Below are 103,731 nucleotides of genomic sequence, written 5' to 3'. Positions count from 1 at the left end.
TAAAACACATACATATACATTTGCACAATACACGTGCACAACACACTGATTTTCAGAACATAAAACATCCTGCATTATATAATACCTACCTATACTGTACATAACTGAATGCTGGAACAAGGCGATCGCTAAGATCTCTTTGATACCCAAATTATTGTTCCATCTTTGCACCTGGCTCTTTTGAACCTATGGAAACCGGGGGGAAAGGGACGCGGAAGGAAAAAAGGGACACGGGTGGCACTGTGGGTTAAACCACAGAGCCTAGGACTTGCGATCAGAAGGTCGGCGGTTTGAATCCCCGTGACGGGGTGAGCTCCCGTTGCTTGGTCCCTGCTCCTGCCAACCTAGCAGTTCGAAAGCATGAAGTGCAAGTAGATAAATAGGTACCGCTCCAGCGGGAGGTAAACGGCGTTTTCGCGCACTGCTCTGGTTCGCCAGAAGCGGCTTAGTCATGCTGGCCACATGACCCGGAAGCTGTCTGCGGACAAACGCAGGCTCCCTCGGCCTGCAAAGCGAGATGAGCGCCGCAACCCCAGAGTCATCCGCGACTGAACTTAATGGTCAAGGGTCCCTTTACCTTTACCTACGTATACCATACATATCAACGTACCTACACACCTACCCCATACGGACACCCACCAAGTGACTTGACTTCCAGCCGTTCTTGTCACGCTACTTTATTTTTCCAACTAGCTTAAATGCATTTCATTATTTCTTTAATCTCTTCTTTTATCTTAACTTTACTCTCCTTTCAATCTAATCATTTTCTGGATTCACTCAGTATCTGTCAGAAATTCTAATTTTTCCACATAATTTTTGATGTATTCCTTAAAGATAGCCCACTCCTTATTCACTTTTTGTACCATATCTCCTCTTATCTGTCTCTCGTTTCCAATGGCATTTCAATGGCTGCTTTCCCCCCAGTTTTATTCAACATCCGCGCTCTGTTCTCTGGGAAGGGTTCCTGCATTTCACCGGGTGGACTAGATGGCCCTTGGGATTCCTCCTAGCTTGCAATTCTACGATTCTTCGCTCGGTGCAACAGGCAGATCTTTCTCCGAACGTATCTTGCAAGCAGCGTGCTCCTTATATTGTATTTTTCCTGTATTACAACCGGTATTCTAAAGTATTCAAACGATAAGAAATAAAATTAAAAGCAAAAATTAAAAAGCACACCACATCTTGCACAGTGGTGCTAAGACCCTGAGCAGTTTTCAAGCGGTCCGTGGGGGTAGTTTGGGAACCACTGATTTATGGCAAGTGCAGAGTGTGAGTTTTGTGGCTACAGCGCTCTTCTGCTGGGACAGAACTAGGGTGGCCTCCTGGCCCTGCGAGTCACTTGAGAGAGACTCACCCTTGTTGGCTGGGCCTGAAGGGAATTGTGCTCCAGTAACACTTGGAGGGACAAACCTAGACAGCATCTTAAAAAGCAGAGACATCACCTTGCCAACAAAGGTCCGTATAGTTAAAGCTCTGGTTTTCCCAGTAGTGATGTATGGAAGTGAGAGCTGGACCATAAAGAAGGCTGATCGCTGAAGAATTGATGCTTTTGAATTCTGGTGCTGGAGGAGACTCTTCAGAGTCCCATGGACTGCAAGAAGATCAAACGTATCCATTCTTAGGGAAACCAGCCCTGAGTGCTCACTGGAAGGACAGATCCTGAAGCTGAGGCTCCAATACTTTGGCCACCTCATGAGAAGAGAAGACTCCCTGGAAAAGACCCTGATGTTGGGAAAGAAGGGGATGACAGAGGACAAGATGGTTGGACAGTGTTCTCGAAGCGACTAAACTGAGTTTGACCAAACTGCGGGGGGCAGTGGAAGACAGGAGTGCCTGGCGTGCTCTGGTCCATGGGGTCACGAAGAGTCGGAGACGACTAAATGACTAAACAACAACAACACTTGGAGGGTGAGGTACAGAGATGCTCCTGCCGCAGCCCCTCTAACCCCAGGGCAAAGGGCAACAAGCCTTCTGCTAATCAGGGAAGAGCTTCAAGTTGTGGGCCACCTCCCTTTTCTTGTTACACCTGTAGGTATAGTTGAGAACAGGGGGCAGTTGAATGCTTCCAGGAAGCCCACCAGCCGGCAGAAGTCTTCTGCAGCTTCTGTTCTCTAACAGGTGGTACTCAATGGTACACTGCCTCTGATGCTGGAGGTTCCATATAGACATCCTGACTTTGGTAGCCTCCTCCTCCTCCTCGCATTCGTCCAATCCCCTTTGATAGCCATCTAAGCTGCTAGCCACCACCCCGTCTTGTGGCAGTGAGTTCCAAAAGTTCAGCTACATTGGCAAAGAAAAAGCGCTTTACATGTGTAATAATAATAATAATAATAATAAATTTTATTTATACCCCGCCCTCCCCAGCCAAGGCCGGGCTCAGGGCAGCTCACAACCAATAATAAAAACAAGTTGAATGAATGCAACTTAAAAACAAGATTAAAATACAGTGGTACCTCGGGTTACGTACACTTCAGGTTACAGACTCTGCTAACCCAGAAATATTACTTCGGGTTAAGAACTTTGCTTCAGGATGAGAACAGAAATTGTGCTCTGGCAGCGCGGTGGCAGCAGGAGGCCCCATAGGCTAAAGTGGTGCTTCAGGTTAAGAACAGTTTCAGGTTAAGAACAGTCCTCCGGAACGAATTAAGTACTTAACCCGAGGTACCACTGTACAACATTAAAACATTAAAATTCATTCTAACACTGTGACACCAGATGGCGCTGTGGAGTTTCCTTTTTCCTAATCCGATTTCTCATACAAAGTTTAAAACTCGTTTAACTGAAACATTTATTTTATGTGTCTAGATCCTGAATCTCCCTGCAGTTTCTATCTAACATGACAGTGAAAGGGGAAAACTTGCTTCTCTCTTTACTACCTCTGCACATGCCTTTATTGTATCTTCTGTCATGAGTTCCTTGGAGAAAACGGTGGCAGTATGCAAATACTGTAGCAGTATTTGTGATGATGTTGATGCACCTGAAATAAAAGCAATCGGCTGCCCTACCATCTGTAGGCCCCAGAGGGCACCAGAGCACTGCAGTTCTGCCCGCTGCCTGCTAATGACGGCTGCTGCTGCTGCTGCGTTGTGCCCGTTTACGCAGCAGGCTCTTTGCAAGGAGGAGATGCGTGGAGGGGGGGGGGGCATCTTGGCCAGGGATGAAAGCGGCCCACCGCTCCTGCCAGAACCTCCCGTCGCCTTATAACGGTACGCTAATGAGCCCCGTGAGGCAACGTGGGGGTCAAACCACCCCAAAACATCGAGGCGCTTGAGGCTGAAACTGCGAGCTGCACGGAGACAATCAGGCTAATTCAAAGGACGCGAAATTCCCCGGAGAGGCGCCGGCCAGCCTCCTTCGGACGAGCAGGCGCTGGCGGCCCCCCTGCGCTGCCCCCGACTCTTCCAGGGGAGGGCTTGCGCCCAGTGGGGGGCGCGATCAGCCTGCCCCCCCAGGGGCCAGGCCCGTCCATCTTGCCACGCAGGGCGGCTCCAGCAGCAGGCAACGTCCTCGGGGCGGAGCTGCCCCGGTGGCGCGCCCTGCCGGGGATGCCCAGAAGCCCCTGAGCAAAAGGAGGGCGACGCTTCCACTGCCCCCCTTCCCTCGTCCTCGCTGGGGGGCAGGACAGTCGAGCTCCATGGCGAGTTAATCCTCCCGCTCACGGAACGTGCGAACCCGCACACCCCGGTTCTAAATATCATCCGAAGGGGGCATGGAGAAGGACGAGACGGGGCTGGGCTTGGCGGGGGCGGGGGTGCAGGTGTGCCTCCAGGCAGACCCTCCTCTCCCCTCTGCGTTATGGCAGATCACCAGCTCCGATCCTGCCCGGGGTCTGGGCGCCCAGAGCTGCCATCACCCAGCTCCAAGGTGCCAGGCGCGCACGCAGGCGCCGGGGCCGCGCTCCAGGGATGGTCTCGCTGGGGAGGCGCCTTTGGTGGAGGCTGGGCGCTGTCCGGCCGGCCCCCGCGGCCCCCCAGGACGTCTGCCCGGCGAGAGGAGGAGGAGGAGGAGGAGGGGGCTGCCGCTCGCCCGCTCGCCTCTTCCCCCGCCTTGCGCAGCGGCAGCAGCGGCTGCTCCTCCTCCCCACGCGGGTTGCTGCGGGAGGCGGCCGGGCGGTCGCGCTGGCAACGCGCAGCGCCAGGCGAGAGATGCGGGAGGCAGCAGCAGCAGCAGCGAGGATGGCGCCGCCGCCGGGAAGGACCAGCGCCCCGCCCGCCGCCGGGCCCGCGTCGCGCCTCTGAAGGTAGGCGAAGGGCTCCAAGGGCGGGCAGAGGCCGGCGGGCCAGGCGCGGCGCAGGTGGGGCGGCCGGCTGGGCCCGAGCTCTGCCCGGCTCCAGAGGACGCCTATTGCTGCCTGGCAGGGCGAGGCTGCGCCACCGCCCCGGCCAAGGGCATCCAAGAGCCTGACACCGGGGCGAGGCGCTAGGGCGCGCGAGGAGGCATCGCCCTGGCCTTTGGCTCCCGGTACCCGGAGCTCCCGGCAGGAGCAGCTCCACGTCCAGGGGAAGCCGAGGCTGCCCGCCGGCCCTGCTGCTGCTTTGCGGGGGAGGGGGGTTGCATGGGACCCCCCCAGGACTGGAGTCGCGTGGAATCGGTCTATGGAAATGGAATCAATCCGAGCTGGGTCGCCGGCTGCTTCCTCGTAAGGGCGCTCGGAGAAGCGCTTCCCGGGAGGGTCTGTCCAGCTTGGACTGAAGTCCCCTCCCCCGCCTTGGGCCTTTTAAATGGGGCTCTTCCATGGTCCGTCCCGTCCCCCAGCTGCCCGCCCTCCACCTGGCCTGGTGGTCTTTGTAGGACGGAGAAGCCCCTCGGGGATGAAGGAGAGACCCTGCAGAGGCAACAGCCCGGGACTCAGCCTGAGCGCGGAAGCGATTGCTGCGTCGGATCCCTCGGCCTTCCCAGCAGCGGGGAGGGTTCCGGCGCAGGGTCCGTAGGGGGCGCCATGAGCCATTTGGGGAAGGGGCAGAGCGCGAGCAGGGTGTAGCTGCGAAAGCAGTTGAATGGAGTAGGGGGAGGGCAGGGTGAGCTTTCTTCAAACTACCTGGGCGAGGGAGCGCAGGAGTGCGCGGGCAGGGCTGGCCTCGAAGGCGGCGGCTCCAAGCCCCTCTTCTGGGGGGGGGGGATTGAAGCACCTTTGGGCGCCGGGTGGGGAAGGTGTCACAGTGACTGCCAGCTCGTGGGGATGCGGTGGGGGCAGATAAGTCATGGCCTGGAGGGCGTCAACCTCCGAAACAGGTGCAGCGCTGCACCTGTTGGTCTCCCATCAAAGACAGGGGCGGTATGCGCGGGGCTGAGGCGGGGGTCCAAACCCAGCGCGGGCTGGCAGCTCTAGAGCCTCCCCAGCTAGGCGAGGCAAGTGCAGGGCCAGATCCTCCGGCCCAGAGGCGGCCCGGCCCCTGGCGGCCCCCGTCTCTCCCCGCAGGCCTCCTCCTCCAGCCGGGCGCGGCCCGCTGGTGCTTCGTCACGACGCTCCGCTCGCTGGCTGGCTGCTTCCCCGGCGGCGGGCGGAGGCTCCCAGGCACACAACGCGCGCGCCCTCGGAGCGGCAGCCTTCGGCGTCGGGTGCTCGGCGCTGCCCGCGCAGTCCCCGCAAGCAGCAGCCTCGCTCGCCCGGCCTGGTAAGTGGCGACTTTCTACGGAGGCAGGAGGCAGTTGGGGGTACACCTGTTGGGTTTTTGTCTGTCGTAGACCTCTCAAAAGACAGGGAGGCAAATAAGCCAGTCCGTCCTGAGCCCCCTTTCCCCCCCCCCCCCAGCTAGCTAGGAATCGCTCCTTCCTTCCGTTGCGCCTACTGCGCAATTGGACTAATTTTGGCGGCCGTCGAGCGGGAGGCGGCTTGGGAAGCGTCGCCCAGGCCGGACCCAGCTGAGCTGCTCCTTTCGGGGGTGAGCTCCATAAAGCACCCCCGGCGGACTCTGCCTTGTTGTTCCTCACAGCCAGGGAAGGGCAAGGCCAAGAGCGCCAGTCTGGGCGTCTAACCAACCAGATTAAGCTGGGTTGCCAACTTCTTTCCTGCGCGGCTCCTGTGCCACATGTTGATTTCGAACTGCGCACGCGAACACAGATGCCGGGATGGCGGTCGGGACTCCCGGGGTTAGGAAGCGCAGCTTGACGGCGTGAATCGGGCCCCGTCGGGCTATTGTTAAAGGCACGGGAGTCCGGCCAAGAAAAGTTGGCAGCTGAGTTTCCGAGGGAGGGTCGTCCGCTGGGGTTCGCCAGGGTACAAATTTGGCTCCGGCGACCTTTTCCAAGTTCCAGCCCGAGTCTCCTCGAGAGGACTTGCCTCGCTCCCGTCCAGCCCCCTCTGCGAGGTGTTTTGGGGTTGGGCCTCCTCCCTGCTCCCTGGTAAAAGCTAAGAAGGGATCGGGAGCAGCCGAGTCAACGGCTGGGAGGCTGGCAGGTCAGCCTCTCCCGGACTGGACGTCCCCGGAGGTCCCCCGAGAGTTGACTAGAGCTCCGACGGGCGTGGCAGCCTCCGACGTCTAAAGTTTGAAAAGGAGCTTTTATTGGCGCGGGAGCCGCCGAGCGCGTAATTCGCCTTGCAAAGCCTCCCTCGACGGCTGCGGTGCTTTCGGCCGCCCCTGCCAGTGTTGCCCTCCGCGGTTTGCAAGATGCGATCCCCGGGCGGCGATTCCGGAGCGGGACCACCCCCCACCCCTCTGCACCTCCCACCCCCGCGCGCAAACCGCGTGACGGCTGCTTCGCTGGACTGGGACGCGGGGCCGTTAATGCCCGAGTTGCCCCTGGTGGAAATTAAAGTCTTCCACGTATCTGCCCCACTCGTCGTTCTTCCTTTATTCTCAGGGGAGGAGCGGTGCAAAAGTCCCCCGTTTTGTCCGCCACGTGAGATCCCTACTTGCAACCCTGGCGAGCTATTGTTGCCAGTCGCTGTGGGTAATATGTGGCTAGGTGGGCCATTGATCTGACTGCTCAAGGCAACGTCCGGTGCGCCCCTGTGACTATAAGCTCCCCGTCCCCCAAGCTCAGGAGCTCCTTTGTCAGACCCACAAACAGTGCAAGGAAGAAAAAGAGGGGTGCCAAGGGTGCGGGAAGGAAGCTCCGAATGTTTTGAGGCTGGGAGGGCGGGACAGAGGAAGCAAACTCCGCTTAGCCCACCTGGGCCAGCCTGAGACTTTCCTGCTGAATCGGGGCCCCAGATCCTGGAAATGGGCTGTAGAGCAGCAGCGGAGGCCTCTAGGTTCTTTTTCCTGCTCCAGACTGAATATCCCACCTGCTCTTTGGTGCGGGGAATTGTCAAGGGGGACAAAGCCGAGGGGGTTGGACTAGATGACCCGTTGGGTCCCTTCCAACTCCACAGTTCTGTGAATCTATGATTCTGTGTCCTTGGGTGTGATTAAAAGAGAGAAAGAGTGGCATGCAAGGCCCCACTCACAGTCCGCTGAGAGGCATCGCTCCTGATTGCCACACTAGGGAAGCAATTTTATGTCGGGGGGGGGGCGACTTCCTCCTCCATCAAGGGCTCTTCGATGGAAGCCTCCCTCGAAAAACAGATTGCCGTGACATGAGATCCACTTTGTCCTCAAAAGTACAGAAAAAGTGTCCTGCCCAGTGGGACAGGAAGGCGTGGGTGTCCATAGCCCCCTCCCCCACCTACTGGAGGTAGAGCATAGCCATCATGCCTAGTGGTCATCTCCCGCGTTCTCCTCCACCAATCTGCCTAAATTCCCTTTAAGGTCAGCCAAGCTGGAAGCCATTATGGCGTCATTGGTTGTGGGAGCAAATTCCTTAGTTTGTGCTGAGTGGAGAAAAGTCCTGAGCCTTGCAACATTCTGCTTCCTTGGGTCCCCCCATTTCTAAGCAATTCTTGTGCTGCTGCCAAGTGACTCTCTCACAGCCACAGAAGACCCCTCCTCTTCTTCACAACCTTTTCCTTCAGCAGTATCTACTGTTGGTGGGTGGGGAGGAGAGGTAATCACTCTCTTCACCGCATGGCAAGGGGGTCGCAAGTGGGGGAAGACTCAGTCTTTATGGGGTGCCAGTGGAAGACCTCAGGGGTGCCATTTCACACCTGCGCAACACTAGATCTGTTTGGCGGCCACCCTTGTCCACATGTTTACTGACAAGAAGAAGAGTTTGGATTTGATATCCTGCTTTATCACTGGTGGCGCTGCGGGTTAAACCACAGAGCCTAGGATCAGAAGGTCGGCAGTTCGAATCCCCACGACGGGGTGAGCTCCCGTTGCTCAGTTCCTGCTCCTGCCAACCTAGCAGTTCGAAAGCACATCAATGTGCAAGTAGATAAATAGGTACCGCTCCAGCGGGAAGGTAAACGGCGTTTCCGTGCGCTGCTCTGGTTTGCCAGAAACAGCTTATTCATGCTGGCCACATGACCCGGAAGCTGTACGCCGGCTCCCTCAGCCAGTAAAGCAAGATCAGCACTGCAACCCCAGAGTCGGCCACGACTGGACCTAATGGTCAGGAGTCCCTTTACCTTTATGGAGTCTCAAAGCGGCTAACAATCTCCTTTCCATGGAGGAGCGGGGAAGCGAACCCGGTTCACCAGATTATGAGTCCACCACTCTTAACCACTACACCACACTGGCTCCTTTGGAAACTCCTTTGGAAGGAAAGGATTGTTGGAGGCAACAGGAGTGCCCGCTTGACCCCATGACCATGGGTGCCCGAGGCAGTGGGTGCCATGCAGTGTACATGGCCCTGGCACCAAACATTGTGGGTGCCCAGCCCCTTCATGGGAAATTTTGTGGGTGCTCGGGCACCCAGTTAGTTGGCACCTAAGGGAGGCAGCAATGCTTTTGTCTACCAGTTGCTGAAAACCACAGGATGGAAGAGGGATCTTGTGCTTGGGTCCTGCCACTTGTGGGCTTCCCAGAAGGGGCATCTCTTTGCCAACTGTGAAAACTGGATGCTGGCCTAGGTGGGCCATTGACGTGATACATCAGGCTCTTCTTACGTTCTTGTGTTACATTTGGGACTTTAGGGGGGAAGGTGACTAACATAGGATGCAGATAATTCATCCAGCCTCTCTGCAATTTCCTTTGCATCCTTTAGCACACCTTCCCCTCCCCATGCCATCTAATGGCCCAACTCCCTCCCTAGTTGTTCCGCCTAGCCTTTGGCTTGGAATCAAGTTGATTCCCTCCTCCTCTTTCCTTTTTCCTTTCTCCTTTTGTGTTGGAACTCCTGTTTGGGGACTTCCCTGGCTTTTTTCTGGTCCACGTAGGACCAGTCTGGATAGTTAACCTTGGTGAAGACTTGACGTTCTTATCCCCAGAAAAGTTTTTGATTGAGTTTTTCCACTGAAATGAGGCTGCATTTTAATGTTTTAATGCTGTATTTTAATCTTGTTTTTTAAGCTGTATTTCGATCAATTGTTTTTATATTTGGTGTTAGCCGCCTGGAGGCTTGGGAGGGCGGGGTATAAATAAAATTTATTATTATTATTATTATTAGTTGGTCCCCTGGTACTAATGTGCCTGGCAGTTTGTTTCCATGTTGGTCTTGGTGTTTGTTTACTTTGGTGAGAGATGCTCCTCTTCCTAAATGCCTTGAGCTTTCCAGCTACTTGTTCCTGGAGCCCATGCTGCAGTCCATGCTCAGGGCGAGCTGGGAGGTTTCCCGTGTTTCTCCTGGCAAAGGAAAGGGATGTTTTACAAGCCATCTGCACTTCGGAGAGCAGCTCCCTCCTGGGGCTCAGGGTAAGGTCCAAATGCCCGAGGAGATTAGCTGTCTGGCACCAGTGAGAGGGAGGGATTTGGGTGGCGCTGTGGGTTAAACCACAGAGCCTAGGACTTGCTGATCAGAAGGTTGGTGGTTCAAATCCCCGCGACGGGGTGAGCTCCCGTTGCTCAGTCCCTGCTCCTGCCAACCTAGCAGTTCAAAAGCACGTCAAAGTGCAAGTAGATAAATAGGTACCACTCCGGTGGGAAGGTAAATGGCGTTTCTGTGCGCTGCTCTGGTTCGCCAGAAGCGGCTTAGTCATGCTGGCCACATGACCTGGAAGCTGTACGCCGGCTCCCTCGGCCAATAAAGTGAGATGAGCGCCGCAACCCCAGAGTCAGCCACGACTGGACCTAACGGTCAGGGGTCCCTTTACCTTTACCAGTGAGAGGGGAAAGAATAGAAGGAGATGCTTCATGCTGAATTGGGCAAAGAGGCTGAGAGGCAGATGGGAGCAGGGGAATGTCCCCAAAGATGCCTGTCCCAGCTGCTGAAGAATCATAGAAATGTAGAGTTGGAAGATGTCGGACGCAGCCAAATAATACCTGATGAAAGGGGGGACTTTCAGAGGAGGGATTAAGATGGACATGAGAGTTGCTTGGGGGTCTCCAGGAAAAATGGGCTGGGGTGGGGAGAGAGGAGGAAGAGGGAATCAGGTAGGAGGCAGAGAGAGCTGAAGGGAATCGTGTCCCCCTTTGGGGGAATCAGCCACATGGTCATTTTGGTATGCAGTTCATGAGTTGTAAGAATGTTTGCCACACATTTTGAATGAAGCGAAAGCAAATTCCTCTTGACATAGGCAATCCTGTTAAATTAAAATCAGCTTAGCTGTGAGACGAACTGCGAGATCTAGACCTCCAGATTGTTGCGATGGACAGGGGCGCGCTTTTTTGTGTGAGTTGCCCCTCCGGTGATGAGGCAGCTGTGACTCTTTTCCATGTCCGAACAAGTGGCAGCTGTCCATCTCTGGGGTGCAGGTTAGGCTACTGCGGTGCAAGGAGCTCCCCTTGAAGGCTGATCAGAAGCTTCCGCTAGTGTGTGTTGTTCAGTCTGTCTCCTGATAGCATTGGGTTGTGGGGTTCTGCTACTCTTGTGCTCCAGTGTCCCAGCTTCAAAGGTTCAGTGTTAACTGATAAAGAACAACCACTTGGGGACCAAGACTATAAAAATTGGCTCCTGTCCTCCTATCCTATTTCTCCAGTCTGCTGATAGCCCCCTTCTATTCATTTTGCCCCATCCACATAGTGGACCCATCAGACGTTCTGGCAATTTTGGAAATCCTCTGTCAAAGCATTTGTAGGAAGCAACATAACACCTGGCATTTGGTGCCCAGTGCTGGAATGGGTGTGATCCTAACTGGAGATGGTATGGATTTGGCATGTGTGTTTTATTCTGTTCTTTTTAATGAATTTTGTGGCCCAGCCCCAATTTTCAGGATGTAATTTATTTATTTATCTCATGAAATATGTAGACTGTTTGGTTGTAAAACACACACACACACACACACACACACACACACACACTTCAAAGTGTTTACAGAAAGATAAAACAATAAAACTTTCCATAAGAAGAATTAACAACATTAATTTAAAACTCTCAGAAAGTTAAATTAAATATAGACTAAATACAGATTAAAACTCGCATCAACTTGCTAAACGTCTGGACAGACTTGTCCAAAGAAAAATGTTTTCAGCAGGTGCCCAAAAGAGTGCAGGGAACGTTCCAGCTTTATGTCAATGGGAAGGGAGTTCTGAAGTGTAGATGCTGCTGCACTGAAAGATCAGGTTCTTACAAATGCAGAAAAGGTTTGATGTGGCACGTGTAACAGTGCCAGTTCTGCTTATCAAAGCAGTACATTCAGGATGTCACTGAATGTAGCTCCTCTGAGGAGACCTGTGGAGCATCCACGCCATCATAGAGGTAGTCTACCTTCAAGTTCTACTTAGCTGGGACAGGTGGCCATTGGCCTCAAGCCCTGACTCTGAGTTTCTCAGGTGTATCCAGCTGGCCACTCTTGGCAACACAACACTGGACTGAAGATGCTCTTGTGGACCTTTAGGAGGTGGGTCTAGTCCAGATTGGTCAATTATGTTCTTATATTTATATCTTGCCTTCCTTCCATCATGGAACCCAAGGAGGCATGGATGAGGTGCTCCCAGGTGGTCCCATCCTGGCACTGGCCTGACCTGCCTACCTTCAGCAAAGTAGTGCCCACACATACCTGCAGACCAAACCCCTGGGAATTAGGGAGGGCTAGTGAGGTCGGATCCAGCAGGACAACGCTTAGGTTTTGTTCTGAGGATTGGGAAAACCAGTCCATGCACATCGTGATGGGAGAGTCTCAGAGAAGTGCCAAGAGGCATGTTGGCTTCCCAAATGCTGACTTCATAAACAGATAAACCATTTTCCTGCCTCCTCTCTGGAAAATGTTGGAATGTTGTGGGTAGCAGGAGAGCATATATTGATTAAATATTGTCCTTCCTAACTCACGCTTGTGTTTATTCACACAGCAGAGTACATTCCCCTCTTTACACAGCAGGAAGCTAGTTGCAGATTTGTTGTTGTTGTTTAGTCGTTTAGTCGTGTCCGACTCTTCGTGACCCCATGGACCAGAGCATGCCAGGCACTCCTGTCTTCCACTGCCTCCTGCAGTTTGGTCAAACTCATGCTTCAAGAACCATCTCGTCCTCTGTCGTCCCCTTCTCCTTGTGCCCTCCATCTTTCCCAACATCAGGGTCTTTTCCAGGGAGACTTCTCTTCTCATGAGCTGGCCAAAGTATTGGAGCCTCAGCTTCAGGATCTGATTAAGCAATCCAATTTGGCATGCCCAGATTGGAGTATATTCCTGGTAAGACCCCTTTGATTCCCTCCTAAAAGAATAAAGAATAAAAACAGCCTTCTTTTAAAAGTAATTAGAAGTTTACTCACATTCAGTTCACAGTTGTATCCCTGAACGTAGGCTTTAGAGTTACAGAAGAGGGTTTGAGTTCATCCCATATAGGAACTCATCCCACATGCTGCCAGCAGTGCAGCCCAAGAGAAGAAAAGGCATTAAAAGAGGAAGGGGGCTGCGTGACTGGACCTTTTGTGGGGTCTGGAAGGGTCACGCCCACCTACCTGGTCACATGCAAAGGAAGGATGCTCCAGACCAGGTGTAACAGGAAGGTCAACTGGCTGGACCAACACTCCCTTGTATGTCCACTCTAGGCAAACAGGAAATGTTGTATTTGACTGCTTATGTCACATCCCACAGAAAAGCCTCCCCATCAGCTGAGATGCTTCTAGGGGGATGTAGGAGCTTGCCTTGTGCCAAGCCTAGCCGCTGGTCCGTCTAGCTCAGGGACCAGGGTTGTCCACACTAGCAATGGGAAGCCTCTGAACCTTCCATCCCACCTTCAAGATGTTGCTGGAGCACAGTTCCTTTCACCCCCTGCCCATGGTCCGTGTTGCTAGCTGAAGGTGAGGCTTGTGGGGAGTCCACCAGCACCTGAAGATGCCACCGGTTGAACAAGGCTGTTTTCCAGCCATGGGATGGAACTGGGCACCTTTCTGGGCACAAAACATTTACCCTTCCAGAGAGCAAAGACCCCTGATGGGCAAGACTGCAGCGGATCCTGCCTGCAACAGATCCTGCCCTGGTTGGCTCTCAGCTTAGGAGCACTTCTTTATCCTTGGAGCATTTGGGAGGACAGGAGGAGCCCTGAGTTAAGCAGACAGTCAGGATGGCACAGAGATTGGGGGGGGAGTCTCCAGCTGATGGGGAAGGGGAGCCCCTTCCAGCTGCCAGATTTATGCAAGTGCCCTGACCTCTTCTCCCCTCCCCCCATTGCCTCACCACAAAGGAACTTAGGAAATGTCACCCGGCTGCTCTCTGCTCTTCCGTGTTCCGGACATTCAGATCCAGAGTTTTGGGAGTGCGGCAGTGCCAGGGCTGGGCTGCCAGGAAGCTGCCAGGGAAGGCTGAAAGGTCTGTCTTTTCCCACCAGGCAGCCCTCCCTAATGCACTTGTGCACATCCAGGCACACAGTGGATGCCTGGACAGGACAGGGAAGGCCCTTAGCTGGCTGATAAGGTTTGTGCCAGAAAGACTCTGAGAGAAGGCACTGCGGGGCTGGGGCTGGGGAGGGGGATGTCAGCCAGAAAGTTTGAGTTTCTTTTTTAAGTTTGCAGGGACCTGGTTGCTGCTTCCTCTCATTTCTGAGAAGGCAAGGATGCTGCCATTTCTGTGCCTTAAAAACTCACTGCTTTGTACAGTTCTGTCTGGTCTCCTCACCTCCAAAAGGTGTTGGAAAAGGTTAAGGAAAAGGCAGCCAAAATGATCAAAGGGGTGTTGTGACACCCCTCCCCAAAAGGTTGCAGAGTTTAGGACTTTTCAGTTTAGAACAGAGGTTATCAACCTTTTTGAGTCCATGGCTCCCTTGACCTGCTTTCCGTGGCTGCCCTGTGGAGCTCAGGATCCCAGTTATGTCACCCCTTGCCTGCTGAGCTGGCATCCCCTCACCCCTTTTCGAACACCCTCCCTTGTGGGGTGTTCCCTCAGCCTCCTCCCCTCTCATTGGGAGTCCTCCAGGCAGCCACTGCTGACATCCTGGTCTCTAAGCTATATCCCCTGCCCCAGAGAGAGGTACCCCACAGGGGCCTGGGCCAGCCCCAGAGGCACCATTTGCCTGGGGAGCTTATAGCCAGAGCTGCTGCAAAAAACAAGCCTTTGGGAGGCAGAGACACCAGAGGACATCTGAGGAAGGAGGGAAGGAAAGAGGGCCAGAGGCCAGTGTTGTCTGCAGCATCCCTGACCATCATTCAAGGTGCCCCAGGGTGCCATGACACACTGGTTGAAAACCATTGGTTAGACTTGCAGCGGTTCTCAAGCTGTGGGTCCCCAGATGTTGTTGGACTACAACTCCCATCATCCCTGAGCTCTGGCCTTGCTAGCTAGAGGTGATGGGAGTTGTAGTCCAAAAACATCTGGGGACCCACAGGTTGAGAAAGGCTGGTTTAGAGGAAAGGCAAGTAAGAGGCAACATGGTGGAAGGGGAAAGAGGAAAGTTTTCTTCCCTCTCTCACAACACTAGAAACCAGGCTTCCTCCAGATGGGCGGGGTATAAATACTATTATTATTATTATTATTATTATTATTATTATTATTATTATTATTATTATTATTATTATTATTAACTTGTGAGGTAGGTGAGGCTAAGAGGCAGCAACAGGCCCAGAATCACCCAGCGACCTTCATGACTGAATAAGGACTTGAACCCTGGCCTCACAGGTCCAACGCTCTCTTTTAGCTGGTGAGGAATAAATAACCTCTGAGCCCCAAAGCACCATCTGCACTGAGGCCAATGGGACCTGGCCTCTTACCCATTGCACAGGCACCCACCTTGCTCCAGCCTCCCTCTACTGAGAACACGTCATTCTGCTCCTGGGCCTGGCTCTGAGGTTCCTGTTTGGTTCCCAGCCCCTTGCTCCTCTGCAGCTCTCCCACATGCACACCAGAGCACGATGAGTAGGCTAATCCTGCTTTTAATCGCAGATTATGCACCCCATGACCCCCTTCCTGTATATCAGAACCAGGCAGTGCGGCTTCCCCTTCACAGAGGACCCGGGTTCCAGGGCTAGCCCAATATATTTGGGTGCCTAGTTCAAAATTCCCCCCTTCGCTCCCTCCCCATTACACACAGAGAAATTGACATGGGTCCCAGTCCATTGGGGATTTTTCTCCATTGCAGTGAGCAAGCATGCTCTTGTTTCCTGTCCCCTTGGTTTCAGGGGACCTCACACAGGAAAACATACAGGTGGCTTGTTATATAATGTTGCTGTTTATTTATATGCCACCTTTCAGCCAGAAAGGCGGCTCCCAAGAATAAACAAGTACAGTGATGCAAATGACAAAATATTGCAGTGCAGCAAACATACCAGCATGCCAATACAATCCTATACGAGTCTAAATTAAACGCCTGACATTGCAAATGTCTTAAAACCCATTGAAAAGGCAGCCGATTATTCCCCACAAAAACATTGAGAAAGCAAGAATGAGAACGGCTAACAGATTGAGGGTGAATCCTGACAAGACAGAAGTACTGTTCTGGGGGGACAGGAGGCGGGCAGGTGTGAAGGACTCCCCTGGTCCTGAATGGGGTAACTGTGCCCCTGAAAGACCAGGTACACAGCCTGGGAGTCATTTTGGACTCACACCTGTCCATGGAAGCACAGGTCTATTCTGTGTCCAGGGCAGCTGTTTACCAGCTCCATCTGGTACGCAGGCTGAGAACCTATTTGCCAGCAGAGTGTCTCTCCAGAGTGGTGCATGCTCTGGTTATCTCCCGCTTGGACTACTGCAATGCGCTCTACATGGGGCTACCTTTGAAGGTGACCCAGAAACTACAACTAATCCAGAATGTGGCAGCTAGATTGGTGACTGGGAGCGCCAAGACCACATAACACTGGTCTTGAAAGACCTACATTGGCTTCCAGTATGTTTCCAAGCACAATTCAAAGTGTTGGTGCTGACCTTTCAAGCCCTAAACAGCCTCAAAGGCCCAGTATACCTGAAGGAGCGTCTCCACCCCCATCGTTCTGCCCAGATACTGAGGTCCAGCACCGAGGGCCTTCTGGCGGTTCCCTCACTGCGAGAAGTCAAGTTACAGGAAACCAGGCAGAGGGCCTTCTCGGTAGTGGCGCCCTCCCTGTGGAACGCCCTCCCACCAGATGTCAAAGAGAAGAACAACTACCAGACTTTTAGAAGACATCTGAAGGCAGCCCTCTTTAGGAAAGCTTTTAATGTTTAATAGGTTATTGTATTTTAGTGTTCTGTTGGAAGGTGCCCAGAGTGGCTGGGGAAACCCAGCCAGATGGGTTGGGTATAAATAATACATCATCATTATTATTATTATTATTATTATTATTATTATTATTATTATTATTATTAACTTCAGCAGCAGTTCCTCCTTGTAAGGGTTCCAGGCAGCCTTCTCCTTGCAGAGTTGAGAGGCAGCTCAGCTCAGTAGCAATTGGCACAGGCACCAGAAAGGTCAAGAAGCCGGTTTGCAGCGCCTCCTCTCTCTCCCACCGAACAGCAGGAGCTGCCTGGAATGCTGAACCCTGTTTGGGGGTGGCTGAGATCCAAGACTAGGCTGGGATGCAACACGCCCAGCTGTGTAGCTTGCAACAGCAGAGGAAATGTGTGTATCTAGACTTCGTTTTTCCATCTCGTTCTGTTCAGCAGGAAACATCAGCCCAGCTGCTGGCGCTTTGTCCCACCAGCTTGAAACACTCTCTCGCCTGCATCCGAAGCTTCTAACAAACTAGACAGTCAGTGACTTGTCTCTGGTTGCTTGTTTGCAGGAAACAGGACTGGCCCATTATATTGTGCTGCCTGAGGTGGAGGGCGAGACGGGGCACATCCAGAAGCTGGCTGACTGCAGGAACATTTGTGGGGATGTTCAGGGATGCAGGAGAGGATATATTGGCTGATTATAGCCTTTCCAACTTGTGTAAACAAGTTCCACAATTCAGCAGAGTAACATTCCCTTTTTTAAACTTGCAGCGGATGCATTTGCTCAGGCTCACTAAAGCCTCTATAATAATTGTTCTGGTATTTCCCCCTCATTCCCTCATAAAAGATAAGACACGACACAGTCTTCTATAAAAGTATAAAAAGAGTTTACTCACATTCTGTTCACAGTCGGATCACAGGAGGCAGACTTAGCTTACAAAAGCAACGTACACCTGGAAACTATCTCATAAGGAGACAGTCCCTTTGTCCTCTCCTGGCTGGAGGCCAAGAGAGCATCTTTGGCTAAGCAGATGTTGCTTCTTCGATGCATGTAGTCAAAGATGGCTGCCCTGTCCTGTGCTTTTGTCGTTACCTGCACAGGTGAGGCCTTGCCCACCTCTAGTCACATGCAAAGGAAGTCTGTCCCAGGCCAGAAAGAAACAGGAAGTTTACCTGCTGGCTGGACATTCATCCCTGTGTGTAAACATGTTCACTCTGGGAATGTTGTACTTGACTGCTCTTGGGTTTCACATCCCACAACATAGACTTTGGGCTTCTCTTCTAGGGCATCTTTGCCAATCTCCAGGTGGAACCTGCTCTGCCTCCTGCACCTGTGGCTCAGATGCCAGCTTTGGAAATGGAAAATTCTGAGTGGGGCTGTGGTGAGGACATACCCTTTCTGGCGACTGGCCTAGAAGCAAAAACAGCAGCAGCCAGGCCAGTTTTGGGGGTGATGGTGTGCTCGCTTGCTCTCTTCCTCACAGATCACCAATGCCAGGAAGGGCCTGCTGTCGTCTGCCTTGCGAAAAGGGCATATCTAGGCCAGACTGACATCCTATATAGAAAAAGGGTGTGGGGCTGTGTGTGTTTGTGTGTGCGTGTGTGTGTTGCTTTTTCCCTGAGCCTGACTGCACTCAGCTCTCTCCTTATGGCAGTTTCCGTGCCATTAACTTGGTGGCTCCTACATTAAGATTTCATTGTCTCTAATGGACTCTGCTGAAAAGGGAGAGGGGGGAGGGGCACTTCCTTGAGCCCCTCCACCGCCGCCGCCACTGCCGCCCTCAGAAATCCATGGGAAACTTGTGGCTTTGAGCTGCCAGTCGCTTGTGATTCAATGGAGGCTCTTCAGATGGAACGAGAGAAGTGGACACACCTCTGTTTACTCCAATGCGCTCCCGCTGCTGCCTTGGGGAGTGGGGTGTCTGCACATTAGCCACACTCCATTTCTCTCTCCTGTGAGATGCTCTGCTACACGCAGTTTTCCCCTAAACCAGCTTCAATCTGATTTGATGGAGGGGTAAAGAAAAACCACTGAGCCTAGGACTTGCCGATCAGAAGGTTGGCGGTTCGAATCCCCGCAACGGGCTGAGCTCCCGTTGCTCAGTCCCTGCTCCTGCCAACCTAGCAGTTCAAAAGCACGAAGTGCAAGTAGATAAATAGGTACCGCTCTGGCGGGAAGGTAAACGGCGTTTCCATGTGCTGCTCTGGTTCGCCAGAAGCGACTTAGTCATGCTGGCCACATGACCCGGAGGCTGTACACCAGCTCCCTCGGCCAATAAAGCGAGATGAGCGCTGCAACCCCAGAGTTGGCCACGACTGGACCTAATGGTCACAGGGATTTGAACCACCGATCTTCTGATCGGCAAGCCCTAGGCTCTGTGGTTTAACCCACAGCGCCACCTGCGTCCCTATAGAATAACAGGATTGCTGAGTTGGAAGTGCCATCCAGTTCAACCCCCTTCTATGCAGAAATCACAGCTAAATGTATAGGTGGAAAACTACTTTATGTCCCAGGCAGACCCACAAGGCTTTTTGCTCCTGCCAATGAGTGCCCCATAGGCTCCCTGCCAGTGCCAGTGGTGGTGCCCTCCCTGGCCATTGGTGCCACATGCACCCTGTAAAAGTGCTAGATGTTCAGCAGGCATCCTGGAGCCCCAGGCACCCATTTCCAGGGGCTCCTGGGACTCTAGAAGGAGCTGAAGGGCAGCGCAACCTGGTGGGTGATGCCAACAGAGGACGTGCAGGTGAACTGAGGAGTCACAAGGTGGCAGGTGGCATCTGGCCCAGGTCTACTGGGGACTTGAGGAAATGCACTTCCAAGCTGGCAGCATGACCGGCATACCTGTACCATATCCAGGTGGCGGGGGCGGTATAGACAGGGGGAAGTGTGGTGTAATGGTCAGAGTGTCAGACTAGGACTGGGAGACCGAGGATTGAATCTCCACTTGGCCAGGAGGCTCGCTGGATGACGTTGGGGGAGGGGCAGTCACTGCCTCCCAGCCTGACCTACCTCACAAGGTTGTTATGGGGATCACATGAGGTGCGGGGAAAGAACCATGAAAATGCCACTTTGATCTCCTTGGAGAAACAGGTAGGATAAAAATGCAAAACATTGACCACGAACAATGAAATGTTTGTTGCAGATATTTTTCCCACATTTATTATGCTATTTTTTGTGATTGTTTGTTGTTTAGTCGTATCCGACTCTTCGTGACCCCATGGACCAGAGCATGCCAGGCACTCCTGTCTTTCACTGCCTCCCGCAGTTTGGTTAAACTCATGCTGGTAGCTTCGAGAACACTGTCCCACCATCTCGTCCTCTGTCATTCCCTTCTCCTTGTGCCCTCCATCTTTCCCAACATCAGGGTCTTTTCCAGGGAGTGTCCTCTTCTCATGAGGTGGCCAAAGTCTTGGAGCCTCAGCTTCAGGATCTATCCTTCCAGTGAGCACTCAGGGCTGATTTCCAGGGCTGGTTTGGTCTTCTTGCAGTCCATGGGACTCTCAAGAATCTCCTCCAGCACCAGAATTCAAAAGCATCCATTCTTCGGCGATCAGCCTTATTTATGGTCCAGCTCTCACTTCCATACATTACTACTGGGAAAACCATAGTAACTATACGGGCCTTTGTTTGCAAGGTGATGTCTCTGCTTTTTAAGATGCTGTCTAGGTTTGTCATTGCTTTTCTCCCAAGAAGCAGGCGTCTTTTAATTTCGTGACTGCTGTCACCATCTGCAGTGATCATGGAGCCCAAGAAAGTAAAATCTCTCAGTGCCTCCATTTCTTCCCCTTCTATTTGCCAGGAGGTGATGGGACCAGTGGCCATGATCTTCGTTTTTTTTGATGTTGAGCTTCCGACTATATTTTGCGCTCTCCTCTTTCACCTTCATTAAAGCGTTCTTTAACATGAAAAAACTCGGTAAACTTATTTGTAAAACTTTCTTGTTTGTAAAACCCCATAAAAAGCAAACAAACAAATCGAGAAGCCTTGGCCAGGTCGGGGGGGGGGGGTTCCTGGTGCATGGCCCGACGGGCGCCTCCGCTCCCTCCCCGCCTGCGGGCCCCTCGCTGGGCGAGTCCGGCCGGCCCCTCCGGCTGCTTCTGGAACTTGTGACCCGGCCGAGCGCGCTTCTGGCACCGTCAGCGGCTTTTCCATCGCCGCGGCCTCCTGACCCCGCGAGCTCGTGCAGCCGGGAGAGGAAGGGAGCGAGGCGGGGAAGGCCCGGGCCGGCTGCCTCTCTCTCTCCTCGGCTGTCGGAAGCGCACCTCCCCGCGGCTGCCGGTCCCCGCTGGTGGGAACTCTGGACGCGCTCAGAGGCACCCTTGGGCCTGGCCGGGCGCCCGCGGCTCCTCCTTATCTGCTCGCAGCCGGCGGGCCGGGCGGGGCGCCGGGAGGTTGGAGGGGGCGCGAGCCGGGCGGGCCCCTGCCTGGGCGCAACAGATAAGCACCACCGGCCAACCCTCGCTGCCCTCGCCGCCTCCTCTCCGCCGCCGCCGGCCTCTTCCGAGGGCGCTCAGCACCAGCTGAAAGCACGCAGCCCAAGCGCCATTGCGCGCCTGCGCCCCGTCGGGCGCTCTCGGCTCGCTCTGAGTAGTTCCTATGTAGGTTCTCCGGGGCAGAGGTCTCGACTGCTGCCCTAGGAGACCCCTGCGCCACCAGAACGTTAACAGAAACGCGGCTTGAGTGGAGCAAAACCCGTTCACACGGCGGAGCTCCGGCGTTTTCGACTCCGATTCACATCAGCGCCTCTGGCGCTGCTGGCTGGGACTTATGCATCCCAAAATATCTGGAAGGGGGTCTTTGGGTATGGCAAAAACCAGCGGACCCATGCCTTTGTGCCAAGGGGCACTTCGTCCAAGTCGCTGCAGAGCCACTGGAAATGCAGCGAGAGAGGGTCTGCATAGCAGTTTGAGGGGGAAACGTGTTGAATGAGGCGTTGCTGCCGCTGTGCGGATTCTTTTAGTCCACCTGGGCAAAGATGCAGAGTGATGGGTGCAGCTCTTTCGCCAACCTGGTGTCCTCCAGGTGTTCTGGACTACAACTCCCATCAGCCCCAGTGACATGTGTCTGTGCCTCATACAGGGCTGGTGGGAAGAGTAGTCCAGAACACCTGGAAGGCGCCAGGCTGGTGCAGAATCATGCTTTCTAGTTTATTGACAGCTTGGGTCGTATACCAGCCCCATGTGAAAACCACTAGCTGGGCTGGCGCCTTGTTAAACTATGGAACTCTCTTCCACATGAGGCAGTCAAGGCCACCAGCTTGGTCGGCTTTAAAAGAGGGCTAGCCTTATATTCCTCTGTGAATTTTTCCACCCATGGCTACCGACCACAATGCTTATGTTCTGCCTCCATTCCCCCCCCCCCCATGGTCAGAGGCAGCTTCTGAATACCGATTGCTGGAAAGAGGAGAGGCTGTTCTTGTGCTCAGGTCCTGCTTGTGAGTTTCCCATTATGGGTGTCTGGTTGGCCACTGTGAGAACAGGATGCTGGACTAGATGGGTCAATGGCCTGATCCAGCAGGCTCTGCTTATGTTGTTACGTTTTGTGAGGAAGGGAAGCGCTGCTGGCTCAAGCTGAATAGCTTCCTTTTGCCAGTGACTTCCCAGAATATAATAATAATAATAATAATAATAATAATAATAATAATAATAATATAATTTATACCCCACCCATCTGGCTGGGCTTCCCCAGCCACTCTGGGCGGCTTCCCAAAAAATATTAAAATACCGTAATACATCAAACATTAAAAGCTTCCCTAAACAGGGCTGCCTTCAGACGTCTTCTAAAAGTCTGGCAGTTGTTCTTTTTGACATCTGCTGGGAGGGCGTTCCACAGGGAGGGCGCCACTACCGAGAAGGCCCTCTGCCTAGTTCCCTGTAACCTCACTTCTCACAGCGAGGGAACCGCCAGAAGGCCCTCGACGCTGGACCTCAGTGTTTGGGCTGAACAATGGGGGTGGAGACACTCCTTCAGGTATACTGGGCCGCGGCCGTTTAGGGCTTTAAAGGTCAGCACCAACACTTTGAATTGTGCTCGGAAACGTACTGGGAAGCCTTACCTGAGGAGCCAACTTGGTGATGCGGATCAGAGCACCTCAGCAGCTGGCTCATGCAGAAGTCCCCCCCACTGAGAGCCGCCTCATAAGCCCTCTTGAGAACAAAGGGACGTGTCTTCCCCACCCAGTCCTCCTTGCCCTCCCCTTGACTTTCTGAGCCTATGGAAAATGCCTATGGAAAATCTGAGTTTCTGGATGCTGCCAGGCCTGAGTGGCCGACCTCTCTGGCACACACAATGTGCCCTTCATGCTCCCTGCCTGCTAACGCTGCTGCCGCACACAGACCCGGCTTTCAGGCCAGATGAATGGGACACGCCTGGTCCCAGCATCTTCCACAGGGGATTCCAGATGCCTCCACAATCCCCTGCCGTCCAGGAAAGAGCTTTTCTGTTTGGCTGCAAGGACGTGAGGCAACTGAGGCACAGAGAAGAGGGCGGCAGAAAGAGACACGCTGTCCTTCCCGATTTCACCCAACTTTTTCTAGAGGCTCGTTCCTTCTGCAGTCATTGCAGGGCAAATTCTGGAGGCAACAGCACCTTAAAAATTTAACGGGTTTATTGTGGTTCGGACTTTTGTGGGCCAGAGGCAAAGCCAGCACAATAACTCTGGTAGCCCTTTAGGTATCTATTTGCTGCAGAAGCAGCCGCTCAGAACAACCTCTCTTTCCTGCTCAGTACCAGCCAGTTCAGACCCCATGAGGGTACACATGACATTATTATTATTTTGCCCCAACATACATCACTTTATTCTTGGTGACACTGGATTGCATTTGCCATTTTACTGCCCATTCACTCTGTTCGGAGAGGTCCTTTCGGAGTTCTTTGCAACCTCTCTTTGTTTTAACAGCCCTGAACAATTCAGTGTCGGCAGCCGTATTTGGCAACATCTTCGCTGCTTACTCCTAACTCTGGATCCTTTATGAACAAGCTGTGCATGTTTGAGGGAGGGGCGAGGTGAGCGTCAGGGCAGCCCTCTGCAACCAGATGTGCTGGTGGGCTGATGGGGAGTTACAGTCAAAAACATCTGGCGGGCACCACCAGACACAAAAAGGTTGTGCTAGGATGTAGTTGCACCTTTGAAACTTTGCACTTTTTGCTGCAGCCTTTCCTTTTGTTTCTAAAATGGTTACATAGCTTTTCTGTTCAAAAAGACACAAATTATACATATACATTTGCCAGGAGAATGATTAAAAAACAAAGTCATGGAGGCAGGAATGCCATCTTGGCACCGTGACCATGGGTGCCTGGGGCCATGAGCCCCAGGGAGCTGGCACCCATGAATGGAGGAGACGGCTATCAGTGGCTGCTAGCCACGATGGCTAGGCTCTGCCTCCACAGCTGGAAGCAGCAATGCTTCTGAATCTCAGTTGCTGGAAACCACAGGAGGGGAGAGTTGCTCTTAATAGAATAGAATAGAATAGAATAGAATAGAATAGAATTTATTATTTATACCCTGCCCATATAGGGACGCGGGTGGTGCTGTGGGTTAAACCACAGAGCCTAGGACTTGCCGATCAGAAGGTCGGCGGTTCAAATCCCCGCGACGGGGTGAGCTCCCATTGCTCGGTCCCTGCTCCTGCCAACCTAGCAGTTCGAAAGCACGTCAAAGCACAAGTAGATGAATAGGTACTGCTCTGGCGGGAAGGTAAATGGTGTTTCCATGTGCTGCTCTGGTGCATGACCCGGAAGCTGTACACCGGCTCCCTCGGCCAGTAAAGTGAGATGAGCGCCGCAACCCCAGAGTCGGCCATGACTGGACCTAATGGTCAGGGGTCCCTTTACCTTTACCCCGCCCATCTGGCTGGGTTTCCCCAGCCACTCTGGGTGGCTTCCAACAAAGTATTAAAATACAGTGGTCTGTTAAACATTAAAAGCTTCCCTAAAGAGGGCTGCCTTCAGATGTCTTCTAAAAGTCTGGTAGTTGTTTTTCTATTTGACATCTGGTGGGCGGGCGTTCCACAGGGCGGGCGCCACTACCAAGAAGGCCCTCTGCCTGGTTCTCTGTAACTTGACTTCTTGCAGTGAGGGAACCACCAGAAGGCCCTCAGCGCTGGACCTCAGTGTCCAGGCAGAACGATGGGGGTGGAGACACTCCTTCAGGTATACAGGACCGAGGCCATTTAGGGCTTTAAAGGTCAGCACCAACACTTTGAATTGTGCTCGGAAACGTACTGGGAGCCAATGTAGGTCTTTCAAGACCTGTGTTATGTGGTCCCGGTGGCCACTCCCAGTCAGCAGTCTAGCTGCCGCATTCTGGATTAATTGCAGTTTCTGGGTCACCTTCAAAGGTAGCCCCACGTAGAGCCCATTGCAGTAGTCCAAGGTCCTGCTCATGGGTTTCTCACAGACATCTGACTGGTCACTGTCATAACAGGACCCTGGGCTTGGTGGGCCACTGGCCTCAGGGGTGGTTTTAGGGTGGTGCGGCCGATGTGGTCGCACTGAGTGCTGCGATGCGCTGCAGGGGGCACCACAACAATACTGTAGAACAGAGCGCGAAAGGGGGGGGGCACTGAATTTTAGCCTTGTCCAGGGTGCCTCTGAAATTTTAGAGCCCAAAGTCTCCTACTGCTGGCCTGATCCAGGAGGCTTTTCTTATGTTCTTGAGTTCTTAAGGCAGCCATACAGAAATCCCTTTGTTTCATCTGTGGCTAATGGCTGTATTCTGTTCCTTTATGTAGCTGTTTGTTATTATGGATATATCACTATTGGCTGTTATGAGAGAAGGGACAAAACCAAATTCCACTTCCTCTGTGCCTGGGACCCTCTGTAGGCTCCACCGTGTGGATCTGAACCATCATGGAGTTACCTTTGCGCAGATGCACCTTGAGAAAGGCTCTGTGTCATTGATTCCTAAATATTCCTTCTGTTTTTCCTGCGAGATGATCTTCCTCATGGGTCTTTCCAAGTGCCCGCTCTTTGTTCTTCTTCCTCCCTTTTTCTCTGAAGCAAAAAGTTAGGGGCCTAGGAGGCTGCCTTAAAAAGGTAAAGGACCCCTGACAGTTAAGTCCAGTCGTGAACAACTCTGGGGTTGCTGCGCTCATCTCGCTTTATTGGCCAAGGGAGACAACGTTTTTTCCGCAGACAGTTTTTCCAGTTCATGTGTCTAGCATGACTGAGCCGCTTCTGGCGAAACCAGAGCAGTGCATGGAAACACCGCTTACCGTACCTTCTCGCTGAAGCGGTACCTATTTATCTACTTGCACTTCGTGCTTTTGAACTGCTAGGTTGGCAGGAGCAGGGACCGAGCAACGGGAGCTCACCCTGTTGCGGGGATTCAAACTGCCGACCTTCCGATCGGCAAGCCCAAGGCTCAGTGGTTTACACCACAACACCAACCAAACCCTTGGCCTAGCTGGCTTAGTAATGGCTCTTTGGAATTCCAGACAGGGAATCTTTCCCAGCCCAACATGGAAGTTCCAGACGGAATGGAACCAGGGATCTTCTGCATGCAAGGCAGATGCTTTTCCCTTGAGCTTCGGCCCTGCTAGCGACAAGCAAGCACCAGGGTGAGCAAGAACCACCCACCCACCTCAGCACTGCTGCCTCCTCCTCCCAGAAAGCAGGCTGCTCATTAGGGCTGGCTCTGATTGTCAGCCGAGCGCCTCCACCCGCCTGGCTGTTGCCAGGGCCTTCCTCTGGAGCCTTCCCTGGGGGCTGCTGCTTGCGACAAAAGGGCTCATTACCTTTTCCTTGGCTGGCAAGTGCCAGGCGGGCGCGAGGGGCGGGCATGGATCAGTTGCTGGTCACCAGCCCAGAGACAGGCCTCTTTGGCAGACCAGACCCAGCGGAGCCAGTTCCCCTCCACTGAGCTAAGAGAGAGACCCCCACATGTCTTCACAGGCTCAGCAGCTCTTTCTGAAATTTTGGGTTGCTGTGATTTTACTGAGTTGCATTCACTGCTCAATAAACGAATGGTTCTGGTTTGCTTTATTTATATGTTTGATATTCCAGTGTTTACAGCACTTGTTTACCCTCCCCTATTGTGACTGTTGTGAGCCGCTTTGAGCTCAGTTTTTGTTGTTGGGGAAGTGGAATGAAAACGTTAAAATAGTAGGAATCTGTGCAAAGAATATAGATAACGTAAGCAGTATACTGAGAACTATTGGAAGTTACATATTTTAATTTGTCATGCAAGTGTAATATATTGTACTCTTTTATGTTTGTTCCTTTATCTTTTCTTCATTTATTGTTTCTGTTCATTTGTACCGTTTTATATGTTATGTATATTTGTCTATGTGAAAAATAATGAAGATTTTCTTAAAAAAACACACATTGAAATTGAATAAGAGTCAAATAACACGCATGAAAATGGAGTTGTGGGGAAGAGACTGTTAGTTGAACACAGCTGGGGAAAAGGGACTCAGTTTGTAAATAGTTTTTTGTGGTGGTGCTGCTGCTGCTGGGTTGATCTCAGATGCTGTCCCTCCATTGGTTTCTGTTACGTACTGAAGTTCTCACCCTGGGCCAGCAGAGGGATACTGTAGATAGTTTTCACTCAGGTCCACATATGCAAATAAGGAATTGAAAGTGACGTTCAGTGATTGGATAGTTACAGAAAGTTGTTACTGTTGCTTTGTAGTTGAACTCTATATAAGCAGGCTGGCTGAACCCTTCAGTTCAGTTCTGTTCTGGCCTGTGAATAAACAAGAGCTGTTTGAAGAATCTCTGTGTCGTCTGATATGTTCACCCACAACTTAACAGTGTCTTGCTGGGACAGCTCTGGGTCTTCTGATTCGTGCTCAGTTAGGAGGAACTTTCTGACGGTGAGAGCTAATTCAACAGAGGAACGGACTCTCTTGGGAAGTGGTAGACTCTCCTTCCTCGGAGGTTTTTGAACAGAGCTTGGCTGGCCATCTGCCAGGGGTTCTTTTGCTGTGATTCTTGCATTTCATGGGGGTTGGATTAGATGACCCTTGGGGTTCCCTTCCACCTTTACAGTTCTATGATTCTGTCTCCATGGATGGATTTGTGAAGATGGTGGCCCATCAAGCATTCCATCATTCTCAGCAGGTGAATGAATCAAGCACCTGGGCCTGCCCCAAATTTCCTCTTCTCCATGTGCTTCAGGCTCTGAGGCTGAAGGCACTTCTGAGACATGCCTACCCCCAGCTTACAAGCTGGGCAGCTTTGGAGCTGCTCACCCATTTGTGCTTTGTGCGTTTGTGTGTTTTTTAAAAAATAAATAATTTATTTAACATAATTGTTACAAAATATCAGCAAAATATTGCAAATACATACATACATATATATATATTTCAAATAAGCACATATATATGGGAAAAGGAACAAAAGAGAAAAGAAGAAGAAGAAATAAAGAGAGAAAAAGAAGTTGGAAGAATTTCTTCCAAATTTATTGTACAAATATCTCAGTATGAAAATAATAAAAAAAAATCATTGGTTGACTTCCATCGCTGACACTGCGCTTCCTATATAGATTTTAAGCAAGATTGTATCTGTCATTCTGTATTTTCCCCATACCATCTCACACAAATATTCTAATCAATAAGTTTTCTAAATCTTTCATAAATCTATCCTAAACACAACCGATAAAAAGGTAAAGGTAAAGGTACCCCTGCCCGTACGGGCCAGTCTTGCCAGACTCTAGGGTTGTGCGCTCATCTCACTCTATAGGCCGGGAGCCAGCGCTGTCCGCAGACACTTCCGGGTCACGTGGCCAGCGTGACAAGCTGCATCTGGCGAGCCAGCGCAGCACACGGAACGCCGTTTACCTTCCCGCTAGTAAGCGGTCCCTATTTATCTACTTGCACCCGGGGGTGCTTTCGAACTGCTAGGTTGGCAGGCGCTGGGACCGAGCGACGGGAGCGCACCCCGCCGCGGGGATTCGAACCGCCGATACCTTACATTTAATCCTTGTCTACATAAATAATCATTTATTTATTTTTCCAATTCTTTTTAATTAATTTTCAACATTTATCACAAACATATCATATATAACACACAAAAAGAAACATACATTACAATACTAAAGAAAAATAAAACAAAAATAATAGACCTATTACTTCTAAAACCCAATTTAACTTTCATTGTTAACTGACTTCCTCAAATCCCCATCCAACTGAATTTCATTGAATCGCTTTGTAACAGCTCTCCAAAATCATATTTCTCATGAAATTAACTCCTTCAGTTTACTATCCTCTTCTCTTTTCTTAATAATCTAGTCCATAATCTTTTAGAATTTATTCTTATTCTAGTCCTAGGCCTGTTTGGTACTTTCAAGTAACTTCTAACCTCTTATCTTACAATATTTACATAAATAATCATTTAGACATTTCCATTGTTTCTGGATTATATTTTTTGTTTTTTGTCTTATATTTTGTTGTTGTCTCTCCTTGCAGAAGGAGCCGCTCATCCAAGTCCCGGCCTGCCAGGAGGAATGGGAACAGCCAGGTGAGCAGGTAGGTGGCCCCCACACCTATTTCTCCATCTCTAACAGAGGCTGGCTTTTTGCGGCCTCCCTTCATGTGAATCTCCTTTTTTCCCCCCAAAAAAATTTTTTATTGGTTTTCCATATTTAAAAACAAACACAAATACGCAAACAAACAAACAAACAAACAAAAATCTTAAATATAATAATTCCACTTTGTTTACATTGTTGGATGACTTCCTTGACTCCCCCAAGCTGAGTTTCAATGTACCGTATTTTTTGCTCTATAAGACTCACTTTTTCCCTCCAAAAAGGAAAGGGAAATGTGTGTGCGTCTTATGAAGCGAATGCAGGCTGCACAGCTATCCCAGAAGCCAGAACAGCAAGAGGGATCGCTGCTTTTACTGCGCAGCGATCCCTCTTGCTGTTCTGGCTTCTGAGATTCAGAATATTTTTTTTTCTTGTTTTCCTCCTCCAAAAACTAGGTGCGTCTTGTGGTCTGGTGTGTCTTATAGAGCAAAAAATACGGTATATCATTGTAACAGTTTTCCAAAACTATTTTCACATAAAATATACTTAGGCAATTAACATCTTTCTTTCTTTTCATTTTCACTTTAGACATAGTATTCTACAACATCACATATTTAAATCCTAGGCCTATCTGATACTCGCAAGTAATTCTATTTAAGTTATCTTAACATATTTAGCTAAATTGACTTTGAATTTCTTCCATTCCTCTTGGTACGCCTCCTCCTTCTGGTCGCGGACTCTTCCGGTCAGGTCGGCTAGCTCCGAAAAGTCCACCATCTTCATCTGCCATTCCTCCACTGTTGGTACTTCTTGTAGTTTCCAATTTTTGGCCAACACAATTCTAGCTGCAGTTGTGGCATACAAAAACAGTACTTCTTGGGCAACCTCCATGTGAATCTCTTAGCTTCACCTCTGCAATCCTGAGATCATGCTGGCCTGAACCCTCCCCACCCCCACCATCCAATCAGTTTCCCAGCCCCCTGCCACCGAGCCATGAATCTTTCATGTGCCTGTCATCTGCCCCTCATGTTCCATTAGCTTCACTTCCCCTCACTCTGCTATCCCGCCCCCCTCCTCACCTGCCGCCCACAGTCCACGCTTGGCAACCTCAGCCCCCTAATAGGGTAGGAAGGCAAAGCCCATAGAGACCTGGACATGGCAGAACTGTGGCGGCAAAAAAGTCCTGTTGGGAGTTGCCTGGTTCCTTCCTTGGCCTTCCTGACTGACCCCTCATCCATACGCCTCTTTTCGGTAGCTGAATCATCTTCAAAGTGACTCACAACAGCAACGCTGCCTTCAACTGTGGAGGCAGAGCATAGCCATCCTGGCTAGTAGCCATCGATAGTCTTCTCCCCACTGCCTCCAGTGGGAGGGAGTTCCATAGTTTAACTTGGTGCTGTCACTGCTGTGTGAAGAAATGCTTTGTTTTTATCCCACCAGTTATAGCATTAGGAGAGAGGGAAGAAACCTCTTCCCTACCCACTTTCTCTGTGCCGTGAATCATTGCCTTTCCTCCAATTTGTCAAGGAGTCAAAGGGCCTGGAAAGATGAAGCTCATTTAGGGAGGGAGGGAGGGAACACGGCCACGAGAAATCTGGATGCGGCCAGAGTATCCAGCCAGCTTCGCTTTTTGCCCCATTGTCAAATGATCTGGAGGGATGCGGGTGGCACTGTGGGTTAAACCACAGAGCCTAGGACTTGCCGATCAGAAGGTCGGTGGTTCGAATCCCTGCGATGGGGTGAGCTCCCATCGCTTGGTCCCTGCTCCTGCCCACCTAGCAGTTCGAAAACACGTCAAAGTGCAAGTAGATAAATAGGTACTGCTCCGGCGGGGAAGGTAAACAGCGTTTCCGTGCGCTGCTCTGGTTCGCCAGAAGCGGCTTAGTCATGCTGGCCACATGACCCGGAAGCTGTACGCTGGCTCCCTCGGCCAGTAAAGCGAGATGAGCGCCGCAACCCCAGAGTCGGCCACGACTGGACCTAATGGTCAGGGGTCCCTTTACCTTTGCCTTTACAAATGATATGGAGCCTTCAGCTAGACAGCATCCCTTTAAATCCTCATGATGGTCGGTAATGCAAAATGTGCTATATGGCGACCCCTTTTTAGGATGCTTTAACAGAGAAAGAGAGAGAGGTGGTGCTGTATGTCATTCCTAGCTTTTGCATCGCCTTTAATCCACATGGAGCCTTTTATTCATTTGTTACTTATTTATTCCATTTCCATCCTGCCTTTTTCTCCACAAGGTCAAAGTGGTGGACTTGGTCCTCTTTTTATCCCGTTCATTTTCCCAGTATAATTCTGAATAACTCGGGAAAGTCACTACCATTCCATTTTACAGATGGGAAAATGAGGCCGAGAGATTTCAGCTGCTGCCTGCTTGGCTGTGATTTCCCAGGAGGTGTCCTGTCAGTCGGAGGGGGGTGGGATGGAGGCAGACTGCTCCCATTGGCTGTTCCAAAGTGATGACAAGAGGAACCTTATAGGGCAGGCTGTTTTGGACTTCAACTCCCAGCAGCCCCGTATGATGCTGTGGGGCTGATAGCATCAAGGCCCTGCTGTCTGGGGAAGATAAGAGTTGGTTCAAAACATCTAGAAGGCACCCAGTTGGGGAAGGCACTTCTGGAGAAACTGGCCCTGTGAGAATCTGCTCCTTCTAATGTAACCTGCCTCCTTCTCCTTGGACAGGACTTGGTGAATGAGTTGGACCCTCAAGCAGGAGACTGAATGGAGAAACTACAGAAGGTAACCGAGCTGGTCTGGTCTGGGCCTGCCCTGGGAAATGGGTTCCATGGGTTCTGTGGGGCTCTCATTATGGGGTGAGGAGGGGATCTGTCTCACCAGAGTGGTGCATGCTCTGGTTATCTCCCACTTGGACTACTGCAATGTGCTCTACGTGTGGTTACCTTTGAAGGTGACCCAGAAACTACAGCTAATCCAGAATGCTGCAGCTAGACTGGTGGCTGGGGGCGGCTGCAGAGACCACATAACACCGGTCCTGAGAGATCTGCATTGGCTCCCAGTACGTTTCCAATCACAATTCAAAGTGTTGGTGCTGACCTTTAAAGCCCTAAACGGCCCTGGCCCATTATACCTGAAGGAGCGTCTCCACCCCCATCGTTCTGCCCGGACATTGAGGTCCAGCACCAAGGGCCTTCTGGCAGTTCCCTCATTGCGAGAAGTGAGGCTACAGGGAACCAGACAGAGGGCCTTCTCGGTAGTGGCGCCCACCCTGTGGAACGCCCTCCTTTCAGATGTGAAGAAAATAAGCAGCTATCCTGTCTTTAAAAGACATCTGAAAGCAGCCCTGTTTAGGGAAGTTTTAAATATTTAATGCTGTATTGTTTTTAACACTCGATTGGGAGCTGCCCAGAGTGGCTGGGGAAACTCAGCCAGATGGGTGCGGTATAAATAATAAATTATTATTATTATTTATTTCCAGGAAACCAGGTTGTGGGCAGCAGCAGGCAAAACAGCTTTGGTGCGGAAATTGTGATGGCTTCCGATTCCATCGCATGGCAAGTCCTGGCAAACTGGGTCCCACTGCAGAGATTGTGGGCGGCCACCCTTTGCTTTTCCAAGGGCTCAGGCCAAAAGTTAGATCCAGCAGAATTAAAATGCATCTTCTTGAATTTGCGTGATTTTCACGCAAGTTTCCCTACTTCCCGCCCTCCTTCATATTAATTTACTATAATTATTCATTTTAAAATAAACAAATGGATTGTTATTTAAATTTTCCTCAGGGCAAAGAAAAAATACCTAAGAACAAACACAACATACCGTATTTTTTGCTCTATAAGACTCACTTTTTCCCTCCTAAAAAGTAAGGGGAAATGTGTGTGCGTCTTATGGAGCAAATGCAGGCTGTGCAGCTATCACAGAAGCCAGAACAGCAAGAGGGATTGCTGCTTTCACTGCGCAGTGATCCCTCTTGCTGTTCTGGCTTCTGAGATTCAGAATATTTTTTTTCTTGTTTTCCTCCTCCAAAAACTAGGTGCGTCTTGTGGTCTGGTGCGTCTTATAGAGCGAAAAAATACGGTACATAACAAAATTTCACTGTGATCTTAGTCCCAGTGCTGCTTTCTTGACAAATAGGAGGGTGTTGGCAGAACTGAAGTAACCAGAAGACACAAAAATAGATCAAATGTAAAAACAGCACAGGATGTAGAATTGCCAAAAGAGGTAATTCATACATTTTTAACCTAAAGGCCGAAAGTGTTTAGGAATAATACCAGTCCACAATGGATGATAAAAATCTGTGGGGGAGGCCTGCCCCCTGAGGTCTCCAAAACAAATTTGACAAACGGAAACCAAAAAACAGAGTGATGTTTTGGATTTTAAGCGTCTGAGTTGTCTGTTCTACTGCATCACTTTTTCTGCAGCTGCTAACTGCCATCCCTTTGGAGTGAAACGGGAGTGGGTCTCCGGTGCTGGGTCAATATATTTATTAAAGTATTTCTGGATAAAGCCGCAGTTGTCATATCAGCTTGGCATTTAGCACAGATGTTGTAAAAGTGTGGTGTTCTGTTTTGGGACAGCCCCAATGAAGAAGACAGCAGGGGTTATCCAGACCCCGATGATGGTTGCGAAGGGCCTCCAATGACAGTGCAAGCTTCAGTGCCCCCAAAATGTAGGTCCATCACTGTCTGGGTGTCAATGTTTTGAGTTTGGCAGGGCCAAACTGCCTCAGAAGTCTCCTAAAAGTGACCTGTTTCATCCCAGACACGATGCAACAACATCACTGTGCCATTGTTAATAAACAGGAGAAGATGGTCTGTGAAGTGGGGTGGAAGAGCTAAAAGGTGATGCAACATTAACAAGAATAGAATATAATTTATTATTTATACCCCGCCCATCTGGCTGGGTTTACCCAGCCACTTTGGGCAGCTTCCAACAAAGTATTAAAAAACAGTGGTCTGTTAAACATTAAAAGCTTCCCTAAAGAGGGCTGCCTTCAGATGTCTTCTAAAAGTCTGGTAGTTGTTGTTCTCTTTGACATCTGCTGGAAGGGCGTTCCACAGGGCGGGTGCCACTACCGAGAAGGCCCTCTGCCTGGTTCCCTGTAACTTGGCTTCTCGCAGTAAGGGAACCGCCAGAAGGCCCTCGGCGCTGGACCTCAGTGTCTGGGCAGAACGATGGAGGTGGAGACGCTCCTTCAGGTATACGGGGCCGAGACCGTTTAGGGCTTGAAAGGTCAGCACCAACACTTTGAATTGTGCTCAGAAACATACTGGGAGCCAATGTAGGTCTTTCAAGACTGGTGTTATGTGGTCTCGGCAGCCACTTCCAGTCACCAATCTAGCTGCCGCATTCTGGATTAGTTGTAACAAGTTTGTGTTTGGATTCTCAAGCAAGCCTAAGACAAGATTCTGCAAGCTATTTTTTATTTGATTTAAAATCTATGGCTAATCTAAGGAGAGGTTGAGCTCAGGCGCCTTCACTCTGACCATTAGGGTGGCCATTCATTTTGAGGCCTTCCAGACTGAGGAAGGACTGTTTTAGCAGATCTGCAACGGCAGGAGCAACTTTTGACTTCATGAGGGAAACATGTGGTTGCAAGGCTGACTGAGGGGAAAGGGGTTACTTGCTCTGTATTAATCTTCTCTTTAACTTCACTGAATGTAATAATCAGTCCACCCATCAGGTTCTTTCAGTACCTGCAAATGAGAAGCTGAGTTACAGCACTACAGGGAGGGCTGTGACGTGACCAGGGATCTAATTAAATGGTGCTAAATCTCCTTCTCTGTTTCCTGCGTTGAGCAGGGTGGTTGAATGGGGTGGCCTGCAAGGTCCCTTCGGACTGTGTGAAATTTGAAAACCCTGTTGGCAGGATTCATGTCCTTCAAAAGGTGGCTGTAGAATATTTGCAGAATGATCAGTGGGTTTCTGTTCTGCTCAGCAGATATATGCAAAATGGGGGAGCAGTTCTAGTAAAACAGATTCTAACACCCATTTGGAAATATTTTTGGAAAAAAGAACCAACACCCTCTGTTGATATTTTATCAAGTTGACGAAGGGTTTTTTTTTAAAAAAAAGTGGCATGTTAGTGACATCCCAGAAGTCTGTGATTCCACTTGATGAACTGAATTTGATCAGTGGCTCCAGTGGCTCTGCTGAGATCCCCCTCTTTCTTTTTTCTTTTTCCTTCTCCTCCTGTGATGAGGCTGCATTTTAATATTTTAATGTTTCAATATTTTAATGTTGTATTTTAATCTTGTTTTAAAGTTGTATTCATTCAACTTGTTTTTATTATTGCTTGTTAGCCGCCCTGAGCCCAGCCTTGGCTGGGGAGGGCGGGGTATAAATTATTATTATTATTATTATTATTATTATTATTATTATTATTATTAAAGCATGGAGCGTCCCAGTCTCCAGCCGCCCAACACCCCTTGAGGCTTAGCTTGCTCCATCCTTCCCCAACCTGGTGCCCTCCAGATGTTGTGAATGGCAGCTCCCATCAGCCCCAGCCAACATAGCTGGCAAAGACTGCTGTATGCTCTCTCGGTAAAGGTTAAGGTACCCCTGACCGTTAGGTCCAGTCACGGACGACTCTGGGGTTGTGCGCTCATCTCGCTCTATAGGTCGAGGGAGCTGGCGTACAGCTTCCAGGTCATGTGGCCAACATGATTAAGACACTTCTGGCGAACCAGAGCAGCACACGGAAACGCCGTTTACCTTCCCGACAAAGCGGTACCTATTTATCTACTTGCACTTTGAGGTGCTTTCGAACTGCTAGGTTGGCAGGAGCAGGGACCGAGCAACGGGAGCTCACCCCGTCGCGGGGATTCGAACCGCCGACATTCTGATCTGCAAGCCCTAGGCTCTGTGGTTAGCTTGGCTAAAAAGATGAAAACGTGAAGAAAAGGTCAGCTAAAATACCCCCAGATCAGGTTTCTGTGATCAAGAAGATAGGCTTATTGACAAACACAAAAGGCTGTAGAATTGCAGTGGAGTAAGGGAAAAGAGAAAAATAAACTTCTACCTTGAAATGTTTGCCATGGCTGAGATAATCAGCAAGTGAGTGGCAGAAAACAAAGCATGGAGTCAGGCTCGCTACTAACTCCAGTTTTGGCTGTATATTCATAGGAAGCTTAGCCAGGACATTTGGGTGGGGGCACCGGTTCACGATTTAAGGCGGTAGGACATACAGAGCCAGCACTGAAACACATTCCATGTCTGGTGTGAAGCAAAGGCAACTCTGTCCCTTTAGAAATGGGGTCAGGTTGGCTCATTCAGGCACAGGCTGACAGGATTACAATAGATGTCAACTTCATTCCTGCATCGCAGGGGTTTGGACTTGATCACTTTTGGGATCCCTTCCAGTTCCACCTTTCCATGATTCTGTGGACACTGAAAAGCTCAGTCCAGCAGGGACACTTGCCAAGCCCTCTTCCCACTTCTCTGTGACAGACTAGGGGGAAAAGGAAAAATTCTGAAGAATCTTGGAGGTGTTGAAGAGGTTGGTATCACTGCAGATATATTTTTATAAATCGGCCAGGCATTGCAAAAAAACCCCCCTCTATACTCCATGATTTTGTAGTGGTCCAGCAGGGGTTCTGTTAGGTTACATTGAGGATGCTGTAAGGAGAATGTGCACAGATCTTGGAGGAAGTTTGATAACTGCCGCAAGAATAATACTTGCAATGTTGATAATAATCACAAGCCCCTAGGGTAATAAAAGAACACCTGCTTAAGGGTTGGGAGGTGTGAGGTGTGGCTTATATTGTTAGGGAAAAGGCTCCAGCATCTGTGGGGACTTGCAATTGTGAAACAAGCTCTCTTCGGGGAAGAAAAAGCAATTATCTGTTTGTCATGTTGGAATAAAATCTGACTGCAGAATGATGTGAGGTAGCAGTACAGGGGCTGTGTGTCCTTTGGGACAGAGGACAGTCCTCTGTTTGGAGGACTGTCAGGTAAAAGCTCAGTTTGAAGATGACCCAAAGAAGGGAGAGAAGCTGTATGTGTTTGTGGAGGGGGTGGCAGCAGTGTGAAGTTCCTCATTCGTAGTAAGCAGCACTTGGACGGCAGATGGAATTATAAAATGACCAAGGTTCATTTATTCCAACTCTCTGCAATGCAGGAATCGCCACCAGGACCGGATTTAGGTTTGATGAAGCCCTAATGAAGTCCTTTGATGAAGTCCTTTGTCAACAACAAATTGTCACTGTTTTTTGTGTTGAATATATGCTATATGGTAATTTAGGGACCTAATAGGTATCTCAAGCCATTTGCCCATGTTGCCATGCAACCAGTCCATGCAGAATGTAGGCACCCTATATATAGAAAGGAGCAAACCAGTGATATTTTAGGGAGCAGGCTAGCAGCCGGGGCCCATGACTTATAGGAGCCTACACAACACAAAACACTGTTGCTGTATGTAGGTATTATTTTATTTCTTTTTAATCTTACATTTTGGAAATGTACATCCAGTTGTTGTTTCTCCTTTAATTTTTTTTGGGGGGGGCCCAAGAGAGAGGGGCCCTAAGCTATAGCTTGTTTAGCTTATATGTAAATTCGGCACCGATCACCACTAAATAATCTGTGACAGATGCCCTCCCCTCCCAACCTCTGTTTAGAAACCTCCAAGGGAGTCGATTCCACTGTCAAACGGCTCTTACAGTCAAAAAGTTATTCCTGATGTTTAGTTAAAAGAGGTCACAGTCTTTTCCACTACGGTGAGGCGATGCCCCTTCAGTTTTCTCTCAGCCATAGTACTTATTTATAGTTTTGCACTTACACTTACAAATTAGCCTACATAAATGGGTGTCCTCTTTTGGGGGGCGATGCATAGAATAGTTGGAAGGGACCCTGAGGGACATCTAGTCCAGCCCCCTGCTACCGCGGGCAGCGAGTCTTGGCCTTGCTGCTGAAAGAAGGAAATAAATGACCGAGGCTGCATTAAAATGGAAGTCACTGATCAAATGTCAGATGTGGAGGGTTTTACAGTGGTACCCCGGGTTAAGTACTTAATTCGTTCCGGAGGTCCGTTCTTAACCTGAAACACCACTTTAGCTAATGGGGTTCCCGCTGCCACCACACGATTTCTGTTCTCATCCTGAGGTAAAGTTCTTAACCTGAGGTACTATTTCTGGGTTAGCGGAGTCTGTAACCTGAAGCGTATGTAACCTGAAGCGTATGTGACCCGAGATACCACTGTATTCTGTTTTGTAATTTGACTGCTATGAAGCATTGCCAGATATCTTGGATCCAAAAAAAGCAATCTATTCCGCAATTCTTTTTGTAGGATTATATTGTAGGCCAGACGAGGCATTCACTTGAAACATTTTAAAAAGACTGCCCCATCTCGCAGACTGGCTTTCCAGTGTGTCCCTCCCCACCCTGCTTTTTAACATCCAGGCAGTGAAACTTGGCAGCCGGCTTGCTCGAGGCTTTGTGATGTGTAGCCGGTTCTAAGAAAGGTTTTCTGTTTCTGTCTCCGACTGGATAGCCAAGAATCTTATCAGTCAGTCTCCAGTCCCCTTTGGTGGCACATTTGCAAGGGGGCTGGAACAGTCAGCAGCTCTGCCCAGAACACAGCGCTTTGGGGACACACAGCAACCCATCTGATTGGCAGGAGGGAATACAAATGTATATTTGTGACAAAGCCAGAGTTTACTGTGCCTGCTGGAAGGAAATCCTTGCTGGAAACGACTCTTCAATACGCTGCCTGCATGGCCAATGCAAATTTCCGTTTGGCCTCATTGAGTGGCATTGACTTTCTTTCCTGCAGCTGCTGCTGTGCATGTACGGAAGACAAAAGCGGATTTTTTTTAATTAAAAAAAAATAATGCACTCATAGGGATACGGGTGGCGCTGTGGGTTAAACCACAGAGCCTAGGACCTGCCGATCAGAAGTCGGCGGTTCGAATCCCCGCAACGGGGTGAGCTCCTGTTGCTCGGTCCCTGCTCCTGCCAACCTAGCAGTTCGAAGCACGTCAAAGTGCTAGTAGATAAATAGGTACCGCTCCGGCGGGAAGGTGAACGGCGTTTCCGTGCGCTGCTCTGGTTCACCAGAAGCGGCTTAGTCATGTTGGCCACATGACCTGGAAGCTGTACGCCGGCTCCCTCGTCCAATAAAGCGAGATGAGCGCCGCAACCCCAGAGTCGGCCACGACTGGACCTAATGGTCAGGGGTCCCTTTACCTTTACCTAATGAACTCATATGCAAGCCTTTAATCTATTGGCAGCCATGCAGGAAGGTGGAGCTGCGATTGCATTCAGTCTTCTGCCATGTAATGTGCTGGGTCAGGCCAAGTTTAGTCCAGCATCCTGTTCTCATACTGGCTGACCAGACGCCATGCAAGCAAAAGAGTGTTGGCTTCTCTAGTAGTTTCAAGCCACTGGCCTTCAGAAGCAGTGGTGTAGCGTGGGGGTTGCAGGGGGGGCCAGCCGCACCAGGCGCAACATCTGAGGGGGGGAGCGCTAATCTAGTGGAAGAGTCTCGAGTGCTAAAATCCACGGGTTAGGGGGCGCAAATTACTTGCCTTGCCCCGGGTGCTGACAACCCACGCTACGCCACTGTTCAGAAGCATTACTGCCTCCAGCTGTGGATGCAGAGCAGTCATCCTGGCTAGTACCCATCGATAGCGCTCTCCTCCGTGAATTGGTCTAATCCTCTTTTAAAGCCCTCTAGACTGGTGACCATCACTGCCTCCAGTGGCAGGGAGTTCCATAGTTTAACCATGCACTGCATGAAGGACTTCCTTTTGTGTCACTGAAAAGAAACGTTTTACTACATATTTTTTATTATTATTAAAGATTTTCTTGATTTACAAAAGTGTTTGCAATGTCTCTCTCTCGTATTTCCCCCCCCCCCATGTAACATTTTTACAAATCAGTTTCATTTGTTGAGACATTAGGAAGAATAGGGGGAAAGAGGTGGAGGGGGGGAGATGGGGGGGTCGGGTGATGATATTTCTATTTTACTTACTATATGTAGGGTTTGGTGTCAGCGTTGCTTGTGCACGTTCTTTGCTGTTCACTTGTGTTCCTTTGGTGGTGAGAGAGGTTGGGGTTGGCCTAGGGTGTGGCTGTTCATTTGTGGTTGGCTGTGGTGGTCTTTGTTTTCGTGTGAGTGGGGTGGGTGGGTGTTTTGGATCAGGTTAGCCATATTGATTTGTATGCTGTTGGTGGATTTTTGTTGTTGTCTTGTTGGGCTGTGTATGTGATAAAGAAGGTGTCTTCTTCTGTTTGTCCCCCTGTCAGTTTCAGTTTATTGGTTAATTTTTCTAGTAGAGCTGTTTCCCATACTATTTGGTACCATTGGTCCATGCTTACTCCTGACAGGTCTCTCCAGTGTCTGGAACAGAAGCGTTTTATCAGAAGTTCCCTTTTAGCCTGACACCCGGCATTTTTTCCATAGAGTTCTGCACATTTGGCATGAATTTACACACACACACACAAACAAATTTTTAACCTTTCCTCCCCTTGCAAAATTCTCCTTTTGGCCTCTGATAGCAGACACCCCTTCCCTTCTTCCTCCTCTTTCCCCCTCATTATACATCACAGGAATTTCCTTTGCTGCCCCCACCCTGGTCTCTGTTGTTGGAAGTTGGAGGGAAGCCGAGCAGATTGCGCTTGGCCTGTTTCTTTGTGTGTTGTGATGATGTCCCCCTGTGCTGGTGCTTCTGCAGCCGAACTGACCTATTTTTAACACCCCATCAGTGAAATTAGCCCCCCACCTTGGAAGTTTAATGGGAGTCCAAAGTCTGAAACGGCAAAAAAAAAAAAAAAAGATCTTCGTTGAATATTTCAACCCCACAGCCTAGAGAAATGAAATGAAATAACAATAAAAATATGCAGGAAAACAATATACACTGGTACCTCGGGTTAAGTACTTAATTCGTTCTGGAGATCCGTTCTTAACCTGAAACTGTTCTTAACCTGAAGCACCACTTTAGCTAATGGGGCCTCCTGCTGCTGCCATGCAACCAGAGCATGATTTCTGTTCTCATCCTGAAGCAAAGTTCTTAACCCGAGGTACTATTTCTGGGTTAGCAGAGTCTGTAACCTGAAGTGTATGTAACCTGAAGTGTATGTAACCCGAGGTAACACTGTACTGTGCAAGCACAGATTAACAGTTCCATCAAAAACGGAACAAAACTCAACAGCAGTGAGGACAAAAATTAGAATTTCCAAGCATCTTATGGGGAGGTCAATACCTTCTGCCATTACCTGGGGAGGGAACATGAATCGTTGCCCACAAGCCTCCACAATAGAAACCTCCCACCCTGCGTTTCCATAAATACAGGTGGAAAAGAGGAAGAAGGCAACCCCTTCATGGAGTCCCCAAAGTAAAGAGCCCCCTCCCTTTTGGCATTGGGGCAGCAGCCGCCTTTAATCAGCAATATCTGGGGGGCTAAAAGGCACCCCATGAGCCACAACTGGGGTTTCCCTTCTCCTCTTCCTCCTCCCAGGCTTCAAGGCTGGCGATAGGGCCGCTAGGAAGGAGGCAGGCAGATGGATTTGCTTGTAGCCACAATTGCAATGGATTGCAGTGGAATTTCAGTGGAGACAAATACATGGCCAGAGGTGTTGTTCTCATGCACTAGCGCTCTGTCTGTCTGTCTGTCTGACTGTCTGTCTCTCTCTCTCTCTCTCTCTCTGTGTGTGTGTGTGTGTGTGTGTGTGTGTTGTGACATTTAAAGGGGAGGAAGAAGCTTCTCGAATGGCCATAAAGCTCTTGCAAATGCAGCTGTTCTAATTTTTGGCCACACATCCTGGCCTTTAGGGAAGCATCGCCACCTGGTGGCTATTGACGGCTGCTGCCCTGGATAAAGTGACTGCTGTCAATCTCCACCTGCCCGTCCACACCCAGTGCCCCTTCCTTAAAATGGCATCATTTTAAGAGTGTTTTGGAGCACTAATTTAGACTGTGCACCAAGGGCTCCACAAAGCAAAGAGGCAAGATGCCTGATTCTTTTTTTCCATCCCTCAACATAAAACACTTCCGCCCCCCGCCCCCCCAATCTCCTACATGGTATCAGGTTGATAACGCCTGCTCTAATATTGCCCCCTTTGTGGAAGAGCCTCCTCCCCATCTGAGTCGGGTCCCCGGTTTTTTTTTAAAAAATATTGATTTGCTAGCCAAGAAAACAACAACCCTACAAACATAACAAAGAGAAAGGAAAAACGAAAACAAAGAATCAAATATTTAAACCGTAAAGCACCACAGTCTGGAAGGACAGCTCCAAAGGAATAATAAAGTATTAACTCATACAAAGGTTCCCGTTAGAAATAGCAAAGATTTGTTAAAAACATATGCCTTCTCCACCTGTGAGTTCCACCATCCCTTAGAACAAAGGTCCTTTTTTGTCTTAAGTGAGCCAGATACTTGCATGTACTGATGCTGCTGTATAAGAAATAACATGTCATATATAGACTGAATATTTTAAAAGGTTATTTGAGCTTGGCCCTTTAGGTACATTTAGTTTAGGGCAGGCATGTCCAAAGTCCATTTCGGGGGCCTAATCCGGGCCGCTGGTAGGTTTAATCCGGCCCCTGGGGTAAAATCCAAAAAAAAACCCTCAACAGCCTCAATCCTAAAAAAAAACACCAACAAAATCGAAAAATCTCAACAACTTCAATCCTAAAAAAAAGGTCAACAACTTTGGTCGGCCTTCACTTCATTAAACCTGGCCCTCTTTGGAAAAAGTTTGGACACCACTGGTTTAGGGGATATCTTTTCAAGAAGGGCGGTTTGCCGAATAAACATACACAAACTTATTGTTGCTAATATAATAGATGGATAACTTGAGGATCTTTACATTTGTATAACATGCAGAGAATAATATGTGTTTAAAAATCAGAGAGAGGAGCTGAGGGAAGTCGTAGGGGGGAGGGAGGGAGGGTATGGGGGGAGGGGGGAAATGGGAAATTTAATGAAGATTATTTTCTGGAATCATTTGCTATGTGAAAACAGTTAATAATGTTTTATTTTTTTAAAAAAAAAGAAGGGTGGTTTGCCAAACCCTTGAACACCAGCAATCCAAATTATTAAGATCAAAGGCCTTCCAGGATTTGGCAATACAGCCCTGGGCTGCTGCTGTTAAGAGATGAGGAAGGAGTTCTTTGCTTTTCACACCCCATCTGACTCGTGTCTTTTCTCCTCTCTCCAGCACCAGCTGACGTCCCCAGGGAGCCTCTGCTCTTCCCGGGGCTCCAGCGTCCCTGGGTCACCCTCCAGCACTGTGGTGAGTAGTACCATGCAAATGGACTCTTCGCTTTTAAATGATACCTCACCTCCATGCACGGATCTCTCAGCTGAGTCAAGGTTTGAATGCCTCCTGAATCAAGACCTGGATCGCTGATGCTTCTGTCTTCCTTCCCAGGCAAAAATGGACAATGAAGTCTACAAGGATTTAGCAGCAATCCCCAAAGACAAGGCGATCCTGGACATAGAGCGCCCCGACTTGATGATATACGAGCCCCACTTTACCTACTCCCTCCTGGACCACGTGGAGAGGCCAAGGAGCCGAGAGGTGGGCCAGCCCAAACCCCCTTTTCGGGCCAGGGGGGTCCTTTGCTTTGCCCAGAGTACCATAGCAAAAGCTATTTTGAGGCTGTGATTCTGTAGAAGTTGTTAGGAAACAGTAAGCCCTGATGAAAGAAGAATGGAGGATGAAACTGATGGACTATGCCGAGTTAGATAAATTAACAGGAAGGATTCGAAACCTGCGGGACCAGAGATTCTTAGAAGACTAGAGTAAATATACGAACTATTTGAAAAGTAATTGTAATGAACAGATTACGGTAGGAGCATTGCAAGAAGTTTTCTAAGGAGGATTATTTGAAATATTGCAAGAAAGACTATGAGGAGAATTATTAAAGGTAAAGGTAAAGGGACCCCTGACCATTAGGTCCAGTCGTGACCGACTCTGGGGTTGCAGCGCTCATCTCGCTTTATTGGCCGAGGGAGCCAGCGTACAGCTTCCGGGTCATGTGGCCAGCATGACTAAGCTGCTTCTGGTGAACCAGAGCAGTGCACGGAAACACCGTTTACCTTCCCGCCGGAGTGGTACCTATTTATCTACTTGTGCTTTGAGGTGCTTTCGAACTGCTAGGTTGGCAGGAGCAGGGACCGAGCAACGGGAGCTCATCCCGTCGCAGGGATTCAAACCGCCGACCTTCTGATCGGCAAGTACTAGTCTCTGGTTTAACCCACAGCGCCACCTGCATCCCTGGAGAATTATTAGTTAATGATAATTAAGAGTAATAGAGAAATTAAGAAATGCAGAATAAGTGATAAAAACAGAAAAGCATCAGAGGAGTTGATGGAAGTCAAAAGTATTGTATAAGATAAGAAATTATGTTATATGAATGTTGGAAATGATATGTTAAAAAAACTAATAATTTTTTTTTTTTTTAAGGAAACAGTAAGGCCAGTTCTGTAATGGCTGGCTAATTAATACTGTGAGGTTTTTGTGTTCCACGAGCCCCACTGTGGCTTGCAGTATAGACATAGAACCATAGAAAACTAGGGTGGAAGGGACCCTAAGGCTCATCTAGTCCAACCCACCACAATGCTGGAATCTCAACTAGGTCATACATGACAGGTGGCCACTAAACCTCTGTTATAAACCTTCCTAGGGAGTCCCTTCCATTGTCAAACGGCTCTTACCGTCAGAAAGTTCTTCTGATGGTTTAGCCAGAATCTCCTTTCCTGGAATCTGAATCTATCGGTTCAGGTCCTCCTCTCCGGAGAGGCAGAAAACAAGCTTGCTCCAGGAAGCCTTTTGGACATAATAGATGACTCAGATGTGAGCGGCATCAAGTGAAGTTCTTTCTCTCTCTCTCTCTTGACTCCTTTCTGCAGCGCTCCCTCTCGCCCAAATCCCTCTCTCCACCTCCTTCTCCAGAAGTAAGTGTTTCTCAGGGTTGCCTTGGAGATGGGTTTCCAAGATGGGTTACCAAGAGCAGAGAAGAGGCCAGTGGGAGGGAAGGAGGGAGTGGAGAAGAGATGAGCAAGGCTGTCAGTGCGACAGGGTGGCGGGGAGAGGGATGTGTTCCGGCATCTGCACGGGCAGCAATTGAGCTCAGCGCACCGGGGCCTGTCAGCTCCAGAAGCCCTCTGGCCAAAAGGCAAGCCGGTTTGCAGGACTCCTTGCCAAACGACAGGCCGGCACAGCTCCTCGGCTGCTGACAGTCTCTTGGTGGAGGGCAGGGTGCAGGCTGCTCTTCTGCAACGGGAGGGAAAGGGCTGTGTGGCAATTCAGGTCGGGGCCAGCCCACCCGTTACTGCCGATGAGGCAGCTGCCTCAGGCTGCAGGCTGGAGACAGCTGGGGGGAGCTGCAGATCTGGGGACCCCAGGAGCCTGCTGCTGCTGCCCCCTGTGCTTGTAGCTCGCAGCTGCCACCAGGGAAGAGCAGAGCCACTGTTGCCACCTGCCTCCTATTTTCTCCCCTTTTGCCTCAGGTGGCAAAATGTCTTGGGCCGGCCCTGAAACCAGACTGCTGGCCTCCTCTCACCTCCTTTGCTCTGCCCACAGGTCACTCGCGACTGGATGGAGGAGAGCAAGTCTCCAGGCAATGCCTCCCAGCCGGGCAGCCGCCGAACCAGCAGCAGCAGCCGCAGCGGAGTCCACCATTTCCACCGCCCTGGTAGGGCCCCCCCCTTGCCAAAGGCGCCTTCAGGCTTTCCCTGACACCCCCACCAATGCCTTAGACTGCTCCCCCAGACCCTTCCCCGCCCTCCATCAGTTGCAGCCTCTCCGGGGGGTCTCAGTCATAGAACTGTAGAGAGTTGGAGGGGATCCCAAAGGTCATCTAGTCCAGCCCCCTGCAATGTAGCCGTCATACGCTACATGGGGCTGCCTTTGAAAAGGGCTCAGAAACGTCAGCTGGCTCAAAGAGCTTCAGCCAGACAGAATCATAGCTGTCAACTTTTCCCTTTTTTAAAGGGAAATTCCCTTATTCCAAATAGGATTCCTCGCAAGAAAAGGGAAAAAATGACAGCTGTGGGCAGAATATTGATCCCCTTGTTAGAACAGCTCCGCTAGCTGCCAATCTGTTCCTGAGCACAATTAAAAGTGCTGGTCGTGACCTGTAAAGCCCTATATGACTTAGGCCCAGGCTCTCTGAAGGACCATATTCGCTTATAAGAACCTGCCCAGGTTTTGAGATTTTGAGGGGAGGTCCTTCTCCTAGGTCCACCACCCTCACAGGCCTACTTGGTGGGGGGACGCAGGAGAGGGCCTTCTTGGTGGCTGCTCCCAGACTTTACAACTCCCTCTCTGGAGAAGCCAGGCGGGCCCCCTCCTTGCGGTCCTTCTGCCAGCAGGCGGAGACCTTCTTATTCCTACAGGCCTTTGGGAACAGACTGCTGTTTTTTAAGGAAAGGGCTTTTAATAAGTGCTGTGTTGTTTTATTATTTGTATTTTAATAGACGAGTTTTTAAAATTGCTTTAATTCTATTAGAGTTTAATTACTTTTTATATGTTTCTTAACTTATTTAATTGGTGGTGTTTTAATTTGTATAAGCCGCCTTCAGTCCCAGTCTGGGGAAAAGGCAGGATATAAAAGATGATGAAGATAATGATGATGATGATGATGATGATACTTGATTTAAGAACAGCTTAGTTTATGAACAACTTGGATTAAGAGCGCTGCAAACCCAGAAGTAGGTGTTTTGGTTTGTGAACTATTCCTTGGAATAAGAACATGTTTTGCTTCCTGTTGAGTGTGTTCCATTTGTAAATTGAGTCTCCCGCTGCTATGGGAAACATGCCTTGGTTGAAGAACGCTTTGGTTTAAGAACGGTCTTCCGGAACGGATTAAGTTCGTAAACCAAGGTAAAGGTAAAGTAAAGGGACCCCAGTGCTTTCGAACTGCTAGGTTGGCAGGAGCTGGGGCCGAGCAACGGGAGCTCAACCCGTCGCGGGGATTCAAACCACCGACCTTCTGATCAGCAAGTCCTAGGCTCTGTGGTTTAACTCATAGCGCCACCCGCGTCCCTTATATTTCTCCTTTTACGTGGCCCAAAATCTGCCCTGCTCCCCTCTACCTTGAACTCCCCTGGGTCAGGCCCTTCAACCCTGGAGCGTAGCAAGCTACCTTAAATGTACTGAGTCAGGCCATTGGCCTGTCCTGCTCACTGTTGCCTACAGTCCAGTGACTGGCAGCTGATCTCCCGGTTTCAGGCAGGGAATATTTAACCTGTGCCCTTCTGTCCTTCTCCAAAGCAGCTTCATGGAAACCCCCTCGGTGGTATTGTAACTCTTCTACGTTGGGGCAGCCTTTGCTACCCTGCGTATGATGAGAGTTGCTTATTATTATTACAGTGGTACCTTGGTTTACAGGGACGCAGCTGGCGCTGTGGGTTAAACCACAGAACCTAGGACTTGCCAATCAGAAGGTCGGCGGTTCGAATCCCCGCGACGGGATGAGCTCCCGTTGCTCGGTCCCTGCTCCTGCCAACCTAGCAGTTCGAAAGCACATCAAAGTGCAAGTAGATAAATAGGTACCTCTCCCACGGGAAGGTAAATGGCGTTTCCGTGCGCTGCTCTGGTTCGCCAGAAGCAGCTTAGTCATGCTGGCCACATGACCCAAAAGCTGTACGCCGGCTCCCTCGGCCAATAAAGCGAGATGAGCGCCGCAACCCCAGAGTCAGCCATGACTGGACCTAATGGTCAGGGGTCCCTTTACCTTTACCTTTAAAAGGAGAAATATGGGCAGCAGCACTCTGGAAAACCACCTCGGGGGTCTCCCTGAGAAGCAGCCCCAAACCAGTTGCTGCGTCCCCTGAGCGCCTCCCTGTTCCTTCCCCAGATACCAACACGGCAGAGATGAACATCTACAAGAAGCCCCCCATCTACAAGCAGAGAGGTAGGTGGTGCTCCCTGGTGCCCTCTGGGGCGGGTGAAGGTGGGGCTACACACAGCAGAGGCTCAGAGTCACCTTCCCCGCCCCCCTTGCACCTTGCAGAGCAGTCGGTGACACCAACCCCGCAGAGCAAGCACCTGATCGAGGACCTGATCATCGAATCCTCCAAGTTCCCAGCTGCCCAGCCGCCCGACCCCAACCAGCCGGCCAAGATTGAGACGGACTACTGGCCCTGCCCGCCCTCCTTGGCAGTTGTGGGTAAGTGGTCCTTGCTGTGTTTTTCTGTCAGCCAGTGGGGTAGTGGATGGGGGAATGCAGGGGAGCATAGCTGTGGGGCTTTTTTCCCAAAACTGGAGCAATGATGCCATCTGCCAAGGTGCCAGGTCTCCTTTTTCTGGCAAACGAATGAGGCGATAACAAGTCTTTCAAGTTTGCTTGTGAGAGATTAGCATAGAGGAAGTTGGATAATGAGGAAAAGAATCGAGCAGAGGCTGGATACTGCTTTCCTTTTCTTTGATGGGGTTGCTGCTTCGTACTGGCAGTTTTAAACGGTAGCGATTCCTTGCGAGATCTTTTGCATTTCCAAAACAGCTATTTACAACCTTCAAAATAAATAAATAAAAGCAGATTAAAACATACATCACCATTCTACATGCCTGGGCAGGCTTGTCTAAACAAGAATGTTTTCAGCAGGCACCCAAAAGAATACAGTGAAGGTGCCCGCCTGATCTCAATAGGCAAGGAGTTCCAAAGTGCAGGCGCTGCCACACTAAATGACCAGTTTCTTACAAGTGAAGAACAGGTATTATATAGCCCTGTAATAATGCCAGCTGCACAGAATGTGGCGGCTGAGCAGACATATATGGGGTGAGGTGATCTCGCAGGCAAACTGGTCCCGTGTCCTAGTTCCAGGTAGGTAGCCATGTTGGTCTGCCATAGTCGAAACAAAATAATAATAATAAAATCCTTCCAGTAGCACCTTGTTGTTGTTGTTTAGTTGTTTAGTCGTGTCCGACTCTTCGTGACCCCCTGGACCAGAGCACGCCAGGCACTCCTGTCTTCCACTGCCTCCTGCAGTTTGGTCAAACTCATGCTGGTAGCTTTAAGAACACTGTCCAACCAACTCGTCCTCTGCCGTCCCCTTCTCCTTGTGCCCTCCATCTTTCCCAGCATCAGGGTCTTTTCCAGGGAGTCTTCTCTTCTCATGAGGTGGCCAAAGTATTGGAGCCTCAGCTTTAGGATCTGTCCTTCCAGTGAGCACTCAGGGCTGATTTCCTTAAGAATGGATAGGTTTGATCTTCTTGCAGTCCATAGTAGCACCTTAGAGACCAACTAAGTTTGTTCTTGATATGAGCTTTCGTGTGCATGCACACTTGCACACGAAAGCTCATACCAAGAACAAACTTAGTTGGTCTCTAAGGTGCTACTGGAAGGATTTTATTTTTTTTAATTTTGGTCCCATGTTGTTAAGGGTGGTTGATATAAGAATAGCAACCCCTTGAACCTGGCCACCAGGGCAGATTTATCAGCGCAGGTGTTCTGTGCTGCCAAAGCCTGTCAGCAATTGTGCTGCAGCATTCTACACTCATTGCAACCTCCAGATCAGGTGCAAGGCAAGCCCCATACAGAGCGCATAGCAGTAATCTAGCAGTGAAGTAATCCATGTGAAGGCTCAGGTAAACTGGCCCCATGTTACTAAGGGCTTTATAGCTTCACCCTCTTTGGTCCCTTTCATCTTCCCCTCCTCAAATGGCTACTATAAGGTTTCGGCCCTAAGCACACTCACCTGGGGACAATGTCGTCTGAAATCGGGGGGGGGGGGCATCATTTTTGAAGGTGAGAAGACCCTCCGCCCAAGAAGCTGTCTGCCACGTGTGAGACACGCTCCTGCCTTGTGTTTCTGCAGAGACTGAGTGGCGGCGGCGGATGGCCTCCAAAAGAGGCGAGGACGAGGATGAGGACAGCACGGAAGAATTGGGGAGCCTGCGAGAGTTGCAGAAGCAAGAGCTGAGCAAGGTGGGCAGGGGGCTTGGGGGCAGGTGAAGCCGGGTGGGGGGCTCCTGGGTGCCGGTGGCTCCTTGTGTGGCTGAGCTCCCCGCCCCCATTCTCTCTCTCCGCCAGGTGGCCTCCAACCTTGGCAAACTCATCCTCAAGGAGGAGATGGAGAAGTCGCTCCCCATCCGGAGGAAAACCCGTTCCCTTCCAGACCGGACGCCCTTCCACTCCTGTGAGTAAGCAACCTCCCACCCCACCCCCTGCTAAAACCAGGGGCTGATTTCCCGTGCTTCTCATTCTTTTTGTCTTGAAACAGGAAGGGCACATCTTTCGTGCACCCGTTTGTTTGTTTGCATTTATAATCCACTTTTTCCTCCGAGGAGCTTAAGGTAGCACTCTGTTAGAATTCCTGCTCTATGATTGCAGTCATGGGATTGTTGCCTATCACATGATGGTGTATGTTTTCATTCCACAGAGTGGGAAGTGATGGAGACAGGATGTTTGTGTTACTGTGTTCCGTGAAGTGGGACTATTGTCCTTTGTTCTTTCTCTTTGCTGTCTGATGCTAGAGAGAGAGGGAGCCATGTTGAAGTGCTCCGTGTGTGTTTATATGTAAATAAAGTAGATTAGCCAAAATGCTGAGTTGCTGAGGTCTGTCACGCAAGGTGCACAAACTCTGCAGATCTCTAAGTGTGCCAATGTCTGTTGGCATCGGTCACTGTGATGTTCAGGCAGAAGAAAGCTTCTGAAGCTTCCGAACAATTGACCAAGGAGGGAACATGCCAGTCGGGCATGTGTCTCTACCAGGGTCCTACTCGAGTGTAGGCTGAACTCCTGACACAATCATGGTTCTCTTTCCCCAGCCACTCTGGGTGGCTCCCAACAGAATATTGAAAACACACAAAAAAATCAAGTGCCAGACAGGTAGCCATTCCAGAAATAACAAACCCAGATGAAGACAAAAGGGTGTGATTAACTTGGCTGGGAAACAGCCAATATCTCTTTTGTTACACTTGAGGGGTGTTTGGTGGAGGGCAAGGAGAACCATGGGGCAGGGTCCAGGATGCTCAGATTACTGCCACCAGACCTCCCCTTTCATGATGTAACCGTGATGTAGTTTGGGGGGGTGTCACATGGGGATTAGCCGCTAATAGAAGTTTGGGAGCTCTTTTGTTTGGGCCATATTAATCGCTGGTCTTCCTCTTTTTCCAGCTCTTCACGGTGGAAGCTCAAAATCTTCCTCCCTTCCTGCCTACGGGAGAAGCACCCTCGCCAGGGTAAGGTGCCAGTTAGGGGCCTCTGCCCTGAGCCTTCCAACCTTCAGCTTCTATGAGTTCTTATATATATATATATATATATATATATATATATATATATATATATATAATATTTTTATTAAGTTTTACATAAGAAATTTAAATTCAAGCTCATCATTCACCTCCTCATTTAGGATTCTTTGAATCCCTTGATTTCCCTCTGCCCATCCATGGTTACCATTATCAATCTTTTATTTTATTTTATCTGCTTATCTTATTTTCTCTAATTTGTTAAAAGAATCACAACCCATTTTCCCAGGGTTTTTCATACATTAGGAGCATTACTCAAATCCTGCCAAAGTTTTAAAAATTGTTTACAGTGTTCTCTTGAGCACATTATAAATTTTCCCCATCCCTCCTTAAAATTCCTCTTTTCCTGGCTTCTGATTTTCCCAGTCAGTTTCGCCATTTTGGCGTAGTCCACCATAGTCCTTCAGCTTCCACGAGTTCTAGTGTTGTGACAGAGACTTTTGTCTTTCCCCTTTCTTCTCTTGGGACTTTCCCCAACCCATGGTTGCATTCACCGCAAGTGCTTTCACGGTCTGGATTGGGCCCATGAAATGCTATAATGACCCTTGCCTGCCTGCCTGGAGATGGTCTTTGTTATTGACTTTTGTGCTGCTGGAATGTACCGTATTTTTCGCTCTATTGGACGCAGTTTTTCCCCTCCAAAAATTGAGGGGAAATGTGTGGGCCTCCTATGGAGCGAATGCAGGCTTGTGCCATAGCCGCGCGCAACCCCTCCGGCAGGGAGAGGCTGCACGGGGCTATGGCTTCTTTAGCCCTGCACAGCGTCTCCTGGCAAGGAGAGGCTGCACGGGGCTAAAGGGGAAGACAAAACAGCGAGCAGGATCCATCCCGCTCCTTGCCTTGCCTTCTTCCATAGCTGCGCGCAACCCCTCCGCAAGGAGAGGCTGCACGGGGCTATGGATTCTTTAGCCCTGCGCAGCGTCTCCCGGCAAGGAGAGGCTGCACGGGGCTAAAGGGGAAGACAAAGCAGCGAGCGGGATCCATCCCGCTCGCTGCTTTGCCTTCTTCCATAGCTGCGCGCAACGCCTCCGCAAGGAGAGGTTGTGCGCAGCCTGTACGCTGCTCTTTGGGGCTGGGGGGGAAAAAATATTTTTTTTCTTGATTTCCCCCCCTAAAAACTGGGTGCGCCCTATGGTCCGGTGCGCCCTATGGTGCGAAAAATACGGTATGTAGCCTGCTATGAAATGAGAGCAATGCATTTGCTGCTTTGACCTGTTTTGCCGCTCGCCCTGAGCTCTGTTGCACGCAGACCCTAGAAGATTATTCACAATTGGGTGCAGGTCTTGAGTTGAGACACACTGCCCATCTCTGCTCTATCCCTTGGATGGAAGTAGAAAAAGTGAAGGTGTTTGGAGGGAATGTGCATATTCCACACATCTCGAAGTCCTCCGGTTTCCTTTTTATGAAAGCAGTCTTGCTCTTGCTGGTGCAGAGAGGGCTCAAGAACAGTCTAATCTGAGGCGGTGGAAATCATCTCAATGATCAGAAGAAGGGCCGCCCTTCCAAACTGTGCCTGTTCCTCTGGCGCCTGCTTCCATTCTGAAACCATAGAATCTTAAAATTATAGAGTTGGGAAGGAACAGCAGGGAGTTGGAGCATCTTCTAGTCCATGGGTAAGCAAACTAAGGCCCGGGGCCCAGATCCGGCCCAATCGCCTTCTAAATCCAGCCGGCGGACGGTCTGGGAATCAGCGTGTTTTTACATGAGTAGGATGTGTCCCTTTATTTAAAATGCATCTCTAGGTTATTTGTGGGGCCTGCCTGGTGTTTTTACATGAGTAGAATGTGTGCTTTTATTTAAAATGCATCTCTGGGTTATTTGTGGGGCATAGGAATTTGTTCATTCCACCCCCCCCCAAATATAGTCCAGCCCCCCACAAGGCCTGAGGGACAGTGGACTGGCCCCCTGCTGAAAAGGTTTGCTGACCCCTGACTAGTCCAACTCCCTGCAGTGCAGGGAACCACAGTTGAAGAATTCCTGACAGGTGGCCATCCAAGGATCTCCAAGCAAGGAGGCTCCAACACTGTCTTCCGAAGGAGTCAGTTCCACTGTCAAACTGTTCTTACAATACAGAACAACCAACCCCTGTGTTGCAAACTAAACACAACAATACAAGGAACATGCAGACCAGTTTACTAGATAGCACTGTAATTCTTAATGCATAATATACATGATTTAGTAACAAAAACATGATTTGTAACTAAATCATGTATATTATGCAGTAAGAATTACAGTGCTATCTAGTAAACTGTTCTTACAGTCAGAAAGTTATTCCTAATATCTTGGATCCCAAACGCCCTGGAACTCAGACGTTTTGGCTCCCAGACGCCGCAAACCCGGAAGTGATTGTTCTGGTTTGCAAATGTTCTTTTGGAAGCTGAATGTCCAGCAGGGCTTCTGCAGCTTCCGATTGGCCGCAGGACCTTCCTGCGGCCAATCAGAAGCAGCGATTTGGCTTCCGAACGTTTTGGAAGTTGAACAGACTTACAGAACGGATTCTGTTTGACTTCCAAGGTACGACTGTATTTAATTGGAATCTCCTTTCTTTGCCCTTTGAATCCCTGTGATTTGGGTCATCCCCTCTGGAGCAGCTAGAAAACAAGCTTGCTCAGTCTTCCATGGGGCAGCTCTTCAGGTTTTTGAAGATGACTGTCAAATTCTGATCCACACCATCTTTGACCAAGAATCGCACAGCTGGCATTGGCCCTGCAGAGAGACCTGCTGGCCTGGGGCTGAGGTCCCACAAGTAGCCCACATCTCCTGCCATTATTGGGAGGTGGGGGGTGAGAATCCTTCTGTCCCAAGCAGAAAACCTGAGTAATAAAGGCACAATCACATCATGGACACGTGGAATCGGTTGCCTTTCTCCGACAAAGCTGTAGTTTCCAGGAGTCTTTGGGAAAAGTGATGTGTGCTTTAGATGTGTGGTCTGGATGTGACCTAGGAAAGATCGAAGCGCCCCCTCTCTTCATGCCACAAAGGCACCAAGGTTGGCATGTCTCTGTGAGTGACCCTGACTCTTCTCCTGCTTTTTTCCGCCTTCTACAGCTGCAGTCCACAGAGTTCAGTCCTGCCGGCAGTGAGAAAGGGAGCCCAGGTAAGCGGAGCTACGGGGTTGGGGTTGGGGTGGGGCAAAGGCAGACCTCTCATCTGCTGACATCAGTCACCTGCCCTAGCTTGGACCCTCTTCTGCTACTTCTGAGCTGCTTCTGACCTCCCTCCCGCTCACAGAATTGTAGAGTGGGAAGGGACCCCAAGGGCAGTGTTAGAAACTGGGACAGAAAAGCTAGGAGCCAAATGGCTCCTGGGACCTGGGTTGCAGGCGCCAAAACAGAATGTCTAGTCGCCATTTGGGGGGGGGGGGGGTTGGCAACACTTTTTATTATTTTGATAGGCATGAACTAATACTCAATTCACATAAGTGGCACATTGTCAATATCACATTTTAAGCAGAAACTGCTAATACATGTTTGATTTGGTGTTTGCAATAAAAAATATAGGTACCATACTTCAGTTTTCAAAACACTCTTTTTAATTAACATATTGCCTATCCTTAACATATAGAGTGGTACCTCAGGTTAAGTACTTAATTCTTTCCGGAGGTCCGTTCTTAACCTGAAACTGTTCTTAACCTGAAAGCACCACTTTAGCTAATGGGGCCTTCTGCTGCTGCCGCGCCGCCGGAGCACGATTTCTGTTCTCATCCTGAAGCAAAGTTCTTAACCCGAGGTACTATTTCTGGGTTAGCGGAGTCTGTAACCTGAAGCGTCTGTAACCTGAGGTACCACTGTACTTCGATGCTTCGAAGCACATACATTTCAGTAATCCTCGAGTGTCAGCCAGGCGTGAAAATAAAGCACCCAGACTTTTTGAGGTGCTCACAAACGGAGAATCTTTAGGTGCAAAATGCTCCTGGAGCCCTGCTAATTTCGAACCCTGCCAGAGGGTCATCTACTCCAACCCCCCACAATGCAGGAATCACACTAAGTGGTCTTGGCCACTTAGCAATGAACCAACTGAAGAAGATGGCAGGGGACTGTTCTCTGGTCACCTTCAGCCCCTTTCCTTCTGTCTTGCAGGTCTACAGGTGAGCACACATGCCCAGCCACAGGTGGTCCCCCCGAGAGGTGATGTATCAGGCCACTTCCCCCAAGGATACCTGGGAGAGTGACGGCGTCTCACCCAAACCCCAGAGGAAGGCTGAGGAGGGTTTGAGAGGGCCAGGAGGGTTTGAGAGGGCCAGGAGGCCAGGAGGGAATAAGGTGGTGCAACTGGCTGCCTCCTGTGAGTCCACAGCCATGCCAAGCACTATTTCTGTGGGAGAAGGCCCTGCAACTGTGTTGGGTTTATTTTCCCTCCGCAGAACGGCCAGAGAGGGCGGATGGACAGGGGAAACTCCCTCCCTAGTATGCTGGAGCAAAAGGTGAGAACTGCCCCTGGGGCCATGGGGGAATATCCACCGTCCTTTCGCATGGGGGTAATGTGTCCTGATGCGCCCACAAAGAAATGCAACCAAGTGGCCCCTTCGTTAACTTTGCTTTTCTTCCTCCCTGAAGATTTACCCTTACGAGATGCTGATGGTGACGAATCGGGGAAGAGTGAAACTGCCTCCAGGCGTGGACCGGACAAGGCTAGAGGTACAAAGAAATAGCACTGGTGCAGATCTACCTTTCTCAACCCTGGCACCCTGCAAATCACTTCCTTGCTATCATCATCATCATCCTTACAGTCGTACCTTGGCTCCTGAATGCCTTGCGACTCGAACATTTTGGCTCCCAAACGCCGCAAACCCGGAAGCGAGTGTTCCAGTTCCAGTTTGCGAACGTTCTTTGAAACCCGAACATCCAACGTGGATTATGCGGCTTCCGATTGTGTGCAGGAAGCCCCTGCAGCCAATCGGAAGCCGCACTTTGGTTGTCGAATTTTTAAGGAAGTCGAACAGAATTCTGGAACGGATTCTGTTCGACAACCATGGTATGACTGTATTATTATTGTTGTTGTTGTTTTAGAAAATGTATAAGCCACTCGATTGTCAGAAAAACTCAAAAGGGCTTACAGAAGAGAAAAAGCAATTAAATTGGCAGTAAGAAGAAATAACCAGACATTGGAAAAGTTAAGATAACCAGAGACTAAAAACATATTAAGACTCGCATCAACTTTCTAAACATCTGGACAGGCTGGTTTAAAGAAAAATGTTTTTAGCAGGTGCTGAAAAGAGTAAAGGTGTCAACAGGCACTGAGTTCCAAAGTTTGGGTGGTGCTGCACTAAAATATCAAGTTCTTACAAATGTGGAACGGGTATTATGGGGCACGTGTAACTGCGCCTGCCCTGCTGATTGAAGCAGCAGAGGGACCACATGTGGGGTAAGAAGGTCCAGATGTTGTTGGGCTTCAACTCCCAGCAGCCTCAACAGCCCGCATGGCCAGTGGGCAGGGACGATGGGAGCTGTAGTCCAGGTTCTGCAAGGCACCAGTTGGTGTGCATAATACTGAACTAGACAAACCACTTGTCTTGACTCAAGATAAGGCACCTCCCCATGTTCTTTGAATCTGACATGAGATACAACCCCTTTCAAGACAAGCACCTTGCCTTACCCCCCGACGTGCCCACTTGACCACTTCGCCATTGTTATAGGCTCCACATTTGTAAAAACTCTCTTATCTTTCAGCCTGGCATCACCTACCCTTTGGAACTCCCTGCCGATTGATTTCAAGCAGGCACATTCACTGTACCCTTTTGCAGCGCCTACCCAAATGTTTATGGGACGCGGGTGGCGCTGTGGGTTAAACCACAGAGCCTAGGACTTGCCGATCAGAAGGTCAGCGGTTTGAATCCCCGCGACGGGGTGAGCTCCCGTTGCTCAGTCCCTGCTCCTGCCAACCTAGCAGTTTGAAAGCACGTCAAAGTGCAAGTAAATAAATAGGTACTGCTCTGACGGGTTTCCGTGCGCTGCTCTGGTTCGCCAGAAGCAGCTTAGTCATGCTAGCCACATGACCCGGAAGCTGTACGCCGGCTCCCTCAGCCAGTAAAGCAAGATGAGCGCCGCAACCCCAGAGTCGGCCACGAGTGGACCTAATGGTCAGGGGTCCCTTTACCTTTACCCATATGTTTTAGAAAGTTGGTTCATTTGCTTCTAAAAAGTTATTTTAACTTTTCGTGTGCCTTGACTGCAAACCGCTCGAGTGGTTTCATGAATCTTATGAAATGAACAAATGAATGAATGAGCAAGCCTTCTTCCTTCTCTCCCCATCCCAGCGCCACCTGTCAGCCGAAGATTTCCTGCGTGCGTTCGAGATGTCGCCGGACGAATTTGGCAAGCTGGCCCTGTGGAAGCGGAACGAGCTGAAGAAGAAAGCCTTCCTCTTCTGATCCCGGCCCCCGCGCAGAGCCGACATGCCCGGCGTGACGCTCCGTGCGTGTGTGCCGACCCGTCTTTCATCACAGACGCTTTAGGGCTACTCTCGAGCTCGTTCGAAGGGACGATGCTCCTTTCTCCCCACCACCACCCAACCGCCCTCACTGCAGAGGTGGCTGCCATGCCTTGACTCTTGGGGCAGAGGAAAAGTGGGTCAGGAAAAGAGTGGTGAGCACCCTGTGCTGGATGTGGCGGCTGCGGGGGGGTGCCAAGTCCCTTCCCCACTCCCACCCCGGGGAAAATCAGCCATGTGTGGGGTGGGAAGAGGCCAGGGTGGAGATAAGGTGTTCTGTGCTGCCACCCTTAAGCTCATTCCGTTGCTGGCTTTACTCCCAGACCATGCATCCTCTCCCCACATTGGCACAAAGGCCCATCAGGTTTTCTAAACTTGGGCAAGAATGAGGCCCAGCGGGCAGATCTGAGCATCATGGCACCAGGCAGACTCCCACCCTGCAGCAGGACCAGATTGAAGAGGGTCTCTCTGCCCCAGCATCCTCTTCTCACAGGGGGCAGCCTTGCCACTCTCTCCCACTGATTTCCGCCCCCTTGTGACTGGTACTCAGCTGCCCACTGTACGTGCCTAGCCTCTGCTGGAGTGAACGTGACCTGGGGCTGCTTCTCATCTAAATGGCTACCAAGCAGCAGGGTGATGGCTCCCTCCCCAGCAAAAAGAAAAAAAAGCTTCCTTTGCTAGCTCCTGCCCCTGCTGCACTGGACAAATGGAAGTATTTTGTGGCCACTCTCTTAAGATGTGCCGTCTACAGGAGGAATGCAGTCACTACCACGGTGCCCGCAGGCATGGAGAAGGGCATAGAGGTGGGCTTCATTTGGAATCGAGGCATGTGTCCAGGCCCCCGTTCTGCAGGGGGTTGGACTAGGTCACTTGGAGTCACTTCCAACTCTATGGTTCTAGTTTCTTCCCCACTGCCAAAAGCTCCCTTTCCAGGCCAGCTTCCTCTACCCATTTCTGCCCCAGAATTCCCAACTCTTCCTGCAAGCTGGTCCTGGGCCAGCTGTATGTGGCACCTGTTTCCTGCTCCCCCTCTACCCTGCCATCCCAACCATCTAGGCTGTAACATTCTTCTGTGCTGCACCTGCTGCCTGCCCCCCACCCCAAAATCTGGGGGCCCCTGCAAGCTCTATTCAGCGAGACTTTGAGGATGTGCCTGAAGAGAGGAATGCATTTACCTGCTGCTGTCATGCCCGTAGTTCAGGCCCGCCTATGTGCCTCCCCCTCCACATACCCTGCACCTGTAGGTACACAGATCTACCTGCCCTGTCTCCACAGCTTCATGCTAGTCCTGTGGAAAGGACTGCAGAGAAGGTGGCTTGATGCAAAGCCTGGGTATGCCCCTGCTCCTGCCCAACCAGTGTGGTGTAGTGGTTAAGAGCGGTGGACTCGTAATCTGGTGAACCGGGTTCGCTTCCCCGCTCCTCCACATGCAGCTGCTGGGTGACCTTGGGCTAGTCACACTTCTCTGAAGTCTCTCAGCCCCACTCACCTCACAGAGTGTTTGTTGTAGGGGAGGAAGGGAAAGGAGATTGTTAGCCACTTTGAGACTCTTTAAAGGTAAAGGGACCCCTGACCATTAGGTCCAGTCGTGGCTGACTCTGGGGTTGCAGGGCTCATCTTGCTCAACAGGCCGAGGGAGCTGGTGTACAGCTTCCAGGTCATGTGGCCAGCATGACTAAGCTGCTTCTGGCGAACCAGAGCAGAACATGGAAACGCCGTTTACCTTCCCGCCGAAGCGGTACCTATTTATCTACTTGCACTTTGACGTGCTTTCGAACTGCAAGGTTGGCAGGAGCAGGGACTGAGCAACGGGAGCTGACCCTGTTGCGGGGATTCGAACCGCCGACCTTCTGATCAGCAAGTCCTAGGCTCTGTGGTTTAACCCACAGCACCACCCGAGACTCCTTAGGGTAGTGATAAATGGGATAGCAAATCCAAACTCTTCTTCTTCTTCAATCCTAAAAGCTGGAGGAGTGAGAGCTCTCTTCTGATTCAGCCACTGCAAGGCTCACAACTCTGTGCCACAGCCCCTGGTCTCTTGGAAGCTACTACAGCCAGTTTAGGTCATGCAAGGCAACTGCATTTATGCCAAGGGACAGGAGCCTACTAGCCGGCCCCTTCTGTCTTGCGCATAGAGGCCAGGCTCTGCAAAGGATCACTTTGGGAGTGCAGCTACTTCACAGGCAAGATCCAGGCTGCTCTGTCGCTTTCCTTACCAAGACAGGCTTTCTTTCTTTATGAGCCAAACAACCGTCAGTCTCAACTCAGACTGAGCAGCGAGAGCAGGGAGAGCCAGGACAGGAGGAGACTAGGCTGTCTCTACACTGCCACACATTTCTGCTCACCAAGAGATGAGAAGCACCTGCCCACCCCCATCTCCTCCTGGAGGCCAAGGCTCCTTTTTGCCCATCACAATCGCACTCCCCCTGCCCCAGGGAACACACAAATGGTTGCGTGCAATACACAAGCACCCGTGCCTGTTGAACTACCAGGGCCCACAAGTCAGCACAGTTGCACTAGGTGATCCTTTGGGGCCCTTCCAGATTGCATGATTCTAGGAACACAAACCAATGTTGCACAGGCTGCTAGAAATCAGCAGCGAGTTGCAGGGTTGGTTTCTGCTGGGGCAGAAAAGATCTCTCTCTCTCTCACACACACACACCCCTAAAGCAAGAGGGGGGCACTGTCCCAATGAGCACCTTCCTCCACAAAATCTACCAGCCCTTAAGTGGTGGCTTCTCACTGACTGGTAAAATTACTGCAGTCTAGTGGTACTTTTCATCAGGCTATTTAAAGAGGGGGAAGAGTTTGCCAAGGAGGAGAGGGGTGCTTCAAGTCACAGTTCCAAGGAACATTCCCCAATCCAGACCAGCACCAGGCCTACCTGTCTCACTTAAGGGGTCCTGCACTGCACCAGCAAAAACCTCCCACCCACAATGCTGTCCTGGCACTTTTCAGTCTAGTAAGGGTGCTGCCATTGCATTGTGGGAGGGAGAGCAGAAGAGCCTGGAAGGGTTCGCTGCCCTTGGTGGGGTGGATCAAAGCAGCAGCAGCAGCAGTAGCAGTCTAGGCCCAAGCAAGTCTAACTTTTGAGTCAGGAAGATGATGACAGAGGTGCTTTCCCTCCACCTGGCGCCTTCCAACTGCTTTTGATGGCAGCTCCCACCAACCCAGCGTGCTGGCTGGAGCTCAAGGGAGCCCCAAATATCTGGGAAGCAGCGGGACAGCACCCTGGCCCTGAAATCCAGCCACCAAGACTGCCCAATGAGCCATTCCCCAGGGCTGTGGGAGAAACTGCCTTTCCTGGCTCAGGAGCCCAGTGTTCAGCTCACACCTTTTCCCTCCACACAGCCCCTGCCATGCTGCCCCCCTTCCATTTCCTCCCTCCTGGCCACTCCACTTTGTGCAAATGTAAAGAATGTAATTTATTAGAAGTCACCGGCCTCTACTTGCTTTTCACTGCTATTCTGTGAGCATATCTATAAATAAGGACCTCCTAGTGCGAAGAGCGGCCTACCCCTATTCCACCACCCACTTTGGCTGATGTCAGAATCTGTGTGAAAATGATTTCCTCTCTAACCCCCACCCCCTTTTAATTAAATGTGAAGTGGCTTTATTCAAAAAAGGTCTTGTCCTTGCTTTGTTATTTGTTTGTCAGGACTGATGTATGAGCTGCACCACACTGTTAAATCCTTTCTAGCCTCTCCTCTATTATTTCATAAAATCTGTGCACCGTTTGATCATTAAAAACAAAACAAAACCTCAAAGCGATTTACAAACAGAATGAAACAATAAAATTACTAGTAAAAACCCTAAAGCAAAACAATAAATTGAAAACAGATTAAAACATATAGCAATATTCTACATGTCTGGGTAGCCTTGTCTAAATAAAAATCTTCTGTGCACAGAACCAGAAAGAGTACAGTGGAAGCACCTGCCTGATATCAAATGGCAGGGAATCCCAGAGTGTAGCCGCTGCCACACTAAAAAATAAATTTCTTACAAATACGAAATGAGTATTATATGGAACATGTAACAGTGCCAGTTCTGCCAATCGAAGCAATCGAGTGGGTGTCTATTTGGTAAGGTGATCTTGCAAGTAGTGCAAATCTCTGAGCAAAGGTGTTCTATGCTGACAAGGCCTCATTCTGTCAGCAATCGTGCTGCAGCATTCTGCACTAACTACAGCTTCCAGATCAAGCGCAAGGGAAGCCCCACACAGAGGGCATTGCAGCATTCCAGTTTGGAAGTAACCAATGCAGGAGAAAAGAGCTCTGGAGTTTGCTTTCACATTTGGATGAGGATAGAGGGAACTGGTCATTTTTCAAGCCCTCCCTGGCACGTTCCTCCTAAAAAAAAAAAAGACACTGCCCAGCCACTTCTAAGACAACAGACCACAGGCACTGGAAGAGAAATTTAGCAATCTACTCTGAGACTGCACATTATTCTTCCTCTGAGCCAGACTGGGCTTTTGGGTAACTGCACACACAACCTGCTGAAAGAACACAGAAGAAGCTGCTGGATCGGGCCAAGGAGCTATCTAGTCCAGCACCCTGTTCTCATAGTGGCCAACCAGATGCCCCTATTGGGAAACTTGCAAGCAGGATTCAAACACAATCACATTTCCCCCTCCTGTGGTTTCCACCAGCTGGAATTCAGAAGCACTGCTGCCTCCGACTGTGCAGGCATTGTGGCTGGCTGCCATCGATAGCCCTCTGCCCCGTGAATGTGTCTAATTCTCTTTTAAAGCCTTCCAAGTTGGCAGCCAACACCGCTTCCTGCGGGAGCGAGTTCCACTGTTTAACTGTGCGAAGAAAAATGCTCACTAAGAAAATAGCAAGAGTAAAGGGTTTTATTTCATCCAAATCCAGCCAAGCTCCTGGACCAGCCACCATTCTGATGATAAGACCACATTCCCAGGGCCATGCCTACCTGCCATGCCAATCACTTATCAGTCTTCCTAATGGGTTTCAGTTGAGAATTACTTTGCGTGGAAGGCGATTTAGACTTCGTTCTTTTCAAGGTCATTCGACAATGACCTGGTCGTGTCGGTCCAGCTTCAGGCATCACCCACAAAAGGCAGGCTGATAAACAGGAGCTCCACCAACCCATTATTTCAGCCAGATCCATTTGTCGCCAGCCTCAGCGTTGTAGCCTTGTTCGTATTTACGTCCAGGAAGCTGCAGTAGAAAGCACAGAAGATCCATGAGGATAAGGGCACAGCTTCACTCCTGTCATCACTCCCCTGAAAATATAAGAGCAGGCCTGCTGGATCAGGCCAAAGCATCCTGTTCCCACTGTGGCTAGCCAGATGGCTATGAGAAGGCAGACCTGAGTGCCACAGCAGTTTTCTCCCTAACTTTAGATTCCCGACAAGTGACATTCAGAGGCATAACGACTCCAGGAAAACAGGGAGACGAATATTGTCGCTGTGGCTCATAGCCATAAACAATTCCCTTTTCAAAGGCGGTGGCTGCCACGACATCTTATGAGAGCCAATTCCACGGCGGCAGCACAGCATAAAAAAGTCCTTCCTTCGGCTTCTCCAATGTTTAGCTTCACCGCATGACCCCATTAAGGTAAAGGGACCCCTGACCATTTAGGTCCAGTCGCGGCCGACTCTGTGGTTGCAGCGCTCATCTCGCTTTATTGGCCGAGGGAGCCGGCGTACAGCTTCCGGGTCATGTGGCCAACATGACTAAGCCGCTTCTGGCGAACCAGAGCAGTGCACGGAAATGCCGTTTACCTTCCCACCGGAGCGGTACCTATTTATCTAAATGCACTTTGATGTGCTTGCGAACTGCTAGGTGGGCAGGAGCAGGGACCGAGCAATGGGAGCTCACCCCGTCACGGGGATTCGAACCGCCGACCTTCTGATCGGCAAGTCTTAGGCTCTGGGGTTTAACCCACAGCGCCCCCCGCGTCCCTTATGACCCCATTAGGTTCTAGCATTATATGAGAAGCAGAGAAAGCTGCTCTCATTCCACTTTCTCTATACTATGCATGGTTTTATACACCTCTTGCCATGTTCTCATCACACACACACACACTTACACACACACACACACACACACACACACACACACTTCTTAAGTGTGTTGTCATAATAAAATGTTCCTTTCTCCTTGAAAAAAGCCTGACCACATGGGCATGAGGTGGTAGCCATCCTTCATAGGGAGCTGTTTCAGCTTCATGATATTTTGGTTGCCCTTTCTGAGCCCTCTGGGGGATGGCAACCAGAACTGAACACAGTTTTTCATCGTAAGGTTTTTTAGCAGGCTGTGGAAAACACTGACCCCACAAACTTATAATGGACTGATAGCCATTCCCTCTCCTCTCTGGTTCTCTCATAAGAACATTAGAAGAGCCTGGCTACTGGATCAAGCCAATGGCCCATCTAGTCCAGCTTCCTGTTTTCACAGTGGCCAGCCAGATGCATCCATGGGAAGCCTGCAAGCAGGATCTGAGAATGAAAGCCCTCTCTCCTCCTGTGGTTCCCAGCAACTGACATTCAGAAGCATTGTTGTCTCCGACTGCGGAGGCAGAGCATAGCTAGTAAGCCATCAACAGCCCTCTCCTTCAGGAAATTCTCTAATCCTCTTTTAAAGCCATCTAAGTTGGTGGCCATCACTGCCTCCTGCGGGAGAGCCAAAGTTTAAGTGCTGTATGAAGAACTGCAGCTGCAGATCTCCAGAGAATTCTTTTTTAAGAAAACTGCAAGTTTCAGAATTCTTGGGGGGGAATTGGGCACAAGTTATTGTTTTATAACAGTGTACATTTTTAAAAAATAATTTTTATATTTATTATTAAAATAATTCAATATTAATACATATTACAAACAAACAAACATACATTTCATACAATCCTTAAAAATATTCATACATACCCACAATCAATCCCACACATACTTTTCCCACCACCCCCCCTCACCCCACCCTCGTGTTAGACCTCCAATCTACTCAATTGCAATTTCTTTCCACTTCTATTACTTTCTTTCACACACTTTTAAACCAACTTTCTACTTCTTTTTCTGTTACACATTGTTATCCATCTTATTTAGTATTTCAGTATTTATAACGGAACTTGTTTATTCTAATAGGAGTTCTGATTTTTCAATACGATTTTGCAAATATCCTTTAAACACCTTCCAGTCCTTGTCTATCTTCTCTTTTGAGATCCTTCCGATTTCTCCCATTGCTTTGGATATATTGTAATACTCCAATAATTTGGCAAGCCACTCTGTTTTTGTCGGTATTATACCACTTTTCCACTTTTACATTTTTTTGTGTACAAAATACCACCTCTCTCAGACTACAGATCTAAAAGGTGAGCTGTTTGAGGATCAAATAACCTCATTTTAAAAATTGCTAAATTGAAAAAGGTGGGTGGTTATGTACAAGGCACCTGAAGTATCTGAGCATAAAACCAAAAGAACATTGACAAGATGAAGGTTCACAGCCCATCACCGTGAAAAAGTACCAGCATGCTGGACCTTAAACCTTAAATTTGCAGGATGTCTCTTGGGAGTTCCTCTTCTGCCACCTTCCAAAATTACATTTTACTGTACCACCACTGAAAGTTCTCCTCTTACCTCCTTGTATTCACTAAACGCTTTGTCAGCATCGAGGCCTCCCACTGTGATTTCAGGTATGTAGAAAGGCAGAGTAGTAGGAAGGATCACACTGTACTTGTCCTGTGCCCTAAGATGCAAAAAATAACAACAGCTACTTGGTTATGCTTACTGAAAAGGCAGCAGCTTTTGTGATTCACACTGGGGGGGGGGGGGAGCAAGAAAAAAATGACAGGTGCTCCTTTCAATCTATCAACATCAGAGTTTACCACCCACCCACCCAAAAGCAGGCCAGAGTTCCACAGAGGGGGATAGAGAGACATTTTTTCTTCTTCCTCGGCTTGAATTAAGTACCAGCTTCAAAGGGTGCTTGCTGCCTCTCTGCATGAGTCTCTACTCTGCTTTGCCTCTGCACAGGGTGGGCATCTCTACCTAGCAAATGAATGTCCCATTAACTCGGGCACAGAAATGCAGCTGTACTGTCCATAGGAGAGCCCACTGCACCTCTGTATGTCATTGCTCTTGGCTGCTAATCAGAGGGCATAAAAAACCAGGGTTAGCATCCCCCTGAGGGGAAGGCAATCCCCACTGTGAAGCACCTCCAACTTCAATCCTAGATAAAAAAATAAAAATATATCAAGAGTATGCCTTGATGGACTACTGCAATGCGCTCTACGTGGGGCTACCTTTGAAGGTGACTCGGAAACTACAACTAATCCAGAATGCGGCAGCTAGACTGGTGACTGGGGGCGGCCGCCGAGACCACATAACACCGGTCTTGAAAGACCTACATTGGCTCCCAGTACGTTTCCGAGCGCAATTCAAAGTGCTGGTGCTGACCTTTAAAGCCCTAAATGGCCTCGGCCCAGTATACCTGAAGGAGCGTCTCCACCCCCATCGTTCTGCCCGGATGCTGAGGGCCTTCTGGCGGTTCCCTCATTGCGAGAAGCAAAGCTACAGGGAACCAGGCAGAGGGCCTTCTCGGTAGTGGCGCCTGCCCTGTGGAATGCCCTCCCATCAGATGTCAAAGCGATAAATAACTACTTGACATTCAGAAGACATCTTAAGGCAGCCCTGTTCAGGGAAGTTTTTAATCTGTGATATTTTAGTGTATTTTTGGTTTCTATGGAAGCCACCCAGAGTGGCTGGGGAAACCCAGCCAGATGGGCAGGGTACAAATAATAAATTATTATTATTATTATTATTATTATTGATAATCCAATTGGCAAAAATTTATAAATCAAATACCTGTTGGAGATGCAAGAAAGAAATAGGAACAATGTTTCACATGTGGTGGGAATGCCGACCAATTAAACAATTTTGGAATGAACTATATGAAGAAATCAAAAAGATGTTTAAAATATCTTTTAGTAAAAAACTGGAGGCATTCCTTTTAGGTATAATTACAAAATAAATTCCTGGCAATCAAAGGAAAGTATTCCTCTATGCAACAACAGCTGCCAGGATGCTCATAGCAAAAAACTGGAAAGGGGGGGGGGGAATCCCATCAATAAAAGAATGGCAAATTAAACTTTGTGAATATATAAATTTGGCAAGATTCACAGCATTCTTAAGGGGACAATCAGATCAAAAATTAGCAAAAGAATGGGACTGTGTTAAAGAATATAAGAAAAAACATTGTTCTGGAGTAAGTATATCGGTATGTAACGAATGAAGCTTTGCAGGGTTAAAGAAATTGAAAAACGGTGTGAAAGGTATAAAGATAGAGGTAATTTACACTAGACACAACAATTCAGAAAGATTAAAAATGTTGAGGTCTCACAACAGAGGAAGTCAATATGTACGTAAAGATTATTATGATGGCATGGTTTTCTTTGTAGGTGTGGTTTTCTCCTTTGGATTTTATGTTTGTAATTTTTGTTGTAATTTTTCATGGGGGGGGGGGAGATAATCCAATATATAGGAAACACTGCTGTATGTATTCAATTCTGAAACATTAAAGCTGTGCCACACTCCGCAGCAGGAGGCGGCTCTGAGATGCTTCTGTAGAAAGAGATGCAACATGAAAGGAGACTAGTTAGAAAGTCCATCCTTACAGAACCCTCAAGTGATGAAAAGAGACGTCGTCCTGTTCGGGCCAAGGTCCCTTGTTGAACTTCAGGTACTCAATATCTTCTATCACCTGCCAAGAGAAAAGGATTCGCATCAATGCAACCAGTCAGCTTGCCACAAGGACACCTGAGCTTCTTTGCTACCACAAGGCTGCAAGGCCAAGAAGACCAAGGGGTATATGCTGAACCACAGACGTTAAAGTACAGAGTTCAGATGGGTTTTTAAAAATCAGCTTAACCTGGAGAATGAACTGGAATGAAATGTGGTGGAAAGTCTAAAACAGGCACACCCAACCTGCAGCCCTCCAGATGTTTTGGCCTACAACCCCCATGATCCCTAGCTAGCAGGACCAGCGGTCAGGGATGATGGGAATTGTAGTCCAAAACATCTGGAGGGCCGAAGGTTGGGGATGCCTGGTCTAAAATCTGCAACAAGGAACTCCATTAAGTGCAGAGTTCAGGCAAGGTGATTAGAAAGGAAATGAGAGACTGAGCAATTCCTGTTCCCAGCAAGCCAATATCCTGTAACTCACCCCCCCCCCAATATTTTGGTTTACAGTACAATCAAATCTCTGCCTTGCTTGGAAGGTAAGGATGGTCTGTGTAGGGGGCAGTTCCAAGGGAGCGGTTCAGATATACACGTTTTTGCGTCTATGTGCCATCCCTGGAGTGTAATGCCCCCACAAGACACGATCATACTGTGATTTGCCTACCTTCCCAGTGGGAACACAAAGTGGCTAACAGTTCAGCATCACACGCACAGAAAAATAATAAAGCACAATATTAATAACTTCATAGCAGAGACACCACTGCAGTATCACCAAGGAAGCCATCTGAGAACTTCAGCATGCAAAAGCGGTGTTCTTCCATTCAGCCATGAGCTCTCCCTTTGATCACTTGCAGGGGAAAGAACACTCTCCTCTGAACCTCACTGGAAGTTGAAGGGACAAATTCTTGCCACCTACTTCCCGCAGCTCCCCCAATACTCCAGGAGAAGAAGAGAAGAAGAAGAAGAGTTTGGATTTGATATCCCGCTTTCTCACTACCTGAAGGAGTCTCAAAGTGGCTAACAATCTCCTTTCCCTTCCTCCCCCACAACAAACACTCTGTGAGGTGAGTGAGGCTGAGAAACTTCAGAGAAGTGTGACTAGCCCAAGGTCACCCAGCAGCTGCATGTGGAGGAGCGGGGAAGCGAACCCGGTTCACCAGATTACGAGTCCACCGCTCTTAACCACTACACCACTTGCTCTCAAGAGGTGAAGGTGCATGTGTGATAAAACACACCAATAATTCAAGGCCTTTTGTAAGCTTAATGCAACCCTTGCCCCAGGGACAGCCATACTGCTTTTCTTAAAATCATAGAACTGTAGAGCTGGAAGGAACCCCAAGGGTCATCTAATCCAACCCCTGTAATGCACGAATCACAGCTAAAGAATCCCTGACAGATCGATAAAACAATAAGCACATCTCAAAACCAATTCTGATATAGATGCAGACTGGGAAATTCCCTACTTGAAAGGCTTGCTGCACAAAGACCTGTCAGCTTCCAGCTGATGCAGTTAGTTCACTCCCACTTCCACAGAAACCAAGAGGGAGGAAATACAATGGAATAAAGGAGAAATATCACAAACACACACCCGCACTGGCTAGAAGGAGCAGGCAGGGGGTGTTGGAAACAACATGCTCTGCAAGCTTGCAAAAAATTATCATTTGCCCGATAATAAATGTTGGAAATGTAAAGAAAATGAAGGTACATTCTTTCACCTTTGGTGGACGTGCCCTAGGATTAAGGCTTTCTGGGAAATGATTTATAATGAATTGAAAAAGGTATTTAAATATACCTTTGTGAAGAAACCAGAGGCCTTTCTTTTGGGCATGGTCGGCCAATTGGTGTTAAAAAAGGATAGAACTTTTTTTATGTATGCTACAACAGCAGCAAGAATACTTATCGCAAAGTATTGGAAGACGCAAGATCTACCCACTCTGGAAGAATGGCAGACGAAGTTGATTGACTTTATGGGATTGGCAGAAATGACTGGCAGAATCCGTGACCAGGGAGAAGAGTCGGCAGAAGAAGAATGGAAGAAATTTAAGGACTACTTACAAAAACATTACAATATTAATGAATGTTGAGTGATGTTGGATTGAAATCAAGTGGTTTCTAGCTGTAATGGTACACAAGAATATGAAAAAATGGTCCTTTTTTGTATATAAGTAAGAGTTTAAGCTACAATAATTTAAGAAGACAGATAGAAAATAATGGGGTTTAATTGTAATGCTACGAGATAAGGATTTGCTGGATAAACAATTTGAACTGGAATACAAGAAGGGGAGGCATGAGGTGGTCAGGGAAATATGTTATTGAAAAATAAGTTATGAACTTTATGTGTTTTTATTATTTTTTCTTTTTAATTTTTTTTGTTTGTATAAAATGGAAAATTCTAATAAATATCTTATTAAAAAAAAAAGGAAACAACATGCTCTGCTAGTCTCGTTGCACTTCTCTGAACATGCCCACTTTTTTTCATCGTTCCTGAACCTGACAAAGCAAAGCTGGAAAGATGGACAGTAAACACACAAGCATTTTCCACCGCCAGGAGAGCAATGGAAGGGATCCTGCAAAAGACTTACTTTTTCCACGTGTTCAGCCTCGCTTGTGGTATACTGCAAGACCTCAGAAGTCTCACTAGAAGGAAACAAGGTAACACTGAATCACTTTATTTGATATGGAGGAAAATAATAGTAATAGTAATAATAATTTATTATTTATACCCCACCCATCTGGCTGGGTTTCCCCAGGCACTCTGGACAGCTCCCAACTGAGTATTAAAAACAATACAGAATCAGACATTAAAAACTTCCCTAAACAGGGCCGCCTTCAGTTGTCTTTTAAAAGTAAAAGTTGTTTATTGCCTTGACATCTGCTGGGAGGGCGTTCCACAGGGCAGGCGCCACTGCCGAGAAGGCCCTCTGCCTGGTTCCCTGTAACCTCACTTCTCGCAACAAGGGAACCACCAGAAGGCCCTCGGCGCTGGACCTCAGCTGGATGATGGGGGTGGAGACACTCCTTCAGGTATATAGGACCAAGGCTGTTTAGGGCTTTAGAGGTCAGCACCATCACTTTTAATTGTGCTCAGAAACGTACTGGGAGCCAATGAAGATCTTTCAGGACCAGTGTTATATGGTCTCGGGAAACAAGAGGCAACCCCCAAATCACATACTGCATGTATGTCATGGGAGTTGCTACAGAATGTGCCATATCCCAGAGCTGCAGGAGAGATGAGAATCGATTCTGGAGGGGCAGCAGGACATATCTGGGGTAACACAACAACCTTTCAACGACAACATGCTTGGGACAGGGTAGGGTGGAGCGCGGCAGCGGCAGCGGCAGCGGCAGAGAGATACAGCTGTAATCGCAGATTTTGGTGAGGCTCGTTTGACAACAAGTGTCATTGGCCCAGTCCTGTGGAATGCCCTGCCACTAGAGATTCAGCAAGTACCTTCTGTGCCAACTTTTAAATGCCTGTTGAAAACTTTTCTATTCTGCCAGGCCTGTGCAGGCAATTAAGAACACATCCCTCCACAATGGTTAACTGATGTCTGTTTTTAACTTCTTTATGACTTTTATTGTATGGCTTTATGTTTAACTGCTGCGATATTTTTTTTTATGACGTAGCGGTACATAAACATTCTTATAATAAATAAATAAATAAATAAATAAATAAATAAGGGGAAAGCTACAAAATCATACGATACAATGCGATAATCTTTATTGTCATTGTCCCATACAGAACAACAAAATTGAAAAATCTACATAAGACATTCGAAACCCAACAAGCTTGCTATCCCACCTATCCCAACCTGGTTAGCCCCCTAAAAACACTGATGCCCCATTTTTAAATACACTTGTATTGTAAATAGAACTGTAGAGTTGGAAGGGACCCAGGGGTCATCTAGTCCAACCCCCTGCAATGCAGGAATCAAGAAGAACTAAATATGCCTTGAATGTTTTCGATAGCACAGAAAGGCGAGATATAAATTGTTTTATTAAATAAATTCCAAGTTGCAGAACGATAGCCTAAAAACATACAAGAAACAAAATATTAGCTAAAAGTAAGAAACCCCTTATCGAAATGGATTAAGTTAAGCAAGTACAGGAGTTAAGAGGATCCAGAGCAGAAACAGAGAGGTGCAGCAAAACAGAATTTTTTAAAAAGAAGTAATTAAGTTAATCTCTTCAAAAGTAATTTATATACTGTAAACTGGAAGTGTCTGAAATAATGTGGCAGAAGTAAAGGTAAAGGGACCCCTGACCATTAGGTCCAGTCATGGCCGACTCTGGGGTTGCGGCGCTCATCTCGCTTTATTGGCTGAGGGAGCTTCCGGGTCATGTGGCCAGTATGACTAAGCCGCTTCTGGCGAACCAGAGCAGGGCACAGAAATGTCCTTTATCTTCCCACCAGAGTGGTACCTATTTATCTACTTGCACTTTGACGTGCTTTCAAACTGCTAGGTTGGCAGGAGCAGGGACCAAGCAACAGGAGCTCACCCTGTTGCGGGGATTTGAACTGCCGACCTTCTGATCGGAAAGTCCTAGGCTCCGTGGTTTAACCCACAGTGCCAGCCGCGTCCCTAATGTGGCAGAAAAGAATGCGTAAATTGAGTTGTTTGGAGAGCAAAATTAACGAAGATGTAGTTTTGGACAGGACAAGAAGGGGGCAAAAAGAAATGCAGTGTGAAGATGAAGAACCAACTAGGACAGGCCACACCTGAAGATGTGGGAGTAGAAGTCCAGAAGCAACTTGAAATGGGGCAAAAAGAGTGCAGCCAGATGTGAACCTGGAAAGGGTGGCACAAGGCAGAGAAAGAAGACCAAAGAGGGTTAAGACAGATCAGCCTATGAATGGAAACACCCAAGAGGGAAGCACCGTCCAGTTCTTTTCTTTCAGTCCTTTGACAGAGAGCAAAGCTGAGGTTTGCACTGTAATTTCTAAGGCCAATCGTACATTAAAAACCAGAATACAAACAGTATGACACAAAGCTGCTGATGTACAAGCAGTTTCACTAAACAGTGCTTGTTTCGTGTTAACACGTACTAACCTTATCTGAGGCAGGAAAGATTTCTTGTAGCCATCTTCAATGCTCTGAAGATACGCAGGTGATATTTTCTTTTCATACGGCTTTAAAATAAAATAAAATCACACATTCAAACTCAATGTGACTGAAGCTACTGCTGCTGTATGCATTTGACCAGCTAAAGTCGTTTAACTATCGCCTTTATTATAACATCTAGAATTTCCAGAGAGGCTTCAGAATTATAAAGTTGAGTATTTGTACCAATGCAGTGCTGATCAAAGTCAGAAGATGCACTTGTCCAGGCAGGTCTTTCCCTCTTGCCCTTTAGTAATACCAGTAGGGGAGGGACGAAAAGTCACACCACAAGACACTTTTGTAACTTACTTACTTACTTACTTACTTACTTACTTACTTACTTACTTACTTGAGTGATTGCTTTCCTACCCCACTGTTTCCTCCAAGGCACTCAAGGTGGCATACATGGTTCTCCCCACTCTGCTAGAGCAGAAGGAGATGGAAGTGGAACAACTCATTCCTTCCACTCAGCTGAGATCAGCTCCTATCCCCAACCCTGAAATGTTCCCATTTCACCTGGCCATTGTAAGAAGAAACCATGCAACTTTAACAACCAGTGTCTGGGTTTGCTTGTTTTCCTCTTCCCTCCTCATCCCCTTTTCCTTTAGCCTTGTATGTTTTAATTATAAGGCATGGACTGCCTTGTTTTATCGCCTTCTGTAAACCACACTGCAAGCCTTTTCAGCTCAAGAGGTTGGCAAAAATGCGTTATATAAATAAGGAAGCAAGCCGACTCGCAGAGTTAAAATGTACTATATACCTGTGAGGACAGTCTTCCACACCCTAAAGTGATTTGTCAGTAGAAAAACAACCCCGGCACTACACTTCTGGAGAAGAAGCACTCTTTGTCAGACTAATACACTAAGCCCGCAACTCACGTGGGGATTACAACCCTGGGATCACACCTAAAGCCAAAATCACATGTAGTCAAAACACACTGGGTTCAATGGTCGGTGGGATGGCCAAAGTCTTTTCCCCCCATACACTCTCTTGCTTTCCACCTCCCTTATTTGTTATTTTGCCAAGGTGATAAAGCTGAATGTGCACAAGTTAAATGTGTATAAGTTGCAGACTTAATGAACACAATATTATTCGCCCGCCCAAACCAAGCATACCTTGCCTCTCTCTTCAATCCTTTTCATTACTTCTGAGACAGGTACGTCAATATAAATGGTCAGGTGAGGGGGCAAGAAATCAGAAAGACTAAGATCCTTCATTGTATCGTAGTGCTCCACGCCTAGAAAGAAAGCCAGCAAGAGAATGCTTTCGTCAGCTAAAGGCATATCTTGTTTCAGGCAGAGAAAATGGAAAGTTTTACACCAGCTATTCAAACCACTCTGGAGCAGATGCGTACTGAAATGTACCACTGTATCACATTGTGCCTGTGAGACCACCTTTGGAGAGTCAAAAAATTAAAAAACGCTTGCAGATGACCCAGCAAGTCCCCTTCCTCCTGCTGCAACTATCTCTGCTCCCTTATTCTCCTACCCAAGAGCCAGGAAGCTCTGTGGTTAGATCAGCACACACCAAGAACACAGCAACTCTTTGTACAAGGAGAAGCCAAGGAGCTCCCTCATTGCCTAGCTCAGAGGTCATAGTGTGTCTGCCTTGCAAGTAAAAAGTCCCAGATTGTGCTATATAATGTATGGATTAGGTACAAAGATCTCCTAGAAAGGAAAACACCCAGGTGGATATTCCCAATGGAAACAAAGGCCCAGAAAAAGTTAAATATGGAAAACAAATGGTTGAGATATTCGGATTTACTGTTGGAAGATAATGAAGGATTTAAATTAAAACCATTTGATCAAATTAAAGATAAAGTGGATTGGTTACAATATTATCAAATTAATGAATTGTATAAGCTTGATAAGAAAAGTGGTTTTGCAATGGAAAAAAACAAATTGGAAATGGAGTTGTTAGATACTAAAGTTAAGAATTTGTCTAAAATGCATAATTTGTTGCTGAAGTGGCATACAAAGGATGAACAAGTTAAATGGACAAACAGGCCAAACCTTACGCCAAAGAATAAACGGACATAAATCGGACATCAAGAATCACAAGACAGAGAAACCAGTAGGAGAACACTTCAATCTCCCAGGACATTCTATACAAGATCTCAAAGTAGCTGTATTACTACAAAGGAATTTCAGAAATAGACTGGAAAGAGAAGCTGCTGAATTGCAACTCATTACCAAACTTAAAACCATGGAGAGACCTGGTCTGAACAAAGACATTGGATTCTTATCTCATTATACATGACAAAGCCATTTTTCACCTTCTCACCCCTTGCTTTTTCCTGTAAGACCTATTGCAGTCGTTAAGAGTCGTCAACAGGCTCATCACAGCTATCTGCCAATCACCCATTCCCACCACCCTTCTGAGTAATACCCCTCCCCACCTTCTCACTATATAGAAGGATCTGGCAACTTCTGTTTCAGTGTATCTGAAGAAGTGTGCATGCACACGAAAGCTCATACCAAGAACTAACTTAGTTGGTCTTTAAGGTGCTACTGGAAAGAAAAAAATTTTTTTGTTTTGACTATGGCAGACCAACACGGCTACCTATCTGTAACTGGGCAAGAGATGTTGGACATAATATAATGTTGGAAGATTGGGAAAGGTTATGGAAGAAAGGGGTTAAGTTTACTGCATGTACTGTATTAAAAGAAAACATCATGAAAATGATGTATAGATGGTACCTAACCCCAGTAAAATTGGCAAAGATCTACCACATGAATGATAATACATGTTGGAAATGTAGAGAGAAAAAAGGTACTTTTTTCACGTGTGGTGGACGTGTCCCAAGGTGAAAGACTTCTGGGAAAAGATTTATAATGAATTGGAAAAAAATGGGGGGGGGGGGAATCCCAGATCAATTCCCTGAATCTCCAGGGAGGGTTGGGAGAGACTCCTACCCAACAGTAAATTCCTTCTGCTTATATAATGATGCTATATCACAACCCACCCCCCAAACACACACACAAATACCACAGTGGTCATAGGCAGAGCAGAGGGAGGTAAGTTTCAGATCTGGGAGAAGAGCGGAGAGAGAGACCTTAGAGTTGGGCTCCCCTGTTCCAGTTGTTCCAGTCCTACCTTTTCCCAACAGGATTCGGGCCTTTTTTGTTCGCCCCCCATAAGCCAAAGCAGTACCGACGATGGCTGGGTTATAAATCTTTTAAATAAATAAAAAATTCAAACGATGACTTACACCTCTTGTGGATGTAGCCCTGCTTATACATCGCCTCCAAGAACACAAAGTCACTGTAGGGGGAGCGCTCCAGAACCACTCCTTGCCCTGAAGTTAAACAGGGATCACAACTTCAAAATGAGACACACCATCACATATTATTCATACAAGTTATGGGGTTTGGGCTTAGAGCGAGGCTAAGTTTTTATTTAGGCAACTTTTATTTAAAGCTTGTGCTGCTTCTTATTATGATTTTCTCCCAGTTTGCAAAGCAGTATTATGCATGCAATAATTAATTTCTTGCCACCATATCCTAAAGCCCACATGTTCAAGGTCTGCTAATCACAGGAAGAACCTGCAGTTGTATCTTAAAGTTGGCAGGAAGTGCAGTGCTCTGCTTTGGCAAACCACTCAACCCTCCAGATCAGATTTGTTCAAAATACCTTTGAAGAAGTACAGTACAATTGGATCTTTTACAGGAATTATGTTCTGGGGGTGGCACATATTCGCAGAAATGTGCGTACTCAAACCACCCTATTTACTCTTCTGGAAACGTGTACCAAACAGGGCTTGCCCACCAAGCAAGGCAGAGAACTTTTAAGCAGGCAAGGCCAGCTCAATGTGTTAGCTCTGGGGTGCTTCTGCAGGGCCATCCGAGCTCTCATGAGATCGCACAGGGCTGTCCCCAGGCTTCCAAAGCCCGCACACCGAGAAAGCCTAGCCCAGCAAGGAAGGCAGAAAGTTTAAAAGCTCTTTTTCACCCCCCAAAAAACATGTGTGCATTTAATTTGCTAAATTTCAACCATCCTGTCTTCAATCATGCAAGTTGCAATTGCACAAGTACCGCTTCTCAAAACATTCTAGTCTTCATCAACCTGGTATCTGCAATGTCCAGGAAGCCTGCAGCCAATGAGACTTGTAATCCAAAACATCTGGAGGGCACCAGGTTGAAGAAGACTGAAGAACCAACTATGGCTGGCTGCTGCTCTGTGAATTCCCAGTTATGTTTTTATTTTGCCACATTTTCTCTAAACAGAATCCAAATTTCAATTAGTAAGTTTATTCAGGAACAAAAGGAACTACATTACCTGTGGTCAGCAGGTGTTCCAGGGCATCAGCATACTGTAGGAGGCGGTTACTGAATAACCAGGCTTGAAGCCGATAGGAGTTTCCATCTGGGTGTTTAGGACTGCTGTAAAATTTCTCCAGGCTACAATTACCGCTGAATTTTGAATCCAATATTGTTCTATCTCCTGTGACCCTGTCCACATAATGAATATCTGCTTCTGGAAAGTATCGCATACCTGGAAAGAGCAATCAAAGATTTGAAAGGGAAAGCTAGATATTGATGTTCATCTTAAGCCACTCCAGAATACAAGCTCAATTGCGTCTCTATACACATGCAAGAACTTTCTTTACATTATCTACGCAGCACTCTTCAACGACGTTCCACTGCAAACCCACTTTTCAGAAGCGAACCAATGCAAGACAACTGGAGGTCTCTGTCTTTAAAATAGTCTTCTCAAATCCCATCTTCTCCAGATGGCCACTGCTGTATATTTATTTATTTTATACACCTTATGTCCTGAGGGATCAGATTGGATCAAAGTGTAATATAACACTAAGACCCCATTATCTAGGCTATTAAAGGTAAAGGTAAAGGTAAAGGGACACCTGACCATTAGGTCCAGTCGTGACCAACTCTGGGGTTGTGGCCAGCATGACTAAGCCGCTTCTGGCGAACCAGAGCAGCACACGGAAACGCTGTTTACCTTCCTGCCGAAGCGGTACCTATTTGTCTACTTGCACTTTGATGTGCTTTCAAACTGCTAGGTTGGCAGGAGCAGGGACTGAGCAACGGGAGCTCACCCCATCGCAGGGATTCGAACGCCGACCTTCTGATCGGCAAGTCCTAGGCTCTGTGGTTTAACCCACAGCGCCACCCGCGTCCCTATCTAGGCTATTAGAAGTTGATTAAAAAATTTTTCTGTCAATTTAGAAAGTGTTTCTGATTAACAACAGATTCTTCAAGTTATTAATTATGCTTAAAATAAGCAACCAAAATCCCACAGGGCTGACAGATACTTTCTCATGCAAGACATTTCTCCTCCTCCATCACATATTGGGGAACATCTCTTCTGAGACAGCACTTGCCAAAACATAGACACACATTTATAAACAAAGATGGTTTGCTGTCTACAAAGACAGGCAGTATCGTACAATGGTTAGAGTATCAGACTAGGGCCTGGGAGAACAGGAGTCAAATACCCACTTGGCCATGAAGTTCACTAGGTGACCAAGGTCAGGTACTGCCTCACTGCCTCACAGGGTTGTTGTGGGAGTTAAATGAAGAGAGGAAGAACTATGCACCTGAAGCTCCTTGAGAAAAAGATGGAATATAAATGCAATGATGCAATAGTTCCACTTCGTCTCCAAACGTATGTAGATTTGACGCAGAAAATATAATTTGTAACTAGTTTGCTATGGTTTTGTTAATTGTGCAATAGGCCTATATGAAATGAACCCTCCAACCCAGAGCGAGCCATCAAAAGTCAACCAGAGTGAAGAGGGCTGTCATTGATACATAGATAGTCTATGCTGCTTCCCAAAGAAACAGCAACAGAAACTCACACCCAAAGCTCTGATACAAAAATTAAATAGAAACAGGGTGGGTGGGCAAAAAAATATCTCCCTCCTCCACTTGAATAGCCAAAGACCTAGTTTAAGAGGAACGCTTTTGTCTGCCACCTAAAGATATGCAACAATGGCACTAGGTGAGCCTCCCCCAAGGAGGGCATTCCACTACCCAAAAGGTTACAAATTATGTGTGGGTTCCAACAGCAATACAGAAGTACATGCCTAGCTTCTCTGCTACTTGCTGCGCAAGCTTGCCCTTGCCGCTTCGTAGATTGCCATCCACCGTGAAGACTTTGCTGTATTCATTCAACCTTGGAGTAGTTCTCTCTCCCAAAAAATATGCCAGCCAGTTATACCGTAGGCTGCACCGGGAACTCACATGAAGCCTTGCCTAGAAGGGAAAAATCAGATTGAATTAACTATATTCGGGATTTAATGTTCTGCCATATTAACATTATATGCAACAAAACTATACTGTGTATGTGGTGGTTGTTTTTTTTTTGGGGGGGGGGGGGGAAACCACAGTATTGACCTAACTCTGACAGAACTTTCTCAAAAAGAAACATTAGACGTCATTAGATAGCATTTCACCAGAAATGCAACAGAACACTATTATTTATTTATTGTTTATTAATTGCAATTACATCCCAACTTTTCCCCTCAAGGAGCTCCAGGTGGCATACTTGGCTCTGCTGCTTCTCATTTAATTCGTAAAACAACCCTATGGGGTAGGTTAGGTCCAGGGTCACACCCACTGAACTACGAGGCTGAGTGGGGATTTAATCCCTGGCCTCCCAGGTCCTAGTCCAATACTCTAACTACAATATCACACTGGCTCCCTACAATGAACAGAACCCTCCCCGATTTTAACTGAGCTTCCTTTCATTGGACTCAGCTATACAGCTGCAAACAAAACGTTTTAAGTGTGATATACAATGTGACACAAGATTGCAATGGTGAGCCTTATGGAAAATTCAATGTATTTCTAAAAACGCTTTTAAAAAAGCATTTTCAAAACGGTTTTTATATATGTATAGATTCCACCATTAATACCAGCATGTCACCAATCGTCATATTCACAAATTAAGATGGATGCAAACAATCATACAATGACTGAAATATTGCCAGCAACTACTTAATAGGCAAAATTTTCTATAGATTCTGGACACCCTAAAGGCCACCTTCTCCCCTATCTACTGTCTTATCTGTCTTCTTCAATAGCTGAAGTTCTGATACGTTCTGAACTAGCTGAAGTTCAACAGGAGCTACATAGGATCAGGGTCTTCTCAGCAGGAGAAAAGGAAACCTGCAGAGGCCCCAAACTGCCTTCAGACAACAGCAAACATTATTTATTTTGTCTCAAGATAAAGCAGGACATGAATATTTCAAACTAATACCATTGGTACCAACTAGAAATCTCAAGTTTCTGTCACACAAGAGATCGGTGTCACATTTCACATCAGTTACAAAGCTGACAGCTACTTTGCCCCCTCTCCATATCATAGTTAAAAAAGGACAATTATTAAAGAGCAAGGGTTTCTTGCAATATTAGCAACCTTCTCTGAGGCATCTTAATGACTTTTCTATGTAAACCTACAACTCTATAGTGTGTGTGTGTGTGTTTTTAAGCATGAGTCTTAATGAGTCTTAAGCTCATTAAGTGATTCCCCAAATCTGCACTTAGCTAAAAGTACTACTTCCCTGAAACGAAAAACATAATCCCCTCAACACCGAAACCCCCTCAGAAAATGCCTCTTGGGTGACCATGTTTGTGATCTACTGTTAACTCTCCAGATGGATGCTTACGTTTGGCAATGACCTTTACCTAAACCGCTTTGCGGCGGTATATAAATGCAGTAAGCAAAACAAGCAATCTGCAAAGCGCTGTTTTTAAAAGGTAAGAAAATTGAACATTGGGGGCGGGGCTGGGGCAGCTTTCAGTCCATTAATTCCTACAGCGGTTGCTGTCGACCAAAACGATGTGGCCCCAATTCCACCCCGAGGTGGGCCTGCTCGCCTTCCTTCCTCCCCGTCGACCTCGCAGGGTGGGAGCCTTGGGGGGCCAGACGCCGCCTCTCAGCCTAGCCTACCTCACAGGGTTGTTGTGGGAGAGGGAGAACCAAGGGCGGGCGACACCTTGAGCTCCTCTGAGGGAAAAAGGCGGGTCCACAAGGGAAGCCTTCCCCCCCCCCCCTTTCCTACTCACCACCCTGAGCGAGCTGAGTCCCGCGCGGGCCCTGCCAGCCCGCAGCACCGGCGCCAAGGACATGGCGGCCCTCAAGGGTAGCGGAGGCCGCTCGGCAGCCGCGCCAGACAGACAAGCGCAGCTCCCAGAGAGGCCGCCGCCTCCCGCGCCGCCAAATCCGTCGCGCCCCGATGACGTCCTGCGGAGGCCGCGCCCCTTTCCGCACGCCGCCCCGCCCCCGGGCGCTCTCGGATGGACCAATCAGGGCCTCCTGCCCTCCGTCTCCACGGTTGGGAAGGAGCGGCCGCGGGCGGGCGGAGGAGCGAAAGGGCGCAGACGGCGCCCTGGGCGGGGAGGCTCCTCCTCTCTCCTCCCGCGGAGAAGCCATGGCTCTCCTGGGCCGCCTGGGAGCCCTCCTGCAACGGGCCGTGGAGACGGTGAGCGGCGGGGCGAGGGAGCGGAGCTGGGCTAGCGGAGCTGGGCTGGCCGCTTGGCTCTCTGACTGGCTGGCCGGCTGGTCAATCAACTGACCAGGGAGCTGGCTGGCTACCTGATTGGTTATCTGGCTGGCTGGCCACCTGGCAAACGAATTGATTGGTTGGCTGGCTGGCTGGCTAAGAAGCTGGCTGCCTGGCTACCTGGCTGGCTGCCTGGCTACCTAATTGGTTGGCATGGGCATAGCCCCCCCATCAATACAAATCTGAGGTTCTGCCCCCCCCCAACAAAAATCCTGGCTATGCCCATGTTGGTTGGCTCACTGGCTACCTGGCTGGCAGGCGACCCACGCAGGTGGGGTCAGGGATGGAGCTCATTCCTTAGAAAGCCCTCTTTGTTCCCATCTGCCTGACCTTTCAGGCTGGGCTGAGGACCAGAACCGGATTTAGGTTAGATGAGGCCCTAAGCTACTGAAGGTAATGGGGCCCTTTATATGTCCAACTGTCCTTTGTCAACAACAAATTGTCGCTGTTTTTTTTGTGTTGAATACAGTGGTTCCTCCGGTTGTGGACGGGATCTGTTCCAGAGCTCCGGTCGGATCCTGAGGTTTCCACAACCAGAGGTGCCGCTTCTGCGCATGCGCGCAGCGTGATAGAGCTCTTCTGCACAGGCGTGAGTGGCGAAACCCGGAAATATACTTCTGAGTTTGCCTCTTTCACAACCCAAAGTTTACATTACCCGAGGGCAACGTAAGCCAAGGTTCTACTGTATACCGTAATTTATGGTATTTTATGGACCTAATAGGTATCTAAAGACATTTGCACATAACAAAATATGTATTTTATGAAAGTAATTGTTGAACTGAAATACAATTAAGAAGTAGTATTGGGGGGGAGCAAGAGAGTGGGGCCCTAAGCTATAGCTTGTTTAAAGGTAAAGGGACCCTTGACCATTAGGTCCAGTCGTGGCCGACTCTGGGGCTGTGGCGCTCATCTCGCTTTATTGGCTCAGGGAGCCGGCGTACAGCTTCCAGGTCATGTGGCCAGCATGACTAAGCCGCTTCTGGCGAACCAGAGCAGCGCATGGAAACGCCATTTACCTTCCTGCCGGAGCAGTACCTATTTATCTACTTACACTTTGACATGCTTTTGAACTGCTAGGTTGGCAGGAGCAGGGACCAAGCAACGGGAGCTCACCCCGTCGCGGGAATTCGAACCGCCAACCTTCTGATTGGCAAGTCCTAGGCTCTGTGGTTTAACCCACAGCACCACCCGCGTCCCGCTATAGCTTATTTAGCTTATATGTAAATCCAGCACTGCTGAGGAGGCATATGAGCAAGGGAGCAGTGTGGGCCTTTCTCCTCACAGCAGCTTTCTTCTCCTCTCCCCCTCCCCCCACCCTCACAGGAGGAGCCGCGCCTGGACCTCCCGGCCGCCTTCACGGACCACTGGAAGGGCATCACCCAGTTTTACCTGGAGACCACCGGTAGGAACCTCTGTGGCCACGAATGCCAGCACTCGCTCCCTTTTGTGTGCAGCCACACCTCGCTTTTCTTCTTGTTGAGCTGTTGCTAATTTCTTTACCGTTGCTCTTGCTGTTGATTGATGGAAACGCAAAGCTTATGGTACACAGTTATTTTATGGAGGTGGAGGAAGTTTCTTAGATTAAGTTAGCTGTGATTCCTGCAATGCAGGGGGTTGGGCCAGATGACACTTTGGGTCCCTTCCAGCTCCACAATTCTATGATTCTGTGAATGTTCTTTTCCGAAGGAAGGCAGGTGACATGCAGCCTGAAAGGGGAAATAATATCTTTGTGGCCCAAGTTGTCCTGACCTGTCAGACCGGTGTGGCACACATTCAAATAGGGCTATATATGGAGTTGAGATGCTTATCTCCCACCTTCCTGCCCAAAAAGTACCCTGGAGACACTCTTATCAAAATGATAATAAATCTTTCCCTTAAAAAACAAACAAACCATGAAATCAAGGTGAGGAAAGGGGAATCTATAGGGACAGAATTGGCTAGTTTTGTTTTCTGCCATTTCCCCCTTTTAAGGATACATGACAGCTTTTGGATCCAACTGACATTTCCGAAGAACTTTGAAAGGCAGGAGTATATGATGATAGTGTGAGAAAATGCCATAGAGTGGGCCAGTCCTTGTTTTCAAAGAGGGAACCACCCTGCTGTTTTGCGAAAGAGCAAGTAGAAATACTTGTATAAATAAAATTATGGATAAAAGCCAGTTAACACTGGCAAAAAACAAATCCTGGCCCATAAATCAGCCTCCACCTGTGTGGTGTCCTCCAGATGTTAATGAACTGCTAGAACTTCATCATCCTTGACCTCCGGTCTTGCTGTCTTGGAATCTGGAGGTTGGGGAAAGCTGCTACAGAGCTTCTGGGATCAGAGTGTGGTTGAGAAGCAGCACAGATCCTTTAGCCCTATTCAGAATTTGCCATGCAGTTGCAGAGAGATCTGCAGCTGCATTCTGCAGGTATCAGTTCTGGATATTTATTTTAATATCCCAAAGGAGCCCAGGGGAGCAAACAACAAGGAATAAATCAAAAACATATTAAAATGTTTTTTAAATGATGCTTTTCAACCATCTTTTCAGTGCTTGGATAAAGGAATGAATGAGATCCCTGTGTTTGATATAAAACGGGTGAGTGGATATGCTTGTGACAAGCTGATTATCTTTTCTCAAGATGAAAACAAACCAGCAAAAGAGACGGACATCCCCTGGCGCTTGAAACAGATGCTAGATATCCTAGCATACGAGGAGAAGAAGCAGCCATCAGGAGAGACAGGACCCTGTTTGGAGTACTTGCTTCAACACAAAATCCTGGAGACCCTCAGCACTCTGGCAAAAGCAGAGGTACCACAGCTTCCTTTCTGAGGCAGTCCTGTACTTTCTGCCGTCCCTCCCGCCCAAGCAGTGTCTGCTTTGCTGAAATGCAATAGGAGCAGGGCCTTTTTGGCAGTGGTGCCACTGGCTGCAGGCATGATTCTTACTTTGCATGGAGGAGTCAGGCAGTGGAAGAGAATTGCATGCCTAGTTTAAGGGGTTCCACAGAGGATGCCTGGTCTGAGAGCCCCCCCAAATCCTGTTGCTGGGTTTATCTTTTAAGCCAAGGACGGGGAACCTGTGGCATTCCAGGTACTGTTGGATTGTCTTCCCCAGCCAACAAGACCTGTGTACCTCCCATGTACTATATGTGACGCACAAGCAGAAGCAAGCTTTACACACCTCCTAAAGATCCATCTCTTTAAGCAGGCACTCTTGGTCTCTTAAGAGTCACCACGTGATCCTACCTGATAATTTATTGATGCTTAACTGAATGTTTTATTGATGGCTTCTCTGTTTTTGCTGATGTATTTCTTTTTATTTTTGGTTTTAAATGTTGTAGAGACATTTTTTTGCTTTAAATCATCTTACCGTGTTTTACGTTAACCGCTTAAAGATTTTACATACTAAATGGTATATTTTATTTTTTATTATTTTTTTTATTAAAGATTTTATTGTTTTACAGAAGTAAGTGTAATGTCTCTCGTATTTTTTCCATGTAACATTTTTACAAATCCGTTTCATTTGTTGAGACATTAGGGGGAGGGGGAAAAGGGGGGTTATAAACATTATTGATGAGGATGATCATGGAACTCTCCTGCAGAATAAATTCAACACACAGGCACCTTTTCTTTTTCCTTTTCTGTTCAAGTGGAGGCAGCAGCTAGGCATAACTCGAAGGGCTGTTGCTGGGCTGTTTTATGCTTTCTGGGTTGTTGTTTGCAATTTTAGGGTGCTTAACTGAACTCCTAATTTTTGGTGTTGTGTTTTATTTTGCTGTTCTCATTGACTTGTCTGAGTCAGGCTCAAGGCTCCTTGAGGCCTGGTGGCAGGAGGGGACAGGGCAGGATCTTCCGAAGGGACCCTCTGTAGCAGTACTCTTGTCTCTCTTCTGATCCCCAGTATCCCACGGGGATGAGGTCTCATGTGCTCCTCTTCTTCAGCCGCTTGCTGGGACAAATGCAGTGCCCTCTGCTGCATTACCTGAACGTGTACAGGCCTGTCCAGGTGAGTTCCTTTCTGCTGAGCCAGCCAGGGTTCGTCTGAGTTTCCCGTGCCAAAGAAGGCAATTTCTGACACTCCCCTCTTCGTCAAATCAGGTGAAGCTTCCAATTAGCATTGTACTCCGTGCTGACAAAGAAAAATCAAATTCTGTGCCGAGGCAACTCAAGTTCTGCTACAAGATCAGGATTCCATTTTTGAAAACAAAGCAGACTTGCATGTTTTCTCTTGGTTCACGTGATTCTGAGCCCTGGGCTCAAAACTCTTTTGGTTACAGTATGATTGCATCTTATGTGTGGGTTTGATGTATAAAAACTCTTTTTGCAGCGGGTTTTCCCTGCGCAAAAAAAGTTATTAATCTCTCCAACTTGCTTGCATTTAACTTGCAGGATTTCAGCCAGCGGCCTTCAACCACATATGGTTGAAATTGAGCATCTTAAATGTGTGTAAGATGCGATTGTGAAAGGTAAAGGTAAAGGGACCCCTGACCATTAGGTCCAGTTGTGGCCGACTCTGGGGTTGCGGTGCTCATCTCGCTTTATTGGCCAAGGGAGCTGGCATACAGCTTCCGGGTCATGTGGCCAGCATGACTAAGCCGCTTCTGGTGAACCAGAGCAGCGCACGGAAACACCGTTTACCTTCCCGCCGGAGTGGTACCTATTTATCTACTTGCACTTTGACGTGCTTTCGAACTGCTAGGTTGGCAGGAGCAGGGACCGAGCAACGGGAGCTCACCCCGTCACGGGGATTAGAACTGCCAACCTTCTAGGCTCTGTGGTTTAACCCACAGCGCCACCCACGTCCCACAAGATGCGATTGTACTGTATTCTTAAAGCATCTTTCTACCCATTTGCTCCTTGGAGCCACTGCTACCCTCACCCATCCACCCGCTGTCCTTCTACAGAAACTCCTCCACCTTGGGAACGACGCGCTGGGCTCTGAGCCTGAGAAGGAAATGATGCAGCTTGTTGCTGCCCTGTGTACCAAGATCAAACAGGATCCGGCCCTGCTGCCCTACGTCCTAGAGGTGAGGGACTCTTGGATCTGCTTGCCTCCAGGTGCCAGTACATCTTTTAACAGTCTGGGACAGACTGCAGAGTGCTTTGTTTTTGCAAGGTCTGTATGTGCATGGATGACCTTTAAAGCCCTAAACGGCCTCGGCCCAGTATGCCTGAAGGAGCGTCTCCACCTCCATCGTTCTACCCGGACACTGAGGTCCAGCGCTGAGGGCCTTCTGGCGGTTCCCTCACTGTGAGAAGCCAAGTTACAGAGAACCAGGCAGAGGGCCTTCTTGGTAGTGGCACCCGCCCTGTGGAACGCCCACCCAGCAGATGTCACAGAGAACAACAACTACCAGACTTTTAGAAGACATCTGAAGGCAGCCCTGTTTAGGGAAGCTTTTAATGTTTGATGTATTACGATATTTTAATATTTTTTTGGAAGCCGCCCTACCAGATGGGCGGGGAATAAATAATATATTATTATTATTATTATTATTATTATTATTGCAGAAATGCACATGATCTTTTATTGCTTTATTTTTCAAAAGTTATATAGCATTTACTCAACAGAAATTAGCTTAAGGCAGTGGTTCCCAAACTGTTCTCTCCTGGCCGGACCACTTAAAAATTGCTGAGAGTCTTGACAGACCACTTAATTCTTTTTCTGCCTGTTGCCACAGTTTTTCGGTGTGTGTGTGTGTGAGAGAGAGAGAGAATGAATCCCCAGTGCTCCCAAACCATGCACACCAAGCAGGCCTTTCATGCTTGGGTCTGCAAACCAAGCAGTGTATGAATTGCATGAAATAGCTAACTCATTTCATTTTAGGAATCAAGCGGTTTACTTATTATTTGAAGGGGTTCAGTGGGTGTTGCTTTCTGCAGTGGGTGCTCAGTTGCAAAGCTCAGGTTCATTCCAAGAGTGTTGATCAGGCATAGGCAAACTCGGCCCTCCAGATGTTTTGAGACTACAATTCCCATCATCCTTGACCACTGGTCCTGTTAGCTAGGGATGATGGGAGCTGTAGTCCCAAAACATCTGAACGGCTGAGTTTGCCTATGCCTGGTGTTGATTCTGGAGGAGCCACCTATGGGTTAGACCCCTCTGGGGCATTGTGCCTTTGCTTGAATTCCCACCTTAAGCCCAGCATGCCAAACAACGCCAATGTAGCCAGATTCTCCCCCCGTTTTCAAGGGCAAGAATGTGGCGAGTGGGCAGAAAGTGGATCAGGCCTTCCAACCTCAGGGAGCAACAGCAGAGCCTGCCTTGGACCCTGCCCGGACCTTGCCCACCCCTGTAGAGCAGGACAGAAGACTGTGCCCAGAGGAAACTCCCTGTGAGGTGCAGCTTGTGGAACCAGCCTCCTCTGCCCCAAACCTGGTGACCTCCCTCATCAGCTTGTGCAAGAGCAAGGTACAGGGCCGTGGGGTGGGGCGTACGCTGCCTCTTGCTAGGGCAGGTGGAGAAGGTGAGACTTCATATCAGGGAGGGGCTTCAGGAACGTTGTTTTCTCTCCCTTGCAGAAGAGGAAGGTTGCCCTCAAAGCTCAGGAGAACCTTCTGCTGCTAACCAGCATCGACCATCGAGCAGCTGCCCTGGCTCTGGCGCGAGACAGCAGGCTTTGCCCCCTGGTGGCTGACCACCTCTGCACGCTGTGCGAGGCCATCCCAGCCACTGTCAACCCTGCCGATGTCACCACGCTTCAGCCGGTCAGCTGGAGGTAAAGATACCCCCAGAGTTTGGTTTGTTTTTTTTTAAAAAAAATTATTGGTTTTCCAAAATTTTTAAACAAACAAACATAAATCTTAACTGTACTTAATCCATTCTTCATAACATTGTTAGGTGACTTCCTCTAATCCCTCTGGCTGAGTTTCAGTATACATCTTTGTAACAGTTTTTCAAAACCAAATTTCTCATAAGATTAACTTAATCACTTAACATCATTCTTTCTTTTCATTTTAACTTTAAACATTTTATTCTCTAACATCACATATTTAAATCCTAAGCCTATCTGATATTTGCAAATTTTTCCAATTAAGTTATCTTAACATATTTAACTAAATTTCATCCATTCATTCTGGTACTCCTCCTTCTGGTCGCGGACTCTTCCAGTCAGATCGGCTAGCTCTGAAAAGTCCATCATCTTCATCTGCCATTCAAGATACCCCCAGAGTTCTGGGGCCACAAGGAGGCCTAGACCTTGGTCCTCCACCAGCAAGTGAAGTGGCCTAGCTGGTTTTGCATGGCTTGTTCCCTGGGAACCAAGGAGCCCTCATTGGGGCTGTTTAGGAGGAAGTTGCTTCTGAAGACCAGTTGCTAGACACCCCAGGAGGGGAGGGTGCTCTTGTGCTCGGATCCTGCTTGCACAATTCCCCTTTGGGAGTCTGGTTGGCCACTGTGAGAAGAGGATGCTGGACTAGATGGGCCATTGGGCCCACTGCGCTCTTCTTAACATTCTTATGGATGCAGGTTTCTCCCTCCCAGCCCATAAGTCTCCATAAATCCATACACCATTTTGTAAAAAACCAACCAACCAACTTCCAAATGCAATGCTGCCAATTAAAAATTACCGTATTTTTCGCTCCATAAGACGCACCCGACCATAAGACGCACCTAGTTTTGAGAGGAGGAAAACAAGAAAAAAAATATTCTGAACGAAACAGTGGATCTATGATTTTTGTGTTTCATGCTGTGGCTGCAGACATGATATGTGATTTGATGGTGAGTTTGGGGTAGCCCAATGCAAAAATCCTGAGAATCCACGTGGATCCATGCTTTGTAACCACGTTTTTGCGCCATTGTGGCCCCACGAAACAGTGACTTTCAGCGAATGTCAGGCAAAGTACCCTCCCTATTCTGTGTCTGTATAACTCAAACCAGTCTGTGTTGAGGCTGTCAGACTTAGTTTTGCGTCTCACTCTCAATCTTCCTGACGAGATGTTCAGACAGAGCAGTGCTCCATACATTGCTGAACTGTACCTCTCGCCCTTCCAGGCTTCAGGGCAGCTGCGTTGAGGAGAACGCCTTCCCAGGCCAGGCCAGCCTGGAGGCTTTCTTTGCCTGGCTCGATCTCTGTGATTGCATAGCGAAAGAGGCCCACCCGGTAAGAGACCTCCTGCTAAGAACTCACTCTGAAACTCACTTACAGGTGGTACCTAACACCAAGGAAACTAAAGCCAATATGCCCAGGAACCTCACCAAAATGCTGGAGAGGGTGCACCTCCACAGGCACATACCTCCACATGTGGTGGGAGTGCCCCCAAATCCAACTATTCTGGACAATAGCCATACAAGAAATATGTAAAATAACTAAGCAAGTATTAGAAATCACCCCAGAACTGGCCCTACTAAACATATTCCAAGACAATAATGCCCACTCATATAACAAAGAACTCATAACCCACCTACTCTCAGCAACCAGAAATGTCATAGCCAGACACTGGAAAGACCTGTCAAGAGTAAGCATGGACCAATGGTACCTACTAGAAAAATTAACCAACAAACTGAAACTGACACAGGGACTAATAGAAGACGATACCTTCACCCCAATATGGCTCCCCTTCATCACATACACAGCCCAACAAGACAACGACAAGAATCCACCAACAGCATATGAATCAATATGGCTAACCTGCTTCAAAAACACCTACCCACCCCACTCACGAAAACAAAGACCACCACAGCCAATCACAAACAAGCAACCGCACCCTAGCCCAACCCCAACTTCTCTCACCACCAAAGGAACACAAGTGAATAGCAAAGAGAACCTGCACAAACAACACTGACAGAAAAACCCACACATACATTAAGCAAAACAGAAATATCGCCTCCCGACCCCACCCACCATGGCCCCCTCCACCTCTTCTCCCCTTTTTTCTTCCTAATGTAACCTTAATGTCTCAACAAATGAAACTGACCTATGGAAAATGTAACTTGAAAAAAGAGGCATTGTGCATACCTTTGTAAACCAAGAAAACTTTAATAAAATATTTAAAAAGGAAGAGACCTCCTGCTGAAATCTCCACCCACATCCACGTAGTTAAGTCTTTGGAAGCTGCCTCAGGCTCTTTGCCCCTTTCCAGGGGAGCTTTCTGCATTGTCACTTCTCCCTTGGCCTCCTAGCTGACTCAGGTTTCTGAATGAGGAGGAGCTGCGGAGATCATGATGCATCATTGTGGTGTTTCACCCCACCAGGTTGTGGCAGGTGCTGTAAGTGAGACGGTGGCTCAGAGGTTCTTCCAGGGAGTCCTGCGGTCCCAGCTGCTGCAAATGTGAGTCCAAGCTTAGCATGGAAAGAGGGGTGAGCACCAAGCCTTGTACTGGTTGGGGGAACTCAGAGACCTGCCCAATAAGCCCATGGCCAGAGTCAGCTCCCCTCATTCATCCCTGTCTTCCTTGGCAGGTCAGAACGCGGCATCCTTCTCTCGACAGCTGTCCTGACAGCCTTGGTAAGACACATCCGCTCTCCTGCGCTCCTCCAGGAATTGGTTGGGTTTGTGCTGGGAACCAAGGAAGAACCCGCAGTGGCCAAGGATGCAGGCCACCAGCCGCAACACCACCTCTGCTCCCAACTGATTGAGCGCTGCAACCACCTGTCTGACGAGGTGAGCTGAAATCCTGCTGGAAAAGTTCCACCTGAGCAGGATTCCTGCATGCACGCAGCAGTGGCTCAGTGCTTGGGTCAGACTGCCCTTTGTTGTTGTTGTTGCTTAGTTGTTTAGTCGTGTCCGACTCTTCGTGACCCCATGGACCAGAGCACGCCAGGCCCTCCTGTCTTCCACTGCCTCCTGCAGTTTGGTCAAACTCATGTTCGTAGCTTCGAGAACACTGTCCCACCATCTCGTCCTCTGTCGTCCCCTTCTCCTTGTGCCTTCAATCTTTCCCAACATCAGGTCTTTTCCAGGGAGTCTTCTCTTCTCATGAGGTGGCCAATGTACTGGAGCCTCAGCTTCACGATCTGTCCTTCCAGTGAGCACTCAGGGCTGATTTCCTTCAGAATGGATCGGTTTGATCTTCTTGCAGTCCATGGGACTCTCAAGAGTCTCCTCCAGCACCACAATTCAAAAGCATCAATTCTTCGGCGATCAGCCTTCTTTATGGTCCAGCTTTCACTTCCATACATCACTACTGGGAAAACCATAGCTAGCAACTTACTGGACCTCAGGCTGTTCAGGACTTCACCTTGATAAGACGGAAGTCTTCAAGCCTTTGAAGGCCAAGCATCAGCGCTTCCTTGTGGGAAGCAATCAAAAGCCTCAGAGCATGTGCAGAGGACTTTTTCTGAGTCATGAAGACTGCCAGGCTCCCAGGAGTTTGAGCGGGCTTGGGGATTATGGGTTTTGTTCGGCTTCAGGTCTTCTCCCCACTTGTTGGGAACTTACCCCTGGGGCGATAGTGATGACTGAAGACCACAGCAGGCCAAGGAGATCCCAGCATGGGGGATGCTTTTCCAGCCCTCCCCCTAACCCCGGAACCTTCCCTTGCAAAATGGAAACTCTCATGGTGCCTTTGAGGCCTAGTGAACCCCAGGGAAGGAATCAGGCTCAGCTCTTTAGGAGGAAATGAAGCCTTCAGCAGCAGCTGAGGCTTCCGCAGGATAGCAGTGACCTCTGTGGTTGGATCTCTACTCTGCGTGGGGCTGCCCTTGAGACTGACCCAGAAACTCCAGCAGGTGCAGAATGCCGCGGGATCACATTCACCCGGTACTATACCAGCTGCACTGGCTCCCAGTGGAGTACAGGATCAGGTTTAAGGTGCTGGTTTTAACCTTTAAAGCCCTATACAGCCTAGGACCCTCGTACCTACAGGACCGCCTCTCCTGGTATGTCCCACAGAGGACCTTACAGTCTTCAAACAAAAACATTTTGGAGGTCCCGGGCCACAGGGAGGTTAGGCTGGCCTCAACCAGAGCCAGGGCTTTTTAGGCCGTGGCCCCAATCTGGTGGAACGCTCTGTCACAAGAGACTAGGGCCCTGCGGGACTTGACATCTTTCCGCAGGGCCTGCAAGACAGAGCTGTTCCACCAGGCCTTTGGCCAGGGCACAGTCTGATGCCCTCCTTTGGTAATTCTTCACAGAACTCTAGCCCAATGGTTGCCATTAATTTGATTCTGAATTGATTTTAAAATGAATTGATTTTAGAATGCTGTGTTACTTTTATTGTTGTTAGCCGCTCTGAGCCTGGGGAAGGCGGGATACAAATAAAATTTTTATTTTTATTTATTTTTTTATTTTTATTTTTATTTTTATTTTCTGCCAGGCCCCTTAGTAAGGTTCAGAAAAGGAACACCAAAATGATCAAGGGGAAGGAGCGACTCCCTGATGTAGAGAGTTGCTCTTCTGCTTGGATCCTGTTTGCAGGCTTCTCTTCCAGAAGGGAGGCTTCCCATGGCTGAGCCCTGACTTCCATCTCCCTACACCTTTTTCCAGGTGGAAGGAGGTGGTGGAACTCAGCAGCTTCCCTGCGGGCTTTCCTGACTCCTTGCCCTTCTTCCTTCCTCCCCTCCAGATCAGTATGGCCACCTTGAGGCTGTTTGAGGAGCTGCTGTGGCTTCCGGATCGCTGGGTCATGCAGCGCCTGGTCCTGGACCACCTGGAGGAGCGCAGCTACCTCCTGAGAAGCCCACCTGGGCAGGAGGAATCCCTTGCTCGTGAGCAAGAGCCCTGCGAGGATGGGCTGTAAGTGAGAGCGGGAGAGGAAGGTTGGGGGACGGGGCCCTCGTCCAGGCCAGCCACTCAGTGCTTCTGTTCTCTGTCCCTGTAGAGAACTGGAGGAGGATCCCTACTTCATAGACGGGTTCCCAGGCACCAGCTTCCAGGTCTCTACCAAGCCGGGCGTCCCTGCCCCAAAGCAGCAAGCCCAGCCGGAGGACGTGAAGGAGGTGGTCAGCAGGTACGAAGTCAGGGCAGGGAGACCGGCTCACAATACGTGAACAGCTTAACCGAACTCACAAGGCAGGCCTTCGCCAGCCGCCTCCACCCCAGCCCAGCCAGGCCCAAGCATTTCAGATGTGCTAGATAACTCTGTGGGTCCCTCCCCCCAACTCTACAGTTCTATGGTTCTTGCTTCCATGAGGGCCAGCCACATGTGGCTGTCCTGACCACTGCTGACGGGAATTGTAGTAGGCACAAGGTAGACAGGGGCTGCCATCAAAGGAGCCATGTGGCTTGGCCATTTTGCAGGATTTTTTTAAATGGCTGAGCATTTTGGTTGGAGCTTGTATGATATATTAGGCAAACAACTTGGCTTTCTGCATCCAGCTCGGTTTTTAACCCTGCCTGGATTATATCTCTGCAATGTATATACAGTGGTACCTCGGGTTAAGTACTTAATTCGTTCCAGAGGTCCGTTCTTAACCTGAAACTGTTCTTAACCTGAAGCACCACTTTAGTTAATGGGGCCTCCTGCTGCTGCCACGTGATTTCTGTTCGCATCCTGAAGCAAAGTTCCTAACCCAAGATACTGTTTATGAGTGAGTGGAGTCTGTAACCTGAAGCGTATGTAACCCGAGGTACCACTGTATATATATGGGTTATCTGGTCCAAACCCCTGCAGGAATCACAGCTAAAGAATCTCTGACACCTGGCCATCCAACCTCTGCTTAAAATCCCCAAGAGAAGGAGAGGCCACTGCCTTCCGAGGGTTAAGGTTCCATGTTAAGGGTCCTCCTAATGCTGCTCTCTTCCTAATGCTGACCCTCACACCTGCGTCCTGGGTCTCAGAGGCTCCTTTGCCCCCCATCATTGCCATCCTGCTTCCTTCTTTCTCAGCTTCCTCTGCCTGGTTCCCAGTGAAGCAAAGACCTCTGCCTACCTGGAAGAGGCCGGGTATGACACCTATGTCCACGATGCCAGTGTGCTGGTGAGTCACTTGTCTCCCTGCCTACCTGATCTCTGCTGATGTGTGATACCTGGCGTCGTTCCCTGCTCCTGCGATTCACAGCATTTGAGTTCATTCTGCTTTATTGTCTCAGCTGGGCCCTGCAAGAGCCTCTCCTTAGCCCCTTCCCCTGCCCACCTGCGACCCATCCCCTCCTCTTCTGTCAGTTCCAGGAATGCTGTACCAAGGCGTCTTGCTGGCACTGGCCAAAGGCCCCTCGGCCCCTGGAGACCTGCTCTGCCAGCACCGGCTTCTACGAGGGCCGTTTCTTGGAAGTGCTCTTTGAACGGCTGATGCGCATCCTGGACCAGGTAAGGATGGGAAAGGGGTCCTTGCTGGGAGTGGCCAGCATTGCTAAGACCCTGGAGCCTGTGGCCTAGAAGCAGCAGGGAGAGACAAGTTTCAGGGCCTGCTTCCTTATCTAGGATGGAGCGCTAAGATTCTCTACCAGACTGCCTCAGCGGGGGAGCTGGAAAGCTGGGCTCTGCTGTGAGAGGCCAGCTCCATTTGGCCTCCTCTCCCCTCACCTGTCGCCTGGGGGCAGCCATTCCATCAGGCGGTCTCAGGGGAAGAGAAAGTGGGAGCAGCAGGGCTCATTGCATCAGCTGTGCTGGAGGCCCAGCTCCTTCAGCCGCCTCATACCCCTGAACTGGGCCACCTGGTCAACTATTTAGAAATCTCTGCCTGAGTTTTTGTTTTCCTCATCCCTCCCTTTCCTTTTCCCCTTGTGTGTTGTGTCTTGTCTTGTAAGCCACTCCGGGAGCCTCTGGCTGATGAGGAGGGTACCCAGATGCTCTAAATAAATACATAAGAGGGAAGGGGAAGTGAAGTGAAGGCACGAGTCAGGTGTTGATCATCAGGTGAGCTGTGCATAAGCAAGCTGCCGGCTAGCTCTGTGGAGGCTCCTTTTATTGGCACAATATGCAAAACCAGTCAGATACATTTTGGATTGTGACCTTTACACATCTTCCAATCCTGAGATCGTGGGGTGGTACAAAGTTATTTTGGCACCTGTTTCCACCGCATCATTTTCCCCTTGCACAGTGTATGACGAAGGAGACAAAGATCACAGACAGGGCACGGCAAACCACTAAGAGAGCAAAGGTTAGATAGGGGGCATGATGTTCAGACAGCTGTGGCTTTGTCTGGTTGCAGAGAGCAAGTGCAGAATGTCGTGGGTGGGGGGAATCACTTCTCTTCTGCTCTCTTCCCTCCCCCTCCGGTGACCCTCTATGCCTGGCTGTTTGTGCAGGCTGTCAATGACGCCCCACAGTTGAGCCCTCTGGCCCTCTTCTTATTCCTCCCTTGCAGCCCTACGCAGTGAACCTGCAGGTGACGTCAGTGCTGTCCCGCCTGGCTCTCTTTCCCCACCCGCACCTCCATGAGTACCTCCTGGATCCCTACTTGCCTCTGGCCCCCGGCTGCAGGACCCTCTTTTCCGTCCTGATCAGGGTAATGTCTAGTCTTGGCAAGTCAGGTGGGGTGGGTGGGGAGAAATGGGGAATGCTGCCTAGGGAAGAAGGTGCCTTTTGGGGTGTCCTGTGCCCCTAAGCTAAGGGGAGCCCTGTCGTCCCTCCCCCCAGCTCCTCCTCTCCACCTGACTTGGAGGCCTGACTCACAAGCCGCCCCGCTGGTCTCTCCTCCTTCCAGGTGATTGGAGACCTCATGCAAAGGATCCACCGGATACCAAACTTCCCCACCAACTTGCTGCTGGTCCGGAGGGGGCTGATGAGGCTGGTCCCTGCTGAAGAACAACAGTGAGTGTTGGGGGGACACGGCACACAGGTTGAAAGGGCTGGTGCCAACCTCCAGTTTGGAGAAAAGGAAAGGTAAAGAAGAGGCTGCATGAGATGAGAGAACCCTAAAATGATAGACAGCATGCAGCAAGTGAATAGAAAAAAATGAAGCTGAATGATAAAAGAAAGGACTTCTTCATGCAGCACAGAGTTAAACTATGGAACTCCCTTCCACAGGAGGCAGTGGTAGCCACCAACTTGGGTGGACTTAGAAGAGGATTAGAGAAAGTCAAGAAGGAGGAGAGGGCTGTTGATGGCTGCTAGCCAGGATGGCTCTGCTCTGCCTCCACAGTCGGAGGCAGCAATGCATGTGAACATCAGTTGCTGGAAGCCACAGGAGGGGACAGGGCTCTCGTGCTTGAATCTTGGATTGCGGGTTTCCCACAATGGGCATCTCGTTGGCCACTGTGAGAACAGGATGCTGAACTAGATGGGCCCCCTTTGGCCTGATCCAGCAGGACCATTTTATATTCAGGCACATCCCAAACTCTAAGGCATGGTGTGGGGGGACAACCAGACCTGTCATTTTCATATTCATCTATTCTTTTCACAGTCTGATATTATTATTATTATTATTATTATTATTATTATTATTATTATTATTATTATTATTATTTTAGACCCTGCCCACCTGGCTGGGTTTCCCCAGCCACTCTGGGCAGCTTCCAACAAAATATTAAAACACAGTAGTCCGTCAGACATTAAAAGCTTCCCTAAACAGGGCTTCAGATGTCTTCTAAAAGTCTGGTAGTTGTTGTTCTCTTTGACATCTGGTGGGAGGGCGTTCCACAGGGCAGGTGCCACTACCAAGAAGGCCCTCTGCCTAGTTCCCTGTAACCTCACTTCTCGCAGCGAGGGAACCGCCAGAAGGCCCTCGGCGCTGGATCAGACGGAGCTGCGCAGACCATAGAATCATAGACTTGTAGAATTGGAAGGGACCCCAAGAGTCATCTAGTCCTTCCCTTTGGGATGCAGGAATCACAGCTAAAGACTCCCTGACAAATGACTATCTGCATGGAGGAAAAGAGGCTGACCTATAAAGGAGGCAGTCTTTGGTTTAAGTCTCAGAAGCAGAAGTGGGGAGGTGAGCAATAGGAAATGAGGGCAAGGCCGCTTCCTCAGCCTCACATGCTGCTTCCTTACAGGGTCGGCCATCGTACCCTCCTGGAGGGGGTGGTTGTCCTCGAAGAGTTCTGCAAGGAGCTGGCGGCCATCGTCTTTGTCAAGTCCATGCGCGAGGTCCCTGCCTGACGTGCTGCCCCTTTTGGATCCCACACTTCTCAAGGGATGGCTGCACAGCTGGGGTCTGGAGAGGGCATTTGTGGCAACCCTAGAGGCCCTTTGCAGCCTCGTAAGAACCAGGCCGCGGCCGTCGCTGGTTGCCTTCATGCGGGGAGAGCAGAGGCAGGCCCCCTGTGCTTGAAGGGCTGCCCAGGAGCCCCACGCCCAGTCCCTAGAGCAAAAGTCTCAGATGTCAGGCTGTGACCAGGCGAGACCTAGCTATCCCTGAGGTCGAGCGTGTGGTTCCTCACAAAGCCAGAAGTCCTCTGCCTTCTCCCTCAGAAGTCTCTCGCCGTGGCAGATCCAGTTGTGATTTCGGAGCATCATGGCTCCCTTCCTCCCTGCAGGAGCCTGGAGCCTGCATGTGGCACCTCAGGGCAGTCTGGTACAGAAGACACTAAAGGCTCCTCCTGGACTTTCTGGGTCTTTAATCTCTGGCTTGTTTTATTTAATGGTGTTTGCCCAATAGGAAAGTGGGGCAGGCAGGGTGACCGAAAGCTGCTTTGTGAAAAGAAGAATCTTCCTACTATCCATGGCTGGGTGTTAGGGGTTGTGGGGCCTCCTGCCTCGATTCTGACCTTCTCTGCAGGCCTCAAAGGCCAGGCCAAAGAGGGGGAGACACTATTTCCTCCTAACCACAGCAGACGTTGTTTTCTTCTGATCCTTTCCGGATTGATCTGTCCAGTCTCAACTCCTCAGGAAAAGAGCCCTTTCCCTTTCGTTTTTACTTTCTATTCCAACAGAGTTTCTGCTAGCCTTCCTCTCATCAGCTGCAACTTAACCCCTTCCCAAAGAGCCTCTCTCAACGTTGATTCGCCAGATGGCGTTGGACTACAGCTCTCCTCATCCTTAGCTTGCAGGACCAGTTGTCAGGGATGATGGGAGTTGTAGTCCAATAGCTCCTGGAGACCCAAGGTTGAGAGGGGCTGGGTCACAGGGTGGAATAGGACCTGGGAGGCCAGGGTTTGAATCCCCACTCAGCCATCATGAAGCTCACTGGGTGTGATCTTAAGCCAGTCACTGCCTCTCAGGCTTGTTGGGGTTGGGATTAAATGAGGAGGGACAGAAGAGCCACATGTGCTGCCTTGAGCTCCTTGGAGGAAGAGGTGAGCTATTTGTTTCAATACACAATATGTAAATAAATAAATGCCACCAGGAGCAGCCCTGGCTGGGGCAGGGCTCCACCCACCATGGCCAGGCACAGCGTCCAGTCCGTTGTGGGTCTAAAGACTCTTTTCAAGTGCAATACATGGGAGGGAATCGCCCCCCCCCTGTAAGCTGGGGTGCATTTTGGTGTCTCCACACTGCAGCTACAGGTTCTCTGCTTCTACCCTGATGGGTTTCTTACTCGTGCCTTGAAATAAATAATCTGTGGTAAACGTCCTGGCTTTGCTCACGCTCGTGTTTAGGACCTGCGGGAAGTCGCTGAGCCCCCTTTTCTCATTTACAAACAAGAAGAACACGCAGAAACAAACAGTAGAACACGGGGGAAAACTGGCCTTTTTATTTTATTTTTACCAAGCCTGGCTGGATTCTACAAGGCTGCAGATCATCCAGAAGGCAGAGATAGGGGTGGCAAGAGGACTAAGCTCCTCGTGTCAAGGTCCTTTTTCTTGCAGCTGTGGGGAGAACCCAGAAGCTGGGCATTGGGGGGCGGCATGCACAGGCAATGCCATGCTCCTGGTACAGAAAGGTGGAAGAATCACAGCTGTGAGCTGGCACTCTGGAGCAAGAAAAGGTTCTCCTGGCCGGTTCCAGAGTTCAGGCGCCATCAAGCCCTCAGTTGTTTTGTCGTTTCCTGCAAAGGCACCAATGCAAGGTGCCCTCTGTGGCACCACAGACTCCCAACGTCCGTCATTCCAGCAAACAGTGAGCCTTTTTGGCCCAGCTGAGGCTCCTCCAGGGATCCTTGCCTGGCCCAAGTCACCCAAGTACACACCTGGGGCCATCCCGTATCTCAACAGGGGGGTGGTTCAGCTGTGAATGGGGACAAAGGACGCCTCATCAAGCCTCTGCAGGATCCGGCTCCGCAGGGCCTCGTCCTCCACCTTCCGCCAGAGGAATGCTCCACTCTGCAATGCCGGGGGCGCTTCATCCAGCCACAGTCCCTTGTCGCCTACAGCCGCCATGATGTTGAAGCAGATCCCATCGCTCTGCCCGGGCTCTTTCCCGAGATGCTGGACCCCAAGCAGGCCTTGGATGCGGACGGGCACCTGGGGGTGTGGCAGGGAGTCCTGGAGTAGGCGCTGGATGGCCCCCAGGAGCCTGTGGCCCAGCTGTGAGGGAGCCAGGCCACTTGTGGCCAGAGGAAGGCCCGGAGCCCCCGCTGGCCCCTGAAGCACCCACAAGTCGCCCCTGCTGCCAACGCAGACAAGTAGCAGCCGCTGGCAGATGAAGGCGCAAGGCAGCTCCACAGGCAGCGTTCGCGGGTGGGCCGGGCTGGCTTGGTACTGCAGAGCCAGCTCTATTAAGGGCAAGATGTCCCGGGAACGCAGAGGCAGGGAAGGTGTCTCCCTGTTCCACCACTGGGCCTGCAGGGATTCTGCGTCAGCTTCCTGAAGGGTCTTCAAGGCACCACCTGGAAGGAAGAGGGAAGATGCCTGGGGTTAGGTGGGAGTCGAGACAATTGTGCCATGTGTGCACCCACAAGGATGGATTTTCTCGGCTATATGCCAGCCTGATCCAGGGTTCACTTTCCTTGGAATGCTCAGTGGAGACGGGTGTTTTGGGGGTACATGTGGAGGCCATTACTTTGTAGAGAAACTTGTTTAGCAACCTCCGCTAATTAGATTGTAGCCCTCACTGGGTCCAAGACCCCAAGAATCAGAAGGGACTCATCCAGTCTGACCCCCCACCCCAAACACACTCCAGATGTTCAGAAGTGGCCTTGGAACACAGCCACACTGGGACACCCTACTTCTTGCCCAGTTTAATGCTTTGTCCTTCACTGGGGAAAGGAAAAACATGGAGCCCCCACGTGGAGAAGAGATTCATGCTTTACAAAGGCACTGTTAGGGCCCGGCACTTTTGCCCTGGGTCCCAGATCTCCTGCCCCTCTCCTGGGTCCCTTCTTAATAAGACTTACAGGGCTGGTGAAAATGCTGAAAGGCCCAAGGCCAGCGAGAACTCAGGCCAGTGGGTGGGGTGGTAATTCCCCCTTGGGGGGGAGGCGACAGGATTACCTGGGAGGATGCTAAGAGGCAGCGAGGGGGGACTGGAGGTGGGCCCCTCTGAGGGCATTGATGGCTTATTTAGGATTGACCAGGCTGGCACCTCAAGTGAAACACCTTCCTTACTTCGTATTTACTGCTCTTATTGCTTTCAAACCTATTTTGTTTGGTCACATTTGCTTGTCACCAATTATTGCTAACAGCTATTAATTTTCTTATAAATTAGTTACTGTCCATCTGTGAAGCTTTGTGTATGTTTGGGAAGTACATAAATGCAGACATTTCGTGCTATACATTTCCTTCATCTGTATGTTTTTGTTAGTAAGAATGTATAAAAATACTTTTCATGCAAAATTCTTTGTTGTATATATATTTTAAGCTGCAAGATTGGCTCAGAGCATGTGTTTATTTTTTTTAAATAAATGTGCAACTAATTCTTACTGTTTTGAATTTTTTTGTGTTATTATCTTACTCAGTGGGTGGTGCAAACTGCTGTTCTGGATAATGCTTTCTATGGGATAGCACTGAAGAAGTTTTGGAAGCACCAGATGAGAATCTCTGCATGCAAATCAACTTTTGCAAATGCATGCCTTGGGTCTAGGGAAGCCCAGCAAGCTTCCTGCATTCCTCTGCTGCTGTTGCAGCCCCAGGTGGCTCTGCCCAGGTGCATCGTCCTTGCATGCATCGAAGCAGGGCACCTCTTGTCAAGGGGATAACCCCGACCTCCCAACCCGCGCAGCTCCAAGCCCCCCTGAGATGCGCCCGGGCCAGCACCGGTGGGTCGGGCGAGGAAGACGAAGCGGATCCAGGCGGGGCCCCTCTCCTCCACGGCCAGCAGGGTGAGGGGCTGGCACTGCAAGCCCGTCTCCTCTTGGACCTCCCTCCGCATGGCCTCCACGATGGTCTCCCGGGGCTCCATCCGCCCCGCCGGCAGGTACCACCGCCCGTGGCACTCGCGCTTGGCCTCCTGCATCATCAGCACTTCTCCCTGTTGGAGAAGGGGGCGAGGAAAGATATATAGACATATATATTGTGGGAGGGGGGCTGTCGGGAAGGGGCAAGGAAGAGGACGGAGCCCCGCCTCCGTGCGCGCGGGCTTGTGGATGCTGCAAAGCAATCTGGCTGCGGGGAAGGATGCTTTGCAGCGTTGCTTTGCCTGGCGCGCCGTCGAGGGGCCAAGGCAAGCCAGCCGCGTCCAGCCTGGGGGGTCCTGGTCAAGCAGGCAACGCTGGGCAAAGAAAGGGAGAGAGGGGAGCGCCTCCCCCCACCCCCGAGAACAGCCGCAGCGTCCGTTTCTCCTCCCGTTCCGCAGCCGCACCTCCTCGTTGAGCAGGACGGCCAGGACGATGTAGCAGGTGTTTCTCCGCAGGCGCGCCGGCTCCAGATCGCGGCCCTGCGGCGGCGGCGCCACCACCGGCCAGCCCCCGCCGCCCAGCACCGCCGCCACCTCCTCGTCCTCCGCCGCCGCCCCAAGCCCAGCCGCCAGCGAGGACATCCTCGCCAGGGGCGCGGAAGACGCGGGGACGGGGCGGGCGCGCGGAACTCTGCACGCGCTCAGGGGCTCGCTCGCTCGCGCCTGCTCCCGGGGCATGGGAGGCGGGGTGGAAGGAAGGCAGGAAGGAAGGAAGGAGAGCGGCTGCTCGGGCCGTTGAGGGGCGAGGCGATGGGGAAGGAGCCGCCTCTCCAGCGCCAGCTGGCTGCTGCGCTCGCTTCCTGTTGGACAGGGACAGCGTCAATCGCCTGATGACATTATGACGTGCCTGGTAGTCAGACTTTAAAAAAAAAAAAAAAAAAGACACCGCTTCGCTCAGCTGGTCATCTCAGAGGAATCCAACATTAGCACCCTCTTCTCACAGTGGCCAAACCTGCAAGCAGGAATGGAGCGCAAGAGCCCTCTTCCCTCCTGCAGTTTCCAGCAATTGACATGCAGAAGCATTTGCTGCCCATGATCGTGGAGGCAGAGGGTAGCCTTCACGGCTAGCAAGCCCTCGAGAGCCCTCTCTTCCTCAAGGAATTTGTCTAATCTGCTGCTATTCATTTTATCTGTCACGAATCTTACAACATTCAGCTTCACTGGATGCCCAAAAGTTCCTAGTTTTCCTCCCTTACGAGAAAGGGAGAAAACATTTTCTCTACCAACTTTCTCCATGTCGTGCATTATTTTGTCACATCTCACTTGCCTTTTCTCTAAACACTCAAGTCCCAAGTGCCACTACCATTATGCACAGGGGAGTCTCTCAAGCCCCTGGATCATTTTGGTTGCCCTTTTCTGAACCTTTCCCAACTCTAGTGTCCTCTTTGAGGTGAGGCAACCAGAGCTGTACACATTATTGCAAGTACAGTCACACCTTAGATTTAGTCAACAGCATTATATCAGCAGCTTTGTTTTCATTTCCTTCGCTGATGATCCCTAGCGCAGAACTTGTTTGTTTTTTTAGCCGCTTCACCCTGCACCAACATCTGACTCATGCCGTCTACTATGACCCAAAGGTCTCATTCCTCGTCAGTCACGGCCAGTTCAGATCCCATGGTAGATATGTGAAATTCAGATTTTTGGCCCCAACATGCATCACTTTACACTTGCTTGCATTACATTGCTTTTGCCAGTGTAGCATCCATTATGTTGGGCAAGGTCTTTTTGAAGCTCTTCATCATCTCTTTTAATGACCTTGAATGACTTATTATCATCAGCAAACTTGCCCACCTCACTGCTCATTCCTAACACTAGATCATTTATGATTATGTTAAAAAGCACAGTTCCCAATGCTGACCCTTGGGGGACTCTACTTCCTGCATCTCTCCATTCAGAGAACTATCAATTTATTCCTTCTTTGCTTCCTGCAAGCTAACCAATTCCTCAACCACAAGAGGTCCTCTCCTCTTACCCCACGACTGCTAAACTTACTCTGGAGTAGGTATTTAGTAAGGGACTTTGTCCAAGCACAGTATCTCAACCATCTTGACCTCTGTCTAGATGGCCTGTTGACACTCCCTAAGAGCTCTAATAGGTTTGTGAAACTGGTCTTGGCCCTGAAGAAGCCTTGCTGGTTCTGTAGGGCTTGTTCTTCTATATGCTTGGTTATATTATGCTTAACAATACTTCCCACCAGTTTTCACAAGGACAGACGCTAAGCTAATTGACCTTTAATTTGCAGGATGGTCCCTGGATCCTTTTTTAAAAATGAACATTACATTGGCTACTTTCCAGTCCTCAGACATGGAGGCTGATCTGATGGTGAAGTTACAAATTTATGTTAGATCAGTAATTCCACAACTGACTTCTTTGAGAACTCCCTTGGGCATCAGCCACTAGGTGCAAAGGAAAAACTCCAGTTGCATCAAAACACAGCCAGTTCAAAGGAAGGAAGGGCTGCTGGGGGTCTTTTGTGGGAAATGACACCTTGGGAGGATTGACAGTGCCTAAATTCAGGACCTGGCTGAGCTTGGACATTAACCCTTTCTCCCACAAAGGGCTAGCTCAGAGCAATAGCAGTTCCTCAGCCCAAATACCCTAGACACTAAAAGCACCTGCCTTAGATTTCTGAGTTTATGGAATGGCCACCCCAGCCCACTGTATACTGTCATATTTTAGGCTCTATAAAATGGCAACCTCCCCTGTAGGGGAGGGGCAGCTGATAGGTCTATGCAGCGGGGATAAAACAGTTAAGAGGAGAACGTGGAAGGTGAGTAGCATTAGACAGCCATTAAATGGCTCTTAGAAACTGCACGGCAACTGAGCAGGGTCTGACAACCCCATTTCGCGAACTCACCACC

General features: G+C 49.2%; 4 protein-coding genes across 12 annotated transcripts; 2 read left to right on the top strand and 2 right to left on the bottom strand.

Annotated features, from left to right (window-relative positions):
* Positions 1 to 2,443: 2,443 nt before the first annotated feature.
* On the top strand, positions 2,444 to 61,153 carry DMTN (dematin actin binding protein). Of its 8 annotated transcripts, none has more exons than XM_083629555.1 (16): positions 2,444 to 3,206; positions 28,883 to 28,942; positions 31,628 to 31,684; positions 43,057 to 43,131; positions 43,270 to 43,419; positions 44,754 to 44,798; positions 45,427 to 45,538; positions 47,705 to 47,761; positions 47,861 to 48,016; positions 49,665 to 49,774; positions 49,880 to 49,985; positions 50,966 to 51,030; positions 54,148 to 54,213; positions 55,472 to 55,522; positions 55,656 to 55,736; positions 57,356 to 61,153. In XM_083629555.1, exons 3-16 carry the CDS (start codon positions 31,667 to 31,669, stop codon positions 57,467 to 57,469), a joined length of 1,206 nt encoding a protein of 401 aa, XP_083485681.1. In that variant the 5' UTR covers positions 2,444 to 3,206; positions 28,883 to 28,942; positions 31,628 to 31,666; the 3' UTR covers positions 57,470 to 61,153. The 8 variants fall into 8 exon arrangements, 5 of the variants coding, with proteins under 5 accessions (XP_083485681.1, XP_083485683.1, XP_083485682.1 ...); XR_014551817.1 differs by lacking the exon at positions 2,444 to 3,206 and adding an exon at positions 4,084 to 4,240 and having other exon boundaries at positions 54,148 to 54,200; positions 55,463 to 55,522; XM_083629553.1 differs by lacking the exon at positions 2,444 to 3,206 and adding an exon at positions 4,084 to 4,240.
* Positions 61,154 to 62,362: 1,209 nt separating this feature from the next.
* On the bottom strand, positions 62,363 to 80,568 carry NDUFA10 (NADH:ubiquinone oxidoreductase subunit A10). Its single transcript, XM_083629609.1, has 10 exons — positions 80,355 to 80,568; positions 78,371 to 78,539; positions 76,600 to 76,815; positions 75,533 to 75,619; positions 73,437 to 73,558; positions 72,271 to 72,350; positions 69,802 to 69,856; positions 67,156 to 67,241; positions 65,120 to 65,228; positions 62,363 to 62,708 (listed from the first exon to the last, which is right to left on the bottom strand). The coding sequence occupies exons 1-10, from the start codon at positions 80,415 to 80,417 to the stop codon at positions 62,640 to 62,642; spliced, it is 1,056 nt and encodes a 351-aa protein (XP_083485735.1). The 5' UTR covers positions 80,418 to 80,568; the 3' UTR covers positions 62,363 to 62,639.
* On the top strand, positions 80,558 to 98,170 carry FHIP2B (FHF complex subunit HOOK interacting protein 2B). Of its 2 annotated transcripts, XM_083629382.1 has the most exons (17): positions 80,561 to 80,770; positions 82,175 to 82,253; positions 83,473 to 83,642; positions 84,735 to 84,839; positions 85,738 to 85,860; positions 87,027 to 87,245; positions 87,356 to 87,552; positions 88,827 to 88,935; positions 90,027 to 90,103; positions 90,235 to 90,436; positions 92,340 to 92,509; positions 92,595 to 92,723; positions 93,602 to 93,692; positions 93,878 to 94,021; positions 95,022 to 95,162; positions 95,361 to 95,467; positions 96,652 to 98,170. In XM_083629382.1, the coding sequence occupies exons 1-17, from the start codon at positions 80,720 to 80,722 to the stop codon at positions 96,755 to 96,757; spliced, it is 2,220 nt and encodes a 739-aa protein (XP_083485508.1). In that variant the 5' UTR covers positions 80,561 to 80,719; the 3' UTR covers positions 96,758 to 98,170. The 2 variants fall into 2 exon arrangements, with proteins under 2 accessions (XP_083485509.1, XP_083485508.1); XM_083629383.1 differs by lacking the exon at positions 93,878 to 94,021 and having other exon boundaries at positions 80,558 to 80,770.
* Positions 98,171 to 98,278: 108 nt separating this feature from the next.
* Positions 98,279 to 101,617, bottom strand: NUDT18 (nudix hydrolase 18). Its single transcript, XM_083629605.1, has 3 exons — positions 101,276 to 101,617; positions 100,732 to 100,945; positions 98,279 to 99,365 (listed from the first exon to the last, which is right to left on the bottom strand). The coding sequence occupies exons 1-3, from the start codon at positions 101,546 to 101,548 to the stop codon at positions 98,761 to 98,763; spliced, it is 1,092 nt and encodes a 363-aa protein (XP_083485731.1). The 5' UTR covers positions 101,549 to 101,617; the 3' UTR covers positions 98,279 to 98,760.
* Between the last annotated feature and the right edge of the window lie 2,114 nt (positions 101,618 to 103,731).

The sequence above is a fragment of the Podarcis filfolensis genome, assembly GCF_964270895.1.
Source record: "Podarcis filfolensis genome assembly, chromosome: 8".
NCBI lineage: Eukaryota > Metazoa > Chordata > Lepidosauria > Squamata > Lacertidae > Podarcis > Podarcis filfolensis.
Note: the sequence above shows the minus strand (reverse complement) of the source record. Positions and strands in the feature narration are given on the sequence as shown.

What these genes read in the sequence shown, in the direction of transcription:
- DMTN (XM_083629555.1), top strand. An exon ending in GCCCTCCTTGGCAGTTGTGG is followed by an intron (nt 48,017 to 49,664) that starts GTAAGTGGTCCT and finishes GTGTTTCTGCAG; the next exon opens with AGACTGAGTGGCGGCGGCGG. An exon ending in AGAAGCAAGAGCTGAGCAAG is followed by an intron (nt 49,775 to 49,879) that starts GTGGGCAGGGGG and finishes TCTCTCCGCCAG; the next exon opens with GTGGCCTCCAACCTTGGCAA.
- NDUFA10 (XM_083629609.1), bottom strand. Translation starts at nt 80,417, where the DNA reads ATGTCCTTGGCGCCGGTGCTGCGGGCTGGCAGGGCCCGCGCGGGACTC. An exon ending in GACTCAGCTCGCTCAGGGTG is followed by an intron (nt 78,540 to 80,354) that starts GTGAGTAGGAAA and finishes TTTCCCTTCTAG; the next exon opens with GCAAGGCTTCATGTGAGTTC. An exon ending in TTTCATCACTTGAGGGTTCT is followed by an intron (nt 65,229 to 67,155) that starts GTAAGGATGGAC and finishes TTTGCATCTTAG; the next exon opens with GGCACAGGACAAGTACAGTG.
- FHIP2B (XM_083629382.1), top strand. Translation starts at nt 80,720, where the DNA reads ATGGCTCTCCTGGGCCGCCTGGGAGCCCTCCTGCAACGGGCCGTGGAG. An exon ending in GAGCCCTGCGAGGATGGGCT is followed by an intron (nt 92,510 to 92,594) that starts GTAAGTGAGAGC and finishes CTGTCCCTGTAG; the next exon opens with AGAACTGGAGGAGGATCCCT. An exon ending in GTGAAGGAGGTGGTCAGCAG is followed by an intron (nt 92,724 to 93,601) that starts GTACGAAGTCAG and finishes CTTCTTTCTCAG; the next exon opens with CTTCCTCTGCCTGGTTCCCA.
- NUDT18 (XM_083629605.1), bottom strand. Translation starts at nt 101,548, where the DNA reads ATGCCCCGGGAGCAGGCGCGAGCGAGCGAGCCCCTGAGCGCGTGCAGA. An exon ending in CCGTCCTGCTCAACGAGGAG is followed by an intron (nt 100,946 to 101,275) that starts GTGCGGCTGCGG and finishes CTTCTCCAACAG; the next exon opens with GGAGAAGTGCTGATGATGCA. An exon ending in CTTCCTCGCCCGACCCACCG is followed by an intron (nt 99,366 to 100,731) that starts GTGCTGGCCCGG and finishes TCTTCCTTCCAG; the next exon opens with GTGGTGCCTTGAAGACCCTT.